Genomic DNA, 121,896 nt, shown 5'->3' on the forward strand with positions numbered 1-121,896 from the left:
AGGTAATCATGCTAAGCAAAGTAAGTCAGGCACAAAAGGACAAGTACAACATGAGCCTGCTGAGGTAAGCATTAAAAAAAATGCAAAAGGGGCATAGGGGAAAAGCGACTGTATACAAACATTCTTGGGGTGAGAAGCGTGTAGTATGGCAGGGACCAGACCAAATCCAGGGATGCACATGGTAGACAACTGGGGAGGAGGTGGGGAAAGGGGAAAAAAAACAGGATGAAAATAAGGAAGAAATGAGTAGCAGGGCCATGGGGCACTAACCTACCCAAGGGGAGGATATTGTTTATATCTCCACAGGGAGAGAGGGACCAGACTTCAACCCAGTGCCACAAGGTGTGAATGCAACATTCCAGTGTGGAGTAGGGAACCAGTGGAGAGGTCTGTGAAGGGGGGGTGGGGGTGGCCCCAGTACCAAATCCTAAGTGGATGCTTACCCCTCTCCCCAGAAGAATTTATTTCAAAGGACGGCACTGAATCTGCAGCTCCGGGAGAGGGACATATCTGGTTAGAGCACACGGGAGCAGATGAAGGGGAAGTAGGAGAGAATGGAGAACATCCTGGCCCACCAGACCCTGAAGATGAAGACCCCAATTAGAGCAGCCAGTCCACACAGAGGACCACATGGCCAGTCCCACTATGAGACATGACCCATGGCCCTGCAGGGGACAGCACCTGAGACACAGTGTAGGATTTACACCTGACCTGATCCCACCACACCAAGGCAAAGCACTGGGGGAGAGAGGCGGAACAGCAAGGGAATGGAGCGGCAAGGTCCACAGGTGGGTTGCACAGGGTTCTCTAGAGCGACAAACCAGATTGCTAGTAATTATATATAAATATATTTATAAAGATAGATATATAAAATACAAGAAATGAACTGTCAAATTATATACAGATAGATAATACAAGAAATTAGCAGGTAAATTATAAAGCAGTGAGACACTAGCAGTCCTTTAAGGCTTGAGAGCCACCAGTTGCCAGTTCCCTTCTGTAGAGAGAGCTGGGCTATATATATATCCAGGCAGCAAACAGCAAGGCAGGTCCCCAACTGTCATCAACTGTTGATCCCCAGTTCCAGAGATGAACACTCCAATGGTGTGGGCTTAAAGGGACCTCAACTTACAGTGACACAGTCCACAGGCTAGGCATCCCACAGGTAGTGTACCCCTTTAAACTGAGGTGCAGAACAAGCAAGGCGGGGCTCACCGAGCCACCCATCCATCTGCCCTCAGTTAATCCTACTTTTGTTTATCGGCCAGGCTGGCACAATAAACTATCACAGCAGGGAATGCTGAAAGTGGACTTTGGGATCAGGGTGTGGTGCCCCAACTGACTGGACTGCAAAACACTCCTAAAGGCCAACAAACGATCCTTGAACTAACTACAAGCTTTTCTTCTTGATTTGTTTTGTTCTTTGTCCGTGGTTTGTTGTTGTTTTGTTGTATATTGTTGCTTGGTTTTGCTCTGTCTTGTTTTTGTGCATGTTATTATTGCCGCAGGTCTGTCTGAATAAGATAGGCTGGATCAACAAGCTGGAGGAAAAACAACGGGACTGACAGTCCTTGGGGAAATGGGATAGGGGGTGGTGGGGGGTAAGGAAGTGGTTTTAAACATACACAAGGACAAGGGAATAACAAGTTATCCAAATTGGTGGAGAGGTGGGTGTGGCAGGCCTGGTAGTGCATGATCAAGGGTAATGTAACGAAGTGGTATTGTTGAAACCCAGGTGGGGACGGAGCATGATAGTGGCATAGGAGGAAAGTCAAGGGAAACAGAGGAAAGAGCTGGGAGGCAAAGGGCATTTATAGAGGTCTAGACCAATACTTGTACAAATGCATGCATATATATATATGAGGATGGGGAAATAGATCTATGTACCTATATTTATAGGTTTAATATTAAGTGGCAGAAAGACATTGGGCCTCCACTCAAGTACTCCCTCAATGCAGGAATACTTTCTTCTATTTAATTGGCATTCAATTATGCTCACCCTCCCAACACAACTGCTGAAGACAAAGCGGGTGAATAAGCAAATGTGGTGAAGAAAGCTGATAGTGCCTGGCTATCAAAAGATATAGCATCTGGGGTCTTAAAGGCTTGAAGATAAATGAGCGGCCATCTTGCTCAGAAGCAACAAAGCCCACATGGAAGAAGCACACCAGCCTGTGTGATCACGTGGTTCCAAAGGGATCAGTTATCGGGCATCAAAGAACAAAAAATCATATCATTGGCTGCACACCTCCATGATACGATCGCTGAGGACAAACAGGTGCATAAGCAAATGTGGCGAAGAAAGCTGATGGTGCCCAGCTATCAAAAGAGATAGTGTCTGGGGTCTTAAAGGCTTGAAGGTAAACAAGCGGCCATCTAGTTCAGAAGCAACAAAGCCCACATGGAAGAAGCACACCAGTTTGTGCGATCATCAGGTGTCGAAGGGATAAGGTATAAGGCATCATCAGAACAAAGATGTCTTACCATAGTGAATGAAGAGTGGAGTGCAGAGCGGAGACCCAAAGCCCATTTGTGGGCCACTGGATATCTATCCCCTTGCAGAAGGGTCTAGGGGAGGAGATGAGTCAGTCAGGGTGCGATGTAGCACCGATGAAGAATACAGCTTTCCTCTAGTTCCTAAATGCTTCCTCTCCACCACCACCCCCTCTCATGATCTGAATTCTACCTTGCAAGTCTGGATGGAGTAGAGGATGTACACTAGTGCAGATAGGAGCTGGAGGCACAGGGAATCCAGGGTGGATGATACCTTCAGGACCAGGGGTGTGAGTGGCAATACTGGGAGGGTAGAGGGAGAGTGAGTTGGAAAGAGGGAACCGATTACAAGGATCTACATGTGACCTTCTCCCTGGAGAATAGACAAAAGAAAAGGGGGAGAAGGGAGATGTCGGACAGGGCAAGATATGACAAAAACAATAATTTATAAATTATCAAGGACTCATGAGGGAGGGGGATACAGGGAGGGAGGAGAAAAAAAGAGGACTTGATGCCAAGGGCTTAAGTGGAGAGCAGACGATTTGAAAACAATGAGGGCAATGAATGTACAGATGTGCTTTACACAATTGATGTATGTATGGATTGTGATAAGAGTTGTATGAGCCACTAATAAAACACTAAAAAAATGATGTAGAATTTATACCAAGTACACAAGGATGGTTCAACATTAGAAAAGTAATCAATGTAATCCATTACATAAAAAAACAACAAAAGACCCACATTGTATCCATCATTGTAGAAAAGTCATTTAAGAATATCTAATAATCACTCAACAAAATAGGCACAAAAGGGAAATTTCACAATACAATAAAGGCCACATATGAATAGTCAATGATCAACATCTCGCTCAATGGGAAAATACTTAGAGCATTTCCCCCATAAGCGGGAACCAGAAAAGGATTCCCCTAGTACTACTCTTACTCAACAGAGTCCTGGAAGCCTTAGGCAGAGCCGTTAGACAACAAAAGGAATCAAAGGAACCCAAATGAGCAAAGAAGCAGAATTCTCACTATTGGTAGATGACATGGTTTTATATGTAGAAAACTCCAAAGACTGAACAACAACGATTCTTGGAAACAATGGAAAGATTTGGAAATCCGGCAGGATAACAAGCAAAAATTATCAGTCAGATTTCTTTTTACTAATGAAGAGAACTCAGAAAAAGGCATCAAGAAAATAATAATACGGTAGTTACATAATCTCCTGTCAACTTGAGGGTATTAAGAGTGAGGGAGTGGATTCTAGCCTGTCAATCAGGTCACAGCCTGGTGATGCTTCCTTGCAGATGTGACCTTCTCATGAGAATTCCAGGAACTTCTGTCTGGATTCTGCCATCAGAAGCAGTGAGTCTCCCTCTCTCTCTGCTTTCACCCTCCTGTTGACAAGTCGTGGGGAGAACTGGAGGAACCTCGTAGAGAGCTGTGCCAGGGCTGAGGTGCTTTAACTGCCATTGATCCACCCACTGGCCTGTGATCTTCCTGCACAGGGAATCATTGCAAATGCTGCGTGAGTCTGAAGAGGAATCTATGGACTATTATCGGAGTCGGGGCCTAGTATCAGGCATGGTCTTGATTGGGTGGGGATGCTTTCTTAATAAACAATTACTCTTCCATATAAAACTTTATCTTGCACATATATGAATATCTCTGGATTTCTTTCTCTAGTCAACCCAGACTAACAAAAATATCATTTGCAATCATCACACAAAATACTAAATACTTTCAGACTAGACCAAAGCATGTATACAGGTATAGATAAGAGATCAGAGCTCACAGCATACAGAATCCAGAAACAGGAATGGAAATAGTGATACCAGAAAGGTAGGGGGATGTGGGGAAGAGGGAGGGAAGAAAGAGGAGCCAATCACAATGATTAACCCATAACCACATACTCCCCTGAAGAAGAAAGAACAACAGAAAACATAGGGGAAGGGAGACAACAATTGATGTGAGATATGAAATAAAAATAATCTATACTCTATCAAGAGGTCATGAGGGTGTGTGGGAGGGGACTGAAAAAAGAGCAGCTGATACCAGGGACTCATTAGAAAGTAAATGTCTATAAAAAAAGAAGGCAACATATGTACAAATATGCCAGATACAATTGATGTATGGATTGTAATAAGAGTTGTGAGAAGAGGAAGATGGCCAACCTGGACACCTGCATACTCTAAGAGCTCCTCCAAACAAAGCGGATTTGGTGTCCAGGTAGCTGAATGGTAGGAGTCTGGTGAGTGAAATATCCCCCTGGGCCAGCACCCCAGTCCCACCCCACGCATTTGTCCTGAGTAGGGGTCTAGGTGAAACAGGACCAGACTTGTGGGACATCTCTGGTCACTAAGCTGCCACCATCTCACTGGCGACTAGCCTAAGCTCCATCCCCAAACCAGACCCCAGCCCAGAGTCGCTTGCCTGCCCTCCCTAGACCAGCGCAGTAGGTCACGTGCTCCCCTACACCAGCGGTCCACTCGCGGATCCCCACTAAGAGAGAAGCTTCCCTTTCCCGTGGTTCCCCTGTCCCCTCAAGGCAGCGATCTGCCCTTGGGTCTGCGTCCCTCCCTCCATTCATCCAAGCTCCAGCTAGCAGACCCGCAAGTTGTCTGGCGACCCGCACGGGGGACCATCCACCCACACCGCTGTCTGGGACCTCTCCACCGGCCCTCCATGTGCCGGCCGCCCACCCCCGTCCACCCCCGGCAGCCTAGCGACAGCTCCGCTCCCGGCCAGGACCCTGCGCTGAGCACTTCCCGCCGGCGGGAGCCATAGCCCAACCCACGCCTGTCCCCGACCCTGCGGTTCCACGGAGCACCCTGGCCGGTGCTGCTGAGTCTGCCCGTGGAGGGCCCCTCCCGGCGCCAGGCACGAGAGTGGGTGACTTCCCCAGGGTGCTGCGGGGACGCCAGCGGCCACGGGTCTGAGCTCTGAGCCTGGGCAGAGGACGGGCACCATTGCCCCCTGCATTTTCACGCCAAGCCGCTGCTGTTGGCGCCATTGCCCCCTGCAGTTTCGCGCCAAGCCGCAGGTGTCCACGCAGCTCTGAGCTCTGAGCCTGGGCGTAGGACTGGCACCATTGTCCCCTGCGGTTTTGCGCCAAGCCGCCGCTGTCCACGCAGCTCTGAGCTCTGTGCCTGGGCGGAGGACTGGCGCCATTGCCCTCTGCAGTTTCACACTGCTGTCCACGCGGCTGTCCGAGGGGCCTTCCTGTGCCCGCTCACAGCCCGGGCAGATAAAACATTCCGCCTGCCGCAGAGCCTGGGACTCGGCTTTGCAGTCCCTGCGGAGCCGTCGGTGCGCTCCAGTCGACTCTCACCACCTAAGGGCCCTGTGGGGTCCCCAGTGCCAGCCCCTAAGCCTGCCGCAGCCCTCCCCAGCCACCCCAGGAGATGGACATGGCGGCCTGTGCCTCCACACAGTACCCTTAGCTGCCCTAGCACTTCCCAGCTAGAGCACGAGGACCGCCAGTGGGGAGTGGCCAGACCTGGGAGGGCTTGTTGAGCTGAAGAGCATTCCCACCAACACATAGATCAGCACCATATCTTGGGACAACACGAACTCACCCACCTCTGCACTCTATTAGGCATCACCAGGGCTTAGAGGGAAAGCGGGAAATTTTCAGATATACACATCTATACACCCTCCATCTAGCATAGGTTTTTCTTTGTTTTTTTTGTGTGTTTTTTTGTTTTTTCTTTCTTCTTCCCTTTCTTTTACTTTCTGTGCTGTATTCTCTCTCTCCTTCCTTCCTACTTTTTCATTGATGCTAGTACTTCTCTTCTGCCCCTTTTCTATAGATTCTCCTTCTCTCTCTTTTTTCTTCTCCTTCTACCTCTACTAGTATCACAGTTTGTCCCTCTTCTATTGTAGATTCTCCTCCCTCTCTCTCCAATTTTTCTTCCTCTGCCCATGTTAAAAACTATTTTTAAATTGTTAACCTTTTAAATCCTTTTTATTACTAACCCCCCTTTCCCCATAAAGGGGGCTGCTAAGGATACCCTGTCAGACCTAGTCAAAGCAGCCAGAGGGCACTCACTGAGGCTCCAACCCCCACTCCAGCTGCTGAAACATCTTGGCACTGCGGGCCACCAACCCGACAGGGAACTCGGTCTACACAGCAGTCTGACCCACCCTTACAGGAGGTCATAGGAAATCGCCTGAAAGAATCCTTAACAATAACATAGATAAGGTTACTCTGGTCTCCCAGAAGCATGGGGCTTGTGAAAGGATCAAGGAAAAATCAACAGACCACATCACTCCCAACCAAAAAATCAGAGAAATGAGGCACTTTAACAGACCTAACGTCACTCATAGAAGAAACAGATATAGATCAGCCACAAAAGGAAATCTTCAGAACTCTGCTTGCAGTAATACAGGAGCTAAGAGAAGCAACCCAGAATAAGGATGCAATGATAGAGGGGATGAAATGCACAATAGAGGGGATGAAGTCCACAATAGAGGGGATGAATACTATCCACCAAAGAGAACTGCAGAAACTAACAGAGGAGGTAGCAGAGGCCACACAAAAGGTCACAGAACCTACATCTAGGCTTGAGGAGGCTGAGAACTGTATCAGTGAACTCGAGGACACTCAAACCGAATGAAGCAAGCGAGAAAAACAATCAGATAAGAAAATTAAAGAAACAGAAGACAGCCTGAGATCAATGACTGATGCTATGAAGAGGAATAATATTTGAATAATCGGTCTACCGGAACACAACATAACACACAAATAGACAGCCAAGATAACAAAAGAATTTCTGGAAGAAATTTTTCCCAACCTAACAAAGGAGAATCTGACTCTCATACAGGAAGCAGAGAGGACTCCGGCCAAGCTAAACACCAAGAAGAACACGCCAAGACATATAATAGTAAAAATATCCAACTTAGAGAAAAAAGAGAAAATTTTACGAGCAGCAAGAGAAAGGAAGACAGTCACATACAAAGGAGCACAGGTAAGAATATGCTCAGACTTATCAGCAGAAACCATGAAGAGGAGGAGAGAATTGAGCAACATCTTCCAAAAACTGAAAGATAAAAATGCCTCCCCCAGAATCCTATACCCTGCCAAGTTATCCATTAAGATAGAGGATAAGATAAGGGTCTTCCAGGACAAGGAAGAACTCAAAAAAAAATATGCTGCAAGTCACCCGACCCTGTGGAACATACTGGCTGACTCACTATGGCCAGAAGATCAAGCTCCAACTAGAACCATCAGGAGACCACCATATAGCCCATCTCCATCTAGAAGCCAACATGCCAGCAACAAGTACCAGGACAACAGGGTCTCAAATGTTAAAGAGGACATTACAGAGACCCTCCACTCAAACGCAGCACACTGATATGAAGGGAGATAGGTAAAGACCCGAAACACAAAACAGGATATTGCAACTATGAAGCCAGAGATAGTAATAATTACTCTGAATACCAATGGGCTCAATTCGTACATTAAAAGAAAGAGGCTGGAGGACTGGATTAGAAAACATAACCCATCAATCTGCTGCCTGCAAGAGACACATCTTAAGCGAGCAGACAAGCATATGCTAAGAATAAAGGGCTGGCAGAAAGTTTGCCAAGCAAATGGTAACGCCAAGAAGGCAGGAGTGGCTATCTTAATCTCCGACAAAATGGACTTCAAGACCCAAAACATAAAAAGAGACAAAGAGGGACACTACATAATGCTCAAAGGCTCAGTAAACCAGGAAGCACTTAGCATACTGAATATTTACGCACCTAATAATGGCGCGGCAAATTTCATCAAACTATTAAAGAATGACTGAAGAAATCACGGAAACAACAATAATAGTGGGGGACTTCAACACTCCACTATCAGAGAAAGACAGGTCACAGGGAAAGAAGCTCAGCAAAGAGGCCAGAGACTAAACAATGTAATTAGGCAACAGGGCCTGATAGACATCTATAGAGCCTTTCATCCAAAAGCAAAAGGTTTCACATTCTTCTCCAATCCACATGGATCTTTTTTCAAGAATAGATCACATGCTGGGACACAAGGCCAGCCTGAGTAAATTCAAACACATAGATATTATCCAGACGTCTTTCTCAGGCCACCATGCCATAAAGCTGGAGATTAATAAGAGGGCACCCAGAAAAGCAAGGGCAACCAGTTGGAGAATAAACAACGATCTCCTGCGACATGAATGGGTTCAGGTCCAGATCAGAGAGGATATTAGGAAGTTTCTAGAAAGTAACGAGAACGAACATACAACATATAAAACTTATGGGACACTGCAAAGGCAGTTATCAGAGGTAGCTTGATATCATTGAATGTATATATGAAAAAAGAAGAAAGGCGCATGACAGAAACGTTAGCACAAAACCTTCAACAACTAGAACAGTCAACAGAACAACCCCTCCAATAGCAAGAGAAAAGAAATAATAAAAATCAGGGTGGAGTTAAACCAGTGGGAAGACAAAAGAACAATGCAAAGGATTAAGGCAACTAGAAGCTGGTTTTATGAACGGATTAATAAAATTGACACTCCTCTGGTAAAGCTTACCAAAGATAGAAAGGAGCAAACATCAATAGCTGGATGAGGGATGAATCGGGGGCAATAACAACAGACCCCAATGAGATAAAAAGGATAATCACAAAGTACTATGAAGGTTTGTATTCTAATGAATTCAGAAACCTGGAAGACATGGATAAATATTTAGAAAAACAATCTCTCCCTAGACTATCTGAGACAGAGATCAAGAACCTCAACAAACCCATAGCGAAGGAAGAAAAAGAGAGTGTCATCAAAAACCTACCAAGGAAATAGGCCCTAGGGCCAGATGGCTACACAGCAGAATTTTACCAAACATTCAGGGAAGAGCTGACACAGATCCTCCACAAAGTATTCCATAACATAGAAATGAACGGCAAGATCCCAAACTCATTTTACAAAGCCAGCATTACTTTGATACACAAACGGGGCAAAGACCCCACAGGTGTCGAGAATTATAGACCAATATCTCTAATGAACATAGATGCAAAAATCCTTAACAAAATATTGGCCAATAGAATACAAAGATATATAAAACATATCCACCACGACCAGGTAGGATTCATCGCAGGGATGCAGGGATGGTTTAACATCCGAAAATCCATCAATATCTTACACCACATCGATTAGAAAAAGGATAAAAACCATATGATAATATCCATAGACGCAGAAAAAGCATTTGACAACATCCAGCACCCATTCCTAATCAAAACACTCATGAAGATAGGATTGGAAGGTAAGTTCCTCAAGCTCATACAAGCTATCTATGAAAGACCAACAGCCAACATCATAGTCAATGGAGAAAAGACAAGAACAATCCCACTGAAAAAGGGTACAAGACAAGGATGCTCCCTGTGCCCTCTTCTATTCAATATCGTTTTGGAGGTTCTGGCTAACAACATAAGACAGCGGAAGGACATCAAAGGGATCCAATTGGGAGAGGAGGAGGTGAAACTATCGCTATTTGCAGATGACATGATCCTATACATTGAAGACCCCCAAAACTCCACAGTTGGAGTACTTACAGCAATAGAGGAATGCTGAAGAGTAGCAGGATCCAAGATCAATAAACAGAAGTCGGTAGGGTTTCTATACACATTGGACAGGGCCATGGAAGAGGCGATTAAGAGGGAAGTACCCTTCACGGTAGCCAAGAACAAACTGAAATACCTAGGAATATATTTAATAAAAAACACTAAACATCTTTATAAGCATAATTATAAGACCCTATTACAGGAAACCAAAAGTGACCTCCACAAATGGATGACCCTCCCTGCTCATGGTTAGGTAGGTTGAATATAGTAAAGATGACAGTTCTTCGTAAAGTACTCTACAAGTTCAATGCTATACCAATCCAATTACCATCAACCTTCTTCAAAGAATTGGAAAAACTGACCACCAACTTCATATGGAGAGGGAAGAAACCCAGAATTAGCAGAGAACTCCTCAAGAAGAAGGACACAATTGGAGGACTCACCCTACCTGATTTTAATGCCTACTACACAGCTGCAGTGGTCAAAACAGCATGGTACTGGCACAACGATAGACACTCAGACCAGTGGAAAAGAATAGACAGCCCAGGAGTAAAATCATCAGCATATAGACAACTGATCTTCGACAAGGGTCCCAAAAACATCAACTGGGAAGCAGATGCCCTCTTTAATAAATGGTACTGGAAACAATGGATATCCACATGTAGAAAGATGAAATAAGACGTTTACCTCACCCCATGCACAAGAATGCACTCAAGGTGGATCACAGATCTAGAAGTCAAACCCAAACCATCAGGACCCTTAAGGAGGGAATTGGGACTAATCTCAGAGCACTGGCCCAGGGAGCACATACGCTCACTGCAACAGGGAAGGGTACACACACAGGTGAACTGGAAATCGACAAATAGGATCTAATAAGAATAAAACACCTGTGCACCTCGAAAGACTTCGCCAAGAGGGTGACAAGGCAACCCACAGACTGGGAGAAAATTTTTAGTAACGGCACATCAGACAAAGGGCTCATTACTAAAATCTACAACACCATCGTGACCTGCAAAAAGAGGAAAACAGTTAACCTCCTAAGGAAGTGGGTAAAAGAATTGAGAAGAACTTTCACTAGAGAGGAGATCCACATGGCCAATAAGCATATGAGAAAGTGCTCGAAGTCCCTTGCCATAAGAGAAATGCAAATCAAAACAACCATGAGATACCACCTAACACCCCTGAGGCTAGCCCAGATCAGTAAATCAGAGAGCAACAAGTGTTGGAGGGGCTGTGGTGAAGTAGGAACCCTCCTCCACTGCTGGTGGTCATGTAGATTTGTACAGCCACTGTGGAAAGCAATCTGGCGATACTTAAGAAAATGGAAATTGATCTACCTTATGACCCAGCCATCCCTCTACTGGGCATATACCCGGTTGAAGCAGCAAATAAAACACGACCAGTCATATGTGCTCCAATGTTTATTGCGGCACAATTCAGAATTGCAAAGACTTGGAAACAGCCTAAGCTTCCATCGATAGACAAGTGGATTAGCAAACTTTGGCACATACACACAATGGAGTACTATGCAGCACTGAAAAGCACCGATGAGCACATGAAACATGTTATTTCTTGGGAAGAGCTGGAAGGAATTATGTTAAGCGAGGTAAGCCAGACCCAAAGGGACAGGTACAACATGAGTCCCCTGAGGTAAGTACAATCAGCATGTCAGAAATAGAAGAATAAACACCCATCCCACAATAAACGGGGGAACCACAGATAGTTGGAGGGAGGGCAGGCCACACCTAGGGAGATACATGAGAGCCCAGCATAAAGGAGTAGTGAGGCAGGGAGAGGGAGAACCGGTAGGGGGAGAATCCGAGTGGATGGTATGGGGGGGCGGGGGAACAGGGTACTAACCCACCCGAGGGAGAGTATCGGTTGTGTCCCCACAGATCTGGAACATGCATACGGACCCCACCACGACACACCAAACAAGGAGTGCAACGCAAAGTACAGAGGTCTACACAAAGAGGCTGGACGACACGCTGGCCCAAACCAGAATTAGGCCGACCCCCACACTCGAAGGGAATACCACAGAAAAAAAAATAGATCGTCTGGAGTGGGAAAGGAACTGACCCACCACACCACATCCAGAAGGAAGCTGAAGCAAAAGAAGTAGAAAGGACGTAGTGGAGTACACCTGGGTCCACCAAGACCAAGGTCGATAGACCAGCTAGAAGGGCCCATCATACAGAGAGAACCATTCAGCTGGCCACACTATGAGATGCGACATCCTGCACCAACACATGGCCCTACACGGGACAGCACCTGAGACACAGTGGGGGATGTGCGACTGAGTTGACCCCACCACACTGAGGCAAACACTGGGGGCGTGCAATGGAGCAGTGGAGGAAGCAGAGCAAAGGGATCCCGAGGGAGTATAAAGGATGGACTTCCGGGCCAGGACGTGGCACCTCACAAGCTACATCTAGAAAACACTCCTAAAGGCCAACGAACTGACCTTGAACTACTAGCAATTTTTCTTTTAATATTTGCTATCTTTTTCTTTTGTCTGTTGTTTTTTTAATTTGTTTTGTCTTTTACCTTGTAAATTTTGTATGTTAGTGGCTTTTCTGCTTATCAGCGTGTCGATGTTGCTTCTGTCAAAGCCATGTTCTTATGTGCCACTTGGGCGCTATCAAAGTCATCTGCATTAGTATGCACATATTACTATATCAGCAGGTCCACGTAGACAAGATAGGCTGGACAAATAATGAGAGAAGAAAACAACAGGACCAACGGTCCTGGAGGGACATGAGAGCGTGGGAGGTAGGGGAAGGGAGGAGGTGTCACCCAACACAGGGACAAGGGAACAGCGAGTGGTTCAAAACCAGAGGTGGGAGGGGAGGGGAGGACTGGTAGGGAGTGACCAAGAGCAAGGTAACTGAGAGGAATTACTGAAACCAGAATGAAGGCTAAACATGGTAATGGGACGGGAGGAAAGCGAAAGGAAATAGAGGAAAGGAGTAGGAGGCAAAGTGCATACAGAGAAGCCTAAATACAGACATGTACATATGTAAATATATTTATGATTATGGGGGAAATAGACTTATGTGCATATATTTATAGGTTCAGTAGTAGGGTAGCAGATGGACATTGGGCCTCCTCGTGCATAATCCCCCAATACAATAGCACCTCGCCCTGCTAAACAGTCATTGCAGGATACCCACCTTCCTGACATGATCACTGAAGACAGACGTGTGTGTAAGCAAACGTGGTGAAGAAAGCTTATGGTGCCCGGCTATCAAAAAGATATAGCGTCTGGGGTCTTAAAGGCTTGAAGGCAAATAAGCGGCCATCTAGCTCAGAAACAACAAAGCCCACAGAGAAGAAGCACACGGCCTAAGCGAATACAAGGTTTTGAATGGACCATGTAGCAGACACCAAGGAACAAAAACAATCATTGTGTGATCACCTTCCTCACATAATCGCTGAAAACGAAAGTGTGCATAAGCAAGTGTGGTGAAGAAGGCTGGTGGTGCCTGGCTACTGAGAGATATAGCGTCTGGGGACTTAAAGGCTTGAAAGCAAACAAGCGATCATCTAACCCAGAGCAACCAAGGCCACACAGAAGCAGCACACCAACATAGGTGATCGTGAAGGGCAGAGGAGACCAGGTCTCCAACGACAAAGGTGGAGTGGTGGTGAGAATCACATCACCGTGAAAGAGGGGGAGTACATGATGGGGACCCAATGCCCATCTGTAGACAGCTGGACATCCCTTCCAGAGGGGTAGTGGGGAGGAGATGAGTCACTCAGGGTTCAGTGTAGCAACAATGAAACTAAAAACCTTCCTCTAGTTCCTGAACGCTTCCTCCCCTCTCAATTATCATGACCCCAATTCTACCTTGCGGACCTGGTTATACCAGAGGATGTACGGCGGTGCAGTAGGGATCTGGAAACACAGGGAATCTAGGACAGACGAACCCCTCAACACCAGCGGTGGGAGTGGCGACACCAGGAGGGAAGGGGGTGTAGAAAGGGAGAACCGATCTCAGAGATCTATGTGTAACCTCCTCTCTGGGAGATGAGCAATGGGGAAGCAGGTGAGGGGAGACGCTGGGGAGTGTAAGATAAGATATAATAATTATTTATAAACTATCAAGGGACCAGGGGCGGAGCGGGGAGGGAGGGGAAGGAGGGAAAAAAGGGAAACCGAGCTGATTCCAGGAACCCAAGTGGAAGGTGAATTATGAGAATGACGAGTGCAACGAATGTATAAAGGTGCTTTGCTCAATTGATGTATGTACAGACTGTGATAAGAGCTTTATGAGCCCCAATAAAAAGATTTAAAAAAAAGAGTTGTAAGAGCCCTAATAAAATGATCTTTTAATAATTTTTGTGTGTTATTGTTTGAAGTGAACTTGTTTGTTGCAAGACTCCAAGTCCATTTCAGTTTCACTTTCCTCCTTTTTTCTTTAAGCCCCTCAGACCACTGTTTAGGTTTGAGGGCTAAGGAAGCTGGAGGGATCTTTTAATAATTTTTAAAAAACATTTGCATAAAAACGATTTCAACCACTACAGCAAGAAAATAAACAAGGGAGCCCTGGTGGCATAGTGGTTACGAGTTGGATTGCTAACTTCAAGAAAATAAACAAACAAAAGTAAATAAATAAACGTGAAATACTTAGGAATAAATCTAACAAGAGAAACAAATGATCTGTACAAAGAAAACTGCAGAACACTATTACAAGAAACCAAGAGCCCCACACAAATGGAAGCATATACCATACTCCTGGATAGGAAAGCTTAATATGAAAATGTCAATACTACTCAAAGCAATCTATAAATGCAAGGCAATTCAAATCCCAATGCCACCCTCATTCTTTAAAGAGAAACTAATCATTAACTTCATCAAGAGGTGGAAGAGACCCAGGATACACAAGGAACTCCCTAAGATTAAGAAAGTAGGACGCCTCACACTACCAGATCTCAAAACTACTACAAGACCACAGTAGTCAAAAATAACCTGTTACTGACTGAGGTAGTTAGTTTATTGTGCCAACCTGACCAATAAACACATGTGGGGTTAATGGAAGGCTGGAGGAATAAATGGCTCCATGTGCCTCGCCTTTTGAGTTTTCGGGTCTCTTGCTTTCTGACAGTCAGACCAAGGTGCAGCTGCCTTGGTCAGTTCCCTGCTTTAGCTGGCAAGGCTCACTTCCTGCAAGACATCCCTGAGGAGAAGCCACATGGACCTACACTGATGCTGCCCTGGGTGCTGGAGCGCCCATGTGGAGACCACCACCAGCTCTGAGATGCTTACACATTCACTGACTCGGCTTTCCTCCTGCACTTGGCATCATTGCGTCTGTTTTGTGAGATGGAAGAGGACTTTGTGGATTGGTGTTGGACATTCATATGTCCAGCATATGGTGATGATTAATGTGTTAATGTTAGCCTTGTGGGCTTGGGCAGCACTAGGTTGGGATGTTTTCTTGATGCACATTTAACTTTTATGTAAAACTCTCTCTTAAGATGGGGAAGGCGGCAGCGGCGGCTTTAGGGGCTGAAGTGGGCGTGCGGGTCGCGCTGTTTGCGGCCTTCCTGTGGACCGAGCTGCTCGCACTCTTCCACAGGCTGATCCAGCCCGAGGAGATGTGGCTCTACCGGAACCCGTATGTGGAGGCCCAGTATTTCCCCGCCAAGCCCATGTTTGCCATCGCGTTTCTTTCTCCTCTGTCCTTGATCCTCCTGGCCAAGTGTCTCAAAAAGGCAGACACAACCGACAGCAAACAGGCCTGCCTGGCTGCCAGCCTTGCCCTGGCTCTGAATGGTGTCTTTACCAGCACAATAAAACTAATAGTGGGGAGGCCATGCCCAGATTTCTTCTACCGATGTTTCCCTGACAGACAGGCCCATCCCAACCAGATGTGCACAGGGGACAGGGACGTGGTCAACGAGGGCCATAAGGGCTTCCCTAGTGGACATTCCTCCTGTAAGGTCAGCATGGCTGCCCCCTTCTGCCCTCCGTTCGGGACCCTTGAGTGTTAACCTGGGACGTGTATGAGGATGGAAATGTGACTCCTCCTTACCTTGATCTAGAGATGGCTCATCTCCCTGTAATGAGCTGGAAGGTTTTATAAGCCTTGGCCTCAATTAACAAATATTCAAGGGCACAGCAGGCAGTTCACCTTCCTGAGACCTGCATCGTTTTAGTTTTCGATTTGTATAAATTCGGCAGTATTGACTTAAAAATACTTATTGAAGAATAGCTTGGTGCCACACCAGGTGCTTTCAAAAGCATCTTAGGGTCTTGATTTGCACACACCACCCCCACCCCAACCACCCGTTTAAGGTGGGCACTGTTAACTTTCATCACTCCCATTTCTAGAGGAACCTGACGCCAAATCATTGAGCTCGTATTGTGGCGAGTCTTGGAGGCATAAGATTCTTAAGGGCCCAAAATAGTCCTTCTTTTTGCCCTTTGTTTGCTTCTCCCCCACAATCAATGATCCACAATAGTATCATCCCCCCAAAAAAAATAAAAAGGAAAATTTGTTCATGCTTAAAACAAAACTCTCTCTTATACATGAGTTTCTGTGGATTTGTTTCTTTAAAGTACCCAGACTAACACACTGATATAGGGATTAGTTCATAGACCAATGAAATACAATAGAAAACCCAGAAATAAATCCATCCACCAACAAGAAACGGATCTTTGACAAGAAGCTAAAAACATTAAACAGGAAAGACGGTCTCTTCAACACATGGTACTGGCAAAACTGGGTCTCCATCTGCAGAATAATGAAACAGGACTCATGCCTCAGCCTGAGTATAAAAACGAACTCAAGATAGATTAAAACCTAAATGTAAATACCAGGTCTATAAAGATAGTCAATGAGAAAATAGGGACAAGCTTGGGGCCCTGTTGTAGGGCACAAACATACTACTTCACACAACAAAGGCAGCACAAACAGAAGGCAAAATAGATGACTGGGACCTACTGAAAATAAAACACTTTTGTACATCAAGACTTCATCAAAAGAGTAAAAGGAGAAACCACAGCTTGGGAAAGATCTTGAGCAACAATACCAGGGACTACTCTAAAATCTACACAAACCACAATACATCAATAAGAAAAATAATCCAATTTAAAATGAGCTAAGACATCAATAGATAGCTCACCAAAATGACATTCAAATGGCTAACAAACATGACAAAATGCTTACGATCATTAGTCATCCAGGAGATGCAAATCAAAACAATGACTAAAATATCACCTTACCCTGATAATGAGAGTCCAATTCAAAAAACAAAACAACACCTGCTGGAGAGAGTACAAGGATATTGGAACTCATACACTGGCAGGTAGGACTGTAAATACATGCAATCAATGTGGAAATCAATATGGCACTACCTCAAACAACTGGCAATAGAAATCCCATATTAGTCAGCAAAACCTCTCCCTGTTCAGTATATACCCTAAAGAAACAGGATCCATACACATGCAGATATGCACGCCCATGTTCATCACAGCACTGTTTATAAAGCAACAAATTAAAAATGTCCAAAAGCCTATTAGTAGATGCATAGATAAAGAAACTTTGGTACACACACGCAGTGGCATACTATGTATCAATAAAGAACATTGATGAAACTACAAAGCACCTCACTACATGGATGGGCCTGGAGAAAATTTTGCTAAGCACAATTAGTCAATCTCAAAAGGAAAAATATTGTATGAGACTCTACTGTAAGGTTAAACACCAACCAGGACTAAGCCTGGCATCTGTTCTCAAGTTATGTAATCATTTAATCTGGTTTCCCAAGCCACTTTATAGTGTATCTATACAATGCTTGTGAATCATTTACCACTTCCTCAATTGTACACCTTGAAAACCATTTCTGGGGACTAGGGGAGGACTAAATACTTCCTGCTCAATAACATTGTCCTACGGTCACGCCAATTTAAATTCACAGACAATCCTACAATGGTCTTTAGTAAAACTCAATGGAAATTTAGGACCTGAGAAGGTGGAGATATATATGTCCTGAAAAAAGAGATTTCACGTACATTGGTGGATAAACTAGGGAAGGGTAGCCTGATACATTGGGAAAATGTTTAACATTACTCATAAGAGAACACACCCGGTAATATCTTGCTATCTATGCTTTTTTTTAACCCAAATATCCTTTCTGCCCTTGATGACCCAGGCTTTGTGTTATAGACTACTTGATTTTTAGATTTCACTTTTTCAAAGTGTACATGATTGTTCAAAGAGCACATCAGAAGAATCAGACTTGGAAACTCCTAGAAATGAATTAGACTTTACCTGAAACATACATATCGCAGATTAAAGGAACTGCAATTACCTTTGGATTAAAGTTGAAGCACCTTAGGTAAGGAGAAACAGATGGTTACTATTCAAAGTTCATAGTCATAATTGGACTTTGGTTTAAATCTTCTGCTTTCAAAGTTGTCTAAAATTGGCAAGCCAATAAAAACATATATTTGCTATTTCATTTTTTTCCTGCTTCTGCCATGTCTTGGTTTTGAGTGCCTGGTTTGTAGAAAACTATGGGGCTGACAGTGAAGACCAAAATCCATTGACAGAGATCCCACATGGCCTGTCTCCATTGAACTTCCTCATCACAACCAGATATGTGAATAGTTTTGTCCTCAAACAAAATACATTGTAAAATGGATTAAAACAGATATAATTAGCTTAAAATTTAATGTTTTACCATTTTCACCCTCTTGACCCAATTTTAACTTGTTCTAGTGTTTATTATTTTCTGCTTTGGGATTGAAGTTTATCTATATTTTATTTTGCGGTCACTAAAGCTTTTTAAAATTATTTTTACTTTCTTTATATGAAATCCAGGATAGGTAAAACTATAGAGATAGTTACTAAATTAATAGGTTTTTTATTGTTATCACAGGAGAGGTTGGCAAGCAATGGAGAGTTAATTACAATGGATACAATAAAGAAGAAAATAATCAAAAATTATTTAAAACATTGAATTGTATTGTACATGAGTATATGTACTGAAACTGTTTTTTAAAGACAGTGTGTTTTTGGTGAAAGAATAGATAAATAGATCATAGGAATAAAATAAAGAACCTAAAAACAGAAAAACAGGACCATACAAATATAGTCAATTGATCTTTGCCAAGGACCCCAATGGTTAATTGAAAGGCCAGAAGTTGAAAGCAAAAGATTTACAAATTGCTTCCATAAAAATTTATGAGCCTGGAAACCTGCTGGGGCAGGTGTTCTCTGTGTGTCAGTATTGGTATAAATCAGAACTGAATGTGTTGTGTATGGCTTGAATTCTTTTATAAAGGACCAAAGGTAATTCAAAGGACAAAGTAGCTTTTTCAACAAACCACTCAGGGATAACTAGATATCGAAAGCAAAAGAAAAGAAGGTGAATCTAGGTACAGAGTACAAGGTTTATTTGGACGCAAAAACAGAATCAAAGACCCAATTAACGAAGTTTTAGAAGCAGGTTTTATTGAGAAGCTTGCGGGCAGGTTCAGCAACTCAGGGTATTGAGCTATTGAAGCAACACCGGGAAAAAAATCCTGCCCGCATTTTTATGCCCACTGCTGGAAGGCACAGCTGGGGAGGATCATAGCTGGGGAAGATGTGCACACACAGGTGCTTCAGAAGGGAAAAGGTTGCTAATCTTATCTATATGTCAGGGACGGGTGGAGTGAACATATCTTCAGAAAACATTCTGGCTTTGAGACTAGCTGGTTCCTGGAATTTGGGATTGAGCAGGGGAGGGGAGGTCGGTTAGGGGTCAGTCTTGAGAGCTAAGATGGAGGTGCAGGACTCAAAATGGAGTCTGTTGTGCCAAGACCAGACACAGAGCTTATATCTTTCATAAAAATCTCCTTAAAATGAATTAAATACATAAATGTAGGGCACAGTGGCCCCTGCTGTCGCCACCCATGAGGCCCCTTCGTCTGGTGCCTCCCCAGCCTGGGCGATCACTCCACCTGGTGCTCTGTAGCAAGTAGTGTCTGTTTTCTATCAAAATATGAAGTTATGGACACATCTGATAAACAATGTGAGGTTCAGTGGGCTTGTGCTGACAGATGTACAATAGCAGACAGTGTGGAAATAAAGATTTAAAAAAAATCAAGAGAATGGCTGCTAGCTGGAGACCCAAAGCAGGCCCGAGATCTACCACAGGCCACAGATGCACAGCAGACCAGAGATCTGAAGCAGGCCAGGGATCCAGAGAAGAGCTCTTGTCTTCTCTTGATTGTGGATACCGAGCTAAGTCAGTTTCCATGGACATCCTCAGCCAATGACAGTAAGGTGGTCACACTGCCTGTCCTTGCAAACATCAGAACTACAGCCCTGAGGGTAGGGGAAGAGAGCTGCAGAAGGGAGTGAGGCGGAGTTGACAGCACTGATGACTGTATAACCCCATTCAAGGGGAGTGAGCACCAGAATTGTATGTGACTGGATATAGTGGATGGTGTAAGATACAGCAAAAAATAAATTTAAAAAGCATAAATGTAAAATAAATAAATAAGTAAATCACCTAGAAGATAGCATAAGAAAACAGTGCCTTGGACTTGGCCATGATATTTTTTATATAATACCAACGGCATGCTCTATAAAATTCATAAATTGGGTTTAATTAAAATTAAAACATTTTTCTCTGTGTCATCATTAAGGGAATTAAACATAAGTCCAAACTAGAAGAAAATACTTGCAAAAGATACACCTCATAAAAATTTATATCCAAAACATACAAAAAATTCTTAAAAGCCACCCAAGGGCCTCTTAAATCTAACAGTTAAAACAAATTGTAAAATGGACAAAGGTATGAACAACCATCTCACCAACGATATCTCACAGCCATCGAGCAAATACTACCTCGTAGCAGCTCTATTGGACAGGGTAGACCTTCCCCTGTGAGTTTCCAAGACTAGCTTTATGGAAGTAGAAAGCCTCATCTCTCTCCTGTGGTGCTGCTGGTGATTTCAAACTGCCGAACTTGTAGATGGCAACCCAATGAGCAAGCACTACACCACAAGGGCTCCCACCAAGATATACAGGTTGGAAAGATGATAACGTTATATATAACGTTATATATCATCAGGGAATTATGAATTAAAATAACAATAAGATACTGTTGTTATTAGAATACTTAAAAGTCAAAATATTGACAAAACCAAATGCCAGTGAAGATATGGAGCCTCAGAAACTTGCATTCATTGCTGGTGGAAATGCAGACTGATATGACTACTTTGGAAGTCTGACAGTTTCATACACAGCTAAATGCCCTGGATCATAGGGATGTCATTGCCGGTGTCAGATGGATTTCAGCTGAAAGCAGAGAATACCAGAAAAATGTTTACCTATGTTTCATTGACTAGGTGAAGTTGTTTGACTGTGTGGATCAACAAACTAATGATTGTCGGAAATACCATACACTTAATTGTGCTCTTGCAGAACCCATCTATGGACCAAGAGGCAGTTGTGTGAACAGAACGAGGGAATGCTGCATGGGTAACAATCAGGAAAGGCGGGCATCAGGATTGTATTCTCTCACCATACTCATTCAATCTGTGTGCTGAGAAAATCACCAGAGGAGGTGGATTGTATGTAGAAGAATGTGGCATCAGAATTGGATAAAGGCTTTTCAATCTCCTGTGATATGCAAATGACACAACCCTGCTTGCTAAAAGTGAGGAGAGTTGAAGCGCTTGCTGATGAAGATCCAAGATTGCAGCCTTCAGAATGGATTACAACTCACGGTAAAGAAAACAACAATCTTCACAACTAGAACAATCGGTAACATCATAATAAAGTGAGAAAAGTTTGAAGATGTCAAGGATTTAATCTTGCTTGGATCCACAGTCATGCTCATGGAAGCAGCAGTCAAGACATCAAAAGACATATTACATTAGGTAAATCTGCTGCGCGAGACCTCTTTAAAGTGTTGTAAAGCAAGGATGTTATTTTGAGGACTAAGCTGTGGTACATTTTATTCTCCTCATATGCAGGTGAAAATTGGACATTGAATAAGGAAGACCTAAGAAAAATCAATGCATTTGAGCTATGGTGTGGATGTGACATGGCACTTGAAATTCACAGGAAGATATGGGAGTGCACGGAAAGGTGGCGGCATGGGGTGGGGAGTCAGTGGAGAGTCTGTGAAAAAGAAGGATGTAAAGGAGATGCTCGTAATGGCCGGATGGTGTTTCACGCTCAGCTACACCCATTGCTTGCTACAAAAAGACACCTTCCATGTATATTGCAATGTGAAAGAATCCGGTGTGGGGGTGTTGCAAAATAGTTAACATACTCACCTGCTAATGACATGTTTGAGTTCCCCAGGACAGCCTTCCTTCCAAGAAAGGCCTGCTAATCTACATTTAAAAAGAAACAAGAACAGCTATTGGCAATCCTACGGAATAAATTCTATTCTGATACCCATGAGTCTCCAGGAGTTGAAATCAACTCAAGAGCAAGTGGTGGTAAGTGAAAAACAATTATCTGAAACGACATATCATGTGGTTCCAACTATATGACACTCAGGAGAAGGGAAAATGTAAAAAAAGAAAAGAAAAAAATAATAAAAGCGATTTAACCATGGAAATATTTAGTATGTGACTATTATATAAAGAAAATCACAAAAAAAAGAAACATGAAAGAAATGAAACCAAACTTGTTGGTTGCAAATACAACTACAAATCGGCATGGTGGGGCATTGAGTTTATGTCCGTGGCGGTGGAATGATTTGGAAAAGGACCTCAATACTAGTTGTACAACACAAAGAGTGTGATCGATAACACTGAATTACACAAGTAGAAGCTGGGGAACTGGAGAATGTCCTGTTATGTATATCTTTGTCACAATTATAATAATATTATTATTACATGAATAACAAGGACTACAAGAAGAAAATGTTCTACAATGGAATATGGTGACATTTGTACAACTCTTCCTGATATGATTGAATTATTGAATTGTTTGACATGTGGATGGAGTGCTAATAAAACTTTAAAAAATTTTAACATTAGAGAAGACCTAACTCAATGAAGAGACATCTGGTTATTCTAATTCATAATTTTAGTAGGAGCCATAATTCAAATAGATCAAGCATAACTGTACCATTGCTAGTACAATCAGTTCCATAATATTTTCTTTCTTCTTGAATTCTTTGATATCATCTCCCCTTTTTCCCCACCCTTCACCCCAGGAAGCCTGTTGTTAATGTTATATATTATTATTATATTTTAGCCGAATCTAACCCCATCCAATATAGCCATTCACCTGCAATTCTATTATTTTCTCCCCTCGGGTGGGATTATACAGTCATCATTGTCATCAACTCCCCCTTCTCTCCCTTGCTCCCCCGCAAACATCCATCTTCCTGGGTCCTCAGGAAATTATTACTCCCATTGCTGTTTCTGAAGGGTCATCCATCCTGGCGTTCCTAAATTGAAAGATCTTAATTATACACATGAACATACATAGGTCACAGTATTAATAGAAGTGAAACATAAAGCCTTAATAGTAAGGGAAGTACTAGTGTACCAAGACGGGAATGCAACATACCAGCATGAAACAGGAAACCAATAGAGAGGTCTGTGGGTCTTGCCCAATCCAAACTATATAGAAAACTACTCTGTCCCCAGAAAAATTCACTTCAGAGGACAGTACTGGAGTTACATATCATGGAGAGGGGTGCGTCTGATCAGAGCACATAGGAGCAAATGAAGAGTAAAGGACAGAGAATGAAATACGTTCTGGCCCATCAAGCCCCAAAGACAATATTCCTGCTCAGAGCAGCCAATGCACAGAGAGGGCCACTGGTCCGGACCCACCACAAGCACAACATCCCTCTCTGACCCATAGCACTACCAGGGACAACACTGGAGGCACAGTACAGGAATTGTGCCCAATCTGACCCCACCACACCAGGGCAAAACGCTAAGGGCATGCAACAGAGCAGCATGGGGAGCAAAGCAATGAAATCTCTGGGAAATACCAAAATATACTTTGGGGCAAGGGTGTGGCGCCTCATCAGACTCAACCAGAAAATACTCCTAAAGGTCAACACACATACCTGAAACTATTTATAAATAGTTTCTATTTTTCTGTCATTGTTTTTGTTGTTGTTGTTTTGGGTGTTGTGTTTTCTTTTGCTCTGTCTTGTTTTTGTGCTTATTATTGCCTCTACATGTCTAGATAAGATAGGTGGAATAAACAATTTGGAGGAGAAAACAACGGGATAAAGCTTCTGGAGGAACACATGAGAGGTAGAGGGGGGGGGGGTGGAAAAAAGGAAATGGGTGTTAACAAACTCAGGGGGAGGGAACAACAAGTGATCTAAAATTGATGGCAAGGAAGGCATAGGATGCCTGGTGGGGATTGATCAAGGGCAATGTAAACAAGAGGAATTACTGAAACCAAAATGAATGTCAAACATGATAGTGGGACAAAAGGAACGTAAAAGGAAATAGAGGAAATAGCTAGGAGGCAAAGGACATTTATAGTGGTCTAAATATAGGCATGTACATGTACAAATATAAATATATATATAATGATAGGGAAATGGATCTATGTACATATATTTATGTGTTAAGTGTTAAGGTAGCAGAAGGACATTGGGACTCTACTCAAGTATTTCCTCAATGCAGGAAGACTTTGTTCTACTATCCTGGCATTCCTTGATGCTCCCCTTCCCATCATGATTGCTGTACAAAAAGTGGTGCATAAGCAAATGTGGTGAAGTTGATGGTGCTTGGTTATCTAAAGATATACATCTGGGGCCTAAAAGGCTTGAAGATAAGCAAGTGGCCATCTAGCTGAGAAGCAACAAAGTCCACTTTGGAGAAACACACCAGCCTGTGTGATCAGAAGGTGCCGATGGGTTCAAGTCTCAGGCATCAAGACCCAAAACAAAATATCATATCAATATGGACGAGGGGAAGTGCGGAGTGGAGACCCAAAGCCCATCTGTACACAATTGGGCATCCCGTTACAAAATGGTCACAAGGAATAGACAAGCCAGACAAGGTGCAGTATAGCACTAATGATATATACAACTTTCCTCTAGTTCTTTAATGCTTCCTCCCCCTCACAACCACTATCATGACCCCAATTCTACCTTACAAATCAGGCTAGACCAGAGCATGTACACAGGTACAGATAAGGGCTGGAAACCCAGGGAATCCTGGACATATAAACCCCTCAGGACCAATACTGAGAGTAGTGATGCTGTGAGGATAGGTGGGAGGTGGGAGGAGAAAGGGGGAACTGATCACAATGATCGACATATACCCCCTCCCAGGGGGATTGACAACAGAAAAGTGAGTGAAGGAAGACACTGGTCAGTGTAAGATATGAAAAAATAATAATATATCAAATATCAAGGGCTTATGAAGGTGGTAGGGTGGGGGAAGGAGGGAAAATGGGGAGCTGATATTAAGGGCTTAAGTAGAAAGAAAATGTTTTGAAAATGATGATGGCAACATGTGTACAAATGTCCTTGACACAATGGATGGATGGATGGATTGTGATAAGAGTTATATGAGCCCTCAATAAAATGTTTTAAAAATAGTAAGGAAAGAAATATCAAAGAAGCAAAGGATGGTTATGTGTTTCATCAGTGCTATACTGAAGCCTGAATTCCTCCTCCCGCCTCACTAGGTCCCTCTGTGAGGGTTTGTGCAATTGCCTTGCAGGTGGGTTTTGGGTCTCCACTTTGTCCACACTCCTTCATTTCATTTGATTGCACGTTGTTGAGTTTCTGCTACCTATTCACATGGACACCTCATGATCACACAGGCTCAGGTGCTGCTTCTACGTGACTTTTGTTGCTTCCCTGAAAAGACATCTTATGGTAAGGCATTCTCTCCAAATTGATCCACAGATGTCATGCATAACCTCTACAACTGTCAACAGGGATTTTAAAAACAAAACTCAAGCTGATTCTAAGTTTACATAAAAGATTAAAGTACTAAAAATAATTAAGACCTTTAATTAAAAAGTTGATCAAAACCCAGAAATCTCCACATACATGAAACTATAATTTATTCCAGAGCTTGCTTGGCATGTCAATAGAGAAACAAGAGGTTATTTGATAAACAGAATTTCAATATCCAAGTATCTATACAGGGTGGGGAGTGGGGCAGGGGAAAATGGTTTCTAACTCATATATCATGCAAGGATATAATCCTGCTGGGTTGAAAACAGAAATGTCAAAGACAAACCTTTAAATGTTTTTGAAGAAAACATTGAAAACTTTTCTGACCATCTTGGTAAGTAAAGATTGGTTAAACAAGACACAAAAATACTAACATTTGTAAAAAAAAATAACCTGATAATTTTTACTATTTCTTACATGACATATCTTAACTATGTTCACCTAGACCTAAAAGAATGTCAAATGACAAGCTAAAAAGAAAGCAGCAGCTGTTGGATGATTCTATTACCTAGAAGAGGCAATGCCCAAGCTAGAAGAGGCAAATTCATAGAAACAGAAAGTAGATTAGTGGTTGCCTGGGCCTAGTGGTGGGAGGGGTGGGCCATGGAAGGAAGCTTTGGCTGGGCACAGTTAGAAGTACAGGTTTTTGTTTTGTTGTAAGGGAGATGATGTATATTTAAATGTTATTTAGTTTCTGTGAAAATATACGTCAATTCAACAGTTTCTATATGTACTGTATAGTACACATAGCTATTACTATCATTGTACATATAATACAATGGGCTATCACTACCTAGCTTCTCCTAAGCCCTCTCCTTCCTCTAATAACGCATAGCTCACAGTTTCAAATGTGATAGCAAAGAGATTATGGTTGCATATCAGAAAAAAATAGATGCAAGAAGGGTTTTTGAGGAAGACCCACTCTCACACTCCTTATTTAAGTTGTTCTCACTTTAAATATAAACTTAATGCCCCTTAAGGTTCTTATCTCATCTTTCCAGTGTTGTTTACAACTTTAGGACCCCAGGTGGCCCAGTGGTTTACACTCTGGACTGCTAACCACAAGGTCAACCGTTAGAAACAACCAGCTAATCTGAGGGAGAAAGATGAGATTTTCTACTCTCATAAAGTGTTGCAGTCAGGGGGTTGGGGGAGCAAACGATGTATGTGGCAGGGGGAGGGAGCACTAGAACTGCTGGTGAGCGATTTAACCATGAAGAAAATGAAAGATATGTTCTAAAATTGATTGGAGTAAAGATTGTAAAATTCTTCTTGATATGATTGATTTGTATGATATGTGGATTATGTGCCAAATTTATTTTTTAAAGGTAAGTGTTGTATAGAAACTAAGTAAAAAATGTAGTAATACTTATTTTATCTCAAAGTATATTATCTTAAGATTGATTTTTAAAAAGATGTACAAATGGAGAACTGAGTAAGAAAGAAGAAAATGTTCTAAAATTATTTTGGTAATTAGTGTACAACTCTTCTTGATATGATTAAACTGTTGATCTGTATTATATGTGGATTGTCCCAATTAAAATGTTTAGGGTGCAGGGTGTTAATGTGAAAAAAGAGAGTTACTGTCTTGGAAGCCCACAGGGGCAGTTCTACTCTGTTCAATAGGGTTGCTATGAATCAGAATCAACTCAATGGCAGTGAGCTTGGTTCTCAATTTGATACCATATTAATAATTCTTAAAACAACATAATGCGCAAGGTAGACACTTGTAACTAGTTAAGCTAAACTATTGTTCAGTTTTAAGGAGACTTCAGATAATGTTTTTAAAGTTTAAAGATGATCTCAGGGCAATAGGTTCAGGGATAGATTGCACACTTTAAAGTGGTGATTTTCATGGTATGTGAACTATATCTCAATAAAACTGTATTTCCCTAACTAATGCAGAATTGACTTCAACTTTTCTATTTGAACTGCCCCTTCTAGGTCAAGCCAATGAGCTATCACTACCTAGCTTCTCCTAAGCCCTCTCCTTCCTCTAATAAAATATACTTCACAACTAGTTTCAAATATGATAACAAAGGAGATTATGATTGCATATCAGAAAAATATGGCTGCAAGAAGTGGTTTTGAGAAAAACCTATTTCCCCTAATTACCATTCATTGTCCCTGCACATGTTTGGACAATAAACATGAAAATACTTTTTATTCCTCTCCCTTTCCCCCCATTTTCATGGCTCCAGCAGAGCAAGTGAACCTGGAATGCACTCCTGACTCTCCATGTACAGAGTGTGCACTCTCATGGGCAAACACAGCATTTACACTGCAGTATATTTGACAACTTGTGAAAATACTGTGCTGCATTCTGCTTTGCTTTCCTTCTTTTCTTTGCCTTTTGTCTTCCCCCTCCCCCAAAATTTTTATTGACATATAATCTACCTGTCATACAATTCAATAGTTCAATCACATCAAGAAATTATTCAATCATCACCACAATCAGTTCTCTTTTTTATTTGCCTTTATTCACTTTGTTCTCCTTTGTTAGGTCTATCTTCCCTTTAAGTCTCTCTCTTTTTCTTTTTTGTATCCCATCCCACTTTTTTATCTTTTTTCACAAAAGTCAAAAGTCAGCAACCCTACCCAACCCTATGCATTACAGACCCATCCACGGGGAGAGTGCCACCATCCACACATCACTACATCGGTGACAGTTGACAAAACTTGTCCATGCTGCCCTCAGTTGATCAAAAGATCAGTGGTCAGAGACGTATGCCCACAATCTCACCTGCTACCAGACCCACATAGACACAATTGATGAATGTCCCAGTGCTACCAAACTTGTCACCAAAAATACATGTGTACCTGTTGCCAGGATATACTTAAAAAGACAATAGTAAAAAAAATCAGAGTGATGCAAATCAGCATTGTAATTGTTATATGCTGGTGAGTCAGTTCTGGCTCATAGCAACCCTATGTACAATAGAGCCAAACACTGGTCAGTCCTGTGCTGTCTTCACAATTGTCCCTATGTTTGAGCCTATGGTTGCAGCCATGGTGTCAATCGATCTCATTGAAAGTCTTCCTATTTTATAATGACCCTCTGCTTTATTGAGCATGATGTCCTTCTCTGGGACCTGCACCCTTCTAATGACATGAACTAATATCATGAGACAAAGTCTCACCATCCTCACCTCTAAGGAGTGTTTTCACTGTATGGTACACTGGTTATCATTGGACTGCTAATCACAGGTCATCAGATTGAAACCACCAGCTGCTCCACAGGAGAAAGACTTTCTACTCCTATAAATAGTTGCAGTCTCAGAAACTCACAGAGGCAATGTGAGTTTCTACCCTGTCATATATGGTCACTAAGATGTGACATTGTCTCTATGGCAGGGAATCTTGCTTTCATTCTTTCTTCCAACACATACTTATTTGTCTTTATAGCAGGCCATCATGATGCCATGTACTTTGTATAGCCTAGCTTCTCAGATTTCCATATAGGACTTTCAGATGTTGAATTGGAGGGGTGGGGGGTGGGGTTGGGGAGGAGGTCAGATGCTTACAGACATCTTCCCTGAAGGCAGTCACTGCCAGATTGCTGTCTCCCCACACCACAGGGGTGGGCCTGCTCCCTGCTGCTGGGGACAATGGATTACTTCTCCCTGAGGCCTGTGACCATTAGCTTCGTTGCTGTAGGTGGAGTTCACACCCTACCGATAATGGTATCTATCAGGTTAGCCAGGGAACAGGCCAAAACGGCTCTGTGACTTCAGGTTCTGTGAAATCCAAAGTTAGGCTGCCATCCTGTAACTAGGATTCACCCATCTTTCCACATGTGTACTCCCAATCTCTCCTCTTCCTATTGTGTGGATACCCTAGATCACCCCCTCCCATTACTGTATTACCTACACCACAACCCCTTCCTGTGATGTATGTATTCACCTGTAATTAGGGGGCTTGCATGTTCCCAAAGAATATAAAAGCCTTGGTTAGCATTAAAGATTCTCTCCCTCCCTCCACGTGGACCACCAATAAGGGCTGAGGTGAGCATGCTACCATGAATTGTGTCTTACTCCATTTATTTCAATATTCCTCTTCTATCTCTCATGCTCTCAATGACTTTACTATAATCTTTACTTATTATCGCTGTACAATCCTGGTTATTGAAATTTGAACCTTTGTTTCTTTGGTTAGGTTTGCTAACGGTCTATCGATTTTATTAATCCTTTCAAGGAATCAGCTTTTAGCAGTACTGAGTTTTAAAACTTTTCTTCTTTTCCCTCTCCTGTATCTCAGTCCTGATTTTTATTATTTCATTTTATTTTGCTATTAGTAGGATTGTCCTGTTGGCTCCACTCTAATCACTAGAGGTTTTGTGGCAATATATCAATCATAAGTCTTTCTTCCTTTTCATGTGTCCATTTATTGCTATCAAACTTTCTCTGATAACTGCTTTTGTTTCTCCCAAGAGGTTTTGGTATGTTGTAGTTTATAAAAATTTCCTAATTTCATCTCTGATCTGAGTCAGTATCCACTCGTTTTGCAGTAGAGAATTATTTATCCTCCAATTGTTTGCCTTTTTATTCTTAATCATCCTTTTGAATCTTTCCAGTCTTATGGCACAGTGGTCCAAGAAGGAAATCCAAGTGTTTAAATTTACACGGGCTCAGCTTGTGTCCCAGCATGTGGTCTAGCTTTGCATCTGTGCTATATGAGCTTGAGAATAATAGGAATTTTTTTCATTTGGATTGAGAGCTCTCAAAATGTCTATCAGGTCAAGTCAACTAGCTATAGAGTTTAGTTCTGAAGCTTCCTTGTTAAGCTTTTTTCCCTGTGATCTATCTTCTTGGAGAATGCTGTCTTAAAGTCACCTACTGTGATTATTGAGCCTATGATTTCTTTTTTCATCTTTTGGAGCATTTGGTTGCTGAGTTTTGCAGGTCTATTGTTGGGTGCATATACATTTATTATGCCCACTGGTTCTTGGTCTACTGTTGTCTTGAGCAATTTATAGTGCCTCTCCTTACTCTTTTTATGGCATGCACCTTGATAATAATTGTGTCGGAGATTAGGATTGCAGACCACCACCCCCTTTTTTGAATTGCCATTTGCTTGGTATATTTTTATACAGCCTTTCATTCTCAACCTATTTTTGTCTGAAAGCTTGAGACGTGTCCTAGAAGGCAGAAGAACCATCGGGTTTGTTTTCTAAGCTAGCCTGCTAGTCTATGTCTTTTAATGGGAGAGTTGACTCCATTGATATAAAGAGTTATTACGTCCATCTGGACTCTGTGATGTCATGTTGTAAATTTTCTGCTGGCTGTTTCTCTAGCTTCCTTCTTATCAGTGCCTTGTGTGTGTTGATGGCGGGGGTCATTCTTGCCTTCTTTTCACCATTGAGCCATTGCTATATTGGGGGCTGTTTTAAATGAATTGACCTCTGAATGGAGCTGCTCTATGTGGTGGTCTCTTACTAGTGTTCTGTGAGTGTTGTTATGCTGCCCAGACTAGGTCAGTAAGAATTTTTTGTAGAGCTAGGTTTCTTTTAACATATTCTTTGAGTTTTTCCTTGCCCAGGAAGACTTTTACTTCTCCATCTATCTTGATAGATAATTTGGGTGCATACAGCATTCTTGGGTTTGCATTATTTTCTTTCAACTTTAAGAATATGTTCCTCCTCTCACTCTTCTTCATGGTGTGTGCTGATAGGTCTAAGCATATTTTTATTAGGGTAACGTTATAAGTGAATGCTTTTTCCCCCTCGTTGCTCTTCTGATTTTCTCCTTTTTTTCCAAGTTGGATAGTTGAACTATTATATGTATTAGGATAATTCTTCTTGGGATTCAGCCTAGCTGGTGTCCTTTCATACTCCTTAATGGTTGCCTGATTTTCATTCATTAAGATGAGAAAAGTTTCCTTTGAGAATTCTCTTGCTATTTTTCCTCATTGGCTTCTTCATTGTGCCTTGTTCTGGTAAACCAATTATTCTAATTTCTTCTTCATAACATCAGACATTGTTTTTAGGTTTTCTTCAGTATCTGATTATCTTGTTTGATTGTATTTCCTGTTTGGTGAAGACTGCCTGCTTATTCCTAATGTCACTATTAGGATTCTCTGCTTCTTCTAATCTGTTGGTGAAGTCTGTGAATGTGTTATTTGCTTTTATTTGTTTCTATTTTTGCTGAATATTTCCGCCAATTTCTGGGTTCTCTTTTGATTTTTTTGATGAAGTAATTTTTTTGTTTGCACAAATGTCGTATATTTAGTAGGTCCCAATTCTTTCTTTTGTCTTCTATAGTGTGGATATTTTTCATTATGTTCAATAGTGTGTTTATGCATTGTATTATGGTCCATAAATTTGTCCTTATTTTTTCATTGATGGCTTTTTAAAAACTTCATCATTTTATTGAGAGCTCTTACAGTTGTCATAAAATTCCTGAATTCAAATAGATTGAGTGTAACTGTACAATTGCTACTACAATTACTATGAAAACTTTCGTTTTCTTCTTCAACTCTTGGTATAAGCTCCCATTTATCCTCTCCCTCCTCCATATTTCCCCCCAGGAACCTTTGTTGTTGTTGCTATATATTATCATATATATTACATATATATAATTAGCTATATCTTGTATATATAAGATATTAGCTCTATATTAGCATATATATTATATATATAATTAGATGTATCTTTCCCCATCCAATACATCCATTCACTTATAATTCTGTTATTCACTACCCTCAAGTGGAATTATATAGTCATCATTGCTATCAGCTTCCCCTTCCCCCTCTTTACTCCCTTTCCCAGTTTTCCTGTACAGTCGGAGAATCACTGCTCCCATTGCTGTGTCTGAAGGGTCATCTATCCTGGCATTCTTTCATTCAACTATCTTAATTATATACATGAATATACACAGGTCTAACAGTATTAATTAGGTGAAACATACACAAACCTTAATACTAAGGGGAGGAAATACTAAAGAACCATAGGATAGTTATGTGTTTCATCAGTTTTATACCGCAACCTAAATTCCTAAACCCTCTCCACCCCCCGACCCCACCCCAACGCCCCCACACACAGCCCTTCTGTGAGAGCTTGCCCAATTATCATGCAGGTGGGTTTGGGGTATCCACTTTGTTCACATTCCTTCACAGCAATTAGGTAACTTTTATTTGAACTTCTAATACCTATACTTGTTGATACCTCATTATCACACAGGTTAATGTGCTTCTTTCATGTGGGCTTTGTTGCTTTCCTGCTCAATGGCCATATCCCAGACACTATATTTTTCAATAGGAAGACACCATCAGCTTCCTTCCCCACATTTGCTTATGTACTATTTTGTCTTTAGTGATCATGTCCAGAAAGTGAATATCTTACATTGCCACATGATTCGAAGAAGCAGGTGGTTTATTTTTTAAAAATACTTTTATTGGGGGTTCTTACATCTCTTATCACAATCCATCCATTCCACCAATTGTGTCAAGCACATTTGCATATATACCACCACCATCATTTACAAAGCATTCTCTTCCCACTTGAGCCCCTGATAGCAGCTCCCCATATCCTTTCCCCTCCCTTCCCCTCCTGCCCTCCCTCATGAACTCTTGATAAGTCATAGATTATTTTTGAATATATTACATCATCCTCAGTCACCCCTCACCCACTTAAGCCAAAATCCAACTGCTTCCTTATTGAATATATATGTACAAGTGTAGACAAATACACCTATATTTATATAATTATATATTTGCATATCTATATTTACACATATATATATTGTTGCATTCTTCTTTCTGCTTTTTTTCTTTCCTGCTGCCCCACTATCATGCTAATCCATTCTTCACCTCTCAGTAATTTGTCCTCTTAGACACTTTTCAATTGACCAAACACTCCCAGGAACTCTACACCCTCCTTACCATCCATTTTAAAGCCTTTCATATTCCCTGTCCCTGTCATTACTGGCCCACCCACACCTCCTACCTCCCATACCCTCCCTCCCAGAACTGTTCATCCTGCTGCAGTCTACATGGGGTTGCTTATCCTGTCTATCTTATATAGAGACTCAAAGAAAATAAATATAACAAATGAATAAATAATTTTTAGTTTTATTAAATTAAATATAATTAAAAAGAGAAAGACCATATGAATAATTCCAAGTCTCAATGCTATCCTGACCCAGAGTAGAAGAATATCTCTCTAGTATATAGCAAGCAGTACCTTTTATAGTCCCTCTGCCCAATCCCCTTTTCTTTCAGGATTCATATTCCAGGACCCACTTACCTAACTGCACTTATACCCTTTTAGACCTCAGCATTCATGTCTGAAAGGCATGCATCCTAGAAGTCCCTATTTCTCTTCCTATAGCCAGGAATGGGTAGCCTAGTGCCACCCCCACCCCAGCCTGTTGCACTATTAGACTTTCAGTGTGGACCCCTTGTGAGAAACCCACAACCAGATCAGGTGAGGTGCCAAGTGCTGGTCCCAGAGTCAGAAGTCCACAATTAGGAATTCCTGGCATCTTCGAGGCTTCTCTTCCATCACTGGTCTGTTCCACTGTTCTCTTGGTTTCCCCTGTGTATGCATGTCAGATTGGTCGCTCTCCATGAACTGTATCTTCAGGGACATCTTCTTTAGCACTGTCATCTAGGGAGAACACATCACATCTTGAGCTGAGATCAATCCTATAGTCATCTCTGGGAATAAGCTTTTCCAAGCAGGAACACCGCACTCAAGGATTGGCACACCAGAATTGGGTCTACTTTAAGTCTCCCTTTCCTGTGGAGACACAAAAATACCCTCCCCTTGGGTGGATTAGTGCCCTGGTTCCCCATTACGATATTTTTTTCTTCCCCTACCCCTCTGTGGGCCTTAAACATTTCTGGGGGCTGTGGGGGAGATACCTTTCAGCACTGGTGCTATCTTCATCTTTCTTTCTTTTGTTTTATTTGATGATGTATGTATAATTAGAATTGGTCTAGTTCATACCAGATCATCTGGCCCTGAGCCCAGGAGTTGTGGGTTGTATGCATTTTCCCTTAAGCCTCTTCTGCTGTTTGGACTTAGAGGAGTAATGTAGTTCTTGACCTTTTGTGCTTGGATATCTTCACACAGCATAATATCCTCCAATTTTTTCCATGATATGAGGTGTTTCATATTTTCATCACTATTTTTAGGGCTGCATAGTATTCTATTGTGTGTACATATTAGAGGATTTTTTTTCATCCATTCATCTATTGATGGAAATTTAGGCTGTTACCAATTTTTTTGCGATAGTAAACTGCGCACCAATGAACATTGAGAAGCAGATATCTGTTCATGGTCTGTTTCTTACTTCTGGGGGGCATATGACCTGTAGTGGAAATGCTGGCTCATAGGGTATCTCAATTTCCATGTTTGAGGTATTGCTAAAAAGCTTTCCAGAGTGTCTGTACATATCAGCAAGACCACCAGCAGTGAATAAGAGTTCCTATCTCACCACAGCTTCTCCAACATTCGTTGATGTCTGGTTTTATGAATTGGGTTATCTTTTTCAGTGTTATGTGGTATCTGATAGTTGGTTTAATTTACATTTCCTGGATGGCTCAGGATTGGGAACATTTCCTCATATGTTTATTGGCCATTCGGGTTTCCTCTCTTGTGAAACTTCTGTTCAGTCTTCTGCCTAAATTCTCAGTGAGCTATTCGTTTTTTCTTGTTGAAAGCTTGAAGAATTCTGTAGATTTTAGTAATAAGTCTTTATCTGATATCATTACTAAATATCTTTTCCCAGTCTGTGTGCTCTCCTATTACTCTCTTGCTGAAGTCTTTTGATATACAAAAGTTTTACCTTTAATATGTCCCAATCACCTATTTTATCTTCCTCTAATTGTGTATCCTTCCTTGATTCTGGTAGCCCATGTATTCCCAGCACTAAGGTTCTTAGGTGTGTCCTGATTATTTCATTAATGATCCTGATAGTTTGGGGTTTTTCCTTGATGTCTGTGATCCACCTTGAATTTATTCTTGTGTATTGAGTGAGGTAAGGATCTAGCTTCGTTCTTCTGTAAGTTGATATCCACTTTTTCTGGCACCATTTTTTAAACAGGGACTTCATTTCCCATTTGGGAATTTTGGTATATTCCTTACAATGTGATGAATGATGTTAATGTATTTTGGATGTTATTCCATCCCTACATCCATGCTATGAATCCCACTTTGTCATGATGGAATGTTCTTTTTATATACTTTTTTATTCTATTGGTGTGTTAGGCAGGGTTCTCTAGAGAAACAAAACCAGGACACTTATGTTTAGATAGATAGATAAGATAGATAGATAGATAGATAGATATAGATTTATACACGGAGAAGGAACATAACAGCTAATTAGTCCACACAGAAGTCCAGAGGGTTCAGTTCCGCTCACCTTCATGGAACAGTTAATATACTAGAAGTGCTTCAACTAATGTGGGAAGCCGAGATCAAAGTCAAGGAATCAGGCAGCAGACTCTTCCCTTGGGCAAGGCAAGCAGAGTTTGCCCACAGGCAGTAAACAGCAGTGCATGTCATCAGTAGTCAGTAGCTCAGTTTAGTGATGCAGGCCTATATGGGATATTGAATTCAAGCTATGCAAGGCGACAGGATCAACCGGCCTCAAGTTCAAATGATGTTAACACCAGCAAAGTGGCAAAGCAGGTCTCAAAGGAGCCTCAAGCTCTAGTAACATGATACATATATTGGCTTGTCCCACAGTAGTGTAGCTCAGTGGTTGAGGCAGAGAACTAGACAAAGCAGCAACACCCTTCAGCATGCTTCAATCACCAGAGAGCAAGTGAGAGTTGGGTGGGACTTGCCGAGCTATTTATTTCACTGCCCTCCAATCAAACTGAAACCTCATTAATCCCACGTTCCTATTGATCAGGTTGGCACAAGAAACCTAATTATCACAACCAGCCAAGATTTTGTTAAGGATTTTTGTATTGATATTCATTAGAGACATCACCCTGTAGCTTCCTATTTTTGTGGTTGCTATGCCCGGTTTTGGTATCAGAATTATATTTGCTTCTGCGAATGTGTTTGTGAGTTTACCATTCTTTTCTATGTTCTGGAAGAGCTTGTGTAGAATTGGTGTCAGCTCTTCCCTGAATGTTTTGTAGAATTCTCCTGTAAGTCATCTGGGGTGGAGCATTTTTTAGGTGCAATTTCTTTGATAACCTTATCCATTTCTTCTTTTGCTTTAGGTCTGTTCAGGTTCTTGATGTCTATAAGAGATAATCTGGGGAGGGTTTGTTTTTCCAGGTATTTTTCCATGTCTTCGAAGTTATTGTATTTGTTGGAATACACTACTTCATAATACTGTGTGATTAGTCTTTCAATTTTATTAGGGTCCACTGTAATTTCCCGTTTCATCCCTCATCCTGAATATTGATGTCTGCTCCTTCCAATCTTTTGTTAGGTTTAACAACGGTTTGTCGATTCTACTAATCCTTTGGAAAAACCAACTTTTTACTGTGTTAATTCTCTTCAGTGTTGTTTTGTTTTCCCACTCATTAATATCATTACTTTTTCTATTAGAAGGATTATTCTGTTGACTCTGTTCCAAATGCTGAATATTTTATGATAGAATGTCGACTATAAACCTCTCTTCCTTGTTCATATGTGTGCTTATTGCTATCAAGAGTCCTTTGGTTATTGTCTTTGTTGTATCCACAGGTTTTGATATGTTGATTCCTCATTCTTATTAGTTTCTAAAAGCTTTCTAATTTCATCTCTAATTTTGGGCAATACCCAAAATTTTGAAGAAATGTGTTATTCATCTTCCAAGCAATTTCCTTTTTTTTTTTAAATTGCCTTTGGTTGATTCCAGCTTTATGGCATATTTAGTGGTCACAGAAGGAAGTCTGGGTGACCTCTATATGTTTGAATTTACTCAAACTTGACTTGTGTCCCAGCATGTGAGCTATTTTTAAATGCATAACATGTGCATGTGAAAAAAAGTTAAATGTGTTTTGCAGTTGAGTGGAGAGCTCTGCCTATGTGTATCAGGCCAAGTTGCCTTATTGTAGAATATAGTTCTTTGGCCTCTTTGATGAGCTTCTTTCCTACTGATCTGTCTTCTTGATTCTGTGATTTCTATCTTCATCTTTGGAAATTGTGATTGTGAATTTTTCCAGTCTCTTGTTGGGCATGTATATGTTTATTATGTTCACTGGATCTTGAGCATTGTATAGTGCCCATGGTTTTCTCTCGCTATGTCCTGCACCATGAGATCTACTTTGCCGCAGATTAGAATTACAACACCTCCTTTTTTTAGACTCCATTAGCTTGGTAAACTTTTCACCATTGTTGGATCCTCAGCCTCTTTTTGTCTGTGAGCTTGAGATGTTTCTCTTGCAGACAACAGATTGATGGGTTTTGTTTCCTAATCTAGTCTGCCAGTCTTTTTCTTATCATGGGTGAATTCAGCCCATCAACATTCAGAGTAATTGCATCCATCTGTGAATTCTTTGCCCAAATCCCTTACCTTGTGTGATAGATGTTTTCCCACTTCCCTCCTTAGCTGTTTGCTGTGTGTGTCTGTCAGTTGGGGTGTGGATTCATTCTTGCCTTCTTTCCACTGTTGGGTCAAAGCATCTTAGTTATTATTTTCATTGCACTGACTTCTGGCTAGTGCTACACTATGCAGTGGTCTCACATTTGTACTCTATGGATATGGTCTTCTGTCCAAAGTGTGTTTGGAAAGCAATTATTTGTAGTGTTGGGGTTGTTTGTTTGTTTTTTAATGTAGACTCTAAATTCTCCTGATCTGGGAAAACTCTTACTCCCCGTCGATGTTGATGGAGAGTTTAGCAGGGTAGAGGATTCTTGGAATACTGTTATTCTCCTTCAAATTTCAAATATGTTTCTCCATTCTCTCCTCTTTGTCATGGTTTCTGCTTATAAGTCTGAGCATAATCCTATCTGATTACCCTTATTGGTGACTGAATTTTTTTCTCTAGCTCCTCTTATGATTTTCTCCTTTTCCTCAAAGTTGGGTCATTTGACTATATGCTTTGGTATGTTCTTCTTTAAGTTCTGTCTAATTGGTGTCCTCCCTGCCTCCTGAATGGTTATCTGGTTCTCCTTTGTTAAGGAGAATTTAGAACATAAAATTTCCTCAGAAATTTTCTTCCAGGTATTCCCTTGCTATACTGGCTTTTGATTTCTTCATTATGTCTTGCTCTGGGATCCCAATTATTCAAAAATTGCTCCTCTTCATTGTGTAATGATTTAAGTGTTGGGTTGCTAATCAGAGGGCCAGCAATTACAATCCACCCGCCACTTTGAGAGAAAAATATGAAGCTTCTCTGAAGAGTTAGTCCTGGAAACCCACAGGGGCAGTCTGCTCTATCCAGTAGGTTTTCTATGATTCAGAATCAACTCAATGGCAGTGAGTTTAAGTTGGAAATATGTTACACTAACAAACAAGCACACATTACTATTGTTGTTGGTTAAATATATGCTGCACATTATCAGTGTTGGTGTGTGACTCTAAATGACAATTGAGTTGCCTCCTAGTCTTTCCTAATGTGTAATAGGCATGAGAGTAGATTTCTGGGTCTTTTTTCCCATAGAGCAACTGTTGGATTCAAACTGCTGACCTTTCCAGTACTAGCCAAGCAAGAGTTTAGAGCCAGAGCTATGAGACCAAGTGGTAAACTCCTTGCTACTGGAAGCATTCATTGAAGCAAAATAGGCTAATCTGTTGATGATATTGTAGAACAAATCCCTTAATCTCATTCTAACCCCACTCAAAGTTCTCCCCATTGGTTGAAAATTTTGACTAAGCAGATGCTCTCAGCAACTAACTTCTGACTCTCTCCCTTCATATGCCAACAGAGTATGATATTACAAAAGAGTCTGAGAAATGGTATATATTTTGTAATTTACTTATTGAATTTTATATACTCAACCACCCTTAAAGGAGCTATCAATAGCAGCAACACAAACCACGTGGGGAAAGATATCTTAAATGGCACCCCACCCATCACTCAATGTATTGAGAGAAATCCTACAGTATTAACAAAACTCATTTAAGCATGAGGAGGTTCTTACAAGGGCTTCCCAAAAATGGATCCCACTACATCCCAGGGCAGAACACTCCAAATGCTTTGTTCTCACTTCCCATTTGAAGTCAACATGATAAGTCAAGGACAAATTAAATTGGATCCACAATTTAATACATGAATTCATTTACCCTCATTTGTTCATCCACAAACAATTAGATCAATCTACTGAACCTAATGTCTCTAGTATCACAGCAAGGAATCAATCACAAGACCACATGGGCCAGTGTTGTATGGTTTCAAGTCCATCAAAATCACAGAAAAAATACAGTTAAGCCTTTGAGGAAAAATTTGCTGAAAGAGGATCTATCAGGCCAGCCACTTTACTTTCATATGTTGGCCCATCTTCAGTGCAAATACATCAAGTAAACACATCATTAATGCCCTGCAAAACCACTATCCAGATGATAAGGGTGCAAGAACGTGAAGCTCTCCCTGTGACATTCAGAAGGTGAACAAAATCTGCCAGGAGTTTTCTCTGACCAACTCATGAAAGGCTGGTCACTGTTCAAGGCCCGTCACACCTAACACCACCTTGGCCTTAGTTTTCCTTCTGCAGCTGCTGAAAGCGCTGGGCCACAGCAGTGATCAGAGCTGCTCCTTTTCCACTGCCATCTTCTGTGAGCATGAAGGTCACGTCGCACCCAGGGGCCAGCTCCTTCACGGTCTCTTGCAATATCCGGGAGAAGCTATGAGAAAGAGAAACACCATCAGCACCTTGCACACAGACTCAGCCACTCTGTGAACAGCTTCCATCTAGTTTGTTCCTTTCTGATGGCCCTATTTAAAACAAAATGAAACAAACGAAAACTCAGTGACATTGACTCCAATCAGCTTCACAGTGACCCTATAGGACAGGGTAGAACTGTTGCTGTGGGTTTCTGAAAATGGTAACTCTTTATGGGAGTAGAAAGTCTCCTATTTCCTCCCTCAGGCTGTGTCTTAAACAACTGCTTCATTTTTTACATTTGTTGCCTCAGATCTTGGGAGACCTCTGTCCTGGGTTCCTAGATTATGGTGAAGGGAACAGATGTGGTGCATCTCTGAGGATCAGTCTTCCAAAACAGGTGCTGATGCTGACTCTAACACACAACTAGTGGGTGATCTCTGCCTGACCACTACAGTTCCCTGGGCTCTGCTGGTTCCATTCATGATGTGAGGTCTTAATAGAGCATTTACCTCCCATGCTTATAGCAATAGGCTAGCAGATAGACAGGTGTTAACTTGGCTGACGAGGAAGATAGTATCTCATAAGAGGGAAAAGAGAAGAAAAAGGAGAGGCTGGAACAAAGCAAACTGTAAGGTGGTTTACAAGTTATTAAATTGTTTAGTAGAAAAATAAAGATCTGAAATGTAAATACCTGTATGATACATAATGAAATGTTAAGGGGATGAAAAAAAGAGAATGTGGTAGTTACATAATCTAGTGTCAATTTGGGACTTGAGAGGATTAAGAATAAATGGAATGAGGTCTCTGTGTGGGCATGGCCTTCCCCTGAGAATTCTGGGAACTCCAGCATTTCCTCCTTGGAGGCAGAAGACACTCCTCTCTCTGCTCACTCCCTTGGAGACTCCCTATTGACAATACACACGCCACTGTACCCTGGGAGCTGGACAGCCACATGGACCTACCCTGATATAACCAGACCTCTTGAGAAGAGATGTCATGTAGAAACCCCTGCCAACACTGAGATGCTTACAATGCCACTGGATCCACAAGACTTCCAACCCACTGGCCTGTGATCCTCCTGTATTCCGAATCATTGCATGTATTTAATGAGTCTTAAAAGAACTTTATAGATTGGTATCAGACATATGGGTTAATATTGGACTTATGGGCTTAATATGGACTGGGCTGGGTTCATTTTTTCAGTTCAATTGCTCTCGTATATAAATCTCTTCCCTATACACATATCACTGTCTCTATAAATTTTTCTCTAGTCTATCTGAACTAACAGAGTATGATTAACCTTAATTTGCATATAAGAAAGTAAAAAATGGCTAGTATAGAACCAAGACTTCCTTTTAAAGTTTGTTTTTTAGACATCCAGTTTAGTAGATTTTAGTATATGCACAAAACTGTGCAAATGTATCTCAACCACAACATTTTTATAACCATCAAAAAAATTCCTCTACTATGATATAAAAAATAGTAACAATGAATATGTGAAACACCTCATGACATGGAGGAACTGGGGGGAATTTATGCTGAGTGAAATTTGTTGTTGTTGTTGTTGTTGTTGTTAGGTGCTATAGAGTTGGTTCTGACTCAGAGCCCCTATGGACAACAGAATGAAACACCACCTAGTCCTGTGCCATCTTCACAATTGCCCCTATGTGTGAGCGCACTGTTGGAGCCACTGTGTCAATCCCTTCCCTCGAGGCCTTTCTTCTGTTTTTCTGCCTCTCCACTTTATGAAATATGGTGTCTTTCTCCAGGGACTGGTCCCTCCTGACAACATGCCCACAGTACATGAGACAAAGCCTTGCCATGCTTGATTCTAAGGAGCATTCTGGCTGTACTTCTGAGACAGATCTGTTTGTTCTTTTTGCAGTCAACAATACCTTCCATGTCCTTCACCAACATGAAAGCTCAGGGCATTCATTTTTCTTAGGTCTTCCTTACTCAATGTCCAACTTTCACATACACATGAGGCCACGGAAAATACCATGGCGTGGGCCAGGCGCACCTTACTCCTCACAGTGTGAAATTTGTCAGTCACAAAAGGACAAATATTGTATGAGACTACAGTTATTTAAAACAAATCAAGAAAAGGTTTCCCTGCTAAAAGAAACTAAGTTAAATGGTCAGCAGGGATGAGAAGGGGGGGAAGGAAAGAGATAGTCAGAGGCAAGGAAGCAGATAAGCATTAAGTAGGACAAAAGGTTGAGAATGATGAGGGCAATGAATGGACAATTGTGCTTTGCCCAATTGATGTATTTATGGATTGTGGTAAGAGTTGTATGAACCCCTAATAAAATAATTTAAAATAATAATTTTTTAAGTAGGACTAAAGGAAAGACAGCATCTGACACATGGGCAAAAATGGTGGAAGCAGCAAGAAACCGGGAGGTTTGATGAGTTGTTGAGTGTAAAACTGATAATCTGATCTAAGAAATTCCATATCCTTTCATATTCTGAGCTCACATCTCATTTCCATCAGCCCTAACCCCCCCTCCCCCTCCAATGCTGATGTTAGGTTCCATCAAGTTGGTTCCAGTGCATAGTGATCCCGTGTGCAACAGAACAAAATATCTGATGCCATTCCCACAAGTGTTTTGTCTGAGTCAACTGTTGTAACTACTGTGTCAGTTCATCCCATTGAGAAGCTTCGTCTTCTTCATTTACTTCACAAATCAATACTAGCCAGGGACTAGTCTTTCCAGATAATATTGCAAGTGTATATGAGACAAAATCTAACCATCCTTGTTTCTAAGAAGGCCCCCGCAACCATTAATCTTACTTTCTATCTTTCTGGATTTGCCTTTTCTGTACATTTCAGATAAACGGAAACATGCAATAATGGATTTTTGTGCCTGACTTCACTCAGAGTAATAATTTTAGTCTTCAGACATGTTGTAACCTGTATCAGCACTTCATACCTGTTTTATGGCTGAGTAGTATTTCACTGTGTAGAAGTATCACATTTTGTTTGCCTAGTCAAGCATTGGAATTATGGTAGAGAATATTGAAAGCACTCTGGACTGCCAAAGAACCACAATCATCTTGAAGAAGTACAATTAGAAAGCGCCTTGTAAGCAACGATGCCTAAACTTTGACTCACATACTTTAGGCATGTTACCAGGATAGACCAACGCTTGGAAAAGGAGCTGGCGCTTGGTAAAGGGTAAAGGGAGACCCTCAATTAGGTGGATTGACATAGCAGCAACAACAATGGGCACAGACATAACAACTGTGAGACTGGCACGGGACCAGGCCGTGTTTAGTTCTACTGCACATAGGATGGTTATGAATCAGAATAGACGCTACTGTATCTAATGACAATAATAAAATCATTCATTAATTGAGGGACATTGAATTGTTTCATCTTTGGGACTATTGTAAATAATGCTGTTGTGAATATGTTTTAATTTTTTTTAGTATCACTAGGACTAGAACTCCTAAGTCATATAGTAACTCTATGTTTTTCTTTTTGAGTAAACTGCCCAACTGCTTTCTATAGTGACTTGCCGTTTTACAATCTCACCAGCAATATATGAGTCTCTATTTGTCATATTCTCTTTATAGGAGAAAACAACCTTTTCTTTCTCCTGGCTGGTGGTTCTGAACTGCTGACCTTTCAGTTAGCAGCCCAACACCTAACCACTCTGCCACCAGGGCTTTCTTTGTCATACTCTCAACACGTGATCCTGCCTATCTCTTTATTATAGCTATTCCAGTCAGTGTGAAGTAGTGTCTCATTGTAGTTTTTGATTTGTATTTCCTTAGTGAATAATGATGTTGAGTTTCTTTTCATCTCCTTATTGTCCATTTATATATGAGTTTCTTGGACAATATGAAGACATCCTGGTGGGTTACAAGTTGGGCAGTTAGCACAGGGTCAATAGTTTGAACCCATCGTGGTCCATGCTACTGCATGAAAGAAAGATGAGGCTGTCTGCTCTTGCAAAGATTGACAGACTCAGAAATCCACACGGGCAGCTCTACTCTCTCCTACACAGTTGCTATGAGCCAGAGCCAACTGGATGGCAATGAGTTGGAGAAATGTCTACTCAAATCTTTTGTCCATTTTTAATTGGGTTACTTATCTTTTTATTATTGAGTTGTACAAATTCTTTTTTTTAAGTTTTATTGACACTTCATCCACATCAAGAATAGTTATACAATTGGACATCCCCTCACAGAAGGGTCACACAGAAGGGATGATTCAGCCAGGGTGCAGCATAGCACCAACAAAACACACAACATTCCTCTAGTTTTGAATGCTTCCTCCCCTCCACTAACATGACCTCAGTTCTACCTTACAAATCCTGTAGACCAGAGTATGTACACTGGTACAGATAAGCGCTCTCAATTCATGGAAATTCAGGACAGATAAACCCCTCAGGTACAGTAGTGTGCATAGCGACACCATGAGGGGAGTAGACGGGGGAAAGGGGGAACCAATCACAATGATGGCTATATAGCCTGCTGCCCCGGCCTGCCCCACCCCGAGGAGGCCAAATAACAGAAATATGGTTGAAGTGAGACAACGGATGGTATAAGATACAAAAATAACAACAATAATATATAATTGATCAAGGATTCGTGAGGGTGGGAGGGTGGGGGAGTGATGGGGTAAAAAGCAGCTGATACCAAGAGCTCAAGTAGAAAGAAATTGTTTTGAAAATGATTATGGCAACATATATACAAGTGTGCTTGATACAGTTGATTTATGGATTGTTTTAAGATATGGAAGAGCGCCTTAAACATGATAAATTTTTTTTAAGAGTTGCACAATCGGCAAAGAGAGTTGATGGTGCCTGGCTATCAAAAGATATAGCATCTGGGATCTTAAAGGCTTTAAGGTAAACAAGCAGCCATCTAGCTCAGAAGCAAAAAAAGCCTACATGGAAGAAGCACACCAGCCTGTGCAATCACGACGTGTTGAAGGGATCAGGTATCAGGCATCATCAGAACATAAAATCTTACCATAGTGAATGACGACGGGGGGCTGTGGAGTGGAGACCCAAAGCCCATTTGTAGGCCACTGGAGATCCCCTCGCAGAGGGATCTCGGGGAGGAGACAAGTCAGACAGGGTGCGATGTAGCAACGATGAAAAATATAACTTTCCTCTCATTCCTAAATGCTTACCCCACCCCCTCCCACTATCATGATCCTAATTCTACCTTGCAGTCTGGCTAGACCAGAGGATGGACACTGGTACAGATAGGAACCAGAAACACAGGGAATCCAGGGCAGATGATCCCTTCAGGACCTGCAGTGTTGAGTTGTGATACTAGGAACATAGAGGGAGGGTTGTTTGGAAAGGGAGACCTGATTACAAGAATCTACATGTGACCACCTCCCTTGGCGGGCAAAAGAAAAGTGGGTGAAGTGAGATGTCGGTTAGGGCAAGATATGACAAATAATAACTTATAAATTATCAAGGGTACATGAGGGAGGGGGGAGCTGGGGGGGGCGGGAATGAGGACCTGATTCCAGGGGCTTAAATGGAGAGGAAATGTTTTGAGAATGATGAGGGTAATGAATGTACAAATGTGCTTTACACAATTGATGTATGTATGGATTGTGATAAGAGTTCTATGAGCCCCTAATAAAATGATTTTTAAAAAGAGTTGTACAATCATTAGCACAATTTAGAATATTTTCTTATTCCTTGTACTCATTGTTATTCTTTTATTAACAATTAACTATTTTTTAATTGAGGCAAAAGTAAACACAACAAAATATTATCCAATTCTACAACTTCTACAGCTATAATTCCACGATATCAATTGTACTCTTCGTGTTGTAGAAGCATTATTGATATTCTTTTCCAAATTATTCCACCATTAATAAACACTCATTTCCCCGTAAGCGAATACTCTTCCTCCTTTACCTGTGGTAACCATAGGTCAAGGATGGTTTCTTTCTTTTATTTTTCAGTAGTCATCTTAAGATAATATTCACATATCATATGCTTCCATAGTTAAATTGCTTTTTTTGTTTTTTCAGAGCTCTTTCTTTTTTTAATTGTTTTATTAGTGGCTCATCCAACTCTTATCACAATCCATACATACATCAACTGTGTAAAGCACATTTGTACATTCATTGTCCTCATCATTCTCAAAACATTTCCTCTCCACTTAAGCCCCTGCCATCAGGTCCTCATTTTGTCCCCTAAATTGCTTTTTAAAAAGAGTTGTATATACATCATCACAATCAGCTCTAATGTTTCCTCCCCCTCCCAAATTCTTATGTTTGCTCCTCAGTTCCCCTCATCTTCCCACCCCAGACCCTGATAAAACATTTCATCAGATATTGTTTCTATGCATCCACTCCTTCTGTACTTCATAAACTGGGAAGCCTAAGAGAAATAATAAAAACAAAAGGAACAGAAAGAAGAAAATAATATTAAAAATGTTTTAAGTAGGAGATAAAAAACCATCAACAATATTTTTAAAGTCAGAGAAGAGTGAGAACCAGTGGAGAGGTCTGAGGGGCCAGCCCCAATCCCAACTATGTGGACAGCTTTCCCTCCCCACCACCCTCCTCCAGGAGAACTTATTTCAGAGGACAGCACTAAAGCTGCAGCTCAAGGAGAGACATGTCTGATCGGAGCACACAGGAGAAAACTAAGGAGGAGGAAGAGAGAGTAGAGCAGATCCTGGCCCACCAAGCCTTGAGGACAATATCCCCACTCAGAGCAGCCAATCCACAGAAAACACCATATGACCGGGCCCACTACAAGACACGACATCTCTCACTGACTCATAGCCCTAAAGGGAACAACACTGGAGACACAGTGTGGGAATTGTGCCCAAACTGATCCCATCACACCGAGACAAAACACTAAGGGCGTGCAACAGAACAGCAAGAGGAACAGAGCAATGAAGTCCCCAGGGAATAGTAAAAATAGACTTTGGGCCAGGGCTTGGCACCCCATCAGAATCGACTGGAAAACACTCCTAAACACCAACAAACAGTCCTTGAACTAACTACAGGCTTTTCTTTTTGCTGATGTTGTTGTGGGATTTTTTTGTTTTGTTTTGTCATTGGCTTTTGTTGTTGTTTTGTTTCATTTTGTTGCTTGGTTTTGCTCTGTCTTATTTTTGTACATGTTATTATCTCTGCAGGTCTGTCTAAATAAGATAGGCTGGATGAACAATCTGTAGGAGAAAACAACAGGATTGACAGTTATGGGGGGAAATGGGAGAGGGGGCGGTGGGAGGAAGGGAAGTAGTGTTAACAAACCCAGGGACAAGGGAACAAGTGATCCAAATCAGTGGTAAGGAGGGTGTAGAAGGCCTGGTAGGGCGTGATCAAGGGTAATGTAACCAAGAGGAATTACTGTAACCCAAATAAAGGCTAAGCATGATAGTGTGACAAGAGGAAAGTCAAAAGAAATAGAGGAAAGAGCTAGGAGGCAAAGGGTATTTATAGAGGTCTAAATAAAGTCATGTACATATGTAAACATATTTATATAGGATGATGGGGAAATAGATTTATATACATATATTTATAGATTTAGTATTAAGGTAGCAGATGGACATTGGGCCTCCACTAAAGTACTCCCTCAATGCAAGAATACTTTGTTCTATTAAACTGGCATTCCATGATGCTCACCTTCCCAACAAAACCGCTGAAGTCAAAGCGGTGCATAAGCAAATGTGGTAAAGAAAGCTGATGGTTCCCGGCTATCAAAAGATATAGTGCCTGGGGTCTTAAAAGTCTTAAGGTAAAAAAGTGGATATCTAGCTCAAAAGCAACAAAGTCCACGTGGAAGAAGCACACCAACCTGTGTGATTACGAGGTGCCAAAGGGATCAGTTATCAGGCATCAAAGAACAAAAAATCATATCACTGTGTGTTCACCTCCCAGATATGATCACTGAAGACAAAGGAGTGCAAAAGCAAATGTGGTGAAGGAAGCTGATGGTTCCTGGCTTTGAAAAGATATAGCGTCTGGAGTCTTAAAGGCTTGAAGGTAAACAAGCGGTCATCTAGCTCAGAAGCAACAAAGCCCACATGGAAGAAGCACACCAGCTTGTGTGAACATGAGGTGTCGAAGGGAGGAAGTATCAGGCATCAAAGAACAAAAAACCATATTGTTGTGAATGAGGGGGAGTGCGGAGGGTGGACCCAAAGCCCATCTGTAGGTAACTGGACCTCCCCATATGGAAGGGTTGCAGAGAGGAGAGGAGCCAGTCAGGGTGCAGTGTAGCAGCAATGAAACATACATCTTTCCTCTAGTTCCTAAATGTTTCCTCCTCACCCAATTCTACTTTACAAATCTGGCTAGGCCAGCGGATGTACACTGGTAAAGATAGGAACTGAAAACACAGGGAATCCAGGATGGATGATCTCTTCAGGCCAGTGGTGAGAGTGGCAATACCAGAAAGGTGGAGTAGAGAGGTAGAACCGATTATAAGGATCTACATATAACCTCCACCCTCAGAAATGGACAACAGAAAAGGGGGTGAAGGACGAGGTCAGAAAGAGTAAGACGTGACAAAATAATAAGTCATAAACTACCAAGGGTACATGAGGGAGGGGGAAAATGAGGACCTGATGCCAGGGGCTTACATGGAGAGCAAATGTTTTGAGACTGATGAGGGTGATGAATGTACAAATGAGCTTTATACAATTGATGTATGTATGGATTGTGATAAGAGTTGTATGAGACCCCCAATAAAATGATTTTAAAAAATCAAAGAAGCAATTTCTGTTGTGATACAAGAGAGAAAAAGTTGGGCCTAGAATAAAAATTCTGGATACAAGTCCCTAATCAAATATAGAATTTGAAAATATTTCCAAGCATTCTGTAGGACGTATTTTCACTTTCTTGGTAGTACCCTTTGAAGCACAAATATTTTAAATTTGATGCTGTCCAACATCTCTATTATCTATTTCACCTTTGGTTGCTAATGACATTTGGTGTCGCAAACATTCATTGCCAAATTCACTGCCATAGAAATTTACTTGTTTTCTTCAAACAGCTGTCTCATTTTAGGTCTTCCTTTGAGGTCTTTGCTCCATCCTGAGTTAATCTTCGTGTAGGATGAGGTAGGGAGAAAGATGAAGCTTTCTGCTCCCATGAAGAGTTCCAGTCTTGGAAACGCACAGGGGCAGTTCCACCTTGGCCTATAGGGGCGCATGAGTTGGTTTCCACTCGATGTCAGTGAGTGAGCTCTATGAGGTAGGGTCCAACTTCAGTTTTTGTCTGTGATTACTGTTATGCCATTTGTAGAAAGGCCTATTCTTTCTTTCCTCCTGGACCACCTGGAAGCAGTAAAACTGCAACAGAAGTGGCAAGAGTGACATCTTGTCTGCTCGTGATTTTTAAGAGAAGAACTTCCAGTCTTTCGCCATTAAGCATGATTTGGGCTGCAGGCCTCTATCAAACAGGAAATTCTCTTCTAGTTTGTAGAGGATTTTATTATGAACATATATTAGATTTTGTCAGATGCCTTTTTGGAGGGGGTTACATATTGAAATGGTTCTGTGTACGATGGCTCTTATGTTCATGGAGGCATTTAGTACAATTTTTATAAGTTTATGTTAACTTTTTTATAAGTTTGTGTTAACTTTTTCTCATTGCCAAAACAAAATGCAAAGGATTGAGTAAAAAGCACACTCAATGGCATTGAGTTAATTCCAACTTCTAATAAACCCGCAGCACAGAGGGGAATTGCCCCGTATTGTTTCCACGGCTGGATGTCTGTACGTGTACTCTGATGGAGGAGCTGGGGAAGTCTAACTTCCAATCTTGTTGTGATCAGCATGACACACAACCCACACCGCCACCAAGATTCCTAAAACAGGACAGCTTCCTTCGATTCTTTAGCTTTTGGATCATGCCACACACTTTGCAGATACTTTACTTCTTGATGGTCGCAAATGTGAGGTAGGTATGATTTCTGGCCTCACTTTGTAGATAAAGAACTGAGAGTGTGGAGCAGGAGTCAAGCCTGTGTTGCCTGATAGCGCTCTTAAGCTCTGTCCACGGAATCAGCACCAAGTGCAGAAGCAGCACACACTGAGCATGCTTGTTGCTACGCAGACCCTCCAGTCCTCACTGCAAACCTGAGGTGTGATGGCGACACTGACACTCATAGTTCACCTGTATTGAGGACCATGTGGAGCACTCAGCATTCCTGTGTGCAACTCGGTGAGCGAGGGCTTAGGGCTGCAGGCCCTTACCCTTAAGGAAAGCGGGATTGAGAGCTCCTGGCTATTATCTCCCCAGGACAGCAGGAAGAAGCAGAGATGTGAAGACTGGTCTGAGCTGTCTGTCAGACTCACCAGCCTGACTTCACCACCAGGGGGCACTCGCTCCCCGTCCAGGGTGAGGATGCACGTCCCACCTGTCAGTTGAGGAGGCTGTTTTGATCCCCCACGCCCCCTTCTCCCCACCCCCCTCTCCCGGACACTCACTGAGGGTGCAGCTTGTACAGGGTGCCATCCACGCCCACAGTGACCTTCAGATGCTCGAGCCCCTGGTCTTCTCTCCTTTTCTGCACGATGGCAGCCAGGCCAGCGCCACAGAGCTGCGCTGCCCGCCGGGACACAGCTCCGCACACCTCCTTCACCACGATGCTGTCGTCGCATGTGCTGTCCAGGCCGAGCTGCTGCAGGATGGCCCTGACCTGGAGGAGGGCCAGCCGGTCACTGCAAGGGGAAGAGCACACGGTCAGCAGAGAAATTGCTGCTTCTTCTCCTTTGAATAGTTTCATTGGCACTTCTTCCACATACCATACAATTCAATAGTTCGATCACATCAAGAAGAGTTGTACAGTCGTGACCACGGTCCATTTTAGAATATTGCAGTTGCTTCTTACAGAGTCCAGACTGGTGCAGAGACCCACCTCATATCACAGCACAAACAGGTCAACAACAGAGATGAGTGTTCAATATAGGATCTTCCCCTAAGGAGCTCAGTGCCAGCCATGATAACATGGGTCACAGCCACCATAAAAACAGCAAACAACTCCCTGTAAAGAGTCGGCTCTGGCTCCCAGCAATCCTGTATACGAGTGTGGAACTGCCTTATGGGTTTTCAAGACGAATTTCTTATAGGAATCGCTATTCCCGTGGAAAAGCTAATGGTTTCAAACTATTGACTGTAGCAGCCTATATCACCAGAGCTCCTTAATATCTATGATTGGCGATGGCAATAGATGGACATGACTTTCTTTTATCTTTTCCCCCAGTAGTTGCATTGGCACCTAATCCACACATCATACAATTCAACAGTTCAATTGTTCAATCATATCAAGAAGAATTATACCATCATCACTGCAATTAGGATTGTGGTAACAGGATACCACCAATCCCACAGTTTTATTTTTTAGGAATTAAAAAGACTGTATCATTAAAAACATCAACAATGGACACTTCTTGTGCATCAGAAGCAAATATTCAAGGAAGTGCATGGTGATCCCTCTTTGCACAACATCTGCTCATCTGTGGCTCAACTATGGAAGATTAAGGAGAAATCCCTCTGAAGTACAAGAAGATCCATAGGTGGTGACTTTCAACTTGCCCTTTGGCATCTGCAGAACAGACAGAAAAAGGATGCTGAAGCCCCGCTAGTCGACACTTCAGAAACACTCAGACAGAGCTGCTGTTGCTGATTCTATCAGCATCTTCTCAGACAGTGCTGCTTTTAGCTCGTGAAGTGATTTTGATTTTCTATCCATAAAGTTATTTTTGGCTCATTGGCAGTGGCCATAAAGACAGAGAACTAGATGAACGAACGTAAATTGATAGAAATCCCCAAAGAAAGCCTCTGTTAACATCCAGTGCTTACAGGAAAAGCAAGAGACTGACAATCTTGTAGGTAACTGGTGATGGTCAGGAAAAGAGCTGCCTCTTTATAAAAGAGGCCATCTAGCTAGGAAGCAACAAAGCCAACAAAGAAGAAGCACACAAGCCTAAGTGTTGAAGGGATCAGGTAGCATATACCAAAGAACAAAAACCATCATTGTGTGATCACCTTCCCACATAAACACTGAAGACGAATGTGTGCATAAGTAAGTGTGCTGAAGAAAGCTGATGGTGACCAGCTATCGAGAGATATAGCGTCTGGGAACTTAAAGGCTTGAAAGTAAACAAGCAGCCATCTAGCCCAGAAGCAACAAAGTCTACATAGAAGCAGCACACCAACATGTGTGATCATGAAGGGCTGAGGGAACCGGGTTTCAAGCAACAAAAGTGGGGGGAAAATATGACATCACCGTGAATGAGGGGAGTGCCTGATAGGGACCCAAAGCTCATCTGTAGACAGCTGGACATCCCTTGCAGAGGGGCAGTGGGGAGGAGATGAGTCACTCAGGATTCAGTGTAGCAATAATGAAACATAACTTTCCTCTAGTTCTTAAATGCTTCCTGTCCGCCCCCCACTATTATGATCCCAATTCCTTGCAAACCTGGTTAGACCAGAGGATACACAGCGGTACAGTTGGGATCTGGAAACACAGGGAATCTAGGACAGATGAACCCCTCAGGACCAACGGTAAGAGAGGAGGTACTGGGAGGGAAGGGGAGGCGGAAAGGGGAAATTGATCTGGGGATCTACATGTAACCTCCTCTCTGGGGGATGGACAGCAGGAAAGGGGGTGAAGGGAGACGCCTGGTAGTGTAAGATAAAATACTAATTTATAAATTATTAAGGGTTCAAGAGGGAGGGGGTCGTGGGGAGGGAGGGGGAGAGAAAAAGGAAAATGAGGAGCTTATTCCAGGAATCCAAGCAGAAGGTGAATTTTGAGAATGATGAGGGCAACGAATCTATAAGGATGCTGTACTCAATTGATGGATGTATGGATTGTGATAAGAGTTGTATGAACCCCAATAAAATGATTTAATAAAAAAAGAAGGTGTCCCTAAGGGAATGGCTGCCTCTTAGACAAATGCTTCGGTTCCTCTAAAAGAATACGCAACAGTAAAGTGACTGTGTGTGCAAAACACTGTGCCGCTCAGAGTAGCGCACTCTCACTAATAATAAGCTGCACATCTTACATGGGAGGAAAGTTCTTGTGAATTATAACACTGCAACTAATAACATTAATTAGTCATTTGAGTTACTATTAAACTGACGAGTTGAAAGGGGGAGTTTCTTTTTCATGGAGTATTCCAGCTCCTACACCCACAAACAGGTTTGGCGGAGCATTTTTATGCATCCATATTTATACTTGTTGCAAATATATATGACTGGAGTAAGGAATACAGAGGGCAAAGATCTAAGCCATAACCAAGTGTCTTGGAAGACTGAGCCGCTGGCCTCCGGACCATCATCCCAGGGGATACGAAGGGCAATTAGCCTGACAGTCCACCGGGATGCTGTTCTCGATCCTGCTCTGGTGAGTAGCAAGGGAGCTCGTACAAGCTTGTGAGTAGCCATCTAAGGTGTCCACTACTCGTCTTCTCCGTTCAGAGGAAAGAAAGGTGAGGTAAATCGAAGATTCACAGAAACCATTAGTCCGAAAGACTAAAGGACCCCAGCGTCCATGGCCCTGAGATCAGAAGAACAAGAAGGTGGCAGCCCCTAAAAGCAGCACAATAAAAGCCTTGGAGAGAGTGGGAGAAAAAAATTAGAACAAACCTCAAATTCATTAACTAGCCCAGGCCTACTGACCCACAGGAACGAGGGGAGCCGCCAAGACCATGGCCCTTGGTCACCCTTCAGGCCCAGACCTGCACTTAGCCTCCTGGCCCAACTGTCAACCAACCACAGACAGGTTTATTGAGGGAACAATGACCGGGAGGGCAAGCACTCTGTAGAATAAGCACACGTGCGGTGCCAAGTGGGCACTATGCTCAGAGATGAAACTCAGAGGTAAAAGGGGGCAGGAAAGGAGAATTAAGGGAAACAGGAAGCACAGCGAGGAAGTGGGAAACGGACTACATTGCATATACTGTGAGCAATGTCACGAAGCAAAACTGTTGCATGGAAGACATTTGATTTGCGACCTTTCACCCCAATCACAATAAAGTTTTAAAATGAACAAAAAAACCAATATTCAGCTAATAAGTGCAGGTGGGACGACAGCATTAGATTACCACCTTTTTGTCATCCCCCGTGAAATAGCAGGTCTAGACAAAAAATACCAATGACTCGTGACATCCAGGCAAGCACCTGGCTCTCACGCGAGACTGCAGCGAGTACAACACAGGAAGATGTCCAATGATCTCGTTCACCCAATCCAGACAGTACAAAAGTTATAGGATCAATGATCGTGCCTTCAGTCAATCACCCCAAAAGGAACAAGAGAGGAAGAGGAAACCTGTAGATTGAAAACGATCCATCATGGAGATTTATCAACCAGTTGAAATGCATGGGCCTTGTTCAGATCCTAATACAAGGAAATGAATTGTGAAAAACAACATCATAAAGCAACTGTGAATAACTACCATTTATGTGATGAGATAAAGGTTTATTATTAACTACTCCAGAAGTGAGAATGATCATGTGGTTTTCACAGAATGCTTATGTTTTTAAAACACATTCTGAAAATATTTACAGGTGAGCTGATCTAAAATGTGGATCTGGGGCCTGGAGAAGCGGGGGCGATAGAACAAAGGGACTGAGTTGGGCCACAAGTGGGTCTTTGTGAAGCCGGGGGTGGCAACATGCAGGTTTACTGGGTTAGACCATTTTTCTACTTTTGTACATGCTTAAATTTTTTAATAATAAACTTCAGAATTGTGAGTGAGTGTTGCCATGAACAACATGCAAGATGGTATCTGACTGTGATTACAACTAGGGGCAAGTGCTTAGATGCTTTCATGGAGTGGAAGGAAGTACAAAAAGCAAAAACGAAAGTAGTTGTAATTGGTCGTGGATGCACTTTTTTCCCGGAATTTCCTTTTTAAAAATCATTTAATTGGGGGATTGCCCAGCTCTTATCACAATCCATACATACATCCATTTTGTCTAGCGCATTCGGACATATGTTGCCCTCGGCAATCTCAAAACACAGTCATCCTACTTGAGCCCTTGGTATCAGCTCATTTCTTTTCCCTCCCTCCCTCATGACGCTCATAATTTATAAATTATTATTACTTTTCATGTCTTACACTGACCGATGTCTACCTTCACCCACTTTTCTAGTGTCTGTCCCCCTGAGAGGGGTTATATGTCATCCTTGTGATTGGTTCCCCCATTCTCCCCCCACCTTTCCCTACCCCTCCTGGTATCGCTACTCTCATTATTGGTCCTGAGGGGTTTATCTCTCTGGGTTCCCTGTGTTGTGAGCTCTTATCTGTACACGTGTACATGCTCTGGTCTAGCGGGATCTGTAAGGTAGAATTGGGGTCCTGATTGGAGGGGGAGCATTGAAGAACTAGAGGAGAGTTGTATGTTTCATCAGTGCTATACTGCACCCTGACTGGCCCATCCCTGGAATTTTCTTTGAGATTACAGGCACAGCACCTTTAGGAACAAAAGAAATTGGACAGCTTTAAGCTAACTTCAGTATAGTAAATAATTTACATAGTTTAACCTCTTTGTTTAAACTAATAGTTTAACCTCTGCCTAATAAACAGTCCCTTCTGCTAAATGATCCAAGGCCCCAGGCCGGTGCAGTGCCTCCTCGCTGCAGCTGGAGAACGTGAACAGCTTTCTCCAGGGCCTGTATGTTTTTATTTTTAAATCTCAAATCTTCCCGATCCCGATGAGGAAGCCCTCTGTCCCAACCCGTGCCTGTCCCACAAGAGAGGAAAAGCGAATCAAACCTCACCTTTCGATCTGAGACAGGAACTTGGTTTCGAAGATGCCCCTCGTCCGCAGACGCTCTGAAATGTGCCCGCGGAAAAGCAGCCCCTGCTTGGTCAGGTCGATGAGGATCTGCCGGACTATCTCACCCAGGTACATCCCACTGGTCATTTTCTCATACCTGTGGGGAGGGCAATAAAGCAGGGTTGGAGAATCATTGTAGGAAAGACCAGCAACGGGGGTGGGGGGCGGAAGGCAGCTGCCCACGCTGCAGAAGCACAGGCAGAAGAGGGCCTGGCATGAGTGATCCAAGCTCTAGAGCCATCTTGACCACGTCCCAGCTCTGTAGAGCCCGTGCTGTAAACCAGCACCTCAATACAGGGAGCTACACGCCAGCCCCCCACGACTGCTAGGAGGCAAGTCCCAGGCACCAATCGACACCCAGCAGAACGTCCTCTCCTGGCCCCGGACCCAACTCTCCTTGGCTTTGCACTTGAAAAAATCTGTTTCGTTGGAGATGGCGCCCACAAGATAAGACTATCTGTATGTCCCAGAGGTACTACAAAGGGTGCTTCCCTTTCCCGTCTGCCAGGCTGTGAGTGGGTGGAGGGTTGGAGGGGCCTCTGTAAGTGAGCGCTCTCTGCCACATGTGAGGCTGACAGTGATGCCGTCCTTACTAATAACAGTGGTCAGAGCGACAATGTGCTGCCCGTAGTCAGGTGGAAATCTAACTGTGAGTACGACTTACACCCTGGGCTTTAAAAGGCTCAGATGCTCATCAGTCTAAGGAACCAACACTGAAACAAATAATAGTAACTGTGAGGGAAAGTAAAGTGTGCAGCCCCTCAAATCCTCACTCTGAAAATATGAGTGCCCAGTAGACGCAGGCACAAAGTGAAGGCAGAAGGAAGTTTATCCTTGAAAAAACACAGGATACTCATATGCCACAACTGGGGGTTCTGAGTTAGTGTCCGTTCTTTTGGCAATGACCCCTGGTTCCTTTGCAATTCCCACGGCTCCCCTGCCTTCCAGCCACAAAACCTAGGACCTAAGGCAGGTAGAACGACCAGAGTGACACTGGCCTTGCCCGCGGTTCTTGCTGGGCAATGTTTTCATGCCACAGCTACCAAGGGGTCCACAGCCCTGGCCATCCATCGATCTCTATCTGCTCAGCTTCTCAACGTGGATACCTCCCTTTCCCAATGCCCCATCTTCTAAAATGCATACATATATAGACACTGAACTTAAGGGAGAATTAAATGCTTACTAAGCTCATCCGTGGTCACTGAAACTCTGGAAGTTTTCCCAAAGAGGGAGCAGGACCACTCAGCTCTACACATCTGACTTCACCTGGTCTCTGTCCCCCATGTGGGAGGCCCCCAGCTATGTCCTTCAGTCTGAAGGCTCTCAACTTTTGAGACAAATAATCAAAGCTAGTTAAACCTGTGAAACAAATCATCTCTAACGGACGCATGCTAGTGCAGAGTGGGAAACGATGGCCATGGGCCAAGTCTAGCTCACCTCCTGTGTTTGTAAATAAAGCTTTATTGGAACACAGCCATTCCCACTCATTTACTTATTGTCCATGGCTGCATTTGTCCTAAAAACATGCAGTTGAGTAGTTGTGATAAAAAGCACATGGCCTTCCAAGCCCAAAATATGAACTTCCTGGTCCTTTAGGAAGTTGACTAACCTCTCTTCTAGGGATGAGCCCAGGTGATGTATTCCAGAAGGTATATCAGAATGCCAGCATAAATCTATTCTAGTTTTCAAAGAACCATTCACAAGTCTCAGCATTCTAAACATGGTTGGTAATTGCACTATTATAATACGCCCCCCTCCCCCGCAGGTGACTGTGATCCACTGGTGAAGCATGTCCTCATGATTCAGAACCAACACCCCCACCAATCACACATGTCACCTCTCTACCCCAAAACCTTAACAGCTGAGGATGTAGATCTGTAGACCTCTAAACTGGACCTCACAGAAGTCCACTCTGTTAGGGCTCAGGAAGTCATGTTGTCCCTGCTCAGTGACACCAACCCACAAGTGGACATTCCAATAACCTTTGCCTTACTAGCTTATCCAGTGCTTGGTTATATTTAGAAAAGTATATTTTTACTCCTCCTTCTACCTGTAGGAAACTTGAAATGTATTATTTTTGTTTGATGGTGAATGGTAATAAATAGGGTCAAATGTCCCAGCTGCTACAGGGAAGACGGGGCTTCCTACCCCTGTAAACTGTTACCATCTCGGAAACTCACAGGAGCAGCTCGACCCTGTCCTATGGGGTCGCTATGAGTCGGCATCCACTCCGTGACTGTGAGTTTTTGAGTGGGATGGCATTAAGATGGCATTCATGAGCTCTGGTCGAGTTGTGCCCTGCACAGCCCGCATGCATGCACATAGGGTCCCCCTTTCACCTCTGCTTTCCAGGATTCAAGGACCCCTCATCCACCTCCTTGTCGTATTGGGTCCGGATATCATCCATGCAGCCGTTATCTCCAAATCCCCCCCACTCCGTGTTGATGCACATTTTCCCTTCATTCTCTTCCACCAGCTCTATGTTGCTCATCTCCTCCATGTAGCACACGTTGCTGCCCGTTCCTAGGGGGGAACAGGAAGGGACTTGAGACTCTGCAAGATATCACCAGGTCTTAGAGATAAACAACAGCAAGAAACGCTCACGACCATGGTGTCAATTCTGACTCGCAGCGCCCCTACAGGACAGGGCAGGACTGCCCCTGTGGGTTTCTGAGACTGTCACTCTATGGCAATAGAAAGCCTCGGCTTTCTCCCATGGAACGGCTGGGAGTTTTAAACTGGGACCCTGTGGTTCGTAGCCCAGTGGGCAGTGGGTAAGAGTTAGGCTTGCAGCCAGATACAACTGAATTATACTTCTAATTTTACCCTCCTAGCTGGGTAGTTGTAGGCAATTAAGCATCTCATCTTTTAGGAGTCCTGGTGGTATAGTGGTTACACTTGGGCTGCAAAGTGAAAGGTTGGCAGTTCAAAACCACTAGTTGCTCCTCAGGCGCAAGATGAGGCTATCTACTCCTGTAAACAGTTACAGTCTGAAACTCACAGAAGCAGTTCTACCCTGTCCCATAGGGTCACTATGAATCAACATCGACTCCGTGACAGTGAGATTGGTTTATGAGGACTCCGTCTTTTTGATCCTCAATTTCTTCATCTGTTTGATGGAGGCATTATCTGCCTTGTAGATTTGTTATGAGGCGGGGGCAGGGGGGGAGATATTAATTACAAGCTTCCTCTGAATGGCGGGAACTCTGTGAATGGTGCCTGTTATCATTATCATTCTTGTTACGTCAAAGACATACAGAGTGGGTTTCCATGTAATCAAGGAGTTAGCGATCAGAACTAGAAGGATTGTCTAGTCTGAGATCACACAGTTCTTGCCAGGTGTGAGCCACTCTCCTCTCTGTTGCCCATGATCTGGCCTCTGAGCCGTTCCCATTCAGCATTCCAGGTGAGTGTTACCACGCAACTGTTATATCCAAACTAGTATCACCTGTCAGAAAAGCCCAGGGGAAGAGAGGAGGCACGCTTTGGGGACAAAGGGGAAACTGAGCTCACTTAGCTGCAGCCCAACATGCTTCCAAATCTAGTGCTGCCTTCCAGCCAAATCTGACGACGGCCTCCTTCCTCCCAGGGCATTCTGCCCTAAGGCCTTAATAGGAAAATCCTCTCTTCTACATCATTTTCCTTCCTCAATAAAAACAATGGCCTTATCTAGCTCAGAAGCAAATAAGCCCACATGGAAGAAGCACACTGGCCAGTGCGATCACGAGGTGCCCAAGGGACCAGGTATAAGGCATCATGCAAAAAAAAAAAGATATAAGTGTGAGTATGTATGTGTATATGTATATATATACGTGTATATATATATCATATTAAATGAAGGGGGAAGTGCAGAGTGGAGACCCAAGGCCCAAGTGTCGACCAATGGAGATCCCCTCATAGAGGGGTTTAGGAGAGGAGATGGGTTAATTAGGGTGTGAGGTAGTATCGATGAAGAACACAACTTTCCCCCAGATCCTGGATGCTTCCTCCCCCCAACTACCATGATCCAAATTCTACCTTGCAGGGCTGGATAGGACAGAGGCTGTACACTGGTGCATATGAGGGTTGGAGGTACAGGGAATCCAGGGTGGATGATACCTTCAGGACCAAGGGTGTGAGGGACGATGCTGGGAGAGTGCAGGGTGAGTGGGTTGGAAAGGGGGAACTGATTACAAGGATCCACAAGTGACCTCTTCCCTGGGAGAGGGACAGCAGAGAAGGGGGTGGAAGGGAGACTCCGGATAGGGCAAGATATGACAAAATAATGATGTATAAATTACCAAGGGCATATGAGGGAGGGGGGAATAGGGAGGGAGGGGGAAAAAAAGAGGACCTGATGCAAGGGGCTTAAGTGGAGAGCAAATGCATTGAGAATGATTGGGGCAGGGAATGTATGGATGTGCTTTATACAATTGATGTATGTATATGTATGGATTGTGATAAGAGTTGTATGAGTCCCTAATAAAATGTAAAAGAAGAAAAGAGAAAAAAATGATTAGGGCAAAGACTGTACAGATGTTCTTTATACAATTGATGTATGTATATGTATGAACTGTGAAAAGAATTGTATGAGCCCCAATAAATTGTTAAAATAAATAAATTAAAAAAAAAACAATGGCCTTGACTTAGGACTCTCAGTGGAGAAAGGATTTAAGTCAAGACTTAGAAATTAGAATCTTAACTTCTTATCTGCCTTGGGCAAAGTTATGTCCCAAACTTCTGTATAATGGGACAATGGGTTCCTGTCCTCACAATGTTATATGGGAACTTCTGAAGAATCACATGGGATCAAGGTCAATGGCACATGCCTGACCACTTACCTGCAATGAGGCCAATTTCACACTTGGGATCTTCACGGGCGCAGGTCATCATGGTCCCCACTGTGTCATTGACGAGGGCAACTATGTCCAAGTCAAATTCCTGCAAAGGAAGGCGTCCTACTGTAGGTAGAATATACAAGTCAAGCAGACTCAAGAGAAGCATACCAACCCAAAGGGTATGCAACCCCAAGGGACAGAGGCCAGAGTGACAGAGGCTTGGTTGGCATAGGATGGCAGAACAAAGAACTCCACTGGAGGAACATGACATCATAGATGAGAAACACCACTCCTACCCATCAAAGGTGGCCTATCTTCCCCCGGAGGATAACACAGCCACTACCTTTTCAGTCCGAAAATCTGAGCCCCTAGTGGTTATGGACACACAATTAAGTCAGAAGGAATGTGTCCCTGAAAAGAGATGTGGTACTCAACTTGATGCCCAACTTGAGGTACAGAGCTAAGTTTCCATAGCATACATTTCTCCTCTTGATGGCTTCCCTGAGCAGGTCCACCACGTCTTCCCCTTCACAGTCGGTGGCCTTAAAGCCTTTGGTCCACTCTACAAGGATTCCCTGAAAGAAAGGAGGGGGGGTTCATTTGAGGAATAATTTGCTGGGATCACTCCACAATATCAACATTTAAAAGATCCAGAGCACTCGAGTTTCATGTGTTTCTCCGTGTGATTCCATCTCTGTAGCCTCGGCACTGAGCATGGAGCCTTCTCCCACCATGATGCTCAGTGTCTAGTGCTGAATGGAGGAATTACAGCAATTCAATACAAACTTTACAACTCCATCTGTGTTGCATGCCCTGGAACACACAGATAATATTAGCATCTGGTCTTATTACTGGCTTTAGCTGGTCAATTTATGTCTTATTACTTCTTCCTGTTGCTTCACGATCTGTCTGACCCATCTTCTAACAGGTTGCATGCATGTGAATCTCTAAATTCTTCTGGGAGCTTCAGTCCAAAATGTACCATAACAATGAAATAATGGTGCATGATAGGTTTTTAAAGTCAGATAGTCACAGTTCTCTATCACGTTTCTCCAGCTGCACTATCTGACTGAGACCACTATGTGAAATAACCTGGTGACTCAGAGGGCCCTCAGGGGAGGGGGGGCATGCCCAGTGGGCTGCAAGGCTGGCTGTCCTGCTTTACCTTGTCAATGCGCGTATGTCTGCAGGGAAAGGAGAATGTGAAGCCCAAAGGCAGTGGGGCTCCCTTGAGCCCCATGTAGTCCAGGAAGTCTGAGTTGCACTGCATGATGTGGTCAAACAGCTGCGGGGAAAGAGGGGGGCAGTGAGATCTGTTGGCAGGTTTGCACCCACGAATCACAGGAATCCCCTCTTTACCCGGCCGCAGTTACCTGCTTGCCTGTGCCCTGCATGATTTCCAGGGGGATGGGGAAGGCCTTTTCATCTCTTTCCACCCATTTTTCGTGACTTCTGATCTTCACTAGGAGAATCTTAAAGTTGGCTCCACCGAGATCCAGGATGAGAAAATTCCCATTCTCTGTGGTATAAAGAGTCAGCGCTGTCTCCTACCAGCATGGACTGAGCAGGAGCTTGTGTGCAAGGATCAGGAGAACGAGGGAATACTGAAAAGGACCTGCCTAGAGTCTGCCCTCTTGTGACTTACGGACTGAAGGTCACGAGGACCCGGATAGGCCCCTGAGGTGGTCCTAGGCTAGACTACATTTCTTGTGCTGGACAAAGGCCTCTGAATCCCCAATTGTCCCCAGAGAGATGGACTAGAATCAGGGGACTTGACAGTTCTAGGTCCTGTCTCTCATACTGATAAAGTGAGGGAGGATTTCCTGAGCCATGCACACAGTTCATGTGCTGGGCTGCTCACTAAAATGGTGGAGGGTCAAGTTCACCCAAAAGTACCAGGGAAAACACTGATGATTACTTTGCAAAAATGAGCCACTGAAAAACCTATGGAGAAAGTTGTCATCAGACTTGAGTGGGGTCCACATTTTGGGGTTCTTTCACTGCAAATGCTTGGTTGATCCAAGGCTCACGGGTTGACAAGAAGTACGGGTCACCTACCCTACTCATCCTCCACCCATCCCATTACAGACACGAGCCCACGGCTTTAAAAACAAAACCCCTCACTGGCTGTAAGGAGCTGTCATGGAAGCTTTGGGAGGCCTGAGGGAAGGGGCTGGGCTGGCCCACCTGTGCCGTCAGGCATCCCGCAGACGTAGGTGGGTAGCATCTTGACCGTGGCCATCGGGTGGGTCTCCTTCTTCAGCCCGTACTCGAGCTCGGTCCTCATTCTGTCCTTCACGCCCACCAGGTTGTCTCGGGTCAGCTGGAACAGAGCCAGCACCTCGTCGATCTTCTTCCTCTGGGCCTGAACTCGGGAGGCCACCGCAGTCACCATGGCAGCCCCCTTGGTGCTGCCACTCTCGGACAGGAGGAAGCAGACGTCACAGTTTGAGATCAGTTTCCTCACCACCTTGTGCAGGCGTTTTGGGTACCTGAAGACGGGGTGGTGGGAAAATATTTAACCATGAGAGATGGCCCACCCAGACAGAGAACAGAGCCAGGAATAGCCATAGCAGGGGACCTGGCAAGGTGGCTGGGCCAGGCTCACCCCTTCCCTTGCTGTGTGGTAGGTGAGACAGATGCAGGGGATTAAGGAGAGGGCCAGGGGCAGTGTAAGAGGCAGCTGGGAGAGCCAAGTGACTGGCCATTTTATCATTAATATCTCAACCATTAGGGCACATCCACACATAATGTAGTGCCTAAACAGCATCATCTCCATCCAAAGGGAGAGATGGGCTTCCCCAGGCTCTGTCAGGTGTTCCTACTGACATCCAACACAGCCACCTGGCTCCCTTCCTTCTGGGAAGTTCTCATGTTTCTGTATTGTCCTACCCAGATCCTTCATGTAAACTTGGCGGTCTCCGTCACCCCTGCTTCCCTGTCTAAACTTGAGTGTGTCCTATGTACCAGTTCTACCACATAGCAGGTTTTCAACAAGTAATGGGTAATAGGTAGGTATGTGACTGGATGGACCAACGGATGAATGGACACCTGGATAGATGATGGCCTTACTAGTTAGGTAGGTCTAGTACAATATTTCTCTAAGAAAGAACCCTTCCCCAAAGCAACCCAGCCAATAGACCTGCCCTTTCCTTATAATCTCAGCTCTAGTTGGGGTGGCTGATTCTTATACCCAATGATCCACAGAAAAATGCATGATATTCTTCAATAAGTTTTGCCAAGATTCCTCTCAGTGAGATAAGAGAAGTAACCATAACTTTATGAGGAATAGTAGAGATTCAGGAAGTTATTCTGATGTCAGAAATGGGTCATATTTTCCCTAGGGAGAAATGAGTACACGTTTTACCTGCATAGCAGGTCTGTGGCATTAAAAAACACACACACAAAAAGTAACTTGTGACTCATGTGTAACCCCAGCCCTCCCATATAAGAAGCTCTTTCTCTTCAAAGTTTGGAATTCTTGGAATTGTACCAAGTGTTACTCCAACAAAGCCCACAGCAAAGACCTTGGAAGCAGACATGGAGGGAGTGCTGAAAGCCTGCAGGAGTGAATATAGCTCTCTCCGTCTCTTCACTTAGGAGGGCTTAGTTGGTACTGTGTACAGTGGGCATGACCCGCATTTGGGTAACACCTCCAGAAGCTCAGGTGATCAGCACAGTCCAGAGAGAACAGCTGGGGTTCCACTCCAGGGGGAGGCTCATTGCAAGGGGTGGGCTGACAGGCAGCACTTACTGGGGGTGTGTCTTGTAGAGGGTACCATCAATGCCCACTGTGACCTGAAACTTCTCACATGTACTGGTTGCTATTTGGGAGGGCCTTTTTTCGCTCCCATGGTGGACCATAGTGGAGTCATCCTCTAACTGGTCCCGTTTCCTTTTTTTCAGGTTTTCTTTCCCGTTTTCTCCCAGAGTTTCTTCAGTGTTGTCTGACCTAGCCAGGAGACATGAATAAGAAAATCACACTTGTTCAACTCTTGAGGGGCCAATTCTCCACTTTTTAGGATTGTGAAAACAAACAGGCACATAGGTATATAAGAATAATAACAATAATATTCATATCAATAATGATCATATCAGCCAACATTTAATAAATACTGTGCTCTGGGTACTTGTCTAAGGATTTCACATGCTTTAACTTATCTCCACAAGTATCCTGTGGGGATGTATCATCTTTGTTGTACAGAATGACTCAAGACACGGAGAGTTTAAAAATGTTTCCATGGTCACAGCTATAGCAAGTGCTAGAGGCAAGATTTGTACTCAGTCAGATAAATAGCCCAGCGTTGTGATCCCTGAATTGTATGTGAGAATTCTCAAGAGCCTGATGGAATGGATTGTATTTTCTATTCCTCTGGCAAAACTGGGACCGACTATGAATAATGTCATATTGCTTGGTTCTCAAGATAGTCCACTAGAGTTGTACCTATGTAACCCCACACAAAATGAATGGGAAGGGACCGAGGAGGAAGCCCTTCCTAGGCTTGTCTTGCCAAGAGCAATCTGTAGTGGAATAGCAGCTGCACCTGAAGTGTTTTTCCCAAGAGGGAAAATAAATGACAAATAAAAGTCAAATAAATTAAAAATGGAAAGGAGTAGAAATAATAGCTAAAAGTAAAAGAATAAAGAAATAGATGATGCAGTGGGAACATTTTAACACTACACTAATTCATTTAATGATACTAGGAGGAAGGAAATAATCTCTCAGTTCAAGTGTGAATGGGTTGATGGCTAGAAGAGCCAGGGAGTAGACTGAGTTAGAATCAATGACTATGGCCTGTCCAGCCATAATTCTTTATGTGAGATATTATAATTGTTAGAATTTTACACTCCATGAATTGGTGGCTATAGTTTCATTTTGAAAGCCACTCTTTACTATACTAATAAATGGGATCCAGACCTGACCGGAGTAGAGGGTGTGAATGAAGCTACACCCTTTGTTTCCTTGGTGGCACTTTTAGACTCCATCTTAATAGTTACTATTGATGCTGGGAGTCCTTGAGTCAGTTTGGACTCATAATGACCCTGTGTATAAGAGAACGAAGCAGGGCCAGTCCTGTGCGAACCTTATTACTGTTCTTATGTTTGAGTCCATTGTTGCAGCCACTGTGTCAATCCATCTGGTTTTCCTCTCTTTTGGCTGCCCCTCTATTCTACCAAGCACAATGTCCTTTTCCAGGGACTGGTCTCTCCTGAAGACATATCCCAAATAGATGAAGTCTTACCATCCTTGCCTCTAAAAAGCATTCTGGCTATACTTCTTCTAACATGGATTAGTTTGTTCTTTTGGAAGACAATGTTACTTTCAATATCTGTCAGCGATTCACAATTCAGCTGCATGGATTCTTCTTCAATCTTCCTTACTTCACATGTGTACGAAGTAACTGAAAATACCACCCTTGAATCAGGCACACCTTAGTCCTAGTAACATCCTTACAAGTAACAAACTTGCAGCAGATTTACCCACTGCAAGTTGTCTTTGGTTCTCTTGACTGCTGTTTCTATGAGCACTGATTGTGGATCCAAGCAAGACAAAATCCTTGACAACTTCAATCTTTTCTCCATTTATCTTGATGTTAGCTACTGGTTCCATTGTAAGGATTTTGGTTTTCTTTACATTGAGCTGCAATCAATCCATACTGACGGGTGCAATCTTTGATCTTCATTGATAAGTGCTTCAAGCCCTCCTCACTTTCAGCAAGTAAGGATGTGTCATCTGTATATCATTGGTGGTTAATAGGCCTTCCTCCAATTCTGACCTGAACCTCTGCCAGCTTTCTGTTAATGTACTGTTGCAACTCTTGTCAAATTATCTTCAGGGAAATTTTATTTTCATGGGATATCAGTGATATTGTTCTCTAATTTGTACATTCTGTTGACTCACTTTTCTTTGGAATGGGTACAAATAAAGATCTCTTCCAATCGGCCAAAAGGTTGTCTTCCAAATCTCTTGGCATAGACAAGTGTTTCCAATGCTTCATTTGCTTGTTGAGACATTTCATCTGGGGGTCCGTCAATTCCTAGAGCCTGGTTTTTAGCTATGGGAGAAAGATGGGGCTTTCTACGCTCATAAAGAGTTACAGTCGTGGAAACATATAGGGGAAATTATTCCTGGTTCTATAGGGTGTCTATGAATTGGCATCAAGTCAATGGCAGTGACTTTGCTTTAGAACTAATGCTTAAGGTAAACAAGCGGCCATCTAGCTCAGAAGCAACCAAGCCAGCAGGGAAGAAGCACTCCAGTCTGTTTGATCATGAGATGCCAACGGGATCAAAGAACAAAAAAACATACCATTATGTGCTCACCTCCCTGATACGATTGCTGAAGACATATGGGGGCATAAGCAAATGTGGTGAGTAAAGCTGATGGTGCCCGGCTATCAAAAAATATAGTGTATGGGGTCTTAAAGGCTTGAAAGTAAACAAGTGGCCATCTAGCTCAGAAGCAACAAAGCCCACGTGGAAGAAGCACACCAGCCTGTGCAAACACGAGGGTTCTGGTAAAAGGAAAAGACCACCTGCTGTCTTTTGGACCTGTTTGGCATCTAGCCCCGGATCTTGCATTTGGATTGTTTCTGCCTGCCCCTCAGATTTGGGACTGAATAGCACCCCCCACCACCACCACCTGAGGCATTTCCTCAAAGTGTCGTGGGTTTCTGTGGGATGTTGCAGGGAATGGCAGAACCAAGAAATGTGAGGGAATACAACATTTAAGGGAGGAGTGGTGCAGGTCTAGCACTTCAATGGGTTGGTTATTTGGCACATTTTTAATCTCTAACTTCTCGGGACTACCCTGGCCAAAAAAATTTATTACCATAGTGCTGAAATTATGTATAAGTGAATACGATCCTCTCCTGTCTTCTCACTTGATGACTGGATTGTCGCTATGTGCACTGGACATGGACTGCACATGGAGAACAGTTCAGGCAGCTCAGTTCAGCAACAGAACCCAGTTTCCAGGCAGTACTTACTTGAGGTGTGTCTGGTCGACGGTATCATACTTCTCACCTGTGGTCTTGAGCCGTTTCTGCTTTTCGAAGTTCTTGTTCTCTTGGAGATGTGTCAGGATTGCTGCCAAGGCCGCCGCACAGAGATTGGCTGAGCGGAAGGAGACAATGGTGCACACATGTTGCACTGCCACGCAGTCATCCTCTGACGGCTCCAAGCCCAGGTCAGTCAAGATTTTTTCTGTGTTAATAAGGCCTTCTTTATCCCTGGCCAAGGAAAGGAATGAGATGGTTATACTTATTCATCTTCTGAGAGGCCACTTCCTCACCATCCAGGATTGTGAAAATAAACAGACCAGCACCCAGGAATGTAATAAGAATGTCAATGTCACCAATTATCACAGCAGCCAGCACTTTGTCCTGGGTACTATCTAAGGACTTCATAGACTTTAACTCATCTCTACAACAAAGAGGTTAAGTAATTTGTGTGTTTTCACGGCAGTAGCCAAGTGCTAGAGCTTGGATTTGCATTCAGTCAGTCAGATAAAAGCCCATGATTTTGACCGCCCTGAGTTACACTGACTTCATAGGAAATCCACCTCCACCAATTGGACAGAACAGACTCTGTGGGCAGGTAACACTCTACATAACTCAGTATCTAAACTGATTACCAAGCTCAGGGCAATGCCACAGTTTGTAGGCCTGAGGAGGCAGGATCCTAAATTGACTGGGGCCAGCCACCTTCACTAGACAGTTCCCATTGCTGGTTACTGTGTGAAAGGCCTCAAGTCACCACAGTCAAATCAGTACCTAAAGGGACCAGGTGTCAGAGGTTCTTAACTTGGCTCCAAAAAGGTCCTAATATTGTAAGAAGATCTGCTTCCCAGGGCTTCCCCATGATTGCTAAGCAGACCACATGTTGATCCTGCCCCAGTCCTCTGCAGAACCAAGGCAGGTGGGACCAGCCAGCAGCTTACTTCTCCATGGCAGCCACGTGCCATGTCTCAATCTTGTCCTTGGTGTGGAGAGCAGAGGATGTCTTGCCACCAAACAGGAGGCCAGCCCTGGTCATCTTCAGCAAGATGAGCCTGACCAGTTCCCCCAGGTACAAGCCACTGATCATCTTCTCAAACCTGCAATGTGGTCAAGAGATGAGTGGAAGAAATGACTTGGGCTCTTCAGCATTCTTTTCCCAAAGACCACGAGGCACAACACACGATATGCAATGTAGCCAAGAGGAATTCCTGAGAACTGAATGAAGGTGAACATGATAGTAGGACAAGAGGCAAATAAACAGAAACAGATGAAAGTACTAGCAGGCAAAATCCATATAAAGAGACATAAATATTGGTATGTATCTATGAAAATATATTACTATACAAGAATAGGGATATTGATCTATGTACATATATATACATGTTAGATTATTAAAGGTAGCAGATGGACTTTGGACCTCTAATTAAGTGTTCACTCAACACAAGAACACGTTGATATGATAAACCAGCACTCTGTGATACAAGCCTTCCCAACATGATTGCTGAAGACAAAATGGGTATATGAGCAACTCTGAAGAAAGTTGATGGTGCAAGCTATTAAAAGATAAAGTGTCTACTTCCGGAAAGATTGTGACTGAGTAACACATGCCATAAGAACTCCGCAGAAATCTGCCCAGGAGAGTTACTAAGAGGGAAATTCAACACTGCTGGATCACAGGAGAAGTATCATAAAAATAAGTAGGCACAGATCCACACGGTTTTGAGGGGTTGGGGGCGTTGGCTTACCACAGTGGAGGCCAGCTAGGGTTTAACTTTAGCCACACTACTGTCCTGGCTGGAGCCGGAACCATTTGGAGCCATCACAGGGGCTTTATCTCAACACAGCCACAGCTTGCCACCATCTCGGGTCAGGGGTAAAACCTAGCAGCCCCATGGGCAGAGATCGGGCTCAGCTATATTGTTACTTTTGTTTGCCTCTCTTATCTCTATCCCCCCACAGTCTCAGAAGGCTTAGTTTTTTTCTCCTCTTTGTCTTTTCCCTGTTCTCTCACACACCACTGCTCACTTCCAGACCACTCCCCCTTAGCCTAAGGCATTTACGCCTGCTCCAAACCCAGTAAGGTGAGCTCCACCCTGTGCAGCACAGCCCAAAGACTGGCCGATTTCTACCATGAGATACTCTGTCCAACTTCTTAGTGGGGAATACCTGCCTATGTGGCTGGGGAGCTCCTATTTTTCCGCTGTTGTCCCATGTGACTGAGGGAACTTCCTCCCGCCTACCTTAGTGCTTCACAAGGTCTAAAGCAGCTTGGCCAAAATTCGCCAATGTTCTAAGGAATCTCTGCTGAACCTCCGCAGTGATCTACCTGGCCAGGGAAATTCTGCCCACCAATCACAGTGTTCTACACCAAAGCAGGCAACCCACCAGCCTTCTGGGGGCACTCACCTTGAAAGTGAAGCCACAAAAAGATAAAGTGGTAGGCTAATTCCACAGTGAAATTAGATGTAGGCAGTTAGAAGAGACATTCCTATGGGTCTTCCAGAGAGAGCCAGTGCTCTTTGACTCCCTGGAAAATGGCACCTGCCTCCTCTAAAACAATACAATGCAAACAGCAATCAGCCCCAACGACCTCAACGAAAACACAGAAAAACAGGAGAAAAAAAGGCAATAGCAGAAGATGTCCTGAACCTAACAACATGCATAGAAGAAGCAGACATTCAGCTGCCATAGAAAGAAATTTTCAGAATGCTGCTTGGAGTCATTCAGGATATGAGGGAAATAATACAGAAAAATGATGAAATGATAGAGGAGATAAAGGCCATACACCAAAGGGAAACACAAGATCTTAGGGAGGAGATGAAAAAAAACAGTAGTAGACTCATGGACCTCGAGAATTGACTGGAAGAAGCAGAGAACCATATCAGTGACTTGGAGGACAGCCCAGCAGACTTTAACAAACGTGAACAAAAATCTAATAAGATCATCAGAGAAGCTGAAGAAAACCTAAGAGCTATGTCTGATGCTATGAAGATGAACATCAGAATAATTGGAATACAAGAGGAATACACAACAAAGAAGTCATCTGCAACAATAGCGAGAGAATTCTTGGAGGAAAACTTCCCCCAGCTTAATGAATGAAAACCAGGCAAACATACAGAAGGCTGAAAGTATCCCAGCAAAACTGGATCGCAAGAAGTCACCAAGGCACATAAGAGTTAAATTATCCAACTTTGAGGAAAAGGAGAAAATCATGAGAGCAGCTAGGGAAAAATAAGCAATCACATATAAAGGTTCCCAAATAAGAATATACTCATATATATCAGCTGAAACTATGGAGAAGAGGAAAGAGTGGAGAAACATAGCCCAAAAATTGAAGAAAAACAATACAAACCCAAGAATACTCTACCCAGATAAATTATAGATAAAGATAGATGGGGAACAGTCTTTCCAGACAAGGAAAAAGTCAAGGAATATGTTAGAAGAAACCCAGCCCTACAAGATTCTTGCTGACCCAGTATGGGCAGAAGAACAGCACTCACCAAGCATAAATAAGAGACCACCGCAGAGAACAACCTTATCCAGAGGGCCACAAAGAGAAAACAGACCCCAAGATAGCATTTGATTAAGTATGGAAAGAAGTCAAGAATGATGCAAACACACACACATGCACAACACACTAATAAGAAAGGACGGTAGGAAAATACCCAACACAAAAGAAATAAGATGACATCACAGAGTACACATATGGAGATAATAACCCTGAATATTAATGTACTGAACTCAGGCATTAAAAGGCTGAGGCTAGCAGACTGCCTTAGAAATTATAACCCATCAATCTGCTGCCTACAGGAGACACAGCCTGAGACTACGGACAAAAATAGAATGAGAATCAAAGGCTGAAGAAAGGTATACCAAGCAAAGCAATTCAAAAGAAGCTGATGCTGCAATCCTAATCGCACATAAAATTGACCTCAAATTCAAAGCATAAAAAGAGATAAAGAGGGACACTGTATAATGTTCATGGGAACAGTAAAGAACCACTAAGCATGTAAACATATATTTCCTGAATGAGAGACCCGCTGAATATATCAACCAAACACTCTAAAAGATGAAAAAAGAAATCACAGTTTTAACAATTATAGTGGGTGACTTCAGTACACCACTCTCTGAAAAAGATAGAACACAGGGAAAGAAACAGATCTCTAAACACTATAATTAGACAATTTGACATGATAGATATTTACAGAACTTTTGATCCAAATACCAAAAGTTGACATTCTTTTCAAGTTCGCAAGGCACATATTCAAAGATAGACCACATGCTGGGGCATAAAGTGAATCTACATAAATTGAAGCACATTGATATCATGTGCTTTATACAATTGATGTATGTATATGTATGGATTGTGATAAGAGTTGTATGAGGCCCTAATAAAATGTTTTTTTTTAAAAAAGCACATTGATACCATATAGACCTCTCTCTCTGACCATTGTGCCATAAGGCTGGAAATAACAAAAGGAAGATAAAGCAAGAGCAAACTATTGGAGGAAGAATACCTCTTTATTGCAAAAGGAGTGCACACTGGCACAGACCAGAATGAAATTAGGAAATTTCTAGAAACCAATAAGAAACAATTACATGTCATACCAAAACTTATGGGACACAGCAAAGGCAGTCATCAGAGGAAGTTTCATAGCAATACATGCACACCTGAGAAGGGAAGAGAGACTCATGATTGATATGCTGGCACAAAATTTACAACAACTAGAGCAGAGTCATCAGGACAATCGTACTAATAGCAAAAGAAAAGAAATAATAAAAATCAGGGCTGAGATTCAGGAGAGGGAAAATAAGAAAACTATGGAAAAAATTAAAGCTGCTAAAAGTTGGTTCTTTGAAAGGATAAACAGAATTGACTGACCATTGGCAAACCTAACCAAAGAAAAGAGGGAACAAATTTCAATAGCAAGAATTAGGGATGAAAGAGGGGACATTACAACAGACCCTAATGAAATCAAAGGGATAATTATACAGTAATATGAATGATTGTACTCTAATGAATTCAGCAACTTGGAAGACATGGACAAATTCTTGGAAAAACAATCCCTCCCTAGACTATCCCCAAAGGACTCCAAGAATCTCAACAGACCCATAGCAATATAAGAAATAGACAAGGTTAACAAGGGATTACCAACAAAAAAATCCTCTGGACCAGATGGCTTCACTGGAGAAATCTACCAATCATTTAGGGAAGAACTAACACCAATCCTACACAAACTCTTGCAGGGATGGTTCAACATACAAATGACCATTAGTATCATTCGCCATATTGACATGAAAAACTATAAGAACTACATGATAATATCAATAGACGCAGAAAAAGCATTCGACAACACACCAATTCCTGTTTAAGACACTTGAGAAGATAGGAATGGAAGGAAAATTCCTCAAGATAATACAAGCTATATATGAAAAAACAAGAGCCAACGTGGTAGTCAATTGAGAAAAGACTAACATAATCCCACTGAAAAAGGGGACTAGACAAGGATGTCCCTTGTCCCACTTTTACTTAATATCGTGATGGAGGTTTTAGCTAACAGCTTAAGGCAAAGAAAAGACATCAAAGGTATTTGTCTGGGGAAGGAAGAGGCGAAACTATAATTATTTGCAGATGATATGATGTTATATATGGAAAATCATAAAAGCTCCACAAAGGGAGTACTGGAAACAATAGAGGAGTTTGGCAGAGTGGTAGGATACAAGAACAACAAACAGAAGTCGATCAGACTGCTATACACATTGGATAAGACCACAGAAGAGGAGATCAAAAAGGTGGCACCCTTAACAATAGCCCACCATAAATTGAAATATCTAGGGACATACCTGACTAAAAGAACAAAAGAGCTATATGAGGAAAACTAGAGAACACTATTACAAGAAACCCAGAGTGACCTCAACGAATGGAAGCATATCCCATGCTCTTGGATTGGAAGACTCAGTATAGTCAAGATGTCAGTTCTGCCCGAGGCACTATATAAGTTTAATGCAATCCCGATACAATTACCCTCATCTTTCTTCAAAGAAATGGAAAAACTGATCACCAATTTCATATGGAGAGGGAAGAAGCCCAGAATTAGCAGATAACTCCTCAAGAAGAAGGACTAGTGGGAGGGCTTGCTTTACCTGACTTTAGCAGTATTATACAGCCACAGTTGTCAAAACTGCATAGTATTGTTATAATGACAGATACTCAGACCAATGAAAAAAAAACTGAAAACCCAGAAATAAAATCATCAGCATACAGAAAACTCATCTTTGATAAGGGCCCCAAAATATACAAAAGAAGCAGATGTGCTCTTTAAAAGGTGCTGCTGGAAAAAATGGATATCTACCTGCAGAAAAATGAAGCAAGAACCGTATCTCACTCCATGCACACTTTGAGAATGATTGGGGCAGGGAATGTGCGGATGTGCTTTATACAATTGATGTATGTATATGTATGGATTGTGATAAGAGTTGTATGAGCCCCTAATAAAATGTAAAAAAAGAATAAACTCAAGGTGGATCACAGACCTTGAAGGAAAAACTCAAATTATTAGGGCCATCAAAGAGGGATTTGGGACCAACTTGAGAACTTTGACACAGGGAATATATAGGCTATGAGAAATAGAAAAGGACACAGATACAGAGGAGTCAAAAATTGACAAGTGGGATATACTGAAGATAAAACGCCTGTGAACATCTAAAGCATTTGCCAAGAAAGTAATAAGAGAATCCGTGGACTGGGAATACGTCTTTAGCAATGACACATCAGACAATGGCCTTATTACTAAAATATGCAAAACTCTGTTAGCTTCCAAAAAGAAAAAAAAACTAATTGCCCACTGAGGAGTTGGGCAAAGGACCTGAACAGAAGTTTCACAGGGGCAGAAATCCAAATGGCCAATTAACATATGAGAAAATGTTGCTGATTTTTAGCCATAAGAGAAATGAAAATTAAAACATCAATGAGATAACACCTAACACCCTCAAAGGTAGCCCAATTCAAAAAATCAGAAAGCAACAAGTGTTGGAGGGGCTGTGGGGAGACAGGAACTCTCATCCACTGCTGGTGGACCTGTAGGTATGAATAGCCACTATGGAAATTGATCTGGCGATATCTAAAACAGATGGAAATCAAGCTACCATACAATTCAGCCATCCCCCTGCTGGACATATACCCCGAAGAGGCAAGAAACAAACCACAGCCAGACATCTGTGCCCCAATGTTCACTGCAGCACAGTTCACAATTGAAAGAAGTTCAGAACAGCAAGGGGAACTGAGCAACGAAGTCCCCAGGGAATGGCACAAATAGACTTTGGGGCCAGGGCTTGGAACCCCATCAGACTCAAACAGGAAACACTCCTAAAGTCAACAAACAGTCTTTTAACTAACTGTAAGCTTTTCTTTTTTTGTTGTAGTTGCGTTGTGGGTTTTTTTTTTTTTTTTTGGTCAATGGCTTTTTGCTGTATTTTTGTTGCGTGGTTTTGCTCGGTCTTTTTTGTGCATGTTATTATCTCTGCAGGTCTGTCTAAATAAGATAGGCTGGATGAATAATCTGGAGAAGAAAAAAACGGACCAACAGTTCTGAGGAGACATGGGAGAGGAAGAGGTGTGGGGAAAGGAAGTGATTTTAACAAACCCAGGGACAAGAGAATAACAAGTGATCCAAATCGGTGGTGAGGAGGGTGTAGAAGGCCTGGTAGGACGTGATCAAGGTTAATGTAACCAAGAGAAATTACTAAAACCCAAATGAAGGCTGAGCATGATAGTGGGACAAGAGGAAAGTCAAAGGAAATAGAGGAAAGAGCAAGGAGGCAAAGGGCATTTATAGAGTTATAAATAAAGGCATTTATATATGTAAATATATTTATTTATGAAGTTGGGGAAATAGATGTATGTGCATATATTTATAGGTTTAGTGTTAAGGTAGCAGATGGACATTGGGCCTCCACTCAAGTACTCCCTCAATGCAAGGATACTTTATTCTATTAAACTGGCATTCCATGATGCTCACCTTCCCAACACAACCGTTGAAGACAAAACGGGTGCATAAACAAATGTGGTGAAGAAAGCTGATGATGCTCAGCTATCAAAAGATATAACGTCTGTGGTCTTTAAGGCTTGAAGGTAAACAAGCAGCTATCTAGCTCTGAAGCAACAAAACTCACATGGAAGAAGCACACTGGTCTGTGTGATCACAAGGTGTCAAAGAGATGAGGTATCAGGCATCAGAGAACAAAAAATTGTATCATTGTGAATGAGGGGGAGTGCGGAGCCCAAAGCCCATCTGTAGGCAACTAGACATCCCCTTACTGAAGTGTCACATTGAGGAGACGAGTCAGTCAGGGTGCAGTGTAAGAACAATAAAACATACAACTTTTCTCTAGTTCCTAAATGCCTACCCACCTTATCATGATCCCAAGTCTACGTTACAAATCTGGCTAGACCAGAGGATGTACACCGGTACAGAAAGGAACTGGAAACACAGGGAATCCAGGACAGATGATCCTTTCAGGACCAGTGGTGAGAGTGGCGATTGACAGATGGTGGCGGGAGGGTGGGGTAGAAAGGAGGAACCGATTACAGGTATCTACATATAACCTCCTCCCTGGGTGACGGACAATAGAAAAGTGGGTGAAGGGAGATGTTGGTCAGTGTAAGATATGACAAAATAATAATTTATAAATCATCAAGGATTCATGAGGGAGAGGGGAGTGGGGAGGGAGGGGGAAAATGAGGAGTTGATGCCAGGGGCTTACATGGAGGGCAAATGTTTTGAGAATGATGAGGGTAATGAATGTACAAATGTGCTTTATACAATTGATGTATTTATGGATTGTGATAAGAGTTGTATGATACCCAATTAAATTTTTTTAAGTTTAAAAAAATGATATAGTATCTGGAGTCTTAAAGGCTTGAAGTTAAATGAACGGCCATATAGCGGGGAATGAACAAAGCCTAAATGAAAGAAGCATACCAGCCTATGTGATGAAAAGGTAATCAATGGAATCAGGTATAGGAAGATTAAAAAGCAAACAGCTATCCTGAGGTGAAACAGAGGGGTGAGGGTGGAGATCCAAAGCCTGCCTATAGACAACTGGACATCCCCTAACAGAAGGGTCACATTGAATGAACAATTCAGCCAGGGTGCAGTATAGCACCAATGAAAGACCCAACATTCCTCTGGTTCTTTAATGCTTCCTCCCCACCTATATCATGACCCCCCAGTTCTACCTCACAAATCATGCTAGACCAGAGGATGTACATTGGTACAGATAAGAGCTTTCAACACATGGAAGGCAGAACAGATAAACCCGTTAGAAACATTAATGAGAGTAGCAATAACATGAGGGTAAGGGGAGGGGAGGGAAGCGGGGAAAAGAGGTAACCAATAGCAATGATAGATGTATAGCACCCCTCTCCCACAGGGAGACAAATAACAGAAAGGTGGGTGAAGGGATACATTAGATGATGTAAGATATGAAAAAATAATATATAATTTATCAAGGGTTCACATAGATGGGAAAAAGAGGAACCAATAACAAGGGCTCAAGTAGAAAGATAATGTAAAAATGATGATGGCAACATATGTATAAATTTGCTTAATATAAATGATATTTAGATTATTATAATATCAATAACAGCCCCCATTAAGGTGATTTAAAAAAACAAAACCAGGAAGAGTACCTCAACCATGTGGCTCCACACTGGCCTCATCTACAAAAGTAAAGGGCTCAACTAGAAGAGGTCCAAGATTCTCTGCTGTCACCACCTGCTTCATTCCAGGAATCTCTGTCAGACCCCTCTGGCCGTGGGAGTGTCCCTCTCATGGGAGGGGGACTAGTGCCATTGGGTTGTTTGCCTCATGGTGACCCCCATGTGTCAGAGGACAATTGTGCTCCACAGGTTTCAGTGGCTGTTTTTTCAGAAGTAAATCCATAGAAATTTTTCCCCGGATGTCTGAAAATCCAATCTCTTAGCTAGCAACTTAATAACTTTCACTTTCCAGAGACTCTTGTGTTGGTGAAAAGGAGGCGCAATTTCAGATTCTTTCCCAAGGTTATTTAATCATAGCATGAAAAACTCATCCTAAGAATTCATGTATAAGAGATTAGTAATTATGTCAAAATAAAAAATTATTACTGGTCACTATGAATCAGAATCAACTTGATGGCAGTAAGTTTTTTTAAAGTGTGGAAAGGTGTGAGAGAAAAGGATTTTTGCTTAGAGAGCATTATATTGCTAGTGGCGGACTACTTTGGAAAAGGATATTAAGAATCATTGCGCAACTTGAAGATCACTGATCTTCAATATTATCACTGTTACTTCAATGTATATGTAGAAATTAAGTTGGCCTATTTTATGTGTATTTCCCCCTACAATTAAAATGCATAGTCAAAAGCATATATTGTAAAGGGGGTAAAAGTCCAATATATCAAGCTTCTCTCCAAGTGAGAAAGATGCTATGTCTCTGAGCTGAGCTTGGGTAGTTCCAGAGAGGTTCCACCAGAATAAAGAAGCTATCTTTATTCTGATTTCATGAAACAAAAACACACTATTACTGAAGATGGCGCTCAGGTAGGCAGCACATACTGGTATCTCTTTTGTGTATGGTGGATTTGATGTCCAAGAGGACTAGTGGGAGAATGCTGATGAGTGAGACAACCCTGGGTACCTCCCTCAGCCACAAGTCAACCCCCCACCACCCCCACACACATGTGCCTGAGCTGGATCCCCTGAGATCTGATCCTTGGGACAACTTAGCTTAGCCGGCAGGGCTGCTCTTGCACACCACCACTGATGCGGCCACGGTCGCTGATTGCGCCACCCCACCCCCAGGCCTGGTCACCATGCCAGGAGCTGCTTAACTGCCCTGCCGAGACTTACACAGCTGTGGCAGAACCCCCTCACAGCAGCTGCCCACTCACAGCCCTCCCTAGGAGAGCTGCTCCCTTCTCTCACGGTTCCCCTCTCTCCACTTGGCGGTGACCCACCACCAAGCTCAGGTCTCTTCTTCCATTCACCAAAGGCCTCAGGAACTGGTCTTCAGTCTACCTGTAGCAGGTTAGGTAACCTGTACCTGGGGTGCCCCTCCCCCCATTGTAGCCTGAGACACATCCACTCGTGCCCCCGCCCAAGACCAATCAGCTCCCAAATGCTCCTGCCCATACTGGCCCATGCCCCTACTGTGTGCTTCTGTGTGCTACTGCATGCTCCTCCCTGGCAACCCGAGGCCTCCCTGATCCCGCCAGTGCCGCTCCTGCTCGTGCCAGCTTAGCACTCTCCTTGTGTCCCAAACCCACAGGGAACAGCAGGGAGTGCATCCTCAGTCCAAAAAGCACATTCCCCACACATAGCCTGGCTCCAAAGCCCCGGGGACAAGTGACCCCAGTCCAAGGGCTTCCCAAATGACATCAGACACACTGCTTCAGACCCCACCGTGGCCAATTCCCATCAAGTGCCCCCCCCAAAGACTTACCATTGCTCACAGGGCTCCTCCATTCCCGCCATCCACAGCAGCAGTGGTCTGCCCCACACCAGTGCAGCGCTCCACACCCACAAATGCAGCAGCTGCCCCTACCAGTACCAGGCACCTACGCCTTATGGAGGCTTTCTCCAGGCACCCACACCAGGACATTGGGGCTGTTTTTACCCTCGATCAGCAATGCCTCCTGTGGCAGTGAGGTCTCCCACATCTTTGCCTTCTACTAGAGCTCATTAAAGAAATTTAAAAATTAAACAAGAAAAAGGGCTGCTAATCGTGGCCTGACAGACCAGTTAAAAGCATCTCCAGGGAATGCATACATACAGGCTCCAGCCCCACTCCAGTCACTGAATCTCTGTGGAAACCAGCCTACACAGCAGTCTGACCCACCTCTATAGTAGGCCATAGGCAGCCCCCAAAAGCACCCTTATCAGTAACACAAAAAGAACTCAGGGCCCCCTGGTCTCCCAGAAACGACGCTCACCAAAAAACCCCAGAGAGACAAAACACAATATCAGAGTTAATGATGCTCATAAAAGAATAAGACAGATCTGCCACAAAAAGAAATCTGCTTGGAGTAATACAGGAGTTGAGGGACACAAGGCAGAATCAGGATGCAATGAGAGAGAAAATTAAGTCCACAATTGATGGGATGAACTCCACGATAGAGGAAATGGTGTCTATGCATCAATGGGAAATAGAGGTGCTAACGGATATGGTAGCAGAAGTCACACACAAGCCCACAGTATTTACGGATTAGATAAGAGGAGGCAGAGAACTAACTGTATCAGCAATCTCAAAGACACTCAGGCAGATCTCAGCAAATGAGAAAGGCCATTAATTAGGTAAATAAAAGAGGCAGAAGAAAACCTGAGATCAATGATAGATGTTGTGAGGAGGAATAATATTCTAATAATTGGTCTACCAGAGAAGGACACCACAAACAAATCTACAGCTAAAATAGCAAAGGAAATTCTGGAAGCAAACTTTCCAACCTTAATGAATGAGAATCAAACACTCACAGAAGAAGCAGAGAAGACACCACTAGACTAAACTCCAAGAAGAAACTTTGAGGGAAAATAGACCATTTTAAGAGCAGCAAGAGAAAGGGAGATGGCCACATACAAGGGAGCTCGGGTAAGAATATGCTCAGACCTATCAGCAGAAACCATGAAGAGGTGGAGAGAGTGGAGCAACATCTTTCAAATGCTGAAAGAAAAAAAGTACCTGCCCGAGAATCCTCTACCATGGCAAATTATACATGAACTAGATCGGGAGATAAGGGTCTTCCAGACCAGGAAAAACTCAAAGAATATGCTGCAAGACACACAACCCTGCAGAAGATACAGGCCAACTCACTATGATCAGAGGATCACATCCACCAAGCACAAACAGGAGACCAACATATAGCTCAACTCCATCCAGAAGCCAATGTGCTGACAACAATTACAAGCTAACATGGCCTCAGAGGGAAAAGAAGACAAGAATGAAGCCCCCCACACAAACAGAGCACACTGATATGAAGGGAGATAAGAATGCATGCAAAGAACAAGGCACGAGATGACAGCAATGAATCCACAGATTGTGATAATAACTCTAAAATGCAATGGCCTCAAGTCATACATTCAAATAAAAAGGCTAGATGATTGGCTCAAAATACCTAACCCAACAATCCGTTGCCTGCAATACACACATCATAAACTCATGGATAAAAATAAACTAAGAATAAAAGGCTGGCAGAAGGTATGCCAGGCAAACAGCAACTTAAAAAAAAAGCAGGAGTGGAAATCATAATCTCCGACAAAATTGACCTCAAGGTTCAAACCATAATAAGAGACAAGGAGGGTAAACGAGCGGCCATCTAGCTCAGAAGCAACAAAGCCCACATGGAAGAAGCACACCAGCCTGTGTGATCAAGAGGTACTGAAGGGATCAGGTATTGGGCATCAAAGGACACAAAACGTATCACTGTGTGCTCACCTTCACAATATGATCGCTGAGGACAAATGGGTGCATCGGCAAAAGTGGTGAAGAAAGGTGATTGTGGCCGGCTATCAAAAGATATATTGTCTGGAGTCTTAAAGGCTTGAAGGTAAACAAGCGGCCATCTAGCAAGGAAGCAACAAAGCCCACATGGAAGAAGCACACCAGCCTGTGTGATCATGAGGTGTCGAAGGGATCAGGTATCAGGCATCAAAGAACAAAATATCAAATCATTGTGAATGAGGGGGAGTGCATATTGGGGAACCAAGAACAATCTGTAGGCAATTGGACATCCTCTTAAAGAAGGATTGTGGGAGGAGACAAGCCAGTCAGGGTACAGTGTAGCAACAATAAAACATACAACTTTCCTCTAGTTCCTAAATGCTTCCTCCCATCCCACTATCATGATCCCAAGTCTACCTTACAAATCTGGCAAGACCAGAGGATGTACACTGGTACAGATAGGAACTGGATATACAGGGAACTGAAGACAGATGATCCCTTCAGGACCAGTGTTGAGAGTGGCGATACCTGGAGTGTGGAGGGAGGGTGGGGCAGAAAGGGGGGACCAATTACAAGGATCTGCATATAATCTCCTCTGTGGGTGTGGACAACAGAAAAGTGGATGAAGGGAGATGTCAGATAGTGTAAGATATAACAAAATAATAATTTACAAATTATCAGGGGTTCATGAGGGAGAGGGGAGTGGGGAGGGAAGGGAAAAATGAGGAGCTGATACCAAGGGCTCAAGCAGAAAGCAAATGTTTTGAGAATACTGAGGGCAACAAATGAACAAATGTGCTTGACACTGTGGATGAATGTATGGATTGTGATAAGAGTTGTACGAACCCCCAATAAAATGATTAAAAGATTATTGTCGCAAAAAGGTTTTCTATGAAAAAATCAACAGAACGCACAGACCGCTGGCGAATCTAACCAAGGAAAGGAAGGAGCAAACATCAATAGCCAGGATGATGGATGAAACAGGAAATCACAACAGATCCCAATGAGATTTTAAAAATAGCCACAAAGGACTGTATGAAGGAATATATTCTAATGAATTAAAAAATGTGGAAGACATGGATAAATACTTGGGAAAACCGTCCCTTCCTAGATTATCCCAGACAGAGGTCAAGAATCTCAACAAACCCATAGCAAAAGAAGAAATAGATATTGTTATCAAGAACCTATCAACAACAAAAAAATTCCCCAGATTTGACGACTTCACAGGGGAATTCTACCAACCATTCAGGAAAAAAGTTGTCACCGATCTTCCACAAAGTATTCCAGAGCATAGAAAAGGATGGCAAACTCCCAAACTCATTCTATGTAGCCAGTATAACTTTGACACCCAAACAGGGAAAGGATCCCACAGGTATAGAGAACTACAGACCGATATCTCTAATGAGCATAGATGTGAAAATTCTTAACAAAATATTGACCAATAGAATACAATAGTATATAAAACATGTCATCCACCATGGTCAGGTAGGATTTATCCAAAGGATGAGGGATTGTTTAACATCTGAAAATCCACTAATATTATGTACCACATAGATAAGAAAAAGTATAAGAACCACATGATAACATCAATAGACTCAGAAAAAGCATTTGACAACATCCAACACCCATTCCTAATTAAGACACTCATGAAGATAGGAATGGAAGGAAAATTCCTCAAGCTAATACAAGCTATCTACAAAAAGCCAACATCATAGTTAATGGAGGAAAGATGAAAACAATTCCACTGAAAAGGGGGACCAGACAAGGATACTCCTTGTCCCCACTTCTATTCAATATTGTACTGGAGGTCCTAGCTAACAACATAAGACAGCGGAAGGACATTAAAGGTATCCAACTGTGCAAGCAGGAGGGGAAACTATAGCTATTTGCACATGACATGATTTTGTACATTGAAAATCCCAAAAGCTCCACAATGGAATGGAAGAATATGGAAGAGTGGCAAGATACAAGATCAACAAACAGATGTCTATTGGTTTGCTATATACATCAGACAGGACCATGGAAGAGGAAATTAAGAAGGCAGTACCCTTCACAATAGCCAAGAACAAATTGAAATACCTAGGGATATATTTAACCAAAAGAACTAAAAATCTATGTAAGGAAAACTACAAGACCCTATGACAGGAAATCAAAAGCAACCTCCACAAATGGAAGAACATCTCATGCTAGTGCTTTGGAAGACTCAACATAGTGAAGATGTCAATCTTACCCAAAGATCATTATAAGTTTAATGCTATTCTGATTCAAATACCAACAACCTTCTTCAAAGAATTGGAGAAACTGACCACCAATTTCATATGGAGAGGGAAGAAGCCCAGAATTAGCGGAGAATTCCTAAAGAAGATGGACAGAGTTGGAGGACTCCCTTTACCTGACTTTAACATCTATTACACAGCCGCAGTGGTCAAAACAGTGTGGTACTGGCATAATGACAGATACTCAGACCAGTGGAAAAGAATAGAAATCCCAGAAGTAAAACCATCAGCATATAGACAACTAATCTTTGATAAGGGCCCCAAAAGCACCAAGTGGGAGGCCGATTCCCTCTTTAACTAGTGGTGCAGGAAACAATGGATATCCACATGTAGAAAAGTGAAACAAGATGTTTACCTTGCCTCGTGCACAAGAACAATCTCAAGGTGGATCACAGACCTAGAAATAAATTCTCAAAGAATCAGAATCAATAAGAAATCTGGACTAACCTAAGGCTACTGGCCCACGGAATACCTAGGGAAGGGTATATAAACAGGTGAGCTGGAAATTGACAAATGGGACTTAAGAAGAATAAAAAAACTGTGCACGTTGAAAGACTTCACAAAGAGAGTAACAAGGCAACCCATCAACTGGGAGAGGATTTTTAGCAATGACACATCAAACAAAGGGCTTATTACTAAAATTTACAATACCCTCTTGGCCTGCAATAAGAGGAAAAAAGTTAATCGCTTGAGGAAGCGGGCAAAAGAAGTGAAAAGAAATTTCCCTAGGGAGAAGGTCCATATGGCAAATAAACACATAATCCTGATCATTAGCCATAAGAGAAATGCAAACTAAAAGAACCACGAGGTACCATCTAACATCCTTGAGGATAGCCCAAATCAGAAAGTCAGAGAGCAACAAATGTTGGAGCGGATGTGGCAAAATGGGAACTCTCCTCCACTGCTGGTGGTCGTGTAGATGTGTACAGGCACCGTGGAAAGCAATCTGGCGATATTTAAGGAAAATGGAAATTGATCTACCTTATAACCCTGCTATCCCTTTAGGGGGCACAAACCTAGAAGATAGAAGAAATAAAACAGATCAGTTATCTGTGCCCCAATGCTTATTGAGGCATAATTCACAATCACAAAGGATTGGAAACAACCTAAATTTCCATTGATAGACAAGTGGATTAGTAAACTCTGGCAGCACTAAAAAGTACAGATAATCAAATGAAACACATTGTTTCAAGGGAAGAGTTAGAGGAAATTATGCTAAGCAAGGTCAGCCAATCACAAAAGGACAACTATAATGTAACCCCCCCGAGGTAAGTATAATCAGCACAGTAGGTATAGAAGAAAAGACACTTATCTCACAATATATGGGTGGAAGCACAGGCAGTCGGGTGGAGGTCAGACCAAACCCAAGGAGGTACATGTGAATCCAACATAAAGCAGGGGAAAGGGGGAAAGACGGGGGGAGAAAAGGGGGCGCCACATAGAAGAAGCACACCAGCCTGTGCGATCACGAGGTGTTGAAGGGATCAGGTGTAAGGCATCATCAGAACAAAAAAATCTTACCATAGTGAATGAAGGGGGAAGTGCAGAGTGGAGACCCAAAGCCCATTTGTCGGCCACTGGAGATCCCCTTGCAGAGGGATCTAGGGGAGATGAGTCAGTCAAGGTGTGATGCAGCACCAATGAAGAATACAGCTTTCCTCTAGCTCCTAAATGCTTCCTCCCCCCACTCCCCACCCACTGTCATGATCCGAATTCTACCTTGCAAGTCTGGCTAGACCAGACGATGTACACTGGTGCAGATAGCTGCTGGAGGCACAGGGAATCCAGGGTGGATGATACCTTCAGGACCAGGGGAGGGTAGAGGGAGAGTGGGTTGGAAAGAGGGAACCGATTACAAGGATCTACATGTGACCTCCTCCCTGGGGGATGGACAACAGAAAAGGGGTGAAGGGAGACGTCGGACAGGGCAAGATATGACAAAATAATAATTTATAAATTATCAAAGGCTCTTGGGAGGAGGGGAGCGGGGAGGGAGGGGAAAAAAGTGGACCTGATGCCAAAGGCTTAAGTGGAGAGCAAATGCTTTGAAAATGATGAGGGCAATGAATGTACAGATATGCTTTACACAATTACTGTATGTATGGGTTGTGATAAGAGTTGTATGAGCCCCTAATTAAAAAAAAAGAAAGAAAAAGGGGGCACAGCAGAGAAACTGAGATGATGGCATGGGGGGGAACGGAGCACTGACCCATCCAGAGGAAGAGTATTGGTTGTTTCTCCACAGAATTGGGAGTGTGAATACAGACCCCACCATGGAGTACCAAGCCAAGAGGGCAATGTAACCACATGGAGGATTGCGTGAAAAGATTGGGCTACAGGGCCGCCCCAAGCAGAGCCAATCTGGTCCCTGCCCTAGAAGTAAACCTTCAGATGGGGGAAAAGAGTCAGCTTACCATGCCCACACGGAAGCAAACCCAGAAGGAACAAAAGAAAGGGACAGTCGGCTTAGACTCCATATTAACACACCAAGCCCAGAGGATGAGGTCCCTGCACGGAGCTGCTAAGACACAGAGAGGACTGTAGGACGTCCAACAACTCAAGACATGTTGTCCCCTCACTGGAGCGTACTGTGACAGAGGACAATAATGGGGACACAAGGTGGGGGCACATGTGGTCTGAGTTCCCTGTAGCTGGACAAACCAAGAAGGGAGCATAGCAGATCAGCAATTGGAACAAAGCCAACCCATAAAGCCCCTAAAGAGACCCCAAAATAGACTTTGGGCTAGGAGGGGCAGCCCCCTAACTCTCCCAGGACCAGTGGGGAGATATTTATAAAGGCCAGTGGACAGACCTGGAACCATGTATTTTTTTTCCTGTCCTTTTCTTTTTTTTTTGTTAGGGGCCCGTGGACAGAGTGAGAGGAGCGGTCCCATTCGCCATGAATGTCCGTCCCTCATCTGGCTCAGCTTAGGTCCGACTCAGGAGAGCGCGACAGCACCACATCGATCGGGGCGGTCTTTTTCTTTTTTCAAGAACATTGCTGGTTTGCCTGCTTGTTATATAAGACAGGCATGGGAAGCAAGCTCAGGGAGAAAGCAACGGGGCCAATGGCCCCAGAAAGTCTTGGGGGAAGAAGTGGGGAGGAGGGTGAAAGGCGAGTCAAGAAAACAACGCCACAGACAGGAGAACAACCAGGGAACTAAAACCAACATCCAGGAGGGTGTTGCAGAGATCCTGTGGGTATTACAGCAGCGCCAATCTAGCTGAGAGGAAGTCCTAAGAGGTAGAAGAAGGGAGAATGTGATGGTGGGCAGGAGGCAGCAAACGGAAACAGAGGAAAGCTCTAAGAAGCAAAGTTATGGATAAAGTTTTAACACAGGTGTTTACTTACTGTATGTAAATACATGAATCCATAAAAATAGGCGTATTGGCCTATGTACATATATTTATAAGGTACTACACTGAGACTGTGAATGGGCCTTGGGCCTCAGCTCATACCCCCTCTCAATACAAGAACACTTTGTTCTAACACAATGGCATTTTGTGATACTCTTCCCTCACCCCACCTAACCCTCGACACGACAGCTGAAGACAAAATAGGTGCATAAGCAGATGTGGGGAAGACAGTGGATGTGCTCGGCTATTAAAAGATACAGCGTCTGGGGTCTGAAAGGCTTGAAGTTAAACAAGCGGCCATCCAACAAAGAAGCAACAAGCCCACATGAAAGAACCACACCAGCTGGTGAGATCATTACGTGTCATCAGGACTGGTAACAGGCATCAGAAGATTTATCACAAACAACAAACAAACAAGAATGAGTTGGTGAGATTGAGGGGGATCGGAGTGGAGACCCAAAGCCCAGCTGTAGACAATGGAACATCCCCCCACAGTGGGGTCACAGGAAAGGGATTAGTCAATCAGGGTGCAGTAGAGCACTGATGGATAACGCAATATTCCTCTGATCCCTTGAGGCTTCCTCAGCCCCCACTATCATGACCCCAGTGCTGCTTCCCACTCTGGACTGGACCAGAAAATGTACATAGGGATAGCCAAGAGATCAAGCCCACAACACACGGAACTCAGGAACAGGAATGGGAATAGAGATACCAAAAGGGTAGTGGGAAGGGGGTGGGTGGGGAGACAGTGAGTACCAATCACACTGAGTGGCACATAACCACACACACTCCTCCAGGGGGAAGAGCAACAACAGAATCCGGGAGGAAGGGAGACAGCAGTTGGTGTTAAATATGAAAATAATAAGAATCTATAATCTATCAAGGGGCCATGGGGGTGGGGTGGGGAATAGGAGCTGATCCCAAGGGCTCAACAGAAAGTAAATGTCTAGAAAAGAACGATGACAATATATATATATATATATATATATACTAATATGTCTGTTAAATTGATGTATGGATTGTAACAAGAGTTGTAAAAGCCCCAATACGATCATCTTAAAAACAAAAATAATATAGAAAAATAAACACAGTAGGTACCTCGTAGTCAAAGCATTGAAAACTAAATATAAAACCCAAGAAGAAAGAAAGAACATTAAGAACTGTAAATATAAATCCTTATATGTAAATACACATTAATTTTTCAAACAAAACAAAGCAAAACACACTATTACTAACTTTTTCCTGGGTACAAAATTAAATATAATTTTTATTCCTCAAGCCTGATATGATGCAAAATAATAGATGATCTTTTTCATAATTAATTTCATCACAGACACACACACACACGTATACACCAAAGCCATAGACCATCAAGGAAACTAAAGAAATCTAAAGAACTCAGAAATTCAGTCTGTATTTTGTGGAACAGACTATTTTTAAGTGAATAAAGACAGATACTTGCTTTACAAGCCTCCAATTCTAATGTTGAATAATGTCTGGGAGATGTTTAAGGCATTTATTCATCAGGCTCTTTGGCACAACAGTTGATGCCAAGGTTGAGGCTGGGAAAGTACCAGATGAGCTTGGAACCTCTTGGCTCCAAATAAGGAAGTACTTGACCCGAAATAGGAAAAAAAATACATAATCAATTAAATAGAAAAATCCATGCATCCATACTAACATAAGCAAATGGTGAAGATAAGAAAGCTTTTTTAAAACAGAATATCACTTCCCAAATATAAGCCATCTAACTGAGAAACAACAAAGCCCACATGGAAGCAGCACACCAGCCTGTGAGATCATGAGGTGTCGAAGGGATCGGCTATCAGGCATCAAAGAACAAAACCACCATAACATTGTGAATGAAGGGGAGTGCAGAGTGGGGACCCAGGGCCCATCTGTGGACAATTGGACATCGCCTTGCAGAAGGGTCATGGGGAAGAGACAAAGGAGTCAGGGTGTAGTGTAGCAAAAGTGAAACATACATTTTTTTCCTCTAGTTCTTGAATGCTTCCTCACCCCCACCATCATGATCCCAAATCTACCTTACAATCCGGCTGGATCGGGAGAGGTACATTGGTACAGATAGGAACTGGAAACACAGGGAATCCAGGACAGATGAACCCTTCAGGGCCAGTGGTGAGAGTAGCGATACTAGGAGGGTGGAGTGAAGTTGAGGGAGACGGGGGAAGAGATTACAAGGATCTATATATAACCTCCTCTGTGCGGGATAGACAGCGGTGAAGTGAGTCAAGGGAGACATTGGACCATGTAAGATGTGACAAAATAATAATAATTTATAAATTATCAATGGCTTATGGGAGAGGGGGGAGAGGGGAGGGAGGGGAAAATGAGCTGAGACCAACGGCTCAAGTAGAAAGCAAATGTTTTGAGAATGATGAGGGCAATGAATGTACAAATGTGCTTGACACTATGGATGTATGTGTGGATTGTGATAAGAGTTGTACAAGCCCCCATGAAATTATTTGATTATTAATAAAAAAGGAATGATGGATTTAAGAATTCTTTAATGAGCGCTAAAATGAGTGTATGGAAATTTGATAAGGAACAAGATATTTCCATGTTCCAAAACTTCCCCTCACTGCACACTTATTCATTGTAAAGAGGCCAATAATAATTTTATGATCATAAAACCTACTGGTTGTCCCTTCACCAAGTAAACCCAGTTAATGCCAAACAGATAGTATGTGCACCCAAAAGGACACACTATGTACTTTTGTTACTCTATGTCATTCTATGTTATTCCTCAAAAGAAAGAAAAAGAAAAGTGTATTACCTAAAGGGAATCAAAATAAAACATAAGATAAGCCCAAATAGAGACACTGTGTAAAGTAAATGGTCTGTATTATTTAAGGCCATGAAAAACGTAGATAAGCTAAGGAACTGTTTAAATTAAAAGGAGGTTAAAGAGACATGGAGGCAAAACGCAACCTGTAACCCTGGATTGGAACCTGGATTAGGACATCGTTTTTCTTTTTGTGCTATAGAACATTAATGGGCAACAAGTGAATTTTGAATGAAGTCTACATATTAAAGTCCAGATATTAGAAGTGGTAAGTGGGGAGTAATGGAAACCCAAAGCATGAGGCAATCAGCTGAGTCCTACCTACTTCCTCAGCCCCCTCACTTGTCTAATCCGAGACTCCTTGTCTGAAAGCTCTAAGAAGGCAGGACCCAGGCAACCTCACTCACAGCTGACTCTCCAGTGCTCCAAAAATACTGGTGGAATTAGAATTAGGGTATGATCTAAGGGAAATCATTCAATTTCCTTATATGTTAATTGCAAGCTTGCCTTATAACCTAATTGTGGTGGATAACAGTCACAACCAAAGAGCCTCCTTGGTGGTGGTGTGCTGAATGAATGGGTATTTCCTGGGGACAATGCCCAGAGTATGACAGTCCAGTACTTACAGTTGCTCTCCTGGGTGGAGAGAGCCGAGGTCCAGCTCCCTGTCAAACTCAGTGCGGATGTCTTTCAGAACCCCATTGTCACCAAAGGCTCCCCACTCTGTGTTGATGCACATCTTTCCTTCATCGCCTTCCACCAGGTCAATGTTGCTCATGTCCTCCATGTAACATGCATTGGTGCCATTTCCTGAACAAAGGACCAGAAAGCATATGCAAAGAGGGAAGGGCTCCTGGCTGGGCAAAACCAGAGTACAACATTGGTTTACAACAGATTTATTCTGTAACCATGGACCATGGCTCTGATAGGATTAAATTTATTGACTTTCATAGAAATAATTGTGAAATCAAATGGCAAATGTTAAATCGTGAAATCAAATGGCAAAATGACAGTGTGAAGATTCTGACTTAACACAATCTGACTTGTAGACTTTAACTATTGCAACAGGGTGGTGAAACAACAAAATTTATAAGAAAAGATTGATGGATATGAGTGCATACAGAATTAATTATTAAAGGTGCAATAAAGGAAGATAAACTGCAAGAATTTTTAGGAAAATATAATGAATTTATCCTAATATTTTGTATTCTGGCATTGTCTACCACATTTTTAGAAAATAATTTAAGACCCCCCTACAAGATCATCCTACAATATATATATGGAACAGTATATATGCCATGTTCAATACCTTACTAACATGCTAAAGCCTCTGTGATGTGTTACCTAGAATAATATGAGATATTGCTTTTCTGGTGACAAATATCTCACATTAATCTTATAAACTTTAAATCCTTTTTTGAAAAATTACAGTGAGATTACAAAATGAGCAATTAAACCATGAGTGATATTTTCAGTATGTGGGTGAAAAGCTAGTTAAAATTAAGAACTCTTAATAATACATTTGCAAACACATGAAACAACGTGAGAAAAATAATTTCATCGAAAGTGAGAGCATATTAGAAGTAGTTGTCTTGCTCTCAAATTCTAATGAGTTTTGAACTTAAGGTGAAGGCCATGTTACATTTTAAAAACATTTGGAAAATCTATGAAAGGGTAATATTGAAAGTGCAACAAAGGAAATCAATTCAGGAAATATACATGTTTCAAAGGATCATGTTGATGAAATGGAATTTTGAGAAATTAAGTTGAAGTCAAATGACTCTACTGCTAAGATTGACTCTATATATCTTTGGCAATGTACAAAGAGTTATTAACCACGCATATATTAAACATTTGTAATAACACTAGGATGGATATTAAAGTATTAATATTTCATGTCTTTATGTATTAATTATGGTAGCACACTGTATTCTGAGAAATTCCTATCAATTTTACATGACTGTTATGAGTAAAGCTACTCACCGCAAGGTCAACAGTTCAAAAGCACCAGCAGCCCTTCAGCAGGAAGATCAGGCTTTCTACTCTTGTAAAGAGTTAATGTCTCAGAAAACCCACAATGCAGTTCTAACTTGTCTATGGGTACTAGGAGTCGGAATCAACTCAAGGGCAGCAAGCTCGGTTTAGATATTTATTAAGTGTCTGTTGTGATAGGTCACCTACATCAAAGTTAAGTTTGGTTTCAGTGCTTTTTACCGCATTGAGAGTTTTCTATTAAAAATGCTTTACATCTTTAACTTAATATTTATATGCAATACTATTTTTAATAAATAGCTTTTAAGTTTGAGTTGTTAAAATACTTTTTGCATTATGTTTTAGTTTTTATTGAAATATTTTGATGTAATGATGAGGGCAATGAATGTATAAATTTGCTTTAAACAATTGATGTATGTATGGATTGTGATAAGAGTTGTATGAGCCCCTAATAAAATGATTAAAAATAAAATAAAATTATTTATATGCAATAATATTCTTACAGTGATTCAGGGCTGCAACAAATCATAGTATATTTTTAAGCTTGGTTTTTAAAAAATAGTTTTTATATTATGTTTATTTTTTTATTGAAATATTTTGAGGTAATGATGAGGGCAATGAATGTACAAATGTGTTTTACACAATTGATGTATTGTGATAAGAGTTGTATGAGTCCCTAATAAAATGATTTTAAAAATTTGAGGCAGTGATTAAAACTGAATAACATTGCCATTTCAGATTTAATTATAATGAATGCATAGAAAGAAACAATTTAATATTTCTACTTTCAAAACTAATTATAAAATCTTGGGGTTAACAAAATTTGAGTTAATATATAAATGCAATATTATTGGTAACAAAGAATGAATTTGGTAGCTGTATTTCTTCAAAATAAATTGCTTCATATTATCTACTTTTATAATGTAAACATGAGATTAGAAAGGGAGATGAGTCACCTTAACCTAATGTACCCTTTCCCAAGCCCCAAATCCTTATTTCAGTCCTTTCCCTAAACCACTTAGCTTCCTTTCTAGTTGATACTAAATATATTCTTTACTGATGGCCTTCCATAAACTGTCCCTAGCACAGTGACAACCTTTTCTTTGGCAGACATTAACTGTCACTTCAGAAAGCAATATTCTATTGTTGAAATACAAAGTCACTCCAATGAAATAACTCAAAGGCTTTATAATACAATAGACTTTATAATATAATATTGAAAGACCTGGAATCAGCTGCAAATGAGCACCAGGAATCTTCTTGGGATGGTGGAAATGATCTGACCTAAGATTGTGGTAACGGTTACAAAATACTACAAATTTATTTTTTAATCACTGAATTATACACCTAGAATTAGACAATTTCTGTGCCTCACTGTTGCTGGTATGAGATGACGTGGAGTCAGGCCAACTCATAGCACCCCTATGTACAACACTGCCTGGCCCTGGGCGAGCATCACATCGTTTTTCCTGACTAGAGCGGTTTTTAAAAAGCAGCTGAGTATCTTTCCCGGGCTAATAGTCAAATCAGAGGACTTGAAAGACTACCAGAAGAACTAAGAAGTCTAGAAAAGCAGTGTTTAATATAAGAAATGGTAAAAACTTTTCTCAGCGAGGGTGACACAATCAGGTATGACACCCAGTCTGTGTGCCACCAGACTGACACAGTGGGCAGTAGCTGGATGGCGGGCCATGTGGGGCTCCTGGATGCAAGAAGGCAGAGGGAGCGGACCAGGTTTAAAGATCCTGCCCTTGGGGAAAGTCAGGCTGAGGGGGATGATGTTAGAATTTGAGAAACGGCAATTCCAAAAACATCTCCCCATAGTGGGAAAGGAATGAGGAGGAGAAGGGGAATATTCAATTTGGTTTCATTGTGTCCCAAATGGAGCCTCTTCTCACCAAGTTCGATCACACCTGAAACCAAGGCTCCACCCCTGCCTCCCTGGCCCAAAGCCACATCACATCTCACCTGGACAGTGCAATTGTCTCTCTACGGGCCTACCTGCTTCCAGTCACCTTTAATAAGCAATTCTCCACAGAGCAATTAAAAATGATCTTTTGATCGCTTCTCAGCCTTTTGACTAAGATCAAGTGTAGTAAAAATGAACTTTTGAAAATGCACATCTGTGTTTAACATCATTTGTCTTTAAGGAAATGCAAATGAAAGCCACAGGAGAAAATACTTCACCTCCACTGGGATTATAAAAATTCAACAACTACCCTCCTAAACAAAACAAAACAAAACAAAACAAAAAAACCTTGAGACTAAGATCCAAACCAGTCCTATTTCTCCCACTCCCAAAAAGCAAGTCAAATCAAGTTACCAATGATAACACCGATTTCACATTGAGGATTATTGTAGGCGCACGCCATCAGGGTCCCCACTGTGTCATTGACCAAGGTCACAATCTCCAACTCCATGTCCTGTCAGACACAAGCCCCAGGGAGCATCAGTGGGTGGAAGGGCAGAGGCAGCTAAAGCAGTGGCAGTGATTGGTTCAGACAGTAATTAAATGTTGCTTGCTGGGTCTACCCTGGGGGGAACCAGGTCTTTCTGACGACCAAATGCCCTCCAGACCAGGCCAGTGTTGGGGAGACAGAATAGCAGATTGGGGGCTGAAGAGGGAACATATGTGTCTCTTTATTGTGCCTCTTCACACTGAAAATATGGGGGGCCCACCCCCAGGACTCCAGCCCCTTGTTTGGGGAACTCTGGGAAGACAAGGCAAGTCTCCACTACAGTGAGACCTTGCCTAAGACTGAGCCCTTCTACCGTTCCTTCTTCCAGGGCAGGCACAGCATCCCACAGCCCAGGCAAGGCGCATGACTCACCGAGTGTTTCTGCATGGCGTTCCATAGGTGACTCACTACATCTGTGTCCTGAACTGCCCGAGTCTTAAATGTCTTGGTCCACGAAAGCAGGACCCCCTGTGGGAAGAGGTCAATCCAAGTGAAAACGAGAAAGGTCTCCGCTGTGAACATTGTTACTGTGACTCCTGTCAGGTTGGTCTTAATTAATTGCATCCTTATCCAGGACAAAACAAAATGGCTGCTCCATCCCTCAGAGCCAATCATGCGAAGGATTCTCATTGACCGATTTTTGAAGGAGAATAAGGGCTTTTCTTCCTAATCTTAATGTTAAACTCTGCTGTTAAAAAGAAATCTTTTAACATTACTGAAGGATGGGTGAATGGTGGTTGGCCATGGGGTTCTCTGGTGCTGCAAATTCCAATCCATTTTAATTCCTTTAGGGAAAGAAGTGTCTGTGCTATGTTATTGAGGCAGGATTAATACTGGGTGTGTTTTGAGTTCATTGTTTTGGCCAGAAAAGCACATTAAACCATCAAGAGAAAAAATCAGAGATGGAGAAGAGAGATGCTAAGCCACATGAAAATCAATCAGGAGCAAGGAGCTTTTCCAACCAGCAGAGGGAGAAAAATGCTCTCAATGAGACGCAGAACCCTGAATCGGGACTTGTAGCCCCCACACAGTGAGTAAATGAATTTGATGGCTAACACCCCCCAGTTGAGGCATTTCTGTGACAGCAACACCAGATAATCAGATCTCTTGCTCAGGTTCCACTCCAGAACCACCACTGTCCCATGTGACATGCTGCAGGAATGTCATCCTCACACCACAAACAACCCCCTCCCTGCCCTTCTCTCCTCTAAGCGAAGCACCACAATTACGGATACTTTTCTCTTCAGAGATCATTTACATATCAGAGGACTTCAAAAGTTTGTGGGAAAATTGCATGATCTTTTAATTCTATTTTTCTATGAACTTTTTGAAGCCTTCTCATATCTACCACTCTCATCTGAGTAGTTATAAAGATTATACATGATGGCTAAAGGAGCAATCACTGAGGTGTTAGGACACTTGGATTAATGAAACATTGCACAAGTTATCGAATCTTTCTGAATACTAGTTTATTCATCTGTAAAATGGAACTATCACTTCAGTACCATTTACAGGAATGAAGACATCTGGTGTATTTAAAAAAAACAAACTAAAACAAACACTGCCATCAAGTCAATTCTGACTAATGGTGACTCTGTAGGACAGGGTGAACTGCCCTGAGACCGTACTTCTTTGCAGGAGTAGAAAGTCTCATATACTCTGGGTGGTTTGGAACTGAATATCCACTATACCCGTGTGCAGAATAAATGGTTTGCTTGTCCCATAAAACAAGACTAATATGGTGTCATCTATTTTTTACTTCTATATACATGATTTATTTGAAATGTGATTTGTTGTAAATCCTGAAAATGAAATTAGAGAAGATTTCCAACTGCATAAATCACTATCATCTTAGGAAAGTAATGTGTGCGGTGGGGGTGGGGTGGGGGTGAAGTTTCAAAAAAAACATACTTTGGGTTCTATCACATGTATTTTTAGGTTTTCCAAAGGACAAAGGATGACCAAAAACTTTCCAATATTAGAAGACCTATATTTTATTCTTACATCCTCAAAAAGCTCTGGAAGACTGAAGAGTTTCTCTCCTTCTTTGCAAACATAAGCCTCTCTCCTCTGTGAGCCAACCTATGTCCAGTGAGGAAGTGTTTCTCACATCCTTACATTCATATTTCTCCATGTGAAGTTTTGGTTCCTGGAGAAGGAACAAATGTTTCCAAAATTGTTAATACACAAACCTTCTTTGAAATGGGTTATTATGTGTTGAGAGGGATAAAGTTTGACAAAACGTTTCCCTATACTGTGCATTCTTTTCTGCTGAGTGAGGTGTGTGGACCAACTATAGGCTTTCACACATTCTTCACCTTCCTAAGGCCTTTCTCTCCAGTGTGAAGTTCTAGTACTGACAGGTGACTAAAAGCATGCCCAAATTCCCAAGACTTAAAAGGACCCCCCTCCCTATGTCTTCTTTTGTTTACTGAGATATGAGGACTGAATAAAGGTTTCCACATATTCTTTACATCCTTAAGGTTTCTCTTCACTGTGAATTATCTTACGTTTAGTGAGTGCTACAGGGTAAACAAAGGTTTTCCCACATTCTTTGCATTTATAAGGCTTCTCCCCACTCTGTTTCTTTTTGTGTTCACTGAGGTGTGAAGACTGCCTGAAGACTTTCCCACATATTTTACACACATAAGGTCTCTCTCCACTGTGAGTTCTTAAATGTTTAGTTAGAGCTGACCCTGGATAAAACATTTCCCCACATTCCTTACATTCATAATGTCTCTCTCCACTATGAGTTTTCATATGTACACTTAGAATCGAGGGATGTCCAAAGGCTTTCCCACATTCCATACATTGATAAGGCCGCTTTCCACTGTGAGCTGTCATGTGTCTAGTGAGATATGACCTTGAATAAAACATTTTCCCACATTCTTGACATTCATGACTCTTCCTATTTTGAGTTTTTATAGATCTATTTAACATTGGGGGAATTTCTAAAGGCTTTTCCACATTCTGTACATTCACAAGGTTTATCTCCACTGTGAGTTCCCATGTGTTTATTTAGAACTAAGGGAAAAATGAAGGGTTTCCCATATTCTTTACATTTATAGGACATCTTCCTGCAATGTGTTCTTTTATGACCAATGAACTGTAAGGACTGGGTAAAGGTTTCCCACATTATTCACATATATAAGGCCTCTCATCATTTTGAGTCCCTATACATTTAGTAAGGGGCAAGGAACTACTACAGAGTTTACCACAGTGCATAAAGTTACAGTTTCACTCTAGTAAATGTTTTTGAATGGGACTTTAGGCAGCAGGGACTACTGAAGTTTTTGCCACATTCTTTATACTGGTAAGGTCTGGATCCAGTGTCAGTTCTGACCTCATGATTAAATGTACCATCTTCACAAAAGTTCAAAGGATTTATGCTTGGGGTTTCTTTAAGACTAGTAAGATTTGCAGCCCAGTAAAAACATTGCCCATATGGGTCAACTTTTTAAATATTTCTTTATCTTCTTCACTCGCATACAGGTTCTCTACCCACTTTTTCTCAAAGACGTTTGTTTCTTGGTTGTGGTGGTGATGCTCACTGTTACAAAAATTCACATATTCCGCGTAATGTGAACAACCAACAGTCATTCTTCATGAATCACATATTATATGTTCAACAAACATCTTGTATCCATTGTTATCCAATTTGAGAGACTGACTCAATAGTGTGAAGTTAAAATATAAAAGTAAACAGAAAGGAAATTTGATGAGGAACAAGACACAAGGCACCTGAATCAAGGTTCCTGATGATTTGTACCATCAAATTCTTGTACAATTTCCTCTGAGAAAAATCCAGCAAAACCCACTCTTCCTGGGTAAAGTTCATGGTCACATCCTCAAACACCACTGAATCCATTTCTTGTCTGGTTTCTTTATGTCGAATTGAAAGTCCTCTCTGAACCCCTGAAGTCACTTAAGTAGGAAGGATGGCAGTGGAAGCCAGGCCACCACACTCTCTGAAGACAGATGAATGTTTAATCCACATGGCCAGTCAGAGCTTTTGAAATTTGTACTTCTGCATGGATGTGCAGGATGATTGCCTTTGGTACCCAGCTGTGGAGTCTGGATTAGTTCTCTGTGTGGCATGGCTGGGACCTCTTGGCACACAAAGACACAGGTGCAACCTCTCCTCCACGGTGGGGTCAGGCCAGCGGGGTGTGGGCAGGAGGGTGGGAATGCGGCTCACTTAGAAGAGCTAGAACCAGGGGCTCTGGACACAGCTTGCCCACAGGAAATCCCGATGTCCAGGAGCAGACCAGGGCAGACACAGAGGCAGGGACTGAGCACCAGAGCAGCACCCTTCAGGCCCACTGGGCCCTCCCGTGCCACAACTTGTCAACATGGTGTTTATCTTGTAGGAACCCCTTGAGAACTTAATTTCAACTTAGAAAATTGGTTTTAGTTTTTTTAAGCAGTTTTCTTGATATAATATTCACATATAATATACTTCCATAGTTAAATAACTTTTAATTGTATATACATTTGTACATACATCGTTGCAATCACTTCCAATGCTTCCTCTCCCTCCAATATTCATTGTTTGCTCCCAAAATACCTTTACCATTCCCACCCCAAACCCCCAAATACGCAATACATCATTACATCAGTTATTGTCTCTATGCATTTGCTTCTTTTGTGTTTCACACTGGGAAACCCAACAGAAACAATAAAAATCAAAATGAGACAGAAAAAAATAATACTCTAAAGATAAAAATAAAGAAGAAGAAAGAAAAGACCACCAAAAATATTTTAAAAGCCAGAGAAGAAATATCTATCGTGGAACAGGTGAGAAATATTTGAGCCTAGAGATAATTCAGGTTGGGTCAAGAGAGAGGTCAACTGACCAAGTATCGTATTATATCATGGTTCAATCCACCATAATCAATTTTACAATATTCTCTGTCTGATAGCAAAGCTGTTCTAGTCCCTCACCTGTGATTAGAGGGGATCTACCAGAGGCTTCATCTGACTAGGTTCTCTGCAGATGGATTTTGGGCTCCCACTGTCCTCGATAGCCTTATAAAAATTGGGGGTTCACAATTTAAGCTCTGATACTTTTCCCTTCATCATATTTGGATTTTCTTAAGTGTCATTTTTGGATCACACAGGCTGGTGTGCTTCTTCTTTGTGGACTTAGTTGACACCGCACTTAAATGGCTGCTTGTTTGAACATCGACTTCAAGACCCCAGACGCTATTGCAATTGATAGCCGGGCACCATCTGCTTCCTTCAGCACACTATGCTGTAACACCTTTATCTGCAGTGATATCTTCATGAAGACAAGTATCCAGCAGGACCATGTTCTAACTGTTCTTGGGTTGGGGCTATAATTATGTGGGAGTCCAGTATTCATCTGCTTGTCGACAGGTTAGGAATGACTCTGTTTACTTTGGCAGTCATATTATAACAAAAACAAAAGCCAACAACAACAACAACAACAAAACAAACAAATAAGAACAAGAACAAAAAAAAGCAGAAAAATAAAACCAAAGAAACAAAAGAAAATATTGTCAGTCATCCGCCTAGGTTATCAGGTGATTTCATTGATAACATCAATAATTTATCCAATGACACAGAGTTAAAGATATTGTTGATCTGAGGAGTTTGTGTCAGCACAGTCCAACAGTGAGCTGCAACCCATGAGTTATTGCTTTGTACAGATTGATTTCTTAAATGATTGAGCTCTGTTTATACTGAGCACAGGGATTGATGCTAAGGGACATTTTCCTGTATCATTTCTTACAAGTGAAGATCCTTGCCTATCAGATTAAAGCCTGTCATATTAATGTAAGGGGAGAACCAAGGTATTAAATATATGGTGGTTCTGGGTCCCCTTTCATTGAACACCCACTAAGCCAGTGGTCCCTCCCAGGGTCCAATGGCCACCCTTTCCATCATCTTGGGGTGTCCATCTTTTGCTTTCTCTCCCATCAGAGTATATCAGTCCTTCAGAGCATTTAAATCCAAGTATACCAATAATTTTAATGTAGGTTCCCCCCCACAATAAGACCTTTTATTTGTTAACATTAAGTCTGAATTTTACACAGATGCTTGAACTGGTGGCTCATAGCCATCAGCTTGTTCCACTTTTGCACCTGTCTCTTCTCCAGGCCTTTCTCCAGAACTGCCACCTTCACCATGAAGCTCCATGAGTCTTCCCAATTCAAACTTGGGCTTTTTCAGCATCGTTACCTTTCTGACAAACACATCATGGAGAGGATAAATAGACTGGCAAGCCTTTTCTGTGTCTTTCCCAATGCTGTCTGGAATAAATTTATTGACCACTCCTTTCATGTAATTTATCTGCACCTCTCGGGTCATGATTGTCATAATTTTCTTTCGGATTTGGCAGACCTGCTGGTGCTGAGCATAAGAGGTCTTCCGAATCTGATTATTGCAAATTTTGGTAAAACCAACACAGAACAGACAAAGCAGATACCCAGGGGTAGTCTTGACATCAACATGAGCTTCTATCACGGTCTGCCATTTTTGGACCATGAAGAACATCTAGTCAAGAGATCCATCCCAGAGAAGTTAGTCAGGCAGTTTTGCCCTGAACATCCTCAGTAATTAACTTAAATTTTGTGAAGGTAACCTCATCATTCTACAGATCAGCAAGGCCCACTTCAAAAACTCGACCCTTGAGGCCATAAGATGCAATTTTGGTTCCTTGAGTCCTGGTGACTAGTGTTTTCCCAATATTTCTCATATTGAACATAGCTGGTGCTTTCACATCACACCAATCTTTCTTAGAAAATGCATCAACCACTTTCATCTTAGCTTCTTTGTGCCAACTTTTGTAAGGCGCGCGTTCTTGCCATCTGCCATGGTGCCGTGGCAGAGAGGCAAAAGGCAGTTTCTTTACTCGAGCTTTCATGCCGAATCCTGGTGTGGCCCTTGGGGAACACTGTGTTGACTGTAAGGCCAGGGTCTGAGGTCATTATAGTGCTTCATCCATGGCATGGCTCACCGGGGATTCGATAGAAACATATTCATAGTGTCTATCCCAGAACATAGAATTAGATTTATTCTGCTTTTAGCTTCCCTACAATTACTGGTTAGCATCCCTTCCCATCAACCCACCATACCCACCAATAGAGACATCAGTGGCTCCTCTGAAATGTAGATGCTCCCCTCCCCTGGTCTTTACTCGATTTTCCCGTTCTCCTCTCATTCCTGTGGATTTGCCAGTCTCGCCTCAATGTTGTACAGCATCGGGTGGGTGGTCTTCTCCTTTCCCCCTTCTTAAAGGAGTGGCCCCAGCCAATGTGAGGTCTCCTCTTTTGAGGTGGTTCTTATGAAGTGCACATAAGGGGGGTGGTGTATGGTTCATGGCTGGTAGACAGATATTCTACCATTTGTTTGGGAATTAGTCTCTAAGATTTCTTAGGTTGTGTTTCTCCTTAGTAGTGGTCTCATACAACATCTATCCTTTTGTGACTGACTTCAATCAGGACAATGGTTTCCAGTCCTTCCATGTCATGTGGTGTTTCATGCTTTCATCACTGTTTTTCAGGGATGCCTAGCACTCCATTGTGTGTATGCACCATGGTTTCTTTATCCATTTTTCCACTGATGAGCATTTGGGCTACTTCCAGTTTGTTGCTATTGTGAACTGTGCTGCTGTAACATGGGAGAGCAGACATCCACTCATGTTGTGTCTCTTGTTTCTTTGGGGTATTTGCCTACTAGTGGTATTGCTGGATCATATTGGATTTCAATTCCCAGTTGCCTAAAGTGTCACCATATCATTTTCCATAGTGGGATATGTATTAACAAGTCCACCAACAGCATATAGGAGTTCCAGTCTCTCCACATCCTCTCCAGAATTGTTTTATTTTCTATTTTTTTAAAAATTGGGCTAGCCTTGTGGGTATAAAGTGGTATTTCACTGTGGTTTTAACTTGCATCTCCCTGATGGCTAGTGATCGTGAGCATTTTTCCATGTGTTTGTTAGCCATTTGTACTTCATTTTTTAGTGAACTGTCTGTTCATGTCTCCCTCCCCTTCACCCCATTTCTTAATTGGGTCATTTGCTATGTTCTTATTAAGCTGTTGCAGAGTTTGTATATTTTTACTAGACCCTTGTCCTATGTGTAGTTAGTAAAAAATGTTCCCAATCTGTGGGCTCTCATTTCCCTCTCCTTATGAAGTCTTGATGTGCTCTGTGATGTAATTTCATCATGTCCCAGTCATATATCTTATCTTCCACTGTGTTTTCCCCCTTTCATTTTATGCTGTAGTGCCCCACCCTAACAAATGGAGCTTTTTTCAGAGATATGTATTTAATTTTGTTTAACAAAATGACCTATCACTGTCAAAGTACCCTGTATGACACTTAATGCACTTGTCAACTCTGTGATTCCATTCTTAGAAACATTTTTCAGACCCATCGGTTTGGATGGCAGACAGCACCTCCCTTGTTTGTTTGTTTGTTTCTTCTTCACCTCTTCTACATCCTCAAATTGCTGTCCTTTCCTGTCCATCGGCATTCAAGGAACAAAATGAAGTTGCATGGAGTGACATCAGGTGAGGAAGATGTGTGGGGCACAAGTCAGGCCTTTTTTGTGTCTGCCAAAAGTCAGGCCTTTTTTGTCACACACTGTTAAACCATCTTTTCAGAACCTCTAAATAGAAAGCTTGATTAACAGTCTGACCTGGTGGAAATAACCCCAAATGCACTATCCCCCTCATATTTGAAAAAAAAAACAACAACCAAAAAAAGGGTATCATCTTGATCTTTGATTTCCTTTGATGGGATCTTGTTTGGGGTGGGGGTGGGGGGTGAGGTGTCGCTGGCATCTTCCATTGGCTCAATTATGCTTGCTTTCAGTGTTGTAAGAATAGCATCAGGTCTGGACACAAGTAGTGACCTTGAGGGTAAAAAGTCTGGATCATTTTGGAGCTGTTCTTGCAAAGCTGCCACTCGATGCTCTTTTTCCTGGTCAGTCAGAACCCAAGGCGCAAATGTCATAGCAACCCTTCTCATTGCCAAATCTTTCCATAAAATTCGCTGAGCCAAGTTCCAAGATAATCCAGATAACTTTCCCATCTCTTCAATGGTCCATGATTGGTTTTCAAACACAAGTGCACGAATTTTGTTGACATTTTCATTCATTCAGGAAGCTGAGGTACATCCAGAATGAGGTTTGTCGTCATACACGTGAGTTTTTCCCATAGTGCTGTCCTTGTGAGCTGTGCTCAAAATCCCAATAGTTTTTGCAGCATTTTTTCCAAACAGGAAACAAAATTTCACAGCTGAACCCTGTTCTCTTAAATTGGCCAACACAAAAATGAGGCTTGACCAAAACCGACTTACAAAAAAACCACTGTGACCAGAGATAATCTTCCCAGGTGATGTCACTGGATGCCCTAACTCAGAGCCAGTTGCTGGATTTTCACCCAGCCAGAAAAATGTGTACTAGAAAAGCTATGGCCGACTCTTGCTGGTCTCTTCCCCCCTCTCTCCTCGGCTCCCTCTCCCGTTTCCCTTTCCCCTTGTCCTCCTTCCCTTCCCCCTCTCACATGGACCACCAAGCGGGGCTGAGGTAAGCAATGCTACCATGAAATGTGTCTGACTCCATTACTTCTATCTCTCATGCTCTCGATGACTTAATATTATATATATCAACCGTTTTTAAAAAAAGGAAAGAAAAGAACAGCTATGTCCAGTGGAGCTTTTTTCTGTTTTCTTTTTCTTAAACTGAGTACCCCTCGTACTTAGTAGTATATGTATACCCTGCAATAAGACCCTTAAGTTTGTTCCAGCTTTCACATTGGTGATCCTGATATCTCTGGAGTTTACGTTTAGGTCTTTAGTCTACCTTCAGTTCATTTTTGAGCATTGGGAGAGTTATGACTCTTGGTTCATTCTTCTGTATAAGGAAATCCAGTGTCCAACAGGAAAATGGTTCTATATTTGCATTATTAATCATCTCCTTGTAAATAGTGTTCCCAAAAGCTTCATGCTTGAAATAGTAAATAATCATAAAATTTTTTAGAATGGGAGAAAACTTGAAGGGTAAGAGACTTGCTTAAGACAGAGTCCAGAGTGGCTGAGCCCCAATACTTGTCCTCGTGAAGGAAATACAGAAGAAATGGGTGCTACAGCAAAATGTGGGGGAAACAGTAGATGGTTCTGGCTATCACTAGAATGGTGTCTGGGGTTTTAAAGACTAGTTTTCAAACAAGCAGGCCTCTAAGTGATTTGTCAACTAAACTCAGATGGAAGAAGCACACTAACATGTATGACCTAAGGATTACGATAATATAGTCCAAATCCAAAGGAGGGAATGGTATCAGAGCTTAAATTGTGAACTTCTGCTTTGCAGAAGGTTATGGATGACAGTGGAAGCCCAAAATCCATTTGCTGAAACTACACATAGACTAACTCTCCAATGACTTCTCTCTGACCTAATTGATGGGAAAAACCTGGTTATCAGACAGAGAATATTATAAAGATAGGTATAGTAGATTACAATGACAAATCTGCCTTGAATGGTTAAAACCTTGTCATTTGATCTTCTTTGGATACACTTTGATCTTGATCTGATTTATAATATTTTCCGCTTTTTCCCCAAAATGGAGGTTTATCTCTGTTGTATTTTGTTGTTGTTGATATCCGCCTTGACTATTGTGTATTGTACCATGTTGGTCAGTGTCTGAAACCTAGGATAGATGAGTCTATAGAAACAAAAACTAGCTAAGGGTTCCTGAGGGGTCTGGTAGGGGAGGTGACGGGGAGTGGGTTAGTGGGGAGCTGATATCAAGGTGGACACGAAGGAAAAAAATGTTTTAAAACTGATTGTGGTAGTGATTGTACAACACTGCTTGAGCTGACTGAACTAGTGAATGGAATAATGTCTGGAGTATATCTTAATAAAATGATTAGGAAAAAATTAACAGAGTGGCTGAGACCAATATGCCAAACTCCATGACCACACCTCCTCCAACTATCCCTTGAACTTTTAACAATGAAACCAAGACTGAGAGAGGAAGGCGATGGTTCCTGGACTCCTGTGATTGAAGAACAGAGGCTAGCTTTTATGAAGAGGAACGTGGCCTGGGAACTGGAGGAAAGCTTATTAACAACTTGTGATGTGCACATGACTTGACCTTGTTTGATGAAAGCAAAGAGGACTAAAGCACTTACTGCCTTCAGTTTGGAATACGTCTCTATGTAAACAAATACCTGCACAACTGCATCATGATAGAGAAAAGGTTGAAGTTGTCCAGGATCTTGTGTTGCTAGGATCCATAATTAATGTTCATGAAAGCAGCAGTCAGGAGATCAAAAGATCTGTTTGCATTAGGTAAATCTGCTACAGAAAACCTTTTTACAGTATTAAACAGCAAGGATATTTCTTTGAAGGCTAAGGTGTGCCTCATCCACGCCATGGTATTTTCGATGGCCTCTGACACACGTGAAAAAGTTTGGCATTGAAGAGAAAGGACTGAAGAATTGATGTATGTGAAATGCGGTACTAGAGAAAAATATGGACTGTCCCATGGATGGCTAAAAGCAAATAAATCTGTCTTGGAAGAAGTATGGCCAGGGTGTTCCTTAGAGGTAAAGATGGGGAGACTCCGTCTCACGTATTTTGGACATGTTGTCAGGAGAGACCAGTCCCTGGAGAAGGACATCTTGTTTGGTAAAGTAAAGGAGCAGCGAAGAAGCGGAAGGTCCTCAAGGAGATGGACTGAGACAGTGGCTGCAACAATGGGCTCAACTGTGGGAAAGATTGTGAGGATGGTGCAGGACTGGGCATTGCTTCATGTTGTTGTGCATAACGTCGCTATGGGTCAGAACTGACTTACTGGCACCTAAAAATAACAAAGATCCATAGATCTCTGATTCCTATCAGAATAACTGAATTTCTGCTTTTATAGCTTCACCTGATAGGAAAGTAAGAAATGAATAGTCTGGCCTAACCCCTCCCCTGCAAGAAATGCTATTAGGGACAAAGTAGGGACTCCAACAGGGTGATTTCAAGTTCATGTTTTGATTGTCAATTGGATGATACAACAGTATGCGCAATAAGAGATCAAGAGGTCTCGATTCTGAGCAGTAGTATCCTGGGGAGATTTGACCTCTAAGCATAATCCCCTGGCCCTAGAGAGCCCATGATCCTTTCCCATGCTCCCTTACTTATTTTCACAGATTGACGTAAGATCTGGTTCACCTTCCCCCTGTTTACAAATGAAAAGCTGAGACTCACAGAGATGAACTACCAGAGACCTACACCTGGAATTGGCATTACTGAGACCGTGGACACCTCATCTTTCAATAACTTTTATCTCAGGAACTCCAACTCAATCCCCCTCCTAAGAAATATTGGGGGTGAGATGCCCCGACCTTCCAGCTGTCATCCCAGGCAGCTATGTCAGTGGTTCTAAGTGTGGTCTCCATATAGCAGCTTCTGTATCACCTAGAAGTGGTTTGAAGGCAAATTTAGGGCTCCACACCAAACCTAATGATATAAAAACTGGCATAAGCCTTGAAGTCTGAGCTTTAACAAGCCCTGGCTAGGATTACCATGTACACACGGGCCTTGAGAACCACTGAACTATGTGCCCATTGAGCTTTGCCCATGTTGAGCATCAATTCAAGACACCTGGGTCCACAATGTCTCTGCCTCATATTTTCACCTCATTATTTTTTTATAAAGGCAAGAAACTGCTCTGGTTGCCCTGGGTCCCCCGTTCCCCCAAGGGCACAAGCCCACATCCTCCAAACCCAGACTTCACGTCCTACACATCTCCCTTACCCCCACCCCACACCAGCCTACCTCATCTAGTTTAGTCTGCCGGCAAGGAAACGGAAAAGTGAAGCCAAGGGGAAGTTTCTTCGGCTTCAAATCATGAGCCTCCATGAACTTGGCCAGACAGTCAGCAATGTACGCAAACAGCTGCAGAGAAGAGATAGCAAAGGACATGAGAAGAGGGACGGGTACTCGTCTGCCCAGGTGTCCCCACTTCACAGGAGCTTGAGTACCTGGGAACCATTTCTTCGGGTGATTTTATCGGCCAGTGGGTACTCATTCTCCATCTGGACCTCGGGTTTCCCTTCTTCAGAGACTTGAACCTTCGATACTCGAACTTTGGGTTCTCCAAGTTCCACAACAAGAAGCTCTCTTTTTGCTACTGAAAACATAAAATACACAAAAGGACCGTTCATTAAGGGTCTATGATATGACAAGCTCAACCAGCTGCTGTCGAGCATTGCAACGCGTGTGTCAGAGTATAAATGGTTTTCTATGTTTTGGAAATAGATCTCCCAGGTTTCCATTGAGGCACCTCTGGGTGAATTGAAGCCTCCAACCTTTTCATTAGCAACTGAACACACTAGACTGGCCGTAAAATAAATGTCATTAAACCTCACAACCACCCTGTGTGCTTGGTGTCATGACCCCATTTCCTGAGACTCAAAGGAGGTGGTCATTTATGGAAGCAATTGCACTAAAGGACAGAGTCATGTGTGAGTCCAAGCCTGAGCCCTTCTCAGAGGACCCTGCTGTACGAGAGGAGTGCACTAGTGTGGAGAAGACGCAGTGACCTCCCTGTGAAAGTGACACTAGCAATGGGCTTTGAGGGTGAGGCAAATCCAGCCACAGCAAAGTGAAGAAAGCTACTCCTGCCAGGGAGGAATGTAGATAAAGGCATGAAAGAGACGATCGAAAGAAGGGTGTGCAGTAAGAGAAACTGATCCCGAAACAGCTTAATCAGATGGGAGTAGAATGAGGGATGAAATCTACCAGAAGAACAGATATATTTGAATTATGGTATTTGCAAAAAATAGTGAATATACTATGTGTGGACAATAAAAAATTAATCAGTCTTACAAGAAGTATAACCTGAACTAACAACAACCCCCCTGCTTGGGAACAGTCCATCATAGTTCCTGTATTAAAAGACTGGGAGTAAATAAGGTTCAGACAGGTTACCCACTCTCTGGTAAGTTCATATAATAGAAGGAGAACCTAATTACAGAAAAAATGAACTCTGATAATCTGTGTACATATCTGAAGCAGAGGCCTCAAGGGATTGTTGTATCCTTGTTTGATCTCGTAGAGTTGATCTCAAATAAACCCCATGTGACAGAACAGAACTTCCTCTATAGGATTTTCTGCTCTCCATAAGCGTTTCAGTGGCTAATCCCTCAGAAGTGGACAGTCTCTTCCTATTGAGCTCAGGCAACAATGGGCTCAGGCATAAACACCGATGGTGAGGACAGCTCACATCAGGCCATCTTTCTCTCTGTTGTACATGGGGACACAGTGAGTGCAAACCAACTCAATGGCAGCTGACAACAAGAGCAACACACATTTTCTAGGTTGTGATCTTTATAGAGCAAATAATCAAGTCTTTCTTATGTGGAGTCATTGAGTAGGATAGAACTGCCCACCTTTCAGTTAAGAGCAGAGTGTTTAACCGTTGTACTATCAGGGATCCTTCTCAAGGGATTAAGAGAGTTTTATTTGTTAGTTTGTTAGTAAGGATGAAATTGCATCTCCTGCTCAGAAGTTCTCTGAAGAATTTAGGACATTTTAGGGAATTCAAAGCATTCCATCCACACGACCTCATCTGATTCTAACAACTCTGCAAGTCAGTGGGACAAACTGAGCACCACCCTTTTACTGGTCAGCACAGGAGCATGGACGGTCACAGAACTTCCAAGGGCACCTGGCTAAATAGGTCTTCAGGCCCAGCGCCTCACGCAACAAAATTGCTGGGGAGATACCTTCAACCAATTCACAACAATACACTGCTTTTTAATCCTGGTGAGATTTCCTGCATAATGAGAAGGTCTGAGGACAATGAAGAAAGGAGGTGGTGTCTCCTAACAAGTTTGAAAAACATTGTCCCTATGACTTCCAAGTCCTCCTCAAGCAGCCAGGGCGAGGAAAACACATCCTGCTTCTGCCACCTCCAGATTGCCAAAGGCCACGTTCCCTAGCTTCTGGGGACATGTCTTCTCCATGTCTGGAGACGGAGTCACAGCACAAGAAGCTAGGAGGACTTAGGTCTGTTGCTACCCCCACCCCTTCCTCTGTTGCTACCCCACTCTTCTTCCCTACGTGCCCCCTGCCAAACACAACCCATGAGCCAGAGAACAGGTATCGACACCAAGTACTCTTCTCAATGGCCTGGAAGACACATCAAGAATAAGAGTCAGGTATTAGCCAAGATTTCAAAGAAGGACCATGTCTTCAAAGTTATGTTCCTTCAGGGTGGCGTACTAGCAGCCCACATCCCACCTACCGGAGAAGGAATAAAGTCTTTCCCAGCACATCACAAGCCAGGGCCCTCCCATCAGCAAAACCAAGCTACCTTTGACCCACACGGTTCCTCAGAGGAGTCCAGAACCTCTCTGATCCAATAAAGGCTCCCGGCGGTTTTCCAAACTTGAGTCCTTGTTCCTGCAAGGGCCCCAACTCTTACTCTGAAGTTTGGTTGGGGACTGAGACCCTGGTGCTCGATAAGCTCCTGGATCTACAGGGCTTTCATCTGGTTAACAGCGACAGGACTGCTACAGGGATTGTGCACGACTGTGAGTTCTTGGCAGCCAATATCTACAGTAGGTGCTCAGTAAATCTCAAACCCTTGCCCTCTTATGACTTATCCAGAGGTTAAGAATATGATAAATCCTCCTCTAGAGATTCTAGAAGAAATGCATCCCTTCCAACACCTTGATTTTAGTCTTCTAAGATCCATTTTGGATTCCTGGCCTCCAAAACTATCAGAGGATAAATTTGCGTCATTTTAAGTCACTAAGGCTGTGGTAATTTGTTACAGCAGCGATAGGAAATAAACATATAGGTCAACTGTCTCATTGTATAGATGGAGAAACTGAGGTTAAACATTTGACACAGAAGAGAGACAGGGCCACACCGAGAAGCCAGATCTCTTTAATTGCCATTTAATTTTCTTTGCTACATCATCCTTCATTTCACTATTTACTATCCATATGTAGAATCTAGATGCCTATGGCAAAATACCCTTTATTATTTATTAAACAAGTACATGAGTTGATAATTTGCATCAGACAGTCTACTAAGTAACCAGAACACTGAATGGGATATAGACCTGAACTCATGGGACTCCTGGTTGGGAGATTCATCCACAGACTTCAGGGTCATATTACTAACAAGCAGCAAGCAGGGTATGAGAATGGTTTTCAGGCGGAGACAGTAATTTCTGCATTGGGTAGAACTCACTGGGTGCTCTATTGGTGTAGTGGTTATGTTTTGAGCTATGATCCACATGGTTAGCAGTTTGAAACTATCAGCAGCTCTGAGTGAGAAAGACTAGACTTTCTTCTCAAAGACAGTTACAGTCTTGGAAACGTAGGGTGTCTCTATGGGTCAGCATTGACTTGATGGCAGTGAGTTTTGAGTTGAGAATGCTCCAGAAGGTGAGGAAACAGAATGTGTGATCCTGGTGGGCAGAGAAAACGCATGATGCATCTGTCTGGGGAACCCAGAGGTGTTCAGTACAGGAGAGTGGGAAGGTGGAGTTCAGTACAGGAGGGGGAAGGTGGAGTGGAGAAAAAGCTGGAGTGGTAAGCCAGAGTCTGGGACTAAAGGTCAGGTACCCACCAGCCAGGAAGAACTACAGGGACCAGGGGTGGGGTCCCTGCAGCCCCAGCTCCACTCACCTGAACCATCTGGAATGGGCCTAACAAAGGTGGGCAGCATCTTCACTGAGGCTGTGGGGTTGGTGTCCTTCCGCAGGCCCTTCTCCATCTCGGCCTTGAACCGTGCCATGATGTCCAAGAGGACCTCATCAGAGAGCCGCATGTGATACAGGAATTTGTCCACCTGAAACAAGGACCAGGACAGCCAGTCAAGACCAAGGCCACCACCCATTACCCATTAGGAAGCTGAAATCTTGTATCAGGGCACAGCTTTGCGATGTGAATTCTCAAAGGTTCTCTGTTGATCTAAGACACAGAGGAAGTAAAAAGCATTCATTAAAATTACTTTTAAGTGGCAGAACTCCTTTAGAAAATACGGGGAACTGAGAGTTCAGAAGGTGTTACACAGCTACTGAGGTGGATATCTATGGCCTCCTTTGGAGTATGAAAAGAGATGTCAGTACCACCTTCCTGATATGATCACTGAAGACAAATGTGTGAATTGCAAAGGTGGTGAAGAAAGCTGATGGTGCCCGGCTATCAAAAGATATAGTGTCTGGGGTCTTAAAGGTTTGAAGATAAACAAGCAGCCATCTAGCTCAGCAGCAACAAAGCCCACATGGAAGAAGCACACCAAGCTGTGTGACCACGAGGTGTCAAAGGGATCAGGTATCAAACATCAAAGAACAAAAAAAATCATATCATTGTGAATTAGGGGAAGTGCAGATTGGAGACCAAAAGCTCATCTGTAGGCAACTGGATACACACTTACAGAAGGGTCTCGGGGAGGAGACGAGCCAGTCATGTTGCAGGGTATGAAACATACAACTTTCTTCTAGTTCTTAAATGCTTCCTACCCCCACTATCGTAATCCCAATTCTACCTTACAAATCTGGCTAGACCAGAGGATGTATACTGGTACAGACAGGAACTGGAAACACAGGGAATCCAGAACAGATGATTCCTTCAGGACCAGTGGTGAGAGTGGCAATACCAGAGGGTAAAGAGAAGGTGGTGTAGAAAGGGGGAACCAATTATAAGGATCAACATATAACCTCCTCCCTGGAGGATGGACATCAGACAGTATAAGATACAACAAAATAATAATAATTTATAAATTATCGAGGGTTCATGGGGGGAGTGGGGAGGGAGGTGAAAATGAGCTGATATCAAGGGCTCAAAAAGAAAGCAAATGTTTTGAGAATAATGATGGCTACAAGTGTACAAAGGTGCTTGACACAATGGATGGATGGATGGATTGTGATAAAAATTGTACAAGCCCCCAATAAAATGATTTTGTTTTAAATTAAAGGAAAGAGACATCATGCACAGTAAGATAAACACTAGGCTGCTCACCACAAGGTCAATGGTTCACACCCACAAGCGACTCATGGGAGAAGGATGAAGCTCTCTGCTGCAGTAAAGATTTACCATCTTGGAGACCTTGCAAAAGAGCAGGTCTACTCACTCCTATAGGGTTGCTTTCAGTTGGGATCAATTCTATAACCATGGGTTTTCTACCCTGCCCCACAGGGTCGCTGTGAGTCAAAATCGACTCCATGGAATTGAGTGCGTGAGAATTGCTAATGGAAATGAGTACATGTCATTCAAAGAAATATAATCAAAAATCAAATTCACTCCTATTGAGTCGATGCTATAGGATCGTGGTGATCCTATAGGACCACATGGTTTTGAACTGATGGCCTTGAGGTTATCATTCCAACACATAACCACTATGCCCCCAGGGCCTCTCTAAATAAAAAGATAACGTAGAAATTGGGTTGAAGGGCCAAAGCTCTAGTGGCAGGAAGTTACAACAATCAGTATGACCAGGCTTCATGTACTTGAAGGCAAAGCTGTATCAAAAATTAGAGAAAAATTCCCTTCCCTAAAGTGAATGTTGATCAGTTGGCATTTGTAATCTGGATTCCCAGGGCATACCGAGAAATCCACAATGAGGAATGATGGATGGGGAGAAGGAGTGGCAGGTGTACTACGTACTTTCACCCCACCTTATTATTGAATAAGCGTATCTCCACCCATACGGGTCACAAGGAAGCTGAGCACAGGCCTCATAGGAAATTCTCAACCACACCCATTTACCAATAGCTTTCATGTATGTCAATCATTCAATCTCCCATCATTTCTTTGAGGTGGCAGATGAGGCTAAGAGAGTATTAATTGTCCCTGACTCTAAAATGGGAGTCCCAGGTCAGTGCAAAGAGTCAATGCATTCCACAGCTAACCAAAAGGTTGGAGGTTCAAATCCATGCAGGATTTGCTTCTGAAAAGTCAGCCTTGGAAAACCCCAGAGCGCCCTGTTCTACTCTGACCCCATGGGGCCACCCCTGGGAATTAAAATTGAGAGCAGCAATCTGGCTAAGGTATGGATGAGGGATTTAAGGGGGCAGTAAAAAGTCATTCAGACGCATAGCAATGGGATCATAGCACAGAGTCTAGAGTCCCTGCCCACACTGCCAGGTTTGGTCTGGGACTGACGAGCGCCACGGACAAATAGCATCAGAAATGTAGGCCCCACCTCACCCTTTTCATACAATGGCTGCCCAGCTGTAAGTCAGGCCTCAGAAGCCAGGGGGGGCCAGATCAGTCTGGGAGCAATGCAGAGACCTGAGCCCAAAAAACAGCACCTCTAGCCAGGAACCAGAGGAGCCCATCAGAGAGCCATTAACAAGAAGCCATTAGCCACTGGGCTTGAGCAGATTGGAGCGGACAGGATATGAGCAGGTCATTAGGGACCTCCTGATCAGCCCAAGCCTGTTGGTGACTTCAGCCACCACAAAGGGGCCCAAGCAAAGGAAATGCCCAACACTTAAAGACTTCCCTGGAGGCTGGACAGAGTCTGTCATTTGTCTTTCTGAAAGGAGGAATAAGACAAGTTCATTCTTAAAGTGAGTTGTGTTCACTTTTGTTGCCTCTATTAGCAACCATCTGAGGGGCTCTGTGGATATATATAATCAGCAAATGAAAAAAAGAGACAGACTTAATTTGCTCAATTGATGGCATTTTTAAAACTTCCTGAAACCTTTGAGTCAACTCCCTTACTAACAGAATTTCATAGATTTATTTCTATAAATCCAGGAGGGAGAGATGAGGCCAACTTTCTATGTTTGAAAAGCAGGCAGCAGGGCCGGAATACGTGGAGGAGGAGCAAGTAGGAGCGGACTTGATCCTCAGTTCCTCTTCAACAGCGAGATGATGTGACGAAATCTTATTCTCTAAGTTGAGAGTTGGCACCTGCCCAGCAAGGACAGGAGTGGCACGTCCCAGGTAGCAAGAGAGAAGTGGAACCCTCAGTGTAGCCAATGTTGACTCATGGCGACCTTAAGGACAGAGTAGAACTGCCCCTGTGGGTTTCTGAGGCCATACATTTTTATAGGGACAGAAAGCCTTATCTTTCTCCAGAGATGGGGCTGACCTGTGGTTGGCAGTCCAATGCTTAACCCAGTGTGCCACTAGGACTCCTTTACCTTTACCCAGTCCACCATAAAATGGATCTTAGAGACAGGTTTCTCCTTTTAAAAAAGCCATTTTATTCTCATATAATTCACATCATACAATTCAATAGTTCGATCATATTAAAAAGAGCTAGCTGTACAATCATCACGACAATCAATTTTAGAGCTTTCCTTTATTCTTGTATTGATTGTTATTAGCTCCCCATTTCCCACCAACTGCCCTGCTATATCCCCAAGAAACCACTAATCCAGTTATTGTCTCTATAGATTTACCTATCCTGCACTTCATAGACAGAAAACTTACAAAACAGTAACAAATTCCAACAGAAAACCTCAATTGAAAAGAAGCAACAAAAAAGGAGGAAAAGTAAAACTGAAATGAACTTGGAATCTTTAGTGACAAATTCATCTGAAACCAAAAAAAGAAACCAGACAATATTAAAAACGAGAACACATTTACAATGGGTCAAAGGGGAGATCAAATGATAAACTATTGCATTTTAATCCACATCTTCCGTAACAGACTTTACAATGCTCTTCTTCGGATAGTAAGGTTATTCTTATCCCCTGACTATGGTCAGAGGCCATTCACCAAAGGGTTAATCATGCTGGAGACAGGTTTCATGAGTAAAGTGACAAAACAGTGCACACTATTCAAATGCCACCGGGGCAAATGCCAAACACAAAAACCAAACTCTGTGACAGAGCAGAACTGTGCTTTTGAGGGTTTACTTCACTGTAAACTTGCAGAGACAGATCACCAAACCTTTCCATCGCAGTTCTATTGGTTGGGTTTGATTTCAAGATTCCAACCTGTAGATTGTTGTTGTTGTTAGATGCTGTCTAGGTCGTTCTAACTCACAGCGAAGCTATGTACAACAGAATGAAATATCACCCAGACCCGCACCATTGTCACAAATGTTCGGATGCTTGAGCCCAAACAATGGTTTGGACTCAACTACCTACAGGTGTCACTCGGGGACCCTTACCATTGGCAAATGGCCCGTGTCAATAATAAATTGTTTGATTATTGTATGTTAAAACTTATACCTTCCTATTGGTCCCGTTTGCAATCTTTCCAACACATGAAGAATCAGATCTGCGTCAAAGCTTCTTAAAATGTCATTAAACAGGGCTCTCCTCTGCCTGACAGAGCATCACCCCTCACAGCACATCCCGCAACCTCCTCAGGCTGCCTACCGGCCTTCTCCCCAGTCCCTTCTGGCTCTGGCTGACAGGAAGTTCTACATGGGACCTGAGGCTCAGGACAGCATGTGGTGTGGGAGATTTAATTCCTCCACCTCGGAGAGTTTTACAGAAAGCCTGAGCTTCCTGTATCTTTTATAATAATCTCTTACTCGTTTTTTTTAATAAACACAGGGGATTGGCATGTCTGTGAAGAAAGAACAAGGCATACCTAAGAGTTATTGAGCCCTCTTACCTTCTCAACTGGGTCCTCCAACACTGGGCCTTCCATCACCTGGGCCTCCATCACGGAGTGTACTGCAAAAATTTTCCCTAAATTTGGTATTCAGGGCACTGAGCAGAGACTTCTGTGTTTTCCCCCAGGTGGCAGGGGGTGCCGCTCACATCCAGTACCTGCCGAGAGACCTTCTGGGGTGCTCGGTGCTGGGAAAAGGTGTGTCCAGCTTGTTCAGTTCAATGATTAAACTTTGCCCTCTTGTTCTGGTCCCTCCCTCCTGCTGGCAGCCTTTGGATGATAGTCCTGAGCTGGACAGGGGAAGGCAGGGAACTGATGTGCTGCCCGCCTCTTTGACAGTCATGTGCCACAAAATCTCACTGCTAAGCAACTCTCCAGCCAGTCCCCTCCCCCCAGCTAACTCAGCTGAGAAAAACATCTTCTCTCTGAGAAGTTGGCCTCTGAACAAAGGCAACTGTCACCAGCTGCTCTGCAGATGTCACGTCCCTGGGCTCTTTCTTTCGTTCATGTCTCCTCAGCACAGGGAGCCGAACTCTGCCTCCTTGTCCCTGTCTTAAGTAGGATGAAATATTTTTCCAGTCAGGGAGATTTCTAGACTGTTGAGGAAATGCCTCTGTTTGTGACATCTATGAGCCCATGTTGATAAAAGATAATCAATAAAGCTTTAATATTCCCAATGCTAAACCTTTCACAGGTAGTGGAAATATATATATACCAGAGAAAGAATGAATAGGAATCACCAGCAGTCACTGAGAAGTTGCTACTGGAGAGAAGACTTTAATGAACAGATAAGAACTGTCTCAGGTCACTGAGATAGTTGGTCCTCTCACTCATCATACTCGGTGATGAGAAGGGCCCAGTAAGATGCCAATGTAGTTTCCATAGACCCTGTGTTCTGCCCACGGTCATTGGCTGGCTAACAAAATCAAACATCCACAATATTAACAACAGCTGGCATGGATTAAGTACTTACTGATCCCATTTTAAGCCGCCCTAGTGGTCTCCTGTGTTATGTAATTGGTTGCTAACCACAAGGTTAACAGTTCAAATCCACCAGGCACTCTGTGAGAGAAAGATGAGCCTTTCTACTCCCATAAAGAGTTATCGTCTCAGAACTGCACAGGGACAGTTCTACCCTGTGCTGTAAGGTTGCTATGAGTTGGCATCCATTCAACAGCACGGAGTTGGTGGTGGTGTCAGCTCTTGTCAAGTTTCATACTCTCAGAAACCTTAAAGAGCAGTTCTGCCCTGTCCTATAGCATCAGACTCGGCTCAATGATAATGAGCTTGATTTTAATTTTGTTTTATTTCCATTTTATAGATGAGAAAACTGGGGCCCAGAAATGTTGACTTATTCAAAAGCTTGTAGTGATAACGTGAGTTATCTGATCTTAACTAATAGACAATATTGCTTCTCAAAACTTCTTTTCTCCATGAGATAGGTTTCCAAGTGATTAGTATTAGTAACAGCACCAGCAGTAGTCTGTTGAGTTTTGTTAAGAATTTCAACTACTTGGAAAACAATATACAGAGATATCAAAAAGTCTTCAAAGTTGGATGTGAGGGAAAATTTTTAAAAATTCCAGAGCATAGTTTCCACAATACTAATCAAATACTTTCTACAATTAGCAACTGAGTAGATACTAATATCCCAATTTTTCCAGTGGTGGGATTCAGCCACTTGACACCAGTTTAATAATTTGATACCTAATTTTTTGTTGAGCTCATCAAACCCATAGTTAAAATGACATGTGTAATCAGGTGGAAGTCACCAATTTAAATCCCTTACGTGTTTTAATGTTCATCTGTGCGGTAGCGTATTCTCCAGCAATGTTCATTCTGCCCATAGCTGATTTGGCATTGATGGTTGACCTCTTAAACGACATTCATCTTCTTTCAAACGCACTGCACGCAAGAAATATAGACATAATAAGAACTGAAAATGTGTGGTAACATCTATTAAAGTGGGCGGCGACGGCACGCCCCCGGCAGCCCTGCCCCTGTGAACTCCACGCATGCCCGGTGACCTCCACGCATGTCCGGTGACCTCCACGCAGGCCCGGTGACCTCCACGCAGGCCCGGTGACCTCCACGCAGGCCCGGTGACCTCCACGCAGGCCCGGTGACCTCCACGCAGGCCCGGTGACCTCCACGCAGACCAGGCCTGTGCGCAGGGGCGCCTCGAGCAGCCTGAGCGGGCGCATCACAGGCTCGTGCCGCGGCCTCCGAGAGCGTGCTGGGCGACGCCAAGGCCCCCTCAGAAGAGACGCTCTGTGAAAAGGGTGTCCTGTCATGGGGCGGACCCGGGACGCCGTGGACGAGGCAGCCCTGCGGCAGCTCACGGAAACGGGCTTCGCGGAGAGCAGGGTCACGAAGGCCTTAGGGCTGAACCACACACGTCAATGACCCAGGCCATGGAGTAGCTCATCGAGCGCGATCGCGCGGAGGAGCCTGCCGTGCACACGCCTCTCCCCCGCCAGGTCCAGTCAGGCGCTGCCAGGCCCCTCCACCTCCACCTCCCACCTCCCACCTCCCACCTCCCACCTCCCACCTCCCACCTCCCACCTCCCACCTCCCACCTCCCACCTCCCACCTCCCACCTCCCACCTCCCACCTCCACCTGCTGCCTAGGTGCTCGCGATGACGAGGAGCCTAGAGACAGCTCACCAAGGTCTGCAGGAAGATTCGCAGGAAAAGGGAGTTCCAGGCAGATGCCGGGCTCTCGTGGCGAGGAAGGAGATGGGCTTCAGCGAGAAGCAGGTGATGGCTGCCCTGCGCGTGAACAACCACCAGCAGAATGATGCCTGTGAGTGGCTGCTGGGGAACCAGGGAGTTGGACAAAGACACGGACCCCGACATCTCCCTGTTCCAAACCACCTTGGACAACCCTGTGGTGCAGCTAGGGCTGACCAACCCGAAGACACTGCTGGCGTTCGAGGACATGCTGGAGAACCCCCTCAACACCACGCAGTGGATAAATAACCCCGAGACAGGCTGTGCTGCTGCAGATTCCAAGCATCTTCCAGTCCCTGAACCGCTCGTAGCCCGCCAGGGGCTCCAGCTGGCCAGCAGGGCGCCCAGGCTAGCTGCAGGGCGCCGGTGCCCTCCGCCTCGCCCAACGGGGCTTCTGCACCTGCTTTTAATCCTGCTCCATAGCTGCCTGTGATGGAGTGGACACATTGCCTGGGCGCCTGGCCCTGTTGACAGGGGGGCTGCTGTCCACTGGGAAGTGGGAGGGACCTTTGGGAGGCACCCACGTCCTCACTGTAGGGTCCAGTCATTGTGTTTGAAAGAAGGCATGTTTCAGCGAAGTGTACTTTCAGTGGATACGCTCCTGGGGTGTTGGGGTGAGATGCTGGTTAGCAGCGGAGTTTACTGCATTAAACATCCTTTTCCTAAAAAAAAAAAATATTAAAGTTTTACAAATGCTTGGAAAGGAAAGGGGTCCATTTTAAAAAATAATTTTATTGGGGGCTCATACAACTCATCACAATCCATACATACATCAATTGTGTCAAGCACATTTTTACATTTGTTGCCCTCATCATTCTGAAAATATTTGCTCTCCACTTAAGCCCTTGTTAATCAGCTCCTTATTTACCCACCTCCATCCCCATAACCCCTTCCTCATATACTCTTGATAATTTATAAATTATTGTTATTTTGTCATCTCCTACACTGCCTGACGTTTCCTTTCACCCACTTTTCTGTTGTCCGTCCCCCAGACAGTTTATATGTAGATTCTTATAATCAGTTCCCTCTTTCTACCCTACCTTCCCTCCACCCTCCAGTTTCGTCACTCTCACCACTGGTCCTGAAGCGATCATCTGCCCTGGATTCCCTGTGTTTCTGGTTCCTATCTGTACCAGTGTACGTCCTCTGGTCTAGCCAGATTTGTAAGGTAGAATTGGGATCATGATAGTGGGGGGGAAGAATTAGAGGAAAGTTGTAGGTTTCATCATTGCTACACTGCAAGCTGACTGGCTCATCGCCCTGCGACCATCCCATAAGGGGTTGTCCCGTTACCTACACATGGGCTCCACTCTGCATTCCCCCTCATTTACAATGACTCTCCACTCTGCACTCCCCCTCGTTTACAATGGGTCTCCACTATGCGCTTCCCCCCCCATTGACATATGATTTTTTGTTCTTTGATGCCTGATAATTGAACCCGTTGACACCTTGTGGCCACACAGGGCAGTGTGGTTCTTCCGTGGGCTTTGTTGCTTCTGAGCTAGATGGCTGCTTGTTTACCTGAAAGTCCTTTAGACCCCAAATGCTTTTGATAGCCGAGTACCATCAGCTTTCTTCACCACATTTGCTTATGCACCCATTTGTCTTCAGCGATTGTGTTGGGAAGGTGTGCATCGTGGAATTCCAATTTAATGGAACAAAGTGATCTTGCATTGAGTAAGTACTTGAGTGGGGGTGCAATGTCCATCTGCTGCCTTAGTACTAAACCTGCAAATATATGCATGTAGATCTATTTCCCCATCATCCTATATAAATATATTTACATATCTACATGCCTGTATTTAGACCTCTATAAATGCCCTTTGCCTCCTAGTTCTTTCCTCTATTTTCTTTTACTTTCCTCCTGTCCCACTATCATGCTCAGCCTTCATTTGGGTTTCAGTAATTTCTCTCTTACATTGCCCTGGCTGAATTCCTATCAGGCCTTTCACACCCTCCTTGCCACTAATTTTGGATCACTTGTTCTCTTGTCCCTGAGTTGGTCAAACCACCTCCTTTCCCCCACCTGCCCCTCTTCCATGTCCCCCTAGAACCATGGGTCCTGTTGTTTTCTCATTCAGTCTGTTCATCCAACCTGCACAGATAATAATATGCACACACAAAAAATTCATAGCAAGACAAAGTGACAAAAGAACACAATGACGATAACAAGGAAAACCAATGACCAAGAAAAAATAATTAAAATTTAAATTTAAAAAACCCTGTAATTAGATCAAGGTCTGGTTTTTTTTGGGGGGGGAGGTGTTTAGAGGGGAATTCAATAATTCATAAACTATTTTATTTTGTGACATCGATCGCAATCCGTGTAATATAACAACACTCTTCCTGCTTCCTCCCTCTGTCTAAAGTATTCCAGTTAGCCTTGCTTCGTTGCCAGACCTGCATTCTGAGCTTTATTCCTGGGCAAAGGCTGCCCTGTGCATCTCACAGGGCAGATCGTTCTGAATAGGCTTTTCTCTCCAGTCAGCCTGTCTGTTGTTTGGCTGAAAGTGGAGCCATTGGGAGGAGTTCAGTTCTAGGTCTGAAGAGTGCACTGCAAAGGCTCGCCGTCTCAGGAGGCTTAGCAATCTCTGTCAGACCAGTAAGCCTGCTCTTTTTATGATTTTGAGTTTTGTTCTGTGTTTTTCTCCCACTCTGTTCAGGACTCTCCATTGTGATCCCCTATCGCAGACAGGCACCATCTACTTCTGGTCTCAGGGTGGGGAGTCTGAGGTTCCCGGAGTCCATTGAAGTCTTGGGACTAATTTTCCCACATGTCTTTGTCTTTACTTTTCTTGGTTTCGGATGGGAAGAGACCAATAGTTGCATTGAAATGGCCACACGCAAGCCTTTAAGATCCAGTTGATACTCACCAAAGTAGGAGGCAAAACATTGTCTTTGTGGACTGTGTTATGGTTTGTTTGTTTTTTAAATTTTTTTCGGGGGTGGA

General features: G+C 42.8%; 1 protein-coding gene and 2 pseudogenes across 1 annotated transcript; 2 read left to right on the forward strand and 1 right to left on the reverse strand.

Annotated features, from left to right (window-relative positions):
• The first annotated feature begins 15,528 nt into the window (after nt 1-15,528).
• On the forward strand, nt 15,529-15,899 carry LOC142429418 (phospholipid phosphatase 5 pseudogene; annotated as a pseudogene).
• Nucleotides 15,900-40,543: 24,644 nt separating this feature from the next.
• LOC142428760 (hexokinase HKDC1-like) lies at nt 40,544-111,495 on the reverse strand. The gene is made up of 18 exons (XM_075533587.1): nt 111,318-111,495; nt 107,655-107,800; nt 107,449-107,568; nt 95,021-95,116; nt 94,513-94,612; nt 90,824-91,007; nt 69,225-69,380; nt 68,309-68,514; nt 65,037-65,073; nt 63,470-63,774; nt 62,656-62,801; nt 62,448-62,567; nt 61,762-61,857; nt 61,286-61,385; nt 58,805-58,988; nt 56,407-56,562; nt 51,104-51,337; nt 40,544-40,691 (listed from the first exon to the last, which is right to left on the reverse strand). The coding sequence occupies exons 1-18, from the start codon at nt 111,457-111,459 to the stop codon at nt 40,544-40,546; spliced, it is 2,676 nt and encodes an 891-aa protein (XP_075389702.1). The 5' UTR covers nt 111,460-111,495.
• A 7,010-nt stretch (nt 111,496-118,505) lies between these two features.
• On the forward strand, nt 118,506-119,257 carry LOC142428602 (ubiquitin-associated domain-containing protein 1 pseudogene; annotated as a pseudogene).
• The last annotated feature ends 2,639 nt before the right edge of the window (nt 119,258-121,896 follow it).

Source organism: Tenrec ecaudatus, chromosome 16, assembly GCF_050624435.1.
Source record: "Tenrec ecaudatus isolate mTenEca1 chromosome 16, mTenEca1.hap1, whole genome shotgun sequence".
In the NCBI taxonomy this organism is placed as follows: Eukaryota; Metazoa; Chordata; class Mammalia; order Afrosoricida; family Tenrecidae; genus Tenrec; species Tenrec ecaudatus.

What these genes read in the sequence shown, in the direction of transcription:
- LOC142428760 (XM_075533587.1), bottom strand. Translation starts at nt 111,459, where the DNA reads ATGCGGCTCTCTGATGAGGTCCTCTTGGACATCATGGCACGGTTCAAG. An exon ending in AAGCCATCAAGAGGAGAAAT is followed by an intron (nt 61,386 to 61,761) that starts GTATGCTATGGA and finishes CTTCCTTTGCAG; the next exon opens with GAATTTGACTTGGACATAGT. An exon ending in TTCCTGTCTCAGATCGAAAG is followed by an intron (nt 51,338 to 56,406) that starts GTGAGGTTTGAT and finishes TTCCCCTTGCAG; the next exon opens with TGACCGGCTGGCCCTCCTCC.